The sequence below is a fragment of the Gymnodraco acuticeps genome, unplaced genomic scaffold, assembly GCF_902827175.1.
Source record: "Gymnodraco acuticeps unplaced genomic scaffold, fGymAcu1.1, whole genome shotgun sequence".
Taxonomy (NCBI): Eukaryota; Metazoa; Chordata; class Actinopteri; order Perciformes; family Bathydraconidae; genus Gymnodraco; species Gymnodraco acuticeps.
In genome coordinates this window covers 1,338,420-1,465,721 of record NW_022990565.1, presented here as the reverse complement: position 1 = coordinate 1,465,721, position 127,302 = coordinate 1,338,420, and the positions used below count along the sequence as shown (strand labels likewise).

Genomic DNA, 127,302 nt, shown 5'->3' with positions numbered 1-127,302 from the left:
ACTGTAAGGAGAGGGAGCGAATCAGACGGAGTCAACGGCTGCTGACTCATTGTCTTGGGTCCGCCCAGAAGTGAAACTGGCTAATGGAAAACTGCCAACTCACTGGCTAGCTCGCCCAGAAGTGAAATCGCCAATAACAAATAGCTAGGGAGGAGCAACCACCACAACTCCTTCCCACTTGAGTGTATAAATAATATGATATTTTGATGCTCGGCGCCCCTTCTGACTGACCGTCTCGGTGTAGCACAGTAGTGGAATTGAGCCCAGAGTACTCTGTAAATTGTATTGTGTCTTTTGCCATTAAAACTGATTATTGTTCAAAATTGTATCCTGGTGCTCTTAAATTCCTTCCTTTTATGATTTAAACCAGCTCATCAAAAGGACACGCGGAGCCGAGGTGGGTTTCAGACCACTCACATCTCCAACACTTTCAAAAGGCATTGTTATATCGGAGACATTTTATGATAGAGGTGTGGCTTTCCAAATCCCGTCCAATCCATTTAACCAACCACAGTTCAAACCGGAGAGACGTGATGTAAGAATTACATATTTATTGTTTACACGTCATATGAATGAAATGATTGCCATGATAATACAACAGGAGAATGTAATGGTGTTTGGCGATTAGGCCCCGGTTTGCAAGATAATCATTCAGGAGGGAAAGCACCGCTCCGATGAAATCCCCGGGGTCTAGACACTGGTGGTGGTGCTGAGTAGGTGAGACCGGTCTGAAGAAGGAAGGTTTAGCTTTGTCCTGGAGGAGACTGGAGGCGAGAGGGGTGGATGCGGGTTGCGGTCATCTGCAAATGACAACTGACAGGGAGGAAGAGCAGGCATTTAAGGCATTTAGCATGTGCAGCTATTGGCTGCTGAGGGGTGACGCCCTCATATTTAATGAGGGGGGAAGGGAGCCATAGAGTGACGTGTAAGAGACTCGTGTTAGGTCTTCCTTATTGAACTTGCGCTAAAGCTTTCATTTCAAACCGGAGAGACGTGATGTAAGAATTACATATTTATTGTTTACACGTCATATGAATGAAATGATTGCCATGATAGTACAACAGGAGAATGGAATGGTGTTTGGCGATTAGGCCCCGGTTTGCAAGATAATCATTCAGGAGGGAAAGCACCGCTCCGATGAAATCCCCAAAACCAGTGAAGTATGAATACTGAGATGAACTGAGTTGCTTACCTTGTGGGGTGACTGGTGATCTGGGAAGGAAAGATAATAGATTAACACGTATATGAGCGACATAGTGCCGGAATCACTGCCGGAGCTTACGGGTCATGCTGAGACTCTGACTGCCGAAATCAGTGCCGGTCTTACCTGAAAACGACCTGCGGGTCGCATGCCTGGCCAGCAGGGCTTGACTACGCCGAGGAGCGAGCGGTTTCGTTTTGTAACGGTGGCCCAACGTCCACGACACCGAAGTGTATGGTAGCCCGAAGCTACGACACCGAAGTGTACGGTGGCCTTCCACCACGCCTGACTTCGCAGGCTATATATATATATATATATATATATATATATATATATATATTTTTCTTTACTCTTTTCCTTTGTTTTGTAACTGACACCGGAGTGTACGGTGGCCTTCCGCCACGCCTGACTTTGCAGGCTATATATATATATATATATATATATATATATATATATATCTCTTTACTCTTTTCTCTTTCTTTATTTTCCTTTGTTTTGTAACTGACACCGGAGTGTACGGTGGCCCGAGTCCACGCAGACTGCAGGAAATACATTTTACACTGATACGTTTGAGCAAGGCCTGGGAATGAAATACCTGTGTGCCGGAGATGAAGCCCGTTACATGTAGTTGCAGCGTGAGACGAGACATTATTCCCTGTGGGCGGGGCCCGCGGAATTAGGACAGGAATGCAGTTTTGAATATCGGGAACCTTAGTGAGACATGTATACTTGTGAATGTGTTTATGAGCCACCACCAGTTATATGTATAACTACCATAGTTAGGGTCTGAGAGATCTTTGGGAAGCCCGTACGGCGCTGATGTCCGGACGAATGAAGGTTGTGAAGGCGGAGGAGGACCACCGTCCTAGTTGTTGTAGGGATGAGGTAGAGACACCTTGATTAGCAGCAGAGGTGGCTGCACCTATCCTGAAGGAATGCCCCGGGTATGATATGGGTGATAGGCCGGATTTAATGAGAACTTGCTTGAGGTAGAAATTGATGGGGCCATGACCCTGCGAACCACTCTCCCTGGAAGAAACCCCCAAAACCCATGGATGGGCGGCATCCGTGAAGAACCTCATTGAGTCAGAGGAACGCACGAGGCCATCGTAAAAGAAAGTAACTCCGTTCCAGTGGGCGAGCAGGAGGGACCAGAACCGTAGGTCTGAGCGGCAGCCTTCGTCTAAGAAAACGCAGTCATGGAGGTTGTCGACCGCTGCGTCCAGGAGGCGTGAGATGAACGAGCGCCCCTGGGGGATGACGTGCATGGCGAAGTTGAGGTGTCCGAGAAGGGAGAGCAACTGTTGTTTTGTGATAACTTGTTTCTCGCAGTATGACTTGGTGATGTCCCGGATGCGCTGCAATTTGTCGGAGGGGAGAGACGCCTTCATGTCTATGGAGTCGAGGATGATGCCTAAGAACTCTAAGCGTGTGTCGGGACCTAACGTTTTCTCTTTGGAGAGAGGGACACCTCACTCCTGAAGCAGTGTTTAAGCTTGGCCAGTGAGATCCCTGAGCTGTCCTGTGGCGGGTTTATGGGGAGGAAGTCGTCCGGTGGGTGAAGGACGGAGGGGATTCTGACGATGTTCAGCAGGATCCAATAGAGCGCTTCCGAGAAGGAATTGAAGATGCGGGGGCTGCTTCTGCACCCGAAGGTCAGGCGAACGGCGAAGATAGAGTTTGGAATCCCACTTAATACCGAACAAGTTCCACTGAGACGGATGAATGGGGATGATTTGAAGGCATCGGTAATGTCCGCTTTGGAGAGCCGAGCTCCGTGCCCTGTGAACTTGATCATCTTTATTGCATTATCCACTGAGGCATGGTGAAGGGAGAACTGATCTGGAGGGATGATGCTATTGACGCTGCAGAATGGGCCGGAGCAGGGAGCGGACAGATCGAAAATCAGCCTTTTATTTACGTGTGGCTATTTCGATGGGATTGGAACGGAACACTGAGAAGGGGGAGGAGCTAAAAGGGCCGATTATATATCCTTTGAGAAGTTCTTTGTCGATGAGCTGGGAAACTATGTTGGGTTCTTTAGCGGCTGACTAAGTTTCTTGCTACGAAAGTCACTGTGGGAGATGGGAGGACCCCTACCCTGAAGCCTTGGGAGAGCCCTGACAGGAGATAGTCCACAAACACGGAATCTGGGTGAGTAGATAGCGCAGCTGCTAGCTGAGGGATGTTAATGGGAGTGGAGGGGTGATATTCCAGAATGTTTTTAGTTATTTATTTTTTGATGTTTCTGGCGCAGAGCCACTGTGACGGCCCGTCCACACGATGGCGTGCGTTACAGCTTCCAAACGCTTCTGCCCATTCACTTTGAATGGGGTGACGTCACTTTTAGCAGAACTGTATTTTGGGAAGCGACGTGGAGCGTTTGCTGGCGTTGCTCGCTTCAAAAAGTTGAGCAATGTTCAACTTTTGGCGCCTTGGCAGGAGCGTCAGCCAATGAAATCCCGTTTATGCAAATCTGCCAGTACAAGCGCTAGCCAATCAGACCGTGTGTATGCTGGGAGAGACTACGCAGGTCATTCCTCATATTCCAAAAATGTGAGGGAAAATTCATTATAGCGGTAGTGAATCACCCGGTGCTGTATGATCAGTCTCTGTTCATCTACCGGGATACAAACCAGAGGAGCGAGGCATGGAGGGAGGTGGCAGAGACAGTGGGTGAAACTGGTAGGTTTTCGCCTGTTGGGGATTTTTTTTTTTCTTTCTTCCAGTTTACTTAGTTTTAACATTGCTATTGCTTTGTGTGTCGGGGGCAAGAGATTCATGTGATTGGTTGTTGCTGCTGTGCGGACCAGTAGCGTAGGCAGAAATGTACTTTAGGGTGGGCCTGTAAAAATATAGGGTGGGCCAGATTTTTCTTCTGCGCATCAGAAACTAACCACAATCCCGCCGGTACCGGTGGCAGATTACTTTTAGAATACTTCCTTTCTTCTCTTTCCTCCTCTTCTTTCTCTTTAGAATACTTTCTTTTCCATAACAGATGGGTATGTTTTGGTGAACGGGAGACACGTATTTTACTGTTTTAATGGCTTATGAAGAGCACAAACACAACATGTTAGTGTCATTCTGGACAGCGCTCTCATCTGCACCGCACATAAAAAGAAAAACTCACCCGGACTGCATTCTTTGTACTGTCTTAAAACCTTTCCTTGGAATAGTTTATGCATTGTAAGGTGTCCTTGGGTGCTTTGAAAGGCGCCCCTAAATAGAATGCATTATCATTATTATTTATTATCTGAAACGATGTAATAACTTTTAAAACTTTTCCCAGTTACTTGCCCCATGCATTCGGCAGCAGCAGGCCATTCAGTTAGATTTGATCCCGTTATAAATGTCATCATTTCGACAATAAATAAATGCTACATAAACGTTATCTTCCACGTTTTATCTAAACATCTCCGTTTCTACCTTCCAATATGTTTTGAAAGATAACTCTCTCTCATCTGCGTGCGGGGCGGGGCCTCAAGGACACGCTGCATCTCTCGCTCGCAGATACGCTGCAGCGCTGTGCACACCGTTCTGCCGGTAATGAATATTACATATTGTGAAGAAACTTTCCATCAATAATTCCAATAAGTATTCACTTCAGGTTTACGAAAGTAACTGCACTCAGATTACTCGTTTTCAAATGTAACACCAGCTGAATATACTGGGTTTTTTTTTCTTTCTGATTACGTAACACCGTTACATGTATTCCGTTACAACCCAACCCTGTGTAAGGGTGAGTGCAAACATTTTCGTTAAAACTAGTACCTGAGTGCGACGGAAGTTGAAGCTCCTGTGGCGGAGTCTTCCAGAGCCTGGAGGCGAGCATCGATAGCTATCATGGAGCTAGCCAGGGATTGCAGGGAGCCGGCCGCGCTACTCTCCTAAGGGGTGTGACACTCCCTGCCTGGCGAGCCTGAGAAGGGGTGGATTTTTGGAGGGGGACGGGATCCTGGAGGGCTCGACTTCCTGCCCTTTTTTACCTCCGCGGCTGCGGCCTCGTCCTGCTCTCTGGGGAGCTGAGTGGAGCTGCTGCCCCGGACTGGGGAGCTACGCTGGAGAACTGGTCCGAGAGCTCTCGCAGCTGAGAGAGAGTGAGGCCTGGGGCTGTGGGAAAGCCCTGCTGCAGGAGCCGAGCGATGAGGAAGTCTGCCTCTGTGGGGAGCCGAACCGGGATCGGAGACTTCCAGAGAAGGCTCGTGTTCCGAATTGTCCGAGTTGGACATCTTGAGCTAGTTGTTTCTTACGGTTTTTCTCACGAGAAGGAGTATTGTATTGCAACTACCATTGCGTGCGGTCATCTGCAAATGACAACTGACAGGGAGGAAGAGCAGGCATTTAAGGCATTTAGCATGTGCAGCTATTGGCTGCTGAGGGGTGACGCCCTCATATTTAATGAGGGGGGAAGGGAGCCATAGAGTGACGTGTAAGAGACTCGTGTTAGGTCTTCCTTATTGAATTTGCGCTAAAGCTTTCATGTGTTGTCCAATCAAGGTAAGCTTGAGAATCTCTTGTCCGTCAAGTGTCAAAGAAATGTAAACACCCTTTTTCATTTAGTCATGATGGGGTGTTGAGTAAATGTTAAAAAAGTACAGTTTTAAAACAATTGGACATAGCAAAGTGATGGATGAGTTATGCAGATTGTCAGTCAGTTTATTTGTTAGCTAAACAAGCTGCTACATGTTCTTTAGCGTTGGAGGATGTAAAGTTGCCTGAATCAGATAAAACATGTGTTTAAGAGGACCTGAAGATGGTTTGCCAATTAGATAGCTTGCGCTATCAATGCATTAAAGTGAGTCTGTTGCTAAATGATCACGTTAACATGCCCCAAATCTGACCAGTTGACTTAAAGTCATTAACAAACAGTAGCTCACTGAAACATTGTTTAAAAATGTTTGGTTCATCTGTTACAGGTTGAACACATAGTTGTTTTTGGTTTTGCCTGTCAATAAACTCTCCTGTCATTTAATATCCTGCCTTCCTCCCAGCTCATGCAACTTGTCTCATTCCCCTCAGCTGGTCTCCCCAGCCCATCCCCTCACTTGCTACTCATCAACCTCACCAGCCCAGTATATATCCCACCTCCCTCTCACTGGTCCTCTGCTCGATTGTTTGTGTGTTTTGCAAAGCTCTCAGCCGTTTGTATTTGCCAGTTACCTTTTCTGCCAGGTTTTGATCCTGCCTGCCTGATTTTGGATCTCGAGTTTCCGGCCTGCCCCCTGATTGGTCTTGGTTGCCTATATGCTGAATATCCTGGTTTTGATCCTGCCTGTGCCTGACTTGAAAACACTGAACCTTTTGAACATTGATTGTATCTGTGTCGTGCGGTGAATGTGACATCATTAGCCGCTGCAGGAGAGTGCGGAAATGTTTAGTCACCAAACATTTCTCTATCCGTGCGGATATTGAAACAAATAATAATAATTAAAGCTTTTAGAGAAAATCAAAGACAAACTACTGGATAATGTTTGTTATGTTTAAATGGGCCTAATGGATTATTACTTAAGACCGACTGTAGGAGATGTCTGTGAAACAAGATATAAAGCTACGTTTATTATTATATTTTAAATAGTCAAGTAAAGTACAAGTGCCTTATTACAGTGTACCAAAGACAATAAAGAAGATGTTATCTTTCGATGCAGTTTAAGAGTGAACTTTACAGCATTACAACTAAAGGAAACTCCCAACCCAACGGTCACGTTATCATGCTTTATCTGTTCATTTAACAGTGTTTCCATTGCCTGAGTAAACCCTGACCTTGAAGGTGGCATGTGTTTCAGCTACTGTATTATGTCCCTTTATAATGAGGATTAAAATATTTTCATTTGAAAGTTTCCTGCTGTCTTCCCAAAGGCTGCACATAAAATGTATCTATTTAAATGTTGCTTCCAGACATGAAAGATATTTGAAAGGTTATAGGCTATCCCCAACAATTGTGTAAAAAAACAGACATAAAATGATAACTTGCTTTGAAATGTTTTAATAAGATGATGCTGTTGAACAGAACGTTTCCTTCGTGCAAAGAGAATCCTGAACACATAATGTAATGGTTAGGCAGGCAGCCAGAGTGTTTTTAAATAATGCTCTTCTCAAATAAAAACCTTTCTACTGTATGTGGAAGTTATTTAGCGATGTTTTGTCTCAGGTACTCTCATGAAGCTGAGCTGAGGTTGTGTAAATGGTGGTTTTAGTTATGTAATCAGAAAGTGCTGCTTCATCAATAAAAGACTGTTACCTATGGACCCCAGTTTCTGAGGGTTTGGTGACCCAGATATCTCAACAGTCTCACAAAAAAACGTGTAATAACTACATTTGTCCACAACGTAGGACGTAGTATTTCTACAAAAACGCCTCTGAAATTGTAAGATCCCTACGTTTTTTTTCACCATTCATTCCAATGGCTGGCGTCTATGTCACGTGATCTTCAAATTTCTCCTTGCAGAAAAAAAAATCATGGCCGAACTTCGTTTTATTCTCGGTGTAAAATGCCTATTTTAAAGTTAGTTTGGCCATTAAAATGCATTTTGATGTCATTTGATGCGAGAAGTATGAGTTGTTATTTCAGATTATGTGTGCAGTAGATGTACATGATCTTTAGTTTGCTAGTTATTATGAAGATTACTTCAGGAAATTGTGTCCATTCAACGTTTTCATTGTTACCAAGGTGGTTGCTATAGGACGCTGCTATCGATATTATTTCTGTTATGTTGTGTAACTGTTTAATGGTGTTATCTTTATTGCTACCCCCTTCCCCGTCAATGTATAGTGTTGGTCCACAGCGCAAACATATTAGTTTAACAAAATCCGCATCTAAAGAGAGCCTACGTTATTTTCCCCTGTGCAATTCCAGTCTCACATCTCACAGCACATCGTCATAAACAAATACCGGAAATAGACCGAAAACATTTTTTTTTAAATAAAATAATACTTCATTCCGAGTGTGCTTGCTTTTCTCTTTGAAAGTCATCACATAACGGCATTGTAATACACGGTTCGGCTGCATTAAATATTACATATCTGCCGTAGTTCTGTATTTATAGAGCCCTGATGAGAAGACTTCTAGACAAACATGAGGAACTGAAAACGTGACGTGGATCATAAATATATCAGCCATTAAACAACATCTTACATTTCTTTTCACACAATACGTCTCCTTGCAGTATCAACACTAATTCGGCTGACTTTTATATTTGATCCAATTGGTAGGTTCCTCAAAAGTGCATTACAAGACATCTATCAATATTTGTGCATACCTCCAGCAATGTTAACTATGTTGAAGCTCTTATTTTAACTGATATTATACATGTGTATTATACTTTTATAAGATGTATGTAGATATTTCATCTCCGGCCTTGTCAGGTATTGAACAATCAATAAATAAAGAACACAGAATTGTTAAATATAAAACACAGAATTTGTGTGATTATTATTACTCTTGTCCATTGCCTTGACTGTTCCAAAAGACTGCCTCTCTTCCAAGATATGGGCTGCTTGATTTTTAAGTTTTTTCTGGATCTATCTTTATGTTAAACCATTGCTTCTTTACTTATTTCACAGTCAGGATCAACAAAAACAGTAACATATACATTTTCTGTCTTTTCATATGTCCCTTGATGCTGCTTCAAGCTCTGTATACTCTTGAGATATTCGTGAATGAATCTTGCCCATAAATTGATAACAGGATCCACTCATATGACTCATGTGTGCTCTGACATAGAGGTGCACAGCTCTCTCAGTTGGGCTGGCAGAGCCAGTACATTTCCATCCTGTTGTTCACAAGATCCAGCTTCCAGTGATGGAGGACCTGTGAACCGGAGACAGATCAAACTGTTTGAGCAACTTTGATTCACGCATTGGTCAGATAATGATTCACTACAGATTATGCCAGGAGGAAACATTAGACGTTGACGCCATAGTGCTGACGTCCAATGGCTCTGTTGTTTTATACGTCTATTAAACCGATGCCACAGATATGGAAGAAAACCGCTGTCTTAATTGTGCAGCATGTGGTCTCAATATGTTTCTTTATCGGTAAGAAGGGGTCAAACAGCCTTCGGCATATGCATTCATGTGTAGTGCGCCTATTCAAACAAAATATGCATCTTTGTTTGGTTAACAAGTTTTCCCCTGATGGAGAAGATGAATGAGATAAACAGTCGGAATGGGCTCCAGCTCTACTGTTTCTTAAATTATTATGAGGATCATTAGAGATACATAAAGAAGGTTTGCACACAAAGCATTTGAATTGCCGCATAGCTGTTGCTTTCACTCAGTAAGGAACGGTAAGAAATACATGGGGTGGCTATAGGTCATGAGTTATTGCATTGATCTACCAATCAGAGGTTGCTTTGGATAAAATCGTCATGCAGCTAAAAATCATGTTATAACATCACACACCTTAGGGTGTAGGTGTGTGTCAACAATTCTGAGTTACTATTACAAGAAGGGGAAGCACATGTTTTTTTCTTACATGTTTAATGCCACATACTTCAGGAACTTAAAAGGCCTCTCTGACCCTGGAGTACATATGTTGAGCCCTACTGGTTTATAAGAGTATCTGCTACTTGTTCAGATTTATTGCATGTTGTTTTAAGGAAGAGTTTGACATTTTTGATCAAACAAACAAGATATAATGTTATAATTAGCGAGCATTAGCGGTGTTGGTGGGCATATTTTCTTCCTGTTTCCACTCTTATAAGCTAAGCTAACCAGAGGCATGACATCAGTCTCTAACTATATTTTCCATGCCAAACTATCCCTTTACAAAACCACATCAGCAATGTTGCATGTTACAGGCTGATAACTCTAAATATTATACATTACTGCTGATGACTTTCCATACATGCTGTAGACTATTTCTGAATGCATTTGTCCAACTTGTAAGGCACGCATGTACTTTTCCATTCAGCATTCAACATTACTGTAGTTTCAGTGCAGTTTGCTAGGAGAAGTCCTTACAATAATTACAAACAATTACACAGACAGATATGCTGATAGAAATCATGGAAGTCTTAAAAGTCTTTTATGAGTAAGAAAAGACACACTCAATTTGTTTGAAATCTACAGCATGCAATGAATGGGCCGTAGGAATATAAAGTATACATTGTTTATAGTTACGGAGAAATACAGTCCTTTATGTGTGCGAGGATGTCCTGTATAAACTGCTTTTATGAAATATGTAGAGGCAGCTGTCGAGAAAGTCCCCATCCTGCATCGTTCCTGTGCTAGCTTATTTCTTCTCAGATATTTTGGGGATAAAAATGAACATTTATGTTGTAATTTTCTACTGCTTGCCAAACCAATTCAATCTTATTCAAAATGTGTAATATATGTGTTCCCTTTTACAAGCACTTATCGGGCAGTTCCTCTAGAACAACGATGTGCCGGCAGTCCAGCGAGCATGCATGTAAATGCAGGACTTCTATAAAGGGATATATCCTGTGTGTGTGTGTGTGTGTGTGTGTGTGTGTGTGTGTGTGTGTGTGTGTGTGTGTGTGTGTGTGTGTGTGTGTGTGTGTGTGTGTGTGTGTGTGTTGTGTTGTGTGTCTGTCTCTGGGCATCTAGTCGTCACTCTCGAAGGTGTGCAAGTATGTTTTGAGGCTCAGGGTGCTGGTGAGGGTGAGGTTTGTGGAGCGGTACAGGTCCAGGCCCGTCAGGATCTCCACGTCTCGGACCCGGGCCCGTGTGGAGCTGCAGGAGCTCCTCCACCCACTGAGACTCTTCTTCTGCACTCTGCAGAAACACACAGGAAGTGGTTAATCACTCACTGGGCACACAATCATTTCTGGTTGGCAGTTATCATGTAGCAATGAACGCTGACATAAAGGATGGAGTAGATATTTTATCAATAGAATGTTAAAGAGGATATATTTGCTCATTTTCAATTTCATATTTACATTCCGTGTCTCCACTGTGACATGTCTCCATGCTTTAATGTTCAAAAAGCTCTTTATTTTCAATAATAAGCAGCACCTCTTTTCACCCTCTGTCTGAGCCCAGTCTGCTCTGATTGGTTAGCTGGCCCACTCTGTTGTGATTGGTCAACCTCTTGGAGATTTCCCACCCTTTAGTCTATCACATACAATGTATTAGCCAATAGAATTGCGGATGTTAAATAGTGTTGTCACTTTATTGCAGAAGTAAACACAGGAGACAATGCTTTTCAAGCGGGGGGCGTAGTTTTAAACATAAAACTACTTCAGGAAAGAGATAACCCCACAAAGCCTGATAGGGCCTCTTTAAGTATAAGAGAAAAGATGCACACATGTTTACAGATTCCAGAGTACCATTCTGAAATGACTGGTACTTATGGAGAAGGAGGAGAATGAGATGGAGAAAAACATGTCCTAGGTGCAGTCCTGTTATGACTAAACTGGGCGGCCAAAACATACATTCTAATACTGGTTGGCTTTTTTTCAGGGGTGTAAGACACACCCCTGAAAAAAAGCCAACCAGTATTAGAATGTATGTTTTTGTCAACAAATGATCCAGCTTAGTGGAGGGTGTGTCTCCTTAGTTTCGGAATTGCTCTTTAGATCTCCCCTCCAGAGGTGTCTCCCATAAATACCTGCTACTGCCTAAAAAGATTCCCATAATGGGTATAGGGTTTCCCGGTTTGCCCAACGTAAATATGAAGTACACCCTGCAGATTTCGCAGTGATGATTATGTTATGTGATACTAACCTTAAGAGAACAGATTCTGCTAAGTGAAGACAGCAGCTCTGCAGACTCACTTAATATAATTCAATGTTATGTTACCAGCATCACCCTGTATTCAGAACTTTGGGATTTTAACCTTTGCAGACCATTTACATGCACAAAAAACCTATAGAACAGACTACAGGAGAGGGAAACCTCAAAAATGAAAATGAACACCAATTGATTTATTCTCTTAAAATATATCAAACTATAAATACGAAACAACACATTTAAAGTTTTGCACCTTTGCTTCATGAATCACGTTTAATGTATTTATGTATGAGCTAGGAGGAATTATTCTGATCCTAGCTGAATATTAAGTCTAGACAATGAATGTAATAATCACAAATGTACATTTCAAATGGTTTTCATTAAGACTGAGGAGGATGAGAAGGAGGAAATGTTTTACTGGATGTAGTCCTGTTACGACCAGGGTAGGACTTTCACGGCCATGGCTGTCGTTGCCCCTCGGTCTGGCCGTTATGCCCCACAAATAATTGTACGTCCTACGGCCACCATGGCCTTTGTGCCCCTCACACTGTTAAAATCTCTAAGTTGCTTTAAAAGCGTTATGCTGCGTTCACAACGGAGTATGCGAGTATTCGCATCGCTCTAATCGCTGGAGTTTCACTGCGGCTGTCAGCTGTGTTTACTCCTGTCATTCAAACAGGACGCGCTGGAGAGGGGGCGGGGCTTATATCCATCTAAATACTGTGGTAGACTCAACTACAACAAGATGAACATATTTTACCATGATTTAATTGTAATACACGTTTCAAAATGATGCCGAAGTAACAAAATACTGATAATGGTTAGTAAAAACCATGAATTAATGCTTTGACAAGCCTGCAGACAGACGGCAGGCCAAAAACCTTTGAAAATGCGTGTTTTCTGAATGGAGATCGGATTTTCGCTTAGTGGGCTAACTTCAGGGAAAACTCTGGGTTTCCGGTCCTACGACGCTGGTTCACTTCTTACCGGGCTAGATCTCCATGGTAACTTATGCTGAACGGCTAACCTGCTCCGGAGATGAAATGGAATGGAATATATTTGTTACATATTAATAGAATTTTAGATTTGATTTCGGATTTGTGAATGAAGTAGTAGATAGAAAACATACCAAACACTAATTATTCAAAGTAGAGTATTTTATTTTGTATACGGTAATACTAAGAAGGCATAGGCCTATATGATTATAATGTTTGACATTATTTATATTAAATAAGCGATTTGTTTTCCATGTCATTCGTGTGTTTTTCTTAGTTATTTATTTGTGAGCTCTAAATCCTAATGTTTCCCTCAATGGCCTTTGTGCCCTGGCATGTGGCCTTTGTGCCCTAAAAAATGTGTGACACCAAAGGCCAAATGGCCTTGCCCCTAAAATGACGAAATTCCAAGCCTGGTTACGACTAAAGTAGACGAGCAAAATATGATTTCAAATAATGCAGGGGGGTTTGTTTGTTACTGGCAATGATGCTTCAGATAACAACAACAAATGATTAGCTAAGTAGAGGGTTTGTCTCCGTAGTTTCCGATTGCTCTTTAGGTCCCCTCTCCAGAGGTTTCTCTCTCTTATACCTGCGTCCAGGTCTCCCGGTTTGCCAAAGTAAATACTAAATAGTAAATACAATTCCCTTAATTGCAATACCCTGCGGCCATGGCAGGAAGAAGTGTGTTATGGGGAGAGACAGAACAGGTTGTGCTAGCTGACAGCAGCTCTGCATGTCTACACACGACTCACACACTGTTATCAAATGTTATGTAACCCGCATAAGCCTGTATTCAACACGAGAGGTGAACATCTTGGAAAGCTGCTGCAAACAACATACAGTATGTAATATAAATATGCCCAGAACCCAAAAAAAAGCTTTTATTTATGCACCTTTCATTGATTAAATGTGTAAGACATTTAGCGATATTGTCAGCCTTATTTAACCAAATTATCTTAAAGTATACCTACTTTGCAACAGAAAGCTTCTGATTTTGTTATTTTGTCCAATATCCATGTCAAACTACTGATTTCAACATCAAGACTTTTCTTTCACATCCAAAATAATTTGGTGGCCATTTTCACATACAGACAAAAATAAGATTAGTCAAAGCCAGTGACGCCATGACATTGAACTAAGGTGTCATTCTCTAACGGCCCCTACACACGGCGGCGTGCGTTGCCGCTTCAACGCTTCTGCCCATTCACTTTGAATGGGGTGACGTCACGATTCCCCGAACTGCATTGTGGGAGCAAAGCGTAGCTTCTCTCGCGGTGCTCGCTGCAAAAGTAGAGCAATGTTCTACTTTTGCCGCCTCGACGGAGGCGTCAGCCAATTAAATCCCGCGTATGCAAATCTGACAGTACAAGCACTAGCCAATCAAACCGTGTGTATGTTGGGAGAGCCAGACCGCAGTTATTTCCCATATGTCAAAAAATGGAGGAGAAAATGACGGGCGGTAGGGAATCACCCGGTACTATATGACCAGTCCCTCTTTACATACAGGGATACAAACCGGAGGAGCCAGGCATGGGGGGAGGTGGCAGAGACAGTGGGTGAAACTGGTAGGTTTTCGCCTGTTTGGGGATTTTATATCCAGTTTACTTCGTTTGAATGGACAGCTAGCAAGCATAGACAGTATATTTAGCCAGCATGGATGTAGCATGAATGCTTTGCTTTGTATGTCCGGGGCGGGACATTCATGTGATTGGTTGTTGGTCGCGTTGCTCGCGTTAACTCCCCAAGCTCAAGACACGCCCACCGCCAAGCGGCAACGCACGCCGCCGTGTGTAGGCTCCGTAACTGTAGTGGCAAGGGAAATTGTTTAATGTATGTTGTATATTATGATGAAACGAAATATGTGTATTAACCTGGGAATTACAGTTGATCATTTCCACTCTTATGTACGGTTTGAGGGTGTGGGTCTGTCAACGCCTCATCTGCTTACTCACCTGTGTGAGTACTCAACCCAGAGGCTTTTAAGTGGGTGTGTCACCGGGAGGTGGTTTTCACGGGAGTAGGAAGTGTGTGTGGCGTGTGCTGGTATTATATATATAACAGTTTATTCAATATTCCTCAGTGAGCGTGTATAAATATGTGGAAAATACAAAAGGGGAATTAAGTGAAACATTAGCGTGGATATTGCATCGGCCCACCTGTAATCTACAACACGGGGTGAGATCATTTCCTTTGTGCAACGCCGACGATCCTGTTTTTCTCAATTAACTATAGTGGCCTGGATTAGGCTCTAAAGACAATTTTGGTTTATCGCCGAGCAGACTCTTGAGTTTTGTTTATGTTGTTGCTTGGCGGAGAAACTAATAAATGAATAACGCATAAAACACGTCTTTGTTGATTTGTGAATATGTGGGTTGAAATAGACAGTATAAAAATACATTCTCGTTGGGAATCTTTGTGGAAGGAGTAGCTTTTCCATTTATTATTTCTATTTTTCCAGTGTAGTAATATTTCATGTCAAGAACCCCTTGTGCGTTTAATTAACACAGCTATTTTTAATAGTTGATCGTTACAAGCCTATGCCTTGAAACATTTTTCATAGGCATAGGATGATGTTTATGATGAATGTTTGTTAGCATGCTTAGTGCTAAAACAAGTACAGCTGAGGCCAATGGAATGTCTCTAGTTTTGCCAGTATTGATGATCCTTTGGAAATAAACCACAGTGTTGGATAAACGGACGCTTTCACCATATGGTGGTTCTATAAAACGTAGGGTTAGGGTTTGGAAGTGAATTGCAATACCCTGCGGCCAAGGCCTATGTCGCAAACAAATTTGATGTGGTGGCGATAACTTTTATCACTGTTTTGAAAAAAGAGGCATGTCCCGTTATGCCATATGTTCCTGCTGTGTTTTTCCCTTTAGTCTACACACAAGTGCACAAAACAGTTATTTATGCACCTTGCCCTCAGGCAATCTAGAATTGAGAGCTGTTTCTGTTCAGAGTGAGTAATACTTACAGCTTTTGATCCACTCATTGAAATTCCCAGATAAAACATTCAAAATTAGCATTAGCTTAGCCAAGCTATCTGACTACTGGCTGTACCTTCGTATTAAATGGATAGACAAAATGTTCTCTAACTCTCTACCAGAAAACCAATAGGCTTATTTCCCAAAAGTCAACATGTATTTGCAATTATAAAATTAATAGTGTTAAATTGCAATTGAGTCATGCTTTGTATGACATATTATTGTGACAGCAGTGAAAAAAATAAATAAAAAATGTTAGAGAAATTATTTTCCGAAGAAAGGCCTCAACCAACTTGATCATGACAACCAGTAAATAATGACAAACTGTTTTTGTATTACTAATTGTGTGCCATACTATGTTTAACATGTTGATGTCATGAAAAGATTTCCCAATCTGGGATCAATAAAGTATATCTTATCTCCTAAATGTTATGAGCGATTGCTCATTGCGATGAACTGGTCCGGAGCGACGCTACTCAAGAGCTAAATGATTGTTTAACTAATCAGCATAAAATGACTGGACGTATTCCCGATAGTTTGTTCAGTTCACACAGTAGTTAGAGCAATAGGTCATGGTCTTAGTGAGCAATAACCAGTCACAGGGGCAATAACATGGAATGACAGCAAGATTAGCTTTGGGTAGGCTAAAGGTCAGTGTGTTATAATACTATCGTTAGAACATTTCCTCATAGTTTACAGTTCTCTGGTACTCTGCACCTCTTCTTGGTTGTGAGTGCAGGAATTGAATACTTTATCATAATTATAAGTCCCAATTACTCCTCTTCCATCTTTCCTTCATCTCTCTTTCAAACTGGAAAACCTGCAACAATGTAGCTGTAAACCAGCAGCAAATGTGTTGCACTTGGCTGCACACGTAACATGTTTTGGCTTATTGGCTTTCCTGTGAAAGGAAACAAAGGCTTGATTATATCCATGGTTCTGAAGAAACCAAACTACACCAAAGTGTTACTTCCCATCATCTGCAGCTGCAGATTAAGGAGGAATTAAGGAGGAATCTCCACAGTTGCAAGCAGATCTTCTCTCACGGTTGTTTATGTGAATCCAGGGACCTTAAACAAAGGATCCTATGAGCAAAACACTTAGGAACTGCAACATGTTGTAGGTAGAAGTAAACTGTATGGAAGGCAGTATTTCTCATGGTTAAGCATGTGCTTTTTCACGTAGTTGTCACTTAATGTTTGTGTAATAATTAATTTAAGAATGCATTTAATGTTGTAAGTATATATAAGGCTAAATAAATAAGTCTTCTTTTCTATATTTCTCTTATTGACAAAAAGACCCGAACTAACTGTCAAGTTGTGATTGGGTTTGTTTGATTGACTCCTGCCTAAACTTGAACAATGGCTTGATTCTTTCCAAAAGGACACATGGGACAACTCAGACTTGAATCTTTTCCTCTTTATTTGAGTGATGCAGATTCCTTTTTGCTTCATTCAGCTTCTTGTCAGCCTCTTGATGCTCATTTAGTCGTTTAGGTTGAAAACCTTTAACACAAAACATATTTTCATTCATTTTAGGCAAACAAACATTTCTATAAAAAACATGCCATCCTTTAACAAGCACTTTCTTTCCTGCTCCATAATCAAGTTTACAATTAAACTTAACATCTAATCAAAAGTAACTGCATCTCAACAAAGTCAATTATATTCCAGCATCTTATGTTAGAAATAATAATACATGTCATCAAACATGGTTAAAACAGACCTCCTCTCCTCTCCTCTCCTCTCCTCTCCTCTCCTCCTCTCCTCTCCTCTCCTCTCCTCTCCTCTCCTCTCCTCTCCTCTCCTCTCCTCTCCTCTCCTCTCCTCTCCTCTCCTCTCCTCTCCTCTCCTCTCTCTTGCATTTAGCTCATTAAATAGGAGACTCTCTCTCTTCCTTTGAGCCACCTCTCAGTGGAACCACAGACCCTAGGCTCCCTGTCTCCACCTGCTGGACTGGAGCCAGATGTTGAGTTGCACTTCTCAGCTCTGACAAAACACTAACGTAACAAATATAAACTAAAACATTTTGTTTGTTAGCCTGATATATATTTTCACTCGGTGCCATTGTTGTCCAAAAACTGCTCAAATCTCATCAATGAGCCACACTGTACTTCATCTCAATGAACGCATGCTGTCTTTTATTTGGACTTGTCCCATTTACACCGTTGATAGAAGAAATATAGAGATGATCTGCTTGAGGGAAACTACTGACTTCTATTTTATAAAAGATGTTGCATGTTTTCATGTTTTATATGAACAGCAGAAAGCTGTCTTTTTGTGGGGTTTGTGACAATTCAAAGTAAAGAATAATCAAACATCACCATTTAACGTGCTATGTGCAGGATACTTTTTTTTATAATTTCACTTGTTTAACAATTGTTTTTACCTAATAATATGAGAGTTCATATATTTTACAAAAACACTATGGTCAAACATTCACAGATAAATGTAAAGGAGATGGTTCTGTCCCTGACACATTATGTCAAGCAGGAACATTTCAATAAGCAGCTTCTGAGACATCGTAAAGGGGCAATTAGACCTAATGTCTGAAGCACCTGATGCACATATTCCTACTCTCCCTTCAATTCTCCTGTTCAGCAGTTTTGGAAACAAAAGATAAAGGTATTTCAATTATTAATATTCCTTCCAGTATCTCCAGTATAATGTTGTAGTGCTGAGTTTGTGGTCAAGGCCAAGTGCAGTAAATGATTTATTATATATAATGTTGTGGAAATATTTTCCAAGGCCCATAACTTTGACCCAGTGTATCAGTTCAAACCGTCCTGACTGAGCACAGGCACCTGTAACCTTGGCTGCTGTGCTCTCAGTGTTTTGTCTCCCTGTTCCTGCCTGTTGGCGTCAGCTGATAGAGGTGTTATCATTTTATCTTGTTATGCAGCATGTTGATGCTCTCTGAACTAGCTAAATACATGGGTCTGGGGTAGAGTTCTTCAGAATTGACGTGGCAACTCTACCGTGGAGTCAGAACCTCTGACTCTTGGACTTGTGATGTGAATCCTCCGGCCGTTAACTCCAAATAAACCATCATGTGTTTGACATCAAAGCTACTGCTCTTCCCGTGTCTCCTTCCTGAGTCGGTGACTCCCACTGCATAGCTACACAGAAGTTTCCTCTACATATAATACAAGAAGTAAACATGCACGGAACATTTCACAGCAGCAAATTACTTATTTGGAAACAATTGGCTGAAGAAAGCAATTTTAAAATAAACCTTGAACCTTATAAAATATTTCGAGGGACTTTTATTACATGTGAGGATTTGAGGCATCAGTAAAGAAATGTCATTAAATCATGATGTCAAAACTCCATGTCCTTGATTCTCGAAAGCAAGCCGGCTAAATCAGCCTGTGGAAAAAGATGTCTTTCTTGTTTTTAGACGTAAGGATGTACAGATACCACAGGTGTGATAACATATTTTGCACTGTCTCTATTAATTCAACATGTTGCAGTTCAATGGGTTCAGCAATGGAAACAGCCTCAGTCATGCTGCTGAAAGCCTATGTCCCCCCCGTGGAAACTTGACCTGATTTCCCAGGATGACAAGCTAAGACTGGGTGCGGTGAAAGCACCAAGCTTATAACTCATACTACATCAAACCCTCTCAAGGAGTTGTGCAAAGAAAAGGAAAGGAGTGTTTAAAAACATTTATATTAGCAACCACCTGCTGTGTGTCTCCATGGTCACAGCGTGGTTTGTTTCAGGCATGGTTGTGTTGTTGGTTGAAATAAACCAACGTTGGTCTTTCTAGATAAGACCTCCTTCCTCACAGGTTGTATTTTGCTATAACAATGTTGTGCTGATTCTATAGCTCTGTTCTGGAAAGTTGGTAAATGGCTGTTAGGATCATGAATGTAGGAAGAATGATTAACAGCATTGGAGGCGGGACCCCTTTTATTCCTATGAATGTTGCTGTGGCTACTTCTATAGTTTTTAAACCTTGGTTTCAAAGCCTGGCACGGTTTCTGGTGAATAAACCACCTACGCAAATAGTGTAGACCAAGCTGCACACGTATAATTGAACAGTAATTTGCTTCACGTTCTCTCTAGTAAATGCACGTTGGTTCAGATAGTTAGCTTTTTAATGAACACTTAACACAAAGTAGAGCTAAGGCTGATGGGAGTGCCATTAGTTGCAGGAATGTGGTCATAAACCAAAGTATAAGAAACCTTTATTTAGATCTGATGGTGCTCTACATTAAAAGGTCAGTTTAACACCAAAGTTAGGACAATACATCCAGAGGTTAACATTAAAATATGTACCAAATGTCATACTGTTTTAGATAATCGCGCTATATAAGAAACAACAAAAATGACACTCTGCTAGTAGCAGATAAAAAGTCATCATCTGGGAACCATGAATGGGTATGCAAATGTTAAAGGTGATCCACAGTGGTGGGTTGTAATTTAGTCAAGTACTGTTCTTCTATACTTCTACTGCACTACATCTCAGAGGCAAATGTTGTACTTTTGACTGCACTGCATTGTATTTATCGGTTGCTTTTTTAGATTACAAGTCCTACCCCCGTTCCTGTTTGGTTCTAACCTTGTATTCTTTAGATTTTTCTTTGTGTTAAATGTAAGTGTTCCTTTATGTGTTCTTGAGCTAAATCAGGGGTGTCCAAACTATGCCCGGGCCGGGGGCCAAATGCGCCCGCGAACCATTTTGGCCATTCGGCCCTCAGCAGATTCAAAATGTATAATGACTTTAGTATAATAAACTTCTACTTTTCTTATATTGTACTTCTTAACACGAGAACCGCCAGAGATGTTTTTATACCTAAAACCGCCACCGGGGTCAAATTGACCCGGTATTAGAATGCATTGATTTTCAAGGTAAAAGTATTGCTTTAAAAAGAAAAATGGTCCTGTGGTATTGGTATGTTGACAAGCAATTTTGTTAAATTGTTTCGTTTATTAACGCTACTACATTTCGTGAGGCGGTTGTTGTTGTTGGGTGAAAAGCAAACAGCTGTTTGCTGCGGAGCGCAGTGCGAGCAGTCTCCCGTGAGCGGGAGCGCGCTCGTTCACTACAGACTATCGCTATCAATATATCAATATATCTATCTACACTGAACAAAAATATAAATGCAACACTTTTGTTTTTGCTCCCATTTTTCATGAGATGAACTCAAAGATCTAAAACATTTTCTAGATACACAAAATAACCATTTCTCTCAAATATTGTTCACAAATCTGAACAAATCTGTGCAATAATCATGCTGTCTAATCAGCATCTTGATATGCCACACCTGTGAGGTGGGATGGATTATCTCGGCAAAGGAGAAGTGCTCACTATCATAGATTTTGTATCTCTCTCTCTCTCTCTCAATTTATAAGGAACCGCAGTAGACAAAAGGCGTTGCTATAGCAACATGTCATGTTTGTTTACACGCAAAATCAATAGAGCGAAAAGGGGTGGGGTCAATATGACCCGCTGGGCGGAAATAGGTATAAATGGCAATTTTTTTGGGCGATTTCTTCAATCTGACTTCATATTGACAATTTGTAACAACATAGGGTGCTACATAACACACTTTCAGGAAAAGTCATGGACTGGGAGACTTTAATATTTTATTGAAAAAAAGTTACATACAATAAAAAACAGCTCTGGGTCAAAGTGACCCGATTGGCGGTTCTAGTGTTAAATATATATGTTCCAATATATTGCACAGTATTCATGTGTTAATAGGCCCAATCTTCAAATAAATTCAGTGAATTAAAGTTGAAAACATGTCCTAACAAATCTAAGTTGATAAGAAAAAAGCCCAATAACATAACAAACTTGAAATAGACCCCTTCCTCTTGTGATAAGCAATCTGAGGCTTCTGTTTTAAGGAGTGAGCTGCTAACACAAAAAATAAACCCTATGGAGAGCTGGGATGTAGGCTCTTTTTTTCCTTAAAGCATTTTAAAGCATCAAGAATAATTTACCTACATTTGATTGATTTCGCTGACTTGTAACTCAACTTCTGAGGCAAAATACCTATAGGGAGCGGCCCAGACCTTCGTATATTTTACTATACTTTGAGCTAAATAAAGTGTCTAAAATATTCTTGAATCAGATAAAAAATGCTTCTTCACAAAACTGAAAACAGGCGGGTTTTTCTGAAAAACTCAGAAATTACTTCTTAGAGACATGGTTCTCAATGTATAGCTACAAAGCTACAAACATACCTATTTACTGCAATATTTGTCAGGACTATTCCGTCAAGACCAATGTGCTGACAAAACAAACTGACCTAATTATTGCTAAACGTTTCCAAAATGACATAGAATGGAAAACCACACAGTCGCACTCTCTGGCTTTTACATAAATAATGAGCCTCTGACTGCAGCTGCTGGAAACTCATGTTTCACTGTAATGACGTTAGTTCCATTGAGAAATAGATCATCTGTTATTGTAGAATAAAAAACAGGAAATGTAAAAACAAAGACTTTAGGCCTGAAGGAAGTCTGCAGTCGGGAATCGGAATTAATTTGGATACTAAAATGATCCAAATGAAACTGGTCCTTATGACAGCACTTCGAGGCAACTATGTGATTCAATACTCACTAACTAAATGTTGGTTAAAATGTCACGTGGACAATTTGAGCAAGGTCAAAAAGACAAAGGGGAAACATTTGTTTTTCATTATAATTGTAACTTGCAACAAGTAATGAATTACTTTTTATTTCTCTCAGTTCTTTTAAATGTATTTACATTTCCAGAACTGCATTATTTTCCATGGATGGTGAAAGGAAGTAATACATTTAGGGTTATAATCTAGGAAATATTATTACGGTAATTGAGTATTTCAACTACTACTATGTAACAGAAAACTTCCATGTTACGTTTTTTGTTTTGGTAATTCCCTTCAATGGGATTATCTGCTGGATCACTGTGACCTGCATGATACCACACAGTGTTACCGGCAAAGAGCAGCAAACAAAAGATCAGAGAAAAAAGTGTTTTTCCAAAAAGATCAACAGCACCCACACACAGGGACTGGCACAACACATTGGCACGCTAACATGGATGGAAAAAAACATTGTGGGTTAATAGCTGGAAGGAAAAGCACTGCTTTTTACAAGCAGTGCCCTGTCGTGCTATTCATCCGGGTGAGACACACTATTTGTCAGGAGTGTTTGCGACTGTGACGGATATGTCCAGCTGTTACATAAGTACCGTCAACAAGTGTTATAATATTGCTTTCGTTGCTTGATCTGGACAACTGTGACATCCAGCAATTAAAGTTAAGATAGTCTGACTGCTTAACTACAAAGCATTCAAAGGAGAATTTAATTATTTGGGTTGTTTTTATATTTCTCATGTCGTTACGTATGCTTTTTTTTAATGATAAATATTATTGCTTAAATGTTGTATTTCTTCAACTTAAAAACGTTCAGATTTAAGGCAACATATTAATGTATGGTTCTGCCTGTTAAGAAATTAGTTTGTACATCTTTGGACAAAAAATGAAATCAATAAAAAATGCTTATTTTCTTCTGTTCAGTATAAAACAGTCTCTATTCAGATTTAACTTCCTACTTGAACTTATAAATCATATTTAGCTAAACAACTTTTCTGTGACTTGCCTGATAATGTTTTTAATCTTTGTTCCCAATGACGCATGATTACATACACTGTGTAAAGGGTATGAACCACAACACACAACATGACATTAAGTTAAGATTTTAAACCCGTACAACAAGTATTCAAGCGCTGGGAAAAATAACATGACTTTATGCCATTGCCAAATATCACTGAGAAGCAGAGGTGGGATGTTATACATGTACTTAGTAGATTATTCAGGTATCTTTACTTTACTTAAGTATTTATTTTTCTTAAGACTTTATACTTTTACTCCCTACATTTGAATACTAATATCTGTACTTTATACTTCTTACATTTTCAAAACAGGCTCGTGACTTTGGTTTTAATGCATGTGAGGTGAATTATCAATTATTTTTATTTTGCATCATTGCGGGCCATTCCCAACATCAAGACTGATTTAAAACTAAATGGATGTGACAATAACACGTAGAGAAGACGAGCCATGGTGTGCAGTTCATGCACGACAGACGAAAACAACGTAAAAGACATATGACGAAACAGCTAGGCAGAGACGTTAAGGGAGAAAGGTCTAACGACATAATGTCCATGAGTAACGCAGGTACAGTCAGCGACAGGACTGAAAATGAAGATAACATTGACGGAGGCGATTCATCAGAACATCAGCAAGACATCCCAAATCATTTTTTTCGCCTCAGTCACCCCCATACTCAAAAAACCTGGCCCCCGCCGACCTCCAGAACCACCGGCCGATCTCCAACCTTCCCTTCCTCAGCAAAACTCTGGAAAGAGTGGTCGCCGGCCAACTCCATCTGTACATGTCCAACCATGAGCTCTATGAGCCCTTCCAATCCGGCTTCAGACAGCAACACAGCACTGAGACCACCCTCATCAAGATCACCAACAATCTCCTCATTGCTGCTGACTCTGGCCGCCTCAGCATCCTCATCCTCCTGGACCTCTCTGCAGCGTTTGACACCATCTCTCACAACATCCTCCTCACCCGCCTCTCAGACCTCCTAGGTGTCACTGGCACAGCGCTGTCCTGGTTGACATCCTACCTCCACAACAGGAAACAGTTTGTCTCCATCAGTGGCTCAAACTCACCCCTGGCCCCAGTCCACCACGGTGTACCCCAGGGCTCTGTGCTTGGCCCCCTCCTGTTCACCATTTACATGCTCCCCCTCGGCCAGATCGTCCGACATCATGGACTCAATTTCCACTGTTACGCTGATGATACCCAACTGTATCTCAGCACCACTCCATCCTCCCAGCTCCCCTCTCAGTCTCTCATCAACTGCCTGCATGACATCAAAACATGGATGTCTTCCAACTACCTTAAGCTGAACAGCAATAAAACAGAGCTCATGGTTGTGGCACCCAAGGCCCTGCTCCAGAAGGTTGGTGACTTCATCCTCGAGGTCGACGGCTGCTCCATCTCCCCATCTCCTGAAGCCCGCAACCTGGGTGTCATCCTCGACTCCACCCTTTCCTTCCATTCCCACGTCAAATCTGTGACCGAATCGGCCTTTTACCACCTAAGGAACATTGCCAAACTCCGACCGTCACTCTCGGAGTCGGTTGCCGAAACCCTAGTGCAGGCGTGGGGAACCTTTTTCCTCTCAAGGGCCATTTCAATTTTTACAATATCCTCAGAGGGCCGTACAAATTATTGACCTCTGCTTAAAAGAACTAAAATCACAGCCCATTCATTTCATTCTGTGCAAAGAAAAAGCAACCTCTTAATCCAGATATCTCACCATGACTCGCGTATGCATGCACGTGCACGGTGTGGCGTGACCACCAAAACAGAAAGATTTGGACACAAGATATGTGCAAATGTATTTAGTTTCATATCCATGTGGACATGATTTAATAGGCTATATTAATATTTCTTAGTGGAGAAGAAAAAGAGAAAAATACGATCATTTAGTCAATAATCATTAAATTAATATTGGGAGTGAATTCCTAATTTATTTAGTATCTGGTCGTGTCATAAACAGGATGATGTGCAGCGACTTGGTCATTGAGGAAAAGAAGCCCTACGAAACACCATTCATTTCAGGTAACACTGTGTTGAAGCTTGAAACTGCGTTAGTTACTGAGCATTGTAATGGGTAGTAATTACCCGAACTGCATTAGTAATGCAAGTAATACGTTACTGAAACTCCATACTGTAACACGTTACACCCAACACTGCCTGGAACTCACCTTAACCCTGAACTAAAGGTAGCAATGCATAGTGTTAAACTTCCTGTCGGCTCCCAGACCGTAGTCGAGGAAACGGGGGGGATGACTCTGTCGTCTCCCAGGGCAGAAGCAACACGCTTCGGGTTCAATAACCCATTTTATCGGAAAGACTGAAGAGAGGCAAGCTCTTCTTCGGAGGTCGTTGCATTTATTTAGCTCTTCTGTTTCGCAAGATCACAGACCTTCCTTTTTCTGCTGCCTCGTTATCTCTAGAAAACATGTATCCCGCTCGGTCTACCATACCATGCCCGCGCACACATGCACGCGCCACACCCCTCTCTAAAGGGGTAGCGATCTCACTCTGCATGACCCAATGTCATAACAATAAAACGAAACATCTCGTGAATTTGTTGCAGCTGCCTTTTGCCAGCGCTACCCTGACGCCTGTTTAAAGTGAGCGCAGGAGGAAGTAGCTTCAATGGGATGTAGCTTACGCCCTGCCTGCTTGCAGGAGGGGTTGTGGTTGAAGCCAGAATGGGTACAACTCCGCATGCGATGAGGACCCGTTCCGTGTGAAGCCGGAAGCACCGCATTAGGCGGCCCTGATGCCAGTGATGTCTTCTCGAGAGACTGAAGCGTGCGTCAGTTGTTTGCGTGAAGTAGCCATTCCCATTAAGCCGGAGGAACTTCCATGGAGCCCGATTTCCTTGTATTTTCCTCCCGCGTCCGGGTTTGCGGGGCGGCCGGCTGGACCCGCTAGCCGACTGGGGAACGCCGCCTGTAGCTTAATCCGCAAGACTGCGGAGCTGATGAATAATGCCTGGAGCTGGAACGAAGCCCTCAGCTGGAACGAAGCCCTGCTGCTGCTTGTGCGTTGACACCTGAAATGACAACTGACGGGAAGGGGAGCAGATTTAAAAGGGTTAGCAGGTGCGATGATTGGCTAGCCGGGGCGTAATGCCCCTGATCACTTATTGAGATAACGTGTGACGCCCGATGATATTGTCTTCCTGATTGAATTTACGCTGAGCTACATAATTCAGTGACACATTTTACTCTGGGTTGTTTGAGGGCTTTGTCCTGTTCAGGGGAAAATACATATTTGTCCATTAATCTTCCAGAAAAGTCCACATAACCTTGACCCTCTTGACAACTTCCTGTGGTGTTCCTCTGAGCTGGAAGCTTTGTAATCTTTGAAATGTGTCTGAGACGTGCATATGATGGATCCAAGAGGCTGGCCAGCTCTGATGGATGCTCTGAAGTCAGATCCCTCTGAGGGACATACAGAGTAAACTCCCTGCTATTAATTGCAAGAATATGTTTGTGTTATGTGCTCTGTAGGGAACGCTGTGTTTAGGAGTTCTGCTGGGAAAGACAATCAATGACTTTCCAAGAAGTGAAAGAACATTAATGGATGAAGTGTGTTCACAAGAGCAGGGTGTTACATCCCTTCCAGCAGAAAAAAACCCATTAAATCTTCTTAGCAAAAACACATGATGATAAAGTGTACAGTGTGATACTCATAGAAATGATTTAAACTTTAAAACGTTTGTTAGTTGGGTCATTGAGCCCCTTTATTTGCATCTTAAACCACAACATATTCATCATCTTAAGACTACTGTGCATAACAAAATATATTTTCAAACACAATTAACAAACGCATGAAAGACGCCTCCACTATAGACTGTATTTACTATATAGGTCTGAGCTTCAATATAACCAGATTTAGATACACATGTAATGAAAAATAAATGGTATTGAAACCTTGTAAATAATATTTTGCAACTGCTGATTAATTGAAGTCATGGTGTGAGTTGATTAAAACCCTAACACAATGTATTTGGTCCCCACCTGTCTTCTCAGCAGAGGTGGCAAAAGTACAAACTCTCTTTACTTAAGTAGAAGTACAGATACTTGTGTAAAAAAAGAGTTTGGTAAAAGTAGAAGTACTGATTCAACTTTTTACTTAAGTAAAAGTACAAAAGTACAGTCTCTGAAGTGTACTCACTGTAAAAAGTAAAAAGTAACTTTTAAACTGGCTGTTTTTGTGCCAAGCTAACTGAGCCTTACATCATATTAATATAATATCAATATAAGTGAAAAGGAGCTTCATTTCGACTTTTATTACTGCCATTCTGAATGTATTCAGCGTGAACAACACAAATAAAGTACCTGTATTTGCTGTCGTCAAGATTGTAGATGGGTTACTTTGCCTTAACATAGGCTTAAACAAATCAAACTAAAATGATTATAGTGCATTCGCCACGAATCATTTTTTTTCGCCCACAACTTCAAACATCTCCTTTAATTACTTAAGGGAGATGTTTGAAGTTGTGGGCGAAAAAAATGATTCGTGGCAAAAACTATAGGTTACTTACGTAACCCCAGTTCTCAGAGTAACATGAAGTGAGATGTCTCACTATGGGATGCGCCTCATCGCGGAGCAAACAGAAGCATCAATCTCATTACGCCAATCCTGATTGGCTGGTGATCTTGACGTCAGCGTCAGGGAAATCACCCCCTATAAGTAGCTTGCGCCACGACGCATGCATCATTCAAAATAAGCACCTCTTCTCGCTTCACCATAGCAAGGAGGGCCGTCTGGTGAGACATCTCACTTCATGTTACTCTGAGAACTGGGGTTACGTAAGTAACCTATAGTTCTCATTCATAACACTCCGTTCGATGTCTCACTATGGGAAATTGTAGCTCCCGTATTGCCAGACGAGCTTATCTCGAAAATCACCAACCAAACAGAACCTTAACAGGTAGAGTCCCGACTCAACAAGGTGCCCAGCACTGCTCGGGCCACGCTTGGAGCGGAGACGTCTAGCCTGTAAAAGCGGACAAAAGTGAGCGGCGAGGACCAGCTCGCCGCTGCACAGATGTCTTGGATGGAAACACCCTTGAACAAAGCCCAGGATGTAGCCAGGCCCCGAGTCGAGTGAGCCCGCAGACCCGAAGGTGCTTGCAAACTCTGACTCGTATAGGCCAAAGCAATTGCTTCCACAATCCAGTGGGACAGCCGTTGCTTAGTAACAGGCTTGCCCTTGTGAGGGTTAGCCCAGGACACAAAGAATTGGTCATTAAGACGAAGCTCCTTTGATCTGTCCATATATGTGCGTAAAGCACGGACTGGACACAACAGATCCTGCCGCTGTTCCCCGGAGGAAACCAGCGGCGGAGGAAATGCCTCAATGTCAATTGGGGTACACGAACCAACCACCTTTGGTGTAAAGGCAGGGTTGGGCTTCAACAACACTCTCGTTTGCCCTGGGGCGAACTGAGTGCATGAAGGATGTACAGACAGCGCATGAATATCACTGACCCGTTTGGCGGATGCCAGGGCCAGTAACAGCACTGTCTTGATTGACAGATGTTTCATGTCAGCTCCTTCCAGGGGTTCAAATGGGGTCATTCTGAGCCCATTTAAAACCACTGCCAAGTCCCATAAGGGCACCAGTGACCTGGAGACAGGGAGGAGCCTGCGAGCTCCCTTCATAAAACGGCAGACCAAAGGATGTTGGCTAGCCGTCTTACCCTCAAAGCCCACATGGCATGCAGCAATAGCAGCCAGGTACACCTTGATCGTGGAGAAAGCTCTGTGTTTATCGATCAAGTCCTGTAGAAATGATAAAATCACCCCGACAGGACATTGAAAGGAGATGTGTCCTTCTTGAAGGCACCACTCCTCAAACACCCTCCACTTACAGTCATAAAGAGACCTGGTGGAGGAAGCTCTCGCACTCTGAATAGTGTTTATCACCTTCTGAGGGAGTCCCACTGTATTCAGATTGTACCACTCACGGGTCAGGCCCATAGTGCCCCGCGCTCTGGGCGTGGATGAAGGATCGCCCCCCCCGCCTGAGACAATCTGTCCCTGCGTAGAGGGGGCTGCCATGGCTGCCCGCACAACAGCCGATATATCTCCGCCAGCCCGTACGTTGCGGGCTAAGGCGGAGCCATCAGGATAAGTGTGTGGCGTTGCTCCTTCACTCTGGCCAGAGTTGGGGGTATCAGAGCCAGGGGTGGGAACGCGTACAGAAGACCCGGAGGTCAATCGTGTACGAGTGCGTCCACGCCTAACGGTGCGTTTAAATCGTGCATTAAAGAGAACAGCTGTCATTGAGCATTTTCTCTTTATGCGAACAGATTTAACGCGGCTCTGCCGTAACGCACCCACAGCGGACTCACGATCCTTGGATGTGGAGTCCAGTCTGCATAGAGTGGTGCACCTCTGGACAGTAGTTCTGTCCCGAGGTTCATCACTCCTGGTACATGCGTCACTCTCAGAGAGAGGAGACGTCTGCCGCTCCAAGGGATAAGTTTGTGTGCCAGTGTGTGTGACTGGAGACAACGCAACCTCCCTTGGCGGTTCATACACGATACTGTGGTCGTGTTGTCTGTCCTCACGAGGACATGGTGTCCTCTGAGAGAAGGCAGAGAGCGTTTTAGGGTGGGGAACACCGCTAAAAGCTCCGGGTGATTTACGTGCGCCCGCTGGAGGTCTCTGCTCCAGAGACCCCTCACCGGGCGACCTTCGTAAATACCCTATCAGCCTGTCAGACATGCGTCCGTGGTGGCCACCTTCCGTGAAAGGACGGCACCCGTAGGCGCGCCCCGTACTAGAAAAGTCGGGTGCGGCCAGTGGCGTAGTGCCACTACGCATTTCATAATAACCAATACTCTCCGCACGCCGTGGCGCGCGGGGTTTGGTTTTATTATGAGACCCATGTTGAGCAGGTGCTTTACGAGGACATTTGTCTGCGTAATCTGACTCTGCTCGGCGGGCATTATAGATAAAACCCTCCTTTCTAGGAGAGAGAGAATCTCTCTCTCCAGAATATGGGTTGACTCCCCCCGGGCTTGTGAATACAGATAGCCCGAGAGGCGAGGGGGGGTGACGGTGACTTGGAGTCTGTAGCTCCGTGTAACCGTCTTGAGAAACCCAAGCAGATGTCGTGAGCATCTCCCGCTGTATGCTCCTTAGAGCCAGCTGAGATGTCACGTCTCTTCCCCTCTGAGTCTCTATTTGTTGTGTTATGGGGCCCTCCAGTGTCTGAGCACTGTGGTGCCCCATTTCGACAATCCCCACCGACACAGCGCATGCGTGTGGCGGTGGTGCCCTTACGGCTCCAGCCGGCACTGCGCATGCGCGTGGCGATGGTGCCTTCACAACCCCAGCCGGCACTGCCCATGCGCGTGACGGTGGTGCCTTTACAGCTCCAGCCGGCACTGCGCATACGCGTGACGGTGGTGTCTTCGCGACCCCAGTCGGCACTGCGCATGCGCGTGACGGTGGTGCCTTCACAGACCCGTCAATTGTCCGCCCTTTGAGAGAGGCCGTAGCTGCTCTCAGAAGGGGAACAGTTGACGGACTGTTTATTGTTTTTCTTTTCATTTTTCCGAGCTGCGCCCTTGGCTCGAAGCCTGGGTGCGTCAGCGGAAAATGATTTGTGACAGAAAAATCAATAAGTGTGTGACATGTGTTTATGCGGACTTGAGGATGGTGTTGAGGCAACTCTCGAGGCGGCGGGAACACATTTAGAGCTGGGGAACCGTAGACTTCCAGCTCCGTCACAGAGGGGAGAAGGAGGGGCTGTCGCGCCGCTCGCTTCTTCTTCCTCGACTGCTGGCCGAAATTCTGGGTTGGCTGCGCCTGGGCTGCACCCGGAACCGGAGATTTTCTAGGCCAGCTCGCCCTCGTCCCCTGCCTGGGCTGGGGACTCGGGGCGGACTGCGACCTCTGCGCTTTCGGTATTTTTAACCGAGCAGGGTTCGCAGCTTGGACGAAGGGCTGCCGCTGCGAAGGCAGCGGCTGGGCCCTTCGAGGGAGGCAGAGGTGGAGGGCCTCGTCCTCCTTCTTTTTCGACTCGCATCTGCTTTGCATGGAGGCAAGAGCGGAGCCGAAAATCCCCTCGGGAACGATGGGCATGTCAAGCACATCCTCCTTTTCCCGGTCTGGGAGATTGGTGAGGTTGAGCCATCTAGCTCTTTCCTGCACCACCATGATCCCCATTGTTTTGCCCGTGGCCTGGACTGCGCAGCGTTGGACACGGAGACAAATGTCTGTGACCGTGGCCAACTCGTCCAGAACGGCCGGTCCAGGATTACTCGACATATCCTCACAGAGCTCCGCTTGGTATGCGGTTAGCAGTGAGGAAACGTTCAGAGCCCTGGCGGACAACGCTGCGGCTCTGTAGGACCGTTCCGTCATGGTTTACTGGAAACGGTCCACCTTCGCTGGCAGCGTTGGGTTCCTGCTTGGTGACGGGCCCATCCTCGGTAGGAGGTGGGTTGCCACCAGCAGTTCCATCGGCGGTATGCGGAGCAGGCCGAGCCTCTCCATACCGTCGCAGTCTAGGGAGGAGGCACCCTGGATTGGGGCCTTGTTGGTAAAGGGTCGGTCCCTCCACGAGACCGACACCTCATCCAACATCTCCGGGAAGACCGGGAGGAGTTGCCTCCTTGTCCTCGTTGCTTGGGGAGAATGTTTCCCCTCGTAACGGGACCTGGCGGTCTCCTTGGCCCTTTCGGGCCACGGGATGTCTAGCCTGGACGCAGCGCGCTGACACGCGGCCTGCAGGTCCCTGCTCAGACAGGGCGAAGCTGGTGTGCTATCGCCCGGGAGAGCAGCCATCGCTCCCGGCTTTGCCGTTTGAGCCGATGACATGAAGATATATTCTTCTTGCTCATCCGAATCAGACAGGAGGGACTCAGAGGTGTCCTCTTTGTCCCCCATGTAGTCTAATTCCAGGACATTCCCCGCGGGTGAGACCATGGTGAGGTCTCGCCGGGAGCTCCCGCCTGGTGAGGCGTGGGGCTCCGTTCCCGCGTCTCTTGCCGCCACCGGGTCCCGGCCTGACACGGCGTGGGATCCCGGTTCCGCAGCTGCCGCTGTTAGTGAGCCCCAGACCGACATAGTGAGGGGCTCAGTCTCTGCAGCAGACGCCCCCGTGTCTTGATTGCCAAACGGCGAATCAGTGGACATGAGGGAGTCCTGTTCCAACAAGCTAGCTTGGTGTGCTAGCCTTCGGTGGAGGCTCTTTCGGGTGAAAAGGGCGCAATGCCCGCACGAGCCGGGGTTGTCGATAGCCTCCTGGGCGTGTTTCAGCCCGAGGCAGGACGGGCAGACCTGGTGTGAGTCTGTGCCTGCTATCTTCAACCCGCAGCCGCATGACCGAGCCTTCGAGTCCCTGACTCCTCTGGTGTGAGGGGGAGAGGCGTCCATCTTGTTCGCCTCGTGGCGTGGAGAGGACCCGCTCGTAACAGGTACGTCGTTGAGAGAAAAAGTGTTACCAACCCGTCCTTAATCCGGAGAAAAAGGGGACGGTGTGGGTCCTTTGTTCTCAAAGGATATTGACTGGTGTGTCAATATACTTCTAATCCTTTTCTCCTCCGTGAGAGAGAAAAAGAAAAGCGTCCTCGCTACCGTGGTGTCGGTAGTAAGGGGAAGCTAGCTAGCAACGGGTGCGTAGCTAGCTTGAGAAAAATCAAAACCTTACCTTACTTTCCGGGGAAAGAACGGCGAGGTCGATTTTAATACTAACTGGCGTTAGTATTACCGTCTTCTTGCGAAGCAGAAGGAGTAGCCGGCGAGCGCCCGTCGACCGAAATGGTTATATTTGGGTTCAGTCTGTGGACCGTTAAGCTTGTCCGGCTACTATAGAGATGTGCTCTGAAGCGAGAAGAGGTGTTTGAATGATGCATGCGTCGTGGCGCAAGCTACTTATAGCGGGTGATTCCCTTACGCTGACGTCAAGATCACCAGCCAATCAGGATTGGCGTAATGAGATTGATGCTTCTGTTTGCTCCGCGATGAGGCGCATCCCATAGTGAGACATCGAACGGAGTGTTATGAATGAGAACTAAAATGATTATAGTGCATTCGCCACGAATCATTTTTGTACTTTTGCCACCTCTGCTGAGAAGACAGGTGGGGACCAAATACATTGTGTTAGGGTTTTAATCAACTCACACCATGACTTCAATTAATCAGCAGTTGCAAAATATTATTTACAAGGTTTCAATACCATTTATTTTTCATTACACGTATCTAAATCTGGTTATATTGAAGCTCAGACCTATATAGGAAATACAGTCTATAGTGGAGGCGTCTTTCATGCGTTTGTTAATTGTGTTTGAAAATATATTTTGTTATGCACAGTAGTCTTAAGATGATGAATATGTTGTGGTTTAAGATGCAAATAAAGGGGCTCAATGACCCAACTAACAAACGTTTTAAAGTTTAAATCATTTCTATGAGTATCACACTGTACACTTTATCATCATGTGTTTTTGCTAAGAAGATTTAATGGGTTTTTTTCTGCTGGAAGGGATGTAACACCCTGCTCTTGTGAACACACTTCATCCATTAATGTTCTTTCACTTCTTGGAAAGTCATTGATTGTCTTTCCCAGCAGAACTCCTAAACACAGCATTCCCTACAGAGCACATAACACAAACATATTCTTGCAATTAATAGCAGGGAGTTTACTCTGTATGTCCCTCAGAGGGATCTGACTTCAGAGCATCCATCAGAGCTGGCCAGCCTCTTGGATCCATCATATGCACGTCTCAGACACATTTCAAAGATTACAAAGCTTCCAGCTCAGAGGAACACCACAGGAAGTTGTCAAGAGGGTCAAGGTTATGTGGACTTTTCTGGAAGATTAATGGACAAATATGTATTTTCCCCTGAACAGGACAAAGCCCTCAAACAACCCAGAGTAAAATGTGTCACTGAATTATGTAGCTCAGCGTAAATTCAATCAGGAAGACAATATCATCGGGCGTCACACGTTATCTCAATAAGTGATCAGGGGCATTATGCCCCGGCTAGCCAATCATCGCACCTGCTAACCCCTTTAAATCTCCTCCCCTTCCCGTCAGTTGTCATTTCAGGTGTCAACGCACAAGCAGCAGCAGGGCTTCGTTCCAGCTCCAGGCATTATTCATCAGCTCCGCAGTCTTGCGGATTAAGCTACAGGCGGCGTTCCCCAGTCGGCTAGCGGGTCCAGCCGGCCGCCCCGCAAACCCGGACGCGGGAGGAAAAGACAAGGAAATCGGGCTCCATGGAAGTTCCTCCGGCTTAATGGGAATGGCTACTTCACGCAAACAACTGACGCACGCTTCAGTCTCTCGAGAAGACATCACTGGCATCAGGGCCGCCTAATGCGGCGCTTCCGGCTTCACGCGGAACGGGTCCTCATCGCATGCGGAGTTGTACCCATTCTGGCTTCAACCACAACCCCTCCTGCAGGCAGGCAGGGCGTAAGCTACATCCCATTGAAGCTACTTCCTCCTGCGCTCACTTTAAACAGGCGTCAGGGTAGCGCTGGCAAAAGGCAGCTGCAACAAATTCACGAGATGTTTCGTTTTATTGTTATGACATTGGGTCATGCAGAGTGAGATCGCTACCCCTTTAGAGAGGGGTGTGGCGCGTGCATGTGTGCGCGGGCATGGTATGGTAGACCGAGCGGGATACATGTTTTCTAGAAATAACGAGGCAGCAGAAAAAGGAAGGTCTGTGATCTTGCGAAACAGAAGAGCTAAATAAATGCAACGACCTCCCAAGAAGAGCTTGCCTCTCTTCAGTCTTTCCGATAAAATGGGTTATTGAACCCGAAGCGTGTTGCTTCTGCCCTGGGAGACGACAGAGTCATCCCCCCCGTTTCCTCGACTACGGTCTGGGAGCCGACGCAGGAAGTTTAACACTATGCATTGCTACCTTTAGTTAAGGTGAGTTCCAGGCAGTGTTGGGTGTAACGTGTTACAGTATGGAGTTTCAGTAACGTATTACTTGCATTACTAATGCAGTTCGGGTAATTACTACCCATTACAATGCTCAGTAACTAACGCAGTTTCAAGCTTCAACACAGTGTTACCTGAAATGAATGGTGTTTCGTAGGGCTTCTTTTCCTCAATGACCAAGTCGCTGCACATCATCCTGTTTATGACACGACCAGATACTAAATAAATTAGGAATTCACTCCCAATATTAATTTAATGATTATTGACTAAATGATCGCATTTTTCTCTTTTTCTTCTCCACTAAGAAATATTAATATAGCCTATTAAATCATGTCCACATGGATATGAAACTAAATACATTTGCACACATCTTGTGTCCAAATCTTTCTGTTTTGGTGGTCACGCCACACCGTGCACGTGCATGCATACGCGAGTCATGGTGAGATATCTGGATTAAGAGGTTGCTTTTTCTTTGCACAGAATGAAATGAATGGGCTGTGATTTTAGTTCTTTTAAGCAGAGGTCAATAATTTGTACGGCCCTCTGAGGATATTGTAAAAATTGAAATGGCCCTTGAGAGGAAAAAGGTTCCCCACCCCTGCACTAGGGTTTCGGCAACCGACTCCGAGAGTGATGGTCGGAGTTTGGCAATGTTCCGTAGGTGGTAAAAGGCCGATTTGGTCACAGATTTGACGTGGGAATGGAAGGAAAGGGTGGAGTCGAGGATGACACCCAGGTTGCGGGCTTCAGGAGATGGGGAGATGGAGCAGCCGTCGACCTCGAGGATGAAGTCACCAACCTTCTGGAGCAGGGCCTTGGGTGCCACAACCATGAGCTCTGTTTTATTGCTGTTCAGCTTAAGGTAGTTGGAAGACATCCATGTTTTGATGTCATGCAGGCAGTTGATGAGAGACTGAGAGGGGAGCTGGGAGGATGGAGTGGTGCTGAGATACAGTTGGGTATCATCAGCGTAACAGTGGAAATTGAGTCCATGATGTCGGATGATCTGGCCGAGGGGGAGCATGTAAATGGTGAACAGGAGGGGGCCAAGCACAGAGCCCTGGGGTACACCGTGGTGGACTGGGGCCAGGGGTGAGTTTGAGCCACTGATGGAGACAAACTGTTTCCTGTTGTGGAGGTAGGATGTCAACCAGGACAGCGCTGTGCCAGTGACACCTAGGAGGTCTGAGAGGTGGGTGAGGAGGATGTTGTGAGAGATGGTGTCAAACGCTGCAGAGAGGTCTAGGAGGATGAGGATGCTGAGGCGGCCAGAGTCAGCAGCAATGAGGAGATTGTTGGTGATCTTGATGAGGGTGGTCTCAGTGCTGTGTTGCTGTCTGAAGCCGGATTGGAAGGGCTCATAGAGCTCATGGTTGGACATGTACAGATGGAGTTGGCCGGCGACCACTCTTTCCAGAGTTTTGCTGAGGAAGGGAAGGTTGGAGATCGGCCAGTGGTTCTGGAGGTTGGCGGGGGCCAGGTTTTTTGAGTATGGGGGTGACTGAGGCCATTTTGAAGCTGGTGGGGACTATACCAGGAGCCAGAGAAGCGTTGATGATGACCACCATGTAGGGACAGAGGGTGGGTAGGCAGTCCTTGACCAGGGCTGTGGGCATGGGGTCCAAGGAGCAGGTGGAGGTCTTGGCCAAGCTGACCAGTTTGGCCACTTGGAGAGCATCCACAGGGGAGAAGGAGGAGAGGTTGGAGTGGGAGAGGCGTGGCGCTTGGGGTGCGATACCAGGTGGCTGTGGTGCAGGTAGGGGGGAGGGCCAGTCACCAGGAGCTGCTGATGGATGACCTCGACTTTCGCCTGGAAGAAGTCGAGGAATTTGGAGCACAGATCGGGGGCCCCTGAGGGCTGGGGGGTGTCAGGGGGCCGTAGTAGGCGGTTGATGGTGGAGAACAGTTTTCTGGGGTTGCTTTGCTGGGCACCAATGAGACGGGAGTAGTAGTGAGTCTTGGCATGGGAGAGAGCTTCCTTATACGTTTTGACATGGTCACGAAAGGCTAGGAGGTGGACCGTGAGGCCAGTTTTTTTTGGCAGCTGCTGCCAATAATCTCGGCGTGCTGGGTGTCTCCCTGATTTCCTCTCAGGCAGACGCCCCCATCCTCCCGCCTCAGGACGGGAGCGATTATCCGGACCGCTGCATCGGTCAGATGAATAATCTGATCCATGGAGTGGCTGCCGCAGCGGGGCGGGTGATATCCTTGGCCACAGTGGCGTCACGCGTGGCTAGGACTCACCGCCCTATCCAAGAAAGACAGAGAGGATCTCCTTGGAGCCCCCGTGTCCACGGTCACCAAGCGCTTCAGCCGCCTGGAGGAGAGGGTGCTGCTTAGCCGCATGCTACCGCTGGCTCTTCCTCAGGCGCCGCAGTGCGCTCCTCCACGGGCTTCCCTGCAGGCGAGGGAGCGCAGTGCGATGATAAGACGAAGGGAGAGGCGCCGGCACGGAGCTCCCGTGCGCGCGGCGCCCTCCACCTCTTCGGCCCACCCCGTGGAACCGGCGTGCTATCAAAGCGCTATGCAGGTACAAGGGCATTATGGCCGGCGTATTACTGTCAGGGAACACACTACGCCTAGAGTAAATACTCTGATTAATGCAGTTTACCATAGTGGTAAAGGGGACATTATGGCGGTGCGGTCAGGGACCTCAGTAAAAAATGTGCCCTTTCTGTGTCGACCCTCCATGGGCAGAACTTCCCTTCGAGGGGAGTTTTGCGGCGGAACGGTTCACCAGGGAGTATCACAGCTTCATAGCTGGGGCCCCGCAGCTGAGGGCTTGTCCCCTAACAGTGTTATGGGGAATGGAAACTCAGCTGTGTGTTAACAAAGTGGACGGACAAGACGCTGAAACAGGGTTATTTCAATCCAGTTTTGCAGCATCCCACCTCCATTCAAAGGCATGCGAGAGGTACATTTATCATCCCAGGAGGAGATGGGTTTCCTCTCGGCAGAGATTCAGGCCCTGGTGCAAAAACAGGCGGTGTCTGTTGTGCACCCTCAGCACAGAGAAAAGGGTCTTTATTCCATGTACTTCCTGGTTCTCAGGAAGACTGGGGAATTCAGAACTATTCTAGATCTCCGCGGCCTGAATCGGCATATTTCCTGCAGAAAATTCTGCATGTTAACTATAAAACAGTTACTGGGGCTTGTGCAGCCGGACGATTGGTTCACCACCATCGACCTGAAGAACGCGTACTTTCATGTGGAAAGTGCTCCAGAGCACAGAAAGTATCTGCGTTTTGCCTTCCAGGGGGTAGCCTACGAGTACAACAGATTACCGTTCGACTATTCCCTATCCCCACGCACGTTCAGTAAATGTGTGGCCACTGCGCTCCAGCCGCTGCTCGTCCATGGCATGAGTTTTCTTTTACCTGGACGACCTCATAGTCATGGCCAGGTCCAGGGAACAGGCAATGTTTTGCACAGCCCAATTGATCCTACACCTAACCACGTTGGGCTTTGCGATCAATTGGAAAAAGAGCACCCCCATACCTCACCAACAGGTGTTGTATTTGGAGTGGTGCTCGATGCAGGCGCGCTGCGCGCCACCCTGTCAGAAAGCAGACGTGTGTCCCTGCTTCGGGCGGTTTGCAGGCTGCGACAGGGGCCGACAGTGACAGCTTTAACTGTCATGCAGACTCTGGGTCTCATGGCGGCTGCTCACGTTGTGGTCCTGCTCGGGTTACTGCATATGCGCTGCCTGCAGAGGTGGTTCTCCAGCCTGCGTTTGGATCCCAAGAGGCACAAACAACGTCTGGTGACCATCCCCCCCCCCTCAGTGGAGGGCAACCTCCGGTTCTGGGGGTCCCCCCGACAACAGCACTACAGTGGCATACATCAACAGGCAGGGCGGAGTCCGCTCCGCCGCCTTGTTGACCACAGCGGAGAAACTGTGGTTATGGGCTTCAGAGGTGGTGTTATCTCTGAGAGCCCTCCACATCCCGGGACTGGAGAACAGGGGGGGCCGACCGGTGCAATCGGGATGTTACCCACTCTGGGCCAACCTCTCCAGGCTTGGCTCCTGCGAGGGACAGGCTGAGACAGGGTGGATTGTCTGACAATGTTATTTAGTCTATCCAGGCAGCTAGAGCGGGATCCACCACAGCCTGTTACAGGCCAAAGTGGCTGGGATTCTAGCGATGGTGTGAGGAGGGGAAAATAGAGCCCCTATCTTGTGAGTTGGGCTCTATTTTATCCTACACAGTTACTGGTGGACAGAGAGCTTGCTCATTCCACAGTGAAAGTGTATGCAGCAGCCATATCGTCCTGCCATGAGGGGTTTGACGGCAGGTCAACCTTTTTTCAGCCACTGATGTCGCGGTTTTTACAGGGGGTCAGGAGGCTGCGCCCAGTAGTGCACGCCTCCGCCCCGCAGTGGGACCTGCCGCTGGTGCTCGAGGCTCTGTTCTCAGAACCATTTGAGCCTCTGGAGCTCTCCTCCCTGAAAGCACTGTCGTGGAAGCAGTGCTGTAGCGAGACGTCGACGTTGTCGACGCGTCGACTTCAAAATATCGTCGACGACATATTTCCGCGTCGACGTGTCGCTACACACACGTGGGTCACCCAAAGCAACAAGCAGTTCGCAATCGCACTTCTAACACAATGGAGACTGAAACGGCTACCACCTCCTCCTCACATGATTGCGCACGAAGCCCCCAAACGGAAACATCTCGCCCTAGGTCTTCAAAAGCATGGGAATATTTTAAAGTTAGTCCAAAACGCAAAGATATTTATAGCCTAGCAGAAGCAGCAGCTAGCTGTGGTGGCTACCATTAGCAGCTAGCATTTGCTCTCCGATTTTTTACATAAAATGGAATTATGGATTATAAATTCAATCATTTTTTTATACATAGACGTTAAAAACCTATGGATTAACCGATTCAGCCGTGTTTTTTCTCATTTTAATGCCATTGAACACGTATTTTGATCAGATTGACAGCTACGGTGGTGAGACGATCTCCCTAGAAGCTCTGTGAAGGTACGTGTTGTGATGACTGTATTTGCTTCCCCTGTCGCGAGTCCGGATCACTCAGTGATGATACTATATACCTACATAATCTGTGGAGTCTCAGCTTTAATCGGATATCTTGTATGTGCAGCTACGATAAGTAATAAGGGTACTTTTATCTTGAGTTCTGTGCCAATGTCCGTTAGCATTTTTCGCTCAGGGGTCATTTAGATGCTTCTTATGAGACTTGTGTTTTGTTTTGGTAAACATGGTTTGTATCGTCAATTAGCTGAGATTATTTCAGTTAATCTGGTATAACACATTAATAGGTTCTTAAATATTAAGATTCCCTGAGACACAGTATCGTGAAACAATTTTTTTTTACATTACGTTTTTTTTACATTACGTTTTTTATGAATTGAACAACAGAAAAAATAATCGTTAGATTAGTCGACTAATCGATCAAATAATCGCCCGATTAATCGTTTTCAAAATAATCGTTTCCCCTCAGCACTACGTGGAAGACAGCATTGCTACTTGCCTTAACGTCAGCCAAGAGAGTGTCCAAGTTAACCGCTCTATCGGTGCACCCAAGTTGCTTGTTGATCCGGGGTGACCAGAGCGGGGCGACACTCAGACCGAACCCCTCCTTTGTGCCCAAGAGCCTAAGGAGTGCGTTCAGGTCGAGGGCTATTCAGTTACGGGGCTTTAGTCTTTCACCCCATAGTGGGGACAGGGAAGCTAAACTGCACCTCCACTGCCCGGTGTGTGCGCTAGCATGTTATGTGGAGCGCACGGCTGCTCTTAGACGCACTGAACAGCTGTTTGTGTGCTTCGAGGGCGGGGTGATCGGGAAAGCTCTGTCAAAGAATCGCCTGGAAGGCTGGCTCTGCGAGTGCATTGCACATGGCTACGGACAGGCGGGGAGAGCCTGCCCCTCGGGGGTCCGTGCACACTCTACACGGGCTGTGGCTGTGTCAACAGCCTTATTCAACAGTGTGAGTGTGTAGGACATATGCACGGCGGCGTCTTGGTCAACGCCAGGCCCCTTCATAAAGTTTTATCTCCTGGACATGTCTGGCTCTTTCTCCTCGTCTGTGCTTGCTGGGGCAACACAGGACTGGTGAGGAGGGGGGGGCTGTGGGTCAGTGGGCATTTGACCCCCTCCCCGGGCGTAATGCGCTTATGTTTTTTCCGGGCCCCCTGGAGGGTCCCGGGGGACGTGGTGCGCACTGGGCCCTTACGGGGCTGGAGGGCTCCACACTATAGTCCACGCACACTCTGCATGGGGTCAGTGTCTGAGTGTGGGGGACATGGGGCACTTGCGTTCTCCCCGTGCTCCTTAGGGACTCGGGAGAGGTGGTGCAGAGTGAGCCCATACAGGGCTGGGGACTCTCTCCGTCTGCCTATGGGCGGACGGGGGGAGCCCTCAGCACTGTTTTCCGAGCACACTTTTCGCGAGGTAAGCGCGTCAGTGTGCTCTGTCAGCCGCAGCCCAGACTTCTCCACGGTTACAACCGAGGTAGAGGAGAGTGAGATGCAACGGCTGCTAACCAGAAAGCCGGTCAGGGGCAGTGGGGTGGAACGGTGTTGTTGAACGACAGCGCGTGTATACATCTGGGCTCCGCCCACTGAACCCATAGAGTCCAGTAGAGGGCGGAGCCTGTGAGATATAACGAGGGGTTACGTATGGTAACCCTTGTTATATAAGCACAGGTGTAGCCCTCTTCTCAGGGCACTGTCTGTCCTATATCGCTCGCTGAAGAGAGGTAGGATGACAGTCAGGAGGCGAGGCCTCCTTTTATACGGTGAGATGCGCGCGCATTCAGATAGGCCCGACCTGGGGCCGGCTACGTCTATAGAAGTCTCAGTAGGTGAATGCTTGTATGATATGGTAGTACCCATAGAGTCCAGTAGATGGCTCCGCCTGTGCTTGTACAACAAGGGTTATCATACGTAACCCCTCGTTATGATCTGAGATTATAAAGGCATGCTTTTTCAGAAGTGCCCGTCACATGGGGAAAAAAGTCCCCCCCCCACAGGCTAATACATTTGTATGGCTCTTGATACAAACATGTTTGAGAGTTTTATGCCTAATCTTTCATTATTCATATTTATTTGTATTATTTTCTTAATCCTATCAGATTTTAGCCGACTGGTTAATCAAAGTACTTCAGTTTGTGGTTAGCTCAGACTGTAGGGACATGCACCATTCGTTAGGTTCCCTGTGATATAATTAGAGAGAAATGTCAACATACATCCAGTTAGGCTGCTTTGTGGAAACCTCGTTAACTAAACCGACTCTGGCTAATCAAGGTTTCTATTTGGCTGAGTGGGTGGTCCACATACTCCTGATAGAAAATATATCCCAATGAGTCATGTTTTGAATCCTGTGTTTACGTGCTACATGTCACAGCCTGTTGAAGCACGGATGTTTTGGCAGCAGTGAGGATATTCCTCGTTCTCATGAAAACAGAATAAAAGGACGCTCATGTAAATAATGAGAGCTGAATGTGTTCAGGTCCGCTTGTGACCCAGAAACCATACCATGACATTCTGTACAAGAAAATGTTTAGTTTGAACAAAAAACGGGTTGCAAATTATGTTTCCAATGTTTAAAAGTCTAGTACGTCCTTTGAAAAAACAACCAAATTAGTATATTATATGTCATCTTCCAAAAAGAAACATAAATTGTTGTTTTTGTTTTCTGAAAGTATGTAACACACAAACAGGAGGCATCATTCTTTCTCAGAAAGAAAGTCAGTATGAATATTGTCACAATTTCCAAAAGCAAGCTGAGAGTGAAATTGAAAAGAAAGTGATACAAAAAGAAAAACAAAAGATACAGGATTCTTTCAACAGCAAGCATTAAACAAAACTGAAATTGAATGAGAGTAGGTCAGAATTATTCAGGGGAATGAACCCTATTTAATATTAGACATAAACTCTTTTACTTTCTTCTACCAAACCAGTTTTAAGACGTCTATTTTCACCTGCAAATTACCTCAACCATGCTGTCTGGGAAATAAAGCTCAAGCCATAATTGACATGTAATATTAGAGGATGTTCTATCCACAGATTGCAGATTAAAGACCTCTCTGGGTTATTTAAGGTTCCAGGAGGACATCTGTAATGTATACTCTTGATGTAGTCTACTTTACTGTGTAATCTGAGAACACACACCCATTATACTGCAAGCACTACTTTGGAATCTCTGAGTGAGCTTTTACTGCTGCACTCAGCATTTTAGAGATGGTCTCTGTCGTCAACACATCACTATAAACATGATGTATCTCTCAGAGCAAGGTTGGGTAGCTTAAATATAAAAGTATTCCATTGCAACAAGGAGAACCTTTCATTTCCTGCACCGTTTCCTTTCTCTTTCAGTCAAAGGAAATTGAGGCTGACAAGCATGGCCCAAAACATTTCCATTAGGAGAAACCATGCAAATATAAAATATAAGGTTCATAAAGTTGTCCAAACATAACCATAACTGTGGCAGGACAGAACATGTTCACTCTGATTAACACTCTGAATAACACCATTTGTGCAGTGATTTTATCAAAGTTATTTACCAGTCACTGACAAACAATGTCGTCCTATAAAGGAGCCATCAGAAAATACTTATATGTGTTGATTTGCAAGACAATAACAAATCAACTCTATTGTTTGGGTTGGAAGTACAAAAGTTGACCTCCATATTGATAGGTCACAGAAACGTGGATATTTGCAAGTAGCTGTACAAATCAGAACGTGACATGACTCCAGCAAACAGGTTTATGGCAGGACAGAAGGCACAAGTCAAATTCAGAGGAGAGCCTGAATTTCTCCAGAACTGCACAGTTTATAAATTAAAAAAATGATTTTGTTTTTATAAAGATGTACTGCAAGTTATGCGAAACAGCTTGATGGTTTGCTGCAGCCATGGGTTTAAAAATACTTCTATGGACCGTTTCCCAGAATGGTTCATGAGTAATACAGGGCAGATTCCACTTTCTCTTTTTGGAAAAGTAAAAGATCATTCAGAGTATTGAATTCGTAGAAAAGACTTCTCCCCTAAAAAGGAAACTAAAATATCTGTGTTGAAATTAAGCTGGGCGAGACCAAAGGGAGTTCCACTTAGTTTTACCGTCAGAAATGTGACATGATGAACAACAACATGTTCATGTTATACAGGATGTAATCATTAAATGTCAGTTTTGACTTTAAAAAACAAAAGACAACATTTTATTAATAATAAGGTATCAAGGAAAATAAATGTAATCAAATTAATGAAATAAAGCTGCATTTCTTAATTGTTTGGCTACTTAGGGGCAGCACAGCACACTGCAAATACAACAGGGACATTTTCTGTTCATGCAGTTGACATGTTAAACAAACACTTCAAACCAAACGTTTATTTCATGAAAATATTCTGTGTTTATGCCAGTGTGAAAATACACTGTTGCACTTGGTGAAATGTTCCTTACCAACATGATCACAATAATAATTTCCGTGAATATGACCTTATACCTTGTCTTGAAGAATCACTAAAGCACCACATGCTTGTTCATATGCCACAACAAATGCAACATTTCCTACAGGGACTAGCTGTGTAAGGAATTAACAGAGCCTTTAAAAAAAAAAATATAGATTTCATGTTTATATATATAGTGATTTTAAAGATATTCAGTTGAAGCTAGGAAATTAGACGGTATTGAGAGACTGACTAATACATTGATGGCCTTTAAATGGCAATTGTTGATACAGTTGCAAGAAAAAGTATGTGAACCCTTTGGATTCTCCACACATAGCGTTGTGTGTTCCTTCCAAACAACTCAACTTTGGTTTCATCTGTCCACAGAATATGTTGCCAGTAGTGCTGTGGAACATCCAGGTGCTCTTTTGCAAACTTCAAACGTGCAGCAATGTTTTTTCTGGACAGCAGTGGCTTCCTCCGTGGTGTCCTCCCATGGACTCCATTCTTGTTCAGTGTTTTACGTATCGTAGATTCCTCAACAGAGATGTTAGCATGTGCCAGAGATTTCTTTAAGTCTCTAGCTGACACTCTAGGATTCTTCTTCACCTCATTGAGCATTCTGCGCTGTGCTCTTGCAGTCATCTTTACAGGACGGCCACTCCTAGGGAGAGTAGCAACAGTGCTGAACTTTCTCCATGTATAGACACTTTGTCTTACCGTGGACTGATGAACATCAAGGCTTTCAGAGATACTTTTGTAACCCTTTCCAGCTTTATGCAAGTCAACCATTCTTAATGGTAGGTCTTCTGAGAGCTCTTTTGTGCGAGGCATGGTTCACATCTGGCAATGCTTCTTAAGAATAGCACATTCTAAACTGGTGTGTATTTTTTATAGGACAGCTTTAACCAACACCTCCAATCTCGTCTCATTGATTGGACTCCAGGTTGGCTGACTCCTGACTCCAATTAGCTCTTGAAGAAGTCTTTAGCCTAGGGGTTCACATACTTTTTCCACCCTGCACTGTGAATGTTTACATGGTGTGTTCAATACAAACACGAAAACATATCATTGTTTGTGTGGTATTAGTTGAAGCAGACTGTGTTTGTCTATTGTTGTGACTTAGATGAAGATCAGATTACATTTTATGACCAACTTATGCAGAAATCCAGGTCATTCCAAAGGGTTCACATACTTTTTCTTGCAACTGTATATGAGTGGACTTTTAAAAAAAAAAAACATTGTATTCGCTTTTTATTAGCAACACCCCCCATTTGTATTGTTCTTTTAATGATTATAATTCAATTTCTTTTATATTGTTTCAATCATTTATTTAATTTATTACAAATAAAGTTTTAAATGTTGTCTTTATTTTATTAATGTTGCCCTATGTCTTCCTTTGTTTTCCTGAAATCAGAGCCAATGGGATTTCTCCATAGGATTTTGGAAAATAGCTGGAAATAAGGTCTGTGGTTGAAACAAATTTAAGAGACGGATCACGTTTTGTTCTACGACATTAAATACATCAGCAGAGACCCCACTGGTGATTTTTGAAGAGTTTACGTTGGTTGTTAACAAGTGGCTGAATAGGACTACAGAAGTTGTCCAGGCCGTTGTACGTCATTACACCGAACACGTAAACACTCCCGCTAAGTTTGTTTGCCCTGTTCTGCTTGAAAGCAAGTACCTGTCTCCTGCTATCTGTATTTTGCGCAGTATATCTCTGAACGATGGTGATTCCACTGTGCAAATGGGCAACATTTCCTCTACTATGAAGGATGCTACAAGCCTGTCCATCTCTGCTTTGGTTACCGGTCCTCCAAATTCTAATTTGTGTTGCTTCTGAGTCGGCGGCGGCGCACTCACAACATCCTCACTCTGGGTTCGGGGGTCCTTAGCTATTAGCTTCACCTTAGCATGTGTTCTTTGCAGGTGTTTGTTGAGGTTTGACGTGGTGTTTCCAGCAGTGGATAACAGCTTCTGGCCTGGACACAGTTTGCACCTCACCGTCACATTCCTGTCTATTCTTCGGACGAACTCAAAATAATGGGCAGACCTCCACCCCACGAGAGTTATCGCTGACTCAGCCATGTTTATGCAGCACTGCACGTGGAGATGTGGACGCGCAAGTCGCGCAGATTACGTACATATAAACCTGTGGTGGAAACCCCTCTTGTCTGTCAGTGTGATTATGACTGATTTTTATAAAAGTACTTACTTTGTAACGCGTTCAGTGTTTCTCACAGAATTTGGTTCTATTTGTCGCCTTATTCCAAAGCGACTTACAATGACCAATTACAGGGACATTCTCCCTGGAGTAACCGAGGGCTAAGTGCCTTGCTCAAGGGCACACTAGTAGTGGTGTTCCACTACTAGTGGAATTTGAACTCGCAACCTTCCGATCATCAGCCCACCTCACTACCAAAACAAAAAACTAAATAATAATAATAATAATTTTTTTTTTTTTTATGAGATCCATTTGTGTCGGACGATATTTAATTGTGGCGGCCCGCCACAAATAAATCAATGTATGGGAAACTCTGAGCATAACGTTAGCATTTTGCTTCCGGCGATTAGATTTATGATTTGAAAATTATAAAAGTAGGGTAGACATGTGGAGAGTATCCGGCTGAACAAAACGTGCATTTATCAAACAGGTTCGTTTTCCACTGACCTTATTTCGAGCTATTTTCCAAAATCCTACGGAGAAATCCCATTGCTTTTTTGTCGAAGGAACCCATGTGCAGCTGATTTCCGGGTACATATGCCATCCCTGCACCAGGCAATGGTTGCTACATTTTAGTCTTTCTTAAAATGTAGCAACAGCTGACTGTCCACTGTGTACATATATGCTGCCTACAGTATAAACATGCATGGTACATGTATGACATAAACACTCCTACAGAGGCTAATGGGAGTCAGCAAGTTTTGTTTACTGTGAAAAGCCAAGAGGATCTCTGCTCCCCTCTAAGAAAAGTAAATAATAATAATAATAATAATAATAATTCCGGCTAGTCCTCAAAAAGTCAATTTAGAATGTTTCAAATAGTTTCAAACTCCAGCTTTTATTTGGTTAGTGCTCAACAAACATGTCAAGTAAAATGTCAAAGAATAATGTTCCATTGGCACTACCCCCTTTGCCTGCATTCTCCAACCTGTCCTGGGATGGAACCTCCTCCTGCTAGAAATGTAAACCACAAAATGTGCTCCGAGTTCTCAGATCGGTAGCACTGCTAACTGAGCTAACAGCTAACTCGGTAACTAGCTGTCAGGGAGGCGTGTGGCGTAGTGGATAGAGCCTTGGTGTTGGGATCAGGGGGACACAGGTTCAAACCCCACTGCAGTCAGCATGTCGTTGTGTCCCTGTCCCTGTCCCTGTCACTTCACCCCAAATTGCTCCTGTGGGGATTTCCCACAGTATTGAGTATGTAAGTCGCTTTGGATAAAAGCGTCTAACAAGTGACATGTAATGTTAGCTTTATTTTAGCAACAAGAAAAGTTTTTCTGACTATCAAAAGATTGTGTAAATCAGTTGGGGCAGAGGTGCTGGAGGACAAAGAGGAAAAAACCTGTGAACTTTTAAAATATTATATGATCATCAAAACAAACTAAGAGCTGCAATGCCTTACGCACAGTTCCAGGTATACGAGCTCCTCATCAAAGTTACACCGTGCAGGAAAGGCTCAGAGTGGGACTGGCAGAAACACCATCGTCCCTATTAGTCGGCCTCAGAACTGTTTTATGGCTGTTAAAGGTCAAATGCTGCGAAATGGCCTATATACACGTGACATGCCTTACCCCCTCGTATAACACATTTTCTGAAGCTGTACAGTATTTAATCTGCAGGAATTCCCATACCTCCCTCTGCCCTTCACCCGCTGCTGCTTATCTTCCCCCCTTCCACCTAAGCACCCATCTGTGGGAATATTTATCTGAGAAAGACCCCCATTTAACCATAAGTCAGAGCTTGAGAGCAACAGAGATCAGTGATGTTGAAAACATGTGCAGGGGAGTGACTAGGCCAAACTCAAACTATGCTGCTGTTAATAAATATTCAAACAGGATTTGTCTGACTGAAATAACCCTAATTCAGCTACCAGTTAACTGACTGTAAACTGCACAGTGGTCTTGAAGTGATTTCTTAAAGTTTTAAATGTAACTCATACAAGAACAGTGCTAAGGTTCCCTCTAATCTTTAGCTTTCTGTAGTGACAATGAATTGGAAATATTCCTCTGAGAAAGACTCGCATTTCACTAGAGGTTCACTGTAATACTTGTTTCAAATATGAAACAATTGAATTATTATTACACTTGCATCACTGTCAGAGCAGGATTTTACTGCAGTTGGTTGCCCTGGAGACCTTAAACTATCTCCTTTGGCTGACCGAAGGACAATACCCAAAAAGTATTACGTTTACTGTACTTAAAGAGGTTCACCATTGTCAAGTCCCTCTTACTAGTGAGAGGAGCATGTTGATCTCCATTACTGGATGCAACAACATACGATCCCTTCCTGATGAACTTCAGGACCTTAAATCAGTTATCGAGAGATTCTTGATTATGTTTGTGATCATTTGCTAATAGATGAAAGGGTCAATTTGTACTTAGACACAGTAATTGAGTAAGTTTATCAGTTACTTTCCTAAAATGACAGAGATCAAACTCACTGTGTTTTTGATCTCTGACTGATGTGAACTGACTTGATGCAGCTGCAGTGGGACAGCGCTGCCCCCTGTTGGGTTTTACTCACATTGCATGCCTCTGTGTTATCCTGTCGATGGGGCAGCAGGAAGGAGAAGGCCCTCAGATCTCCGTCACACTCCTCCACCGTCTGGTTCAGCTCCTGGCAGCTGGTCACCACCGTGTAGAAGTGGGTGGGGATGGGCAGGGCCTCGGCCGAGACCCTGGACAGAAGAGAGAGTTACACTAATGTACAGCGGCCTGGTGTTTTGTAATATATCTGTTTGTTTGCTTCTTTGTTGATTGGGGAAAGAGGAAAGTGATTTGATTTGATTCACTTTTATTTGGTATTGTGTATCACCATGCATGTGAAAGTGCATTTTCTGACAAAAAGCTTCTTACAAGATCAATAATAAACCTTTCAGCCTAATTGTAACGTTATGATGTCTTTCTCATACAGTTGAAGTAGAACATTAAAGGGCCTGTCAGTGTGATACAGGTCAGTTCTTACTCTCTGATCTTCTCCGTGGTGTCTCGCAGGCCGTCGTAATCATTATCAAATATGGGTCCAGCTAGAACGTTGATGCCGTTGTTTTCCTCTGCGTAGCGCCTCAGCAGCGTGCCCTGCAGGTAACTCCACATTCCTGCAGATAGAAGAAAAAAGGATTAGGTGCTAAAACAAAAAGCATATATCTTATGATAAGTCTCCTTCCTAAACTCATCAACCCATTTCACTTCTGATGTAAATATATCAGGATCAGGAGTGCTGCATGTTAACTGCAGTTTGAACGTAATGCATGCAGGATGCACTGCAGAGGGGGGGCTTGCATATCGCATCTGGATGTCCTCTGGCTCAGCTACTGTGGGTATGCCAAAAAAGATACAGAAATATCACATTTTACATTCTCTGAACATTCAATGTTGTTGTTCAGCTCAATATGATGATATATTTTCAGTTTAAAGGTGCGAATGTTTATTTTATTTTATTTAACATTAAATCAATCAGTTAATTTTCACTGTTATTACAGTATATCAAATCCTAATGTTGTGTCAACGGTTTTTAACCTTTACCAGCTTTGAGAACACTTTCATGATCAATCATTATAAAACATATGAAGCTTAGCGCAAGTTCAGACAGGAAGACCTATCACTCCGTATTGCACGTCATGGCAATACTCGCTCCCTGCGCTAAATGACAGGGCGCGCCACTCCTCAGCTAACATATCACTCCCCTCCATTTACAAGCCTAATCATCGCACCTGTTAATCCCTCTATATATGCACTCCCCTTTCCTATCAGCTGTCTTCCAGGTGTCAACGCACAACCCTCCTCCACCCCTTCGCCTCCTGCTTTCAACTCAGGGCCAAGCTTAACCTTCTCCCTTCCAACCGGACCTAACCACTTATCACCACCACCAGTGTCTACACCCAGGGGGGTTCATCGGAAACGGTTCTTCCCTTCCCGATTGATATCCTACAAAACCTGGGCCTAATCGCCAAAACACCATTTCATTCACTTGTTATAAACTGTCATCATTATGTTTCATTTATATAATGTGACTGATAATAAATATGTATTCCATACATCACGTCTCTCCTGATTGAAATCATATCTATTATTCTGAAATGGGACGAACTTTACGACCTTTTATGGGCTAGAAATAGAAATGTGTTAATAAACTTTAAAAGACATAAGTGAGACATATTTTTGGTCCTCTAAGAGGATTTTAACTTTCATAATCTAATTTAGGAAACAAAACATATTCTGTGTCCTGCAAGACTATGTTCCTTGTTCAACTCAGCACTGTCCGCACACTGATCCTGATGTCATCAATCTGCATACAATATGTTCCAGCATTAATCAAACTGTAAATTCCCCAGACACGCACTGTGTTCCCAGCACTGATGACAATGAGGATTATGTGTATCTGCATGAGACAGCGATTCAGAGAGGGTGTGTTTGTCCTGATAAGTCCTCTCTCTCTGCAGAAACAATGGGTGTCAGGCGGTGCTCGCTCAGACCTGACACCACCACACGTATGTCTCTTTGTCTCATCACACTGGGTGTCGCTGATTTACAGGAAGAGAGAAGGCACTCATTAAACTGGTCATCACACACAGCTGAACGATGAGGCACTAACTCTTAATATTGGACAGAAGCACTGCAGATCATACTTCTTTAAAGACTGTTAAAGGTTGTAGCAAACTCACTGATTATAGTATAGCACATAGCACATGTTGAATTCAACAAGAAACTCACTGATATTTGTGGATGCATGGCTCTTAACTCACAGTTACTCATTTAAGTAAGGGGTTAGTTTTATTGTTTGATGTTCCTGATATTTGACCACTACCAGGTAGTATCTACAGCGATACATGTCATGTTAATCAGTCTCACATCATGTCAATCCAAATCTGAATATTTGATTTGGCTCGTTGAGGTTTTATGAACTTTTGCTGGGATGTATGAATCAGTTACAGTGCTCTGTATGTATGCCCTTACAACGCCCCGGTGCTACAAGTTTAACCTTGTTGATATATGAACTTGTTTTTTAAGGGTGTGACTCACTCTTGAATGCAGGGTACATGGGGACCATGTTGGTGATGAGCGAAGCGTCATATCTGGACTCTGGAGAAGATGCCAGCTCTGTGAACAAAATCCCAAAACACTCTTAACACGTGGAAAACAAATACTTCCATAATGCAAACATTACAGAGAGGCTGTGAACATTAAAGCATCAGAGCTGAATCACTCGGGGACATTTTATTTGTGTTCTGCTATAGTCTCATGACATGTCCTTTTCTAAATGTAATTTACAGTTGTCAGTATAAACATTGCATCACATTATAAAAGAATAACTGTAGCTGTTAGTATTTCATAATCACAGCCTGATATTATTGGTAATTTATACAAGAGCAAATGTTAACTGCTCTTTGAGTAAAACTGATCAAAACCAGAACTTTACGTGGACAACATTTTGTAATAACATTAGTTCCTGTACTGCAGTCAAACATAAATACAAAGGTGATGCATCAATTTGCTATTCACTGTAAACAAAAGGTTAACGTATATAATTGTATACCATCAATAATCTAAAGAAAGGTGTAGCATTGAGTGAGTGAGTGAGCAAGGCTTAAGGGGACATTATGCATTTGTTGTGTGTGTAGGTCTTATCTTCTATTATCTTGCATACTACTGGACTCATCAGCCTATGTGTGTGCTCCTCTCCTGCAGGTTTACCTGGAGGGTAGAGGGATCCGTAGGTGAGCTGGTTGTTCTGGCTGTAGGCGGTGCAGCTCTGACTGTGATCAGCTGACACTCTGGGGTCCACTCGGACACACTGAGCCCCGGCAGAGACCTCCGGGATGGGAGTCATCTCCTCCTGACAGACAACAAACGGGAAAGTAAGAGAAAGGAATGTGACAAATGTATCTTACCTATTTGGTTTTCATACAGCTCTGCTGTTGCTCTGGTTTAAATCTGCCAGTGTAACCAGATTAGATCAACACATATCATATAATAATGCAATCTGTAACACTGAATTGTAAAAAAGAAAACATAGTGAAGAGCAAACATACTGACATAAAGTTCCGGTTCCTTGTGTGTTTTCTTGTGTACAATGTAGGAGCGATTTCCTTAGTTTATTTTGTATTTGGATCATGAGATTGTGTGGTTTGTGTTTTTAAATGTATTTATGCCTTCAGGTGTTTTTTTTGCGATTTAAAGGAGAAGTGCTGCAGTCTAGCTGCGTGGGTCTGTGAGATGCAAATGTGTAAATAAAACGTTATTTTATTTTTTCATCGATTTTGACGGAATTAGCATATCCTTTTATTTTTCAAATCGCATCGGGACCTTCCTTTTATCTTTAAACAAGCGTCTATTCATCTCAATCAATCCAAGAGTGATAAATAAAAAGGGAATAAAGAAACAATTTCATATTATGGTCTACAGCTAACACTTTCAATACAAACGTTTTAATCCACAAGCGGAAATTCAGTTTGTTGTCTTACAGTTACACACACACACACACACACACACACACACACACACACACACACACACACACACACACACACACACACACACGGCCCAAATTGTATTCCCAAACGAGGGGTACCTCGGCAGTCCCCTGGAGGAGAATTAGTAAGTAGCTACTAGAACACATTTGTGGGTAATTCTAGCTACTTTTATTTTGTTCCTTGAAGGGACTTGAACCATGACCATCAGGGTTCCTAAGCCAGGCCCCTGCAGACTGAGCTACGGCCTGTGTGTCTCACATGTGAGCCGCTGCAGCTTGTTAACCTGCAGCATGTTCCTGTAAACATGAGACAAACATGTGTGTTCAGGGTCACGGACAGAGTCGCTGTGTTTCTGATGTTTTTGCACACCTTTGTGTTTATGTTTGCATGTTCTTGCACCTCCGTCGTGTTCTGCCCCTACACACACGCTGCCTCTCACTATAAACAACAACAACATGTAACCTGTCGTGCGTCACATCTTTACAGCCTGACACCTGGTTTAAGTACAGGAGTCAGGAGCAGAAAGAGGTCAAGGAAACACATCACTGTTTCAGAGAAACATTCTGCTGCAATAACAGAGCTTTCTGGGATTTCTTTTGCTCCAAGATGCATTTTAGTATTCATTTGACTTTTGATGCACCAGCTTCTTAAGACTTGAAACACACAGATTGATAACCTATCAAGGCCTTTTATGGCTATAATCATGACATCAAGCTACTGCAAACACTAGTGTATGGCAGCCTGACCAACTTAGCTTTTGAAGAAAAGTAAACCCGGAATATAAACTGTATGTAAGCCCAGGGGATCCCGTTTGTGTTTTTGAAGCCTAATAACAAAAAAAATGATTGAAGTCCTTCCAGCAGTTGCCTTTCTACGGGACCTAACTTGTCAAAATTGGATAACAAAAATATAATGTTCAAACTCTATATGCAGTAATGTAAGTGCAGACAATTACAAAACATGAATACAGTAATGTTTGTGAAAAACAGTGTGAAAGATATTTAGTTTAGTAGAGCTTTTAATGGTTGTGCTTAGAATAAAACTCCAGGGAATGGTTAGTCAATGTGACGTCAACCTCAGTAAAAAAACAAGTGTGTGTGCGTGTGTGTGTTTGTGTGTACCTGTCGTGGCACTGTGTATGCTGTCCACAGAGGCATGGTCAGCTCCTTGCTGTAGCCGCTGATGAACTCCACATGATGGAGCAGACTGTACTGAGTTTCAAACATGATGGCCGGACGACCAAACGGGAGGTGAGTGCTGTCTGTAAACAGAGGAGGAACAGTCAGAGAGGACCGAAAGAGGAAATAAGTTATAATCCAGTGTTTTAGATGATCATATCCCTAATATATGCACTAACCCCCAGGCCTTTACATAAAATGCTGACGGTGATACAAGGAAATGATGCTTCAGTTTTGCAGTGAATACTCAGTGCCTCAGAACGTATATAAATAATAATAATAACTTGGATTTATATAGCAAGAAACCCAAGGACGCTTTACAATAGGACGAAGGGCCGTGGGGGGAGACAAAAAGGAAAACATTTACAGTAGGTTATAGTGTGGAGAAGGTTACTTTTCAATGTAACAGGTTACATATTTGGAGTTATCCCTTTAAATACAATGAGTAAAGTATCTCTTCACCACTATCAAGTCATTTTGACAAAACTGATTACCATCAAACTCTTTGTTGGAAGGTTTTGCAGTACAACCTGATTTATTATTGGGTTAGAGCAACGATATTCATGTCAAATTCTCAGTTTAAGCAGAACATTATATAGTGAGATGCAGTTTGATTAATGACTGTAGTTGAAATACTTTGTTTTTCTCATAATAGTACCTAGTTACTCCCCAAAACCGATTACATTTCGTAAAATTATAATTAAAAAATTAAAAAATCGTAAATGTCCCCTCTGTGGGACTAATGAAGGTATTCTGATTCCTAGAATGTAATACATACTTGACAAAGGGGGGTACTTGCATATTTAGTGGCCTTGCTACTACCAAACTTGGAATAACATTTTCCTGATACTGCTGATCCATTTAGCCTAATATATAAAATTACAAATTAGCCTTAAAATCTGTGAAGAAATCTCACTCCCCAAACAAAACCTTAAGGATGAGAAGATGGAGTGCTTATTGCAACACTATGAACACCTATTGAGATCTGCAAAGAGAGTGAAGTGTGACGAAACCTACTGTAACTGTACATCCCATCAGGGGCAGGACTGAAGGCTTCAATCGTCTCCTCCACCTTATTCTGGGACAGAAAAACATATGTCAGCTTGTTTTGATGCTTTTGCGCCCCTTAACAGAATAAATATTGATCAATACAGTACAGTTTGAATTGTTTTGTTGGTGTTGTTTCACAGTTTAACATAGAGCTGAAAGTCAGGAATTATTTTAGTGACCTCATCATCACAGCTGCAGCCCAGGTCGTGGGTCACGACGGTGTCAGGGTCAGCTGGAGACGGGAGGGTCACTTCCTCCGGCATGCTGGGCTCGAAAGGAGGATTTTTCAGCATGTCGTTCAGGCTGCCGTACGTCCCGTTGTTAGGGGCCGGCTTCAAGCCTAACAAATCTGAGACAGAGACAGACAGAGAGATGAACAGACGGACAAACAGAAATGTATTTGTGTATCCCATTCTGGGATAAAAGTCCTAAAACTATTTAGGAGCTCTCTCAGCACATCACACAAGAAATTATGGCCAGTTTAATAGTTTTATTATGGCCTCAAGAGCATCGATGCCAATATTGCATAAAATATTCAATAACAATATTCTCACCACACATGACGTTGTATAATTCTATATTTTCAAACTCTGGCACTTTTTTATGGAACTTGAAGCTTGGTCCATGACCCATGAATATGGTCTGTGTGAAGGAGAAAAAGACATGTACGTATTAAATACAGAAGAAGAATCTCTAATCAGTCGTAAATATTCATTAAATGAATACATGACAATAGTTCTGAGACTTCAATAAAGAAATATCAGAGCGTAGATCTCAAAAAGGCTATCGGTAACCTCAGAGGTATATTATTATATACAATTACAATAAACATTATAGTACAGTATGTAATACAGGAGAGAATAAGAGGTGTACTCAGTACCCTCATGCTGGTTATCTTGTTGTCAAAGCCGTGGTCACCAAAGAAACCGCATCGTGCCCTCAATTTCTCTGGCATTTTCCTGAACCAGAAACATAAATATCAACAACAAAGAAAGCTATTCTTTCTTCAAATGTTGACCTGAGAACAACTGCAAAACATTCAATTCTGCCAATGTTAAACTTCATTTACCCAAACATCTCAGGAAGTTTCCATTTGCCCCAGAAAAATATCCCACTACCCTCAATTTAAAATATGGAAAAGATTTTTGGGGTCTTGTGTCTTCACTCGTATGATTGAAGTGACACTTGCTTTTTTACAAAATAAAAACAAAAAAAACAAAGGAATAGGGTTTAACCATGTAAACTACAATACTTAATGTATGGTATGGTAAATAACTACAACAAGTGTTCCCCTCCCTGATATACTGTATGCTTATGGTGTTTATACAGTGTGAGATATAAATCCTGAGTCCTGGTATAGTCCTGACTCAGAATCAATAGAGTAATGATTTGTTGGTAATTAATCATGACATTTAGCAGAAGTCAGTTAGTGAGTCAGGTTACTTGGCAATGTGCCACTTCCTCTCCATCAGCAGGTGCACGTCCTCGATCCTGCGGTTGTTAGCGTAGTGAAGCCTCTTGGGTAAATGTTGCTTTAGGTACGGCTTGAAGTGCTGCGTCGGCATTTTACACTGAAACAACAAATATAGAAAGGTGAGCGACCTCTCTGTGGACAGTTTGAGAAACCACATGAAACATGGTTTGGTTGATGTTAGTGTTGTTGTGGTACTTACAGTGAGGTTTGCAACCACTACCTTTGGGTCATCTGGAGAAGAAAAATAGTGTCAACATGAAGACTGTTTACATTTTATGTTTAATGTTGTGTAGAAACTAGTCACTCTTCTTACATGTGGAGGATTTGGGGTCTCGGCGTCGTATTCTGCCCAGAGAGCCGGGGATCAGCTGGATCTCGTCTATGTTGAGTGGGTAGCTGCTGAGGAACTCTGTGCGGTCGCAGTGAGCCTCCTCCATACCTGACAGGCAGGGAAATAGCAATAATCTGTTATCATCAAAGGGTTGCGTTCACCTTCAACTTAAATAAAACGTAAAACTGTTTTTTTAGCTCCTTTTCACTGCTAACATTAATTCATTCGATTTAATGTACCAATATTTTGGTTTATCTGCCTATGAAAGGTGTGCTGCCTGTTGAAAATACACCCGAGCTGGGACTTGCATGAATTGAAAACTGCAATGAGGCTTTCCAGAAATGTTGTGTCATACTCTGATCTGCAGGCCTCACAGTCAACAGTTGTCAAAGGGACTATTTCTTTGGTAGAAAGAAGAACAGTAGAAAGTTCCAGTAAAAATCATTCTTTGAACTCTTTTGTATTAGATAAACAAAGTTCAGAACCATCTTTTTTCTATGATTTCTATGATATTTTCTATGATTTAATGGTATTAAAAATAGGGAAGGACCCTGAAAGCAATCTCTCTTTTAGAAGGACACCCTGATTACAGTAGATATAAAACCAATCAGAAAAGTATCATACAACAACAAATGATAAACAGACCAAGGACGTCCAAATAAGAGACATTCATTTATTTAATCGAATCACAGTCACACTGCTCTATGTCATAGGGATTATAAAATAATAGTTTATCCAATTGTAAAAGCTTCTGCAGACGGCTGCACAATCTCAGTATAAACATGGAGATATTTTGAAGACCAACTTATCTTGGGACCTAGATCAGTATGAATTTTATCTCTGGATAAAAGACAAGCAATATCCCAGCTAGCGGGGAACGCTCTCACAACTTTGGCTAACGTTACCTACAGGTTCTAATAAGGTTTTAAAGAAACGTTTTAATCTGATGTTCAAAGAACCTTTTTAGGATGTTTATTTTTTCAAATAATGTTCCTGTAAGGTTTAAGGGTAAGTAAGACATAACGTTTTAACTGCAACATTCAGAGGATGTTTTGAGGATGTTATTAAGGCCTGAGATGACATTACGTTTTTTTATAAAACGTTCCTTTAATGTGATATGTTAACAAAGGTGGAACGTTTTGCCTGCAATATTCTAAGGATGTGTTTTGGATGTTGTTGGGTAACACATTAAAGATGTTCTTTATAAAACGTTCCCTCAATGTTACATGATAACCAAAGAAGAACATTTTGAAAGCAACATTTGGATAATGTTTTCCGGAGGTTATTATTTTTTTATAAAATGTTCGTGTGATGTGAAATATTAACACGGTCATGGTCAACGTCAGATTTATTAGTAGTGCGCTTTAAAAAAAAAAAATTGCTGCATTTGTTTGAAAAGGATGTTTAAAAGAAATCTGATGTCACCATATTTTCTTTAAAAAAACAAAACAAGCACGTAATTCATGATATTGCACGTTTGCGTAGGCATGTCTGAGTTCCCAGCTAGACATTGTTGGTTCTAAAAACATTCTGAGAATGTTACCATTCATTGTTCTAGGAATGGTTTCATCGAGAAGTTTTATTTTGGTTCCTAGAATGTACTTCTGAAAGGTAGGATAACGTTCTCTAAAAACATTCTTAAAATGTTAGGTGATAACTTTGCTCGAACATTATACCCCAAGTGTTTTTGTTGTTTATGCACATATCTCTATTGTGAATAACACTTAGAAAACCAAAGACAGACATATAGAGGAACAGACCGACTATCACTGCCCGTCCCTGAAACCCCTGTTAGTGTTTGTATGTGTTTGTTTCTACTGTGTGTGTCTCCCCCCTCCACCTGCCTGCTGGTCTTGTTTGTTTGTTTGTAGCCTTTATTTAATCAGAGGCCTGTACTACGAAGCAGGATTTTCGCTTAGCAAGATAACTTCTGGGATTTCCGGTAATACGAAGCTGGTTCACTTTTTAGCCGGCTAGATCTCCATGGTGATTTATCCTGGAACCTAGTCTGTGCTCCGAAGCAGGATAGGTTCCAGGATAAGAGATCAACTCAGCGAAAGCACCATGCCTGCTGACCAATCAGAGCTCAGTGTGCGGAGGAAATACAGGAAAGACGGCCGGCCAAAATCACCGACTGCGTGTGAACGTGAAAATGAATAGAATATCACCTCCCATCTTCAGAGCAATCTGACTATTATAACATTAGCGTTAAGAAAGCTTACTTAAATATCTGCCACAACATAAGTAACCGGATCAGAGTAACATTAAGTACAGTCCGCAGCATATCACTTCATAATGTATCATATATTTCCTTATCTGAGTCAGCTGAGCCGTATCTGGCCGTGCAACACTCACAGTGTCACATACTGTATGCAGAAGTATTATTTTAAGCAACACATTAAGTTGACGAAACACTCGAGTCAAATGTATTTAAAGTCAGATCGTGTTTTAGACGGGGCAGTGATATCATGAACCTGTTAATGTACGCATTCAAACACTTTTTCTGTTACCAGCTGTATTCACCTTGCAGGTGCAGCTATGTGGCTTTTATCCTGGATCAAGTGTTTAAGTCATGGATGTTTAAAGTTTAACTTCTTCATATTTGACTAATATTATAGTTGACTTTTCATTCAGGAAGTATGACGCTGCGCTGTCAGTATGCTTCTCCATGTTTGTGATTGGTCGAATGCTCCAGATACCACCCCTTTTATGTGAACGCGCACCTAACTAGATAGGACACGGCTGGCTTGAGCGAACGAGTTGATAGCCAGCGTCGTAGTTTAGCGAGAGCGGGTTTGTTTTGGATTAAGTCAACCGGATAACTCAAAACATATCCAGGATATGTTGAACTAGATTCGTAGTATACCCCCCTGGTCGGGACCAGGTTAGGTTGCAGGCTAAGAGCTCAACTCAGTGAAAGCACTGCCTGCTGACCAATCAGAGCTCAGAGTTTAAAGCGATCAAGTCATATTACAGGAGAAAGGATATACAGAAAAGCTGCCGTTGCAGGAAAGACGGCCGGCAAAAATCACCGACTGTGTGAACGTGAACATTAATAGAATATCACCTCCATCTTCAGAGCAATCTGACTATTATAACATTAGCATTAAGAAAGCTTACTTAAATATCTGCCACAACATAAGTAACCGGATCAGAGTAACATTACGTACAGTCCGCGGCATATAACATAATAATGTATCATATATTTCCTTATCTGAGTCAGCTGAGCCGTATCTGGCCGTGCAACACTCACAGTGTCACATACTGTATGCAGAAGTATTATTTTAAGCAACACATTAAGTTGACGAAACACTCGAGACAAATGTAATTAAAGTCAGATCGTGTCTTAGACGGGGCAGTGATATCATGAACCTGTTAATGTACGCATTCAAACACTTGTTCTGTTACCAGCTGTATTCACCTTGCAGGTGCAGCTATGTGGCTTTTATCCTGGATCAAGTGTTTAAGTCATGGATGTTTTAAGTTTAACTTCTTCATATTTGTCTAATATTATAGTTTACTTTTCATTCAGGAAGTATGACGCTGCGCTGTCAGTACGCTTCTCCATGTTTGTGATTGGTCGAATGCTCCAGATACCACCCCTTTCATGTGAACGCGCACCTAACTAGATAGGACACGGCTGGCTTGAGCGATCCACTTGATAACCAGCGTCGTAGTACAGTTTAGCGAGAGCGCGTATGTTATGGATTAGGCCAACCGGCTAACTCAAACATATCCAGGTTAGGTTGAACCAGCTTCGTAGTATAGGCCCCAGGTGAAAGCCCCTTGAGATCAAAAGATCTCTTGTTCAAGGGTGACCTGGGGCCTATACTACGAAGCTGGTTCAACCTAACCTGGATATGTTTGAGTTAGCCGGTTGGCCTAATCCAAAACATACGCGCTCTCGCTAAACTGTACTACGACGCGGGTTATCAAGTGGATCGCTCAAGCCAGCCGTGTCCTATCTAGTTAGGTGCGCGTTCACATGAAAGGGGTGGTATTTGGAGCATTCGACCAATCACAAACATGGAGAAGCGTACTGACAGCGCAGCGTCATACTTCCTGAATGAAAAGTGAACTAGTCAAAACTAGTAAAAAATGAAGAAGTTAAACTTTAAACATCCATGACTTAAACACTTTATCCAGGATAAAAGCCACATAGCTGCACCTGCAAGGTGAATACAGCTGGTAAAAGAAAAAGTGTTTGAATGCGTACATTAACAGGTTCATGATATCACTGCCCCGTCTAAGACACGATCTGACTTTAATTACATTTGACTCGAGTGTTTCGTCAACTTAATGTGTTGCTTAAAATAATACTTCTGCATACAGTCTGTGACACTGTGAGTGTTGCACGGCCAGATACGGCTCAGCTGACTCAGATAAGGAAATATATGATACATTATGATGTGATATGACGCGGACTGTACTTAATGTTACTCTGATCCGGTTACTTATGTTGTGGCAGATATTTAAGTAACCTTTCTTAACGCTAATGTTATAATAGTCAGATTGCTCTGAAGATGGAGGTGATATTCTATTAATGTTCACGTTCACGCAGTCGGTGATTTTTGCCGGCCGTCTTTCCTGCGACGGCAGTTTTTCTGTATTTCTTTCTCCTGTAATATGACTTGATCGCTTTAAACTCCGCACACTGAGCTCTGATTGGTCAGCAGGCAGTGCTTTCACTGAGTTGATCTCTTAGCCTGCAACCTAACCTGGTCCCGAACAGGTTAGCCGCTAAGCATAAGTTACCATGGAGATCTAGCCTGCTAAAAAGAGAACCAGCTTCGTAGGACCGGAAAGCCGGAGTTTTCCCAGAATTTAGCCGGCTAAGCGAAAATCCTGCTTCGTAGTATACCCCCCAGCAGTGAGTCTGCTCTACACGGCTGGGAGCAATCTCCATACAACCACACCTGCAACCTGCTCATCAGCCACACTATGAAAGCCTGCAGCCTGCACTCATTCCCTGCCGGATTGTTGCCGTGAAAGGTTTGTTGCGTGCCGCTCTAGCTTTTTGCCAGCAGATCTATTGACAACTTTACTTGCTTTTGCCTTATACTGATTTTTATGTCTCTCCCAGGAGGAATCCAAGGCCTTCCACGCTCCCAAGACCAGCCAGGCCTCTCCACCCTGGAACAACTGTTTCCCACTGCCGCCATAACCAACCTCCACTCCCAGCTCCCCTTTTCTAATAAACAAATGTTACTTTCACAGCTGATTCCGAGTCATCCTTTTACATGTGTTAATAGTCAAATTCCAATAGTTAAATAAACTATCAAAATCATCCTAATGACCACAGTGGTCAGTCCACTTACCCAGGAATTGAACAAATACAGGAATATCATGTCTTTATGTTCTAATAATGTAAAAATATTTTAGTAAATTGTTACCACAGAACATTTGCATAATGTTTTAAACATAAAGCATGTGATCCTTCTCTAAAATAATAACATTCTGGCAACATAAACAAATCTAATTTGCAGCTGAAAATGTTTTAAGAACAGTAGGGCATAATGTTGTTCTAACAATGTTATCAAAAACATTTTAGGAAGGTTATCACCAAACATTTTAAGAATGTTTATAGAGAACGTTATCCTACCTTTCAGAAGAACGTTCTGGAAACCAAAAGAAAACTTCCCGCTGAAAACATTCCTAGAACAATGACTGTAACATTCTCAGAATGTTTTTAAAACCAAACATTTCTAGCTGGGTTATCGATCCGGTACCTTATCGGTATTCTTGTAGGTACTTTTTGTTATTTTTTAAAGGGAAAAACTAAACAAATTGTTAACCGAATTAACATTGCTTTATTGACATGTGAAATAAATAAATAAAATATGTAAAAAAAATGTCTAGCAGGGGGGTATACTACGAAGCAGGATTTTCGCTTAGCCGGCTAAATTCAGGGAAAACTCCGGCTTTCCGGTCCTACGAAGCTGGTTCTCTTTTTAGCGGGCTAGATCTCCATGGTAACTTATGCTTAGCGGCTAACCTGGTCGGGACCAGGTTAGGTTGCAGGCTAAGAGATCAACTCAGTGAAAGCACTGCCTGCTGACCAATCAGAGCTCAGTGTGCAGAGTTTAAAGCGATCAAGTCATATTACAGGAGAAAGGAAATACAGAAAAGCTGCCGTTGCAGGAAAGACGGCCGGCAAAAATTAACTGACTGTGTGAACGTGAACATTAATAGAATATCACCTCCATTTTCAGAGCAATCTGACTATCATAACATTAGCATTAAGAAAGCTTACTGAAATATCTGCCACAACATAAGTAACCGGATCAAAGTAACATTAAGTACAGTCCGCGGCATATCACTTCATAATGTATCATATATCTCCTTATCTGAGTCAGCTGAGCCGTATCTGGCCGTGCAACACTCACAGTGTCACATACTGTATGCAGAAGTATTATTTTAAGCAACACATTAAGTTGACGAAACACTCGAGACAAATGTAATTAAAGTCAGATCCACTCGTGTCTTAGACGGGGCAGTGATATCATAAACCTGTTAATGTACGCATTCAAACACTTTTTCTTTTACCAGCTGTATTCACCTTGCAGGTGCAGCTATGGCTTTTATCCTTGATAAAGTGTTTAAGTCATGGATGTTTAAAGTTTAACTTCTTCATATGTCTAATAGTATAGTTCACTTTTCATTCAGGAAGTATGACGCTGCGCTGTCAGTATGCTTCTCCATGTTTGTGATTGGTCGAATGCTCCAGATACCACCCCTTTCATGTGAACGCGCACCTAACTAGATAGGACACGGCTGGCTTGAGCGATCCACTTGATAACCAGCGTCGTAGTACAGTTTAGCGAGAGCGCGTATGTTTTGGATTAGGCCAACCGGCTAACTCAAACATATCCAGGTTAGGTTGAACCAGCTTCGTAGTACAGGCCCCTGGGATACTAGTGAAATGCTTTGTAAATAATTGGAATGCAGTCTTCTTATAGACTGCCAGCTAACTTTCTCATGTATACATTTCTTATACATTTTCATGGAGCTAATATTTTTGCCTTTGTACCTTCTGTTGATTATACAGTGTTCTGTTACAGCTAAGTTTACTCTTGTTTGCATTTTCTGGACTATTCTTTGTGCCTATTGTGCCTAGTGTGGTCCCTTTAAGAATCAGGATGACATCATTAGATGGGTGTGTCAGGTGATCATTAGAGAGGAAATAGGCAAAGCATGGCTCTGTGAGCAATGTGCTATTGTTTGTAAGAAATCCAGCTACATCTGCATACGTCTTAATGCCTTTGATCGCATCGTATGTAAGTATTGTTTATGTTTATGTTATTAACAATTACAGGTGATTATTTTTAGAAAATATTGTATTCTGTGGTGTTTAATGCTGGAGATCTTCCGAGTTGTCTCAATATTGTACAAGGTTAATGCAAGGAGAGTTAAATGTACAAATGGTTGATTATATGTTTAAAATATGATGCCATTTATAACTGTTTAAGTTCTAGAATTACAATAAATACATTAAAAAGCTTACGGTAAATATAACAAGGCAATTCAATTCATGTTAAAGCTGCGTTGATTTATATACATTGTGCATATTTGTGTATGTAGAAATGATCATAGAATTGATTATATTTTGTTTTGTTTATTTTAGTTTCACACCATCTTTATACCATTAAACCTGTGGGCAAAGGATTCACGTCTTCAGAGTCTTGGTGTACGGAGGGAGTTTATCTGGCTGTTAAGATATATACACACTACATACACCGGGGGCAGCACATACAGAGTTATCAGGAATGGTTTTCCTGTGTTCTATAAAGAGAAACTCAAGTTTTCTATCACAAAATAAACGTCACCCTTCTCTTTTCTATGAGGATTGGGAAATAAATCTCAGATTCACACATGTTTTTAAAACTGGTCTTACCGTGGTCTCCTACGACGATGACGTTGACACAGCGATGCAGGTTCATCTGCTTCAGGCCGTTCATCAGCTGACCAATGATGCTATCGATCTCCCTGAGAGGGTTATCCAGCTGTAGATAGGATTGAAAAAAAAGAAATAGCTGAGATATATTCACACTTGGATCAGCCTCACTGTCAGGTGTCACACTCACCTCACTGCTGAGTGGCCCCAGGCGGTGTCCGAAGGTATCGGGCTGCTCTGAGTGCACGGCAAACACATACGGCCTGAAGAAACACAGCAGAGACAATGTGTTTTTTTTAAGGGGAGATAGAGGGAATGAAGCATAAAGGGTACCCAGGCCGGATTCGAACCTGCATCCTCCGCAGCAGGGACACAGTAAAGCCCCTGTCACACTGTCCCGAAATTGACACCCGATGGACACACGAATATGGAATTGTGAATTTCGCACGAAGATGGCCCCGAACCACACACGAAGGCAACATTTACATTACATTTAAGACATACAACTGCAATGAAAGTACCAAAAACAATTATGTTACAGTACTATGATACTGTACTGATATCTTCAGACTTTGTTCTTTACTTTATCCGTCGTTATATGTAGAAAATATTACGTTTTCTCCGTAATGTTGTTTCCATAACAACAACAACTTCCTGTCAACTGTCCTTCAAAATAATATATTATATCCTTTTTAGTTTCACAGAATACAAATTGGGTTATTTACATAATATATTTACATGATTTTGTTGTGCAATAAAACAACCCGATGGACACACGATAAAGGAAATGTTCAAATTCGGCTGTGATCGTAGCAACATCGGGCCATTCGTGAGGGCATCTTAAGCCTTCGTATGACCGCCGGTGGAGTTTCTCAGGCTCCGGCAGTAACTTCGTGAGTGGTGGCAAAATCTTTGGCATGCCAAAAAATTGCCGAAGGACCTTGCGAAGGTTCATTTTCGTGTTGAATTCGTGTGTCAATTTTGCCCTTCGTGAGGGCATCTTGTTATCATCGGTGCCATCGGGCATTCGCCCCGATCAGAGTGAGGGTGAATGCACCGATGATAACACGAAGATGACACGATTTGACAAGATGCCCTCACGAGTGCCTTACGAAGTTGCCGCTCACGAAGTTGCTGCCGGAGCCTGAGAAACTCCACCGGCGGTCATACGATGGCTTAGATGCCCTCACGAATGGCCCGATGTTGCTACGATCACAGCCGAATTTGAACATTTCCTTTATCGTGTGTCCATCGGGTGTCAATTTCGGGACAGTGTGACAGGGCCTTAAGGGGCTGCCAGCTCTACTAGTTGGCTATAAAGGGGCCTTATACGCAGTGGTGCACATAACTTTTTTGCCCAGGTTCTCAAAGGAGCACCTGGAGATGTTGATTGGTGCGCATCCTTAAAATTAAATAAACCGGACCTTTTGAGGGGTACTGGACTTTATGAACGGGGGGTGGGGGAGGTGCGCTAGTGAGCACGCTCATTAATTGTTCGCCGGAGCCTCAGCAGCTGGGTTACTGTGCGGAGCACATAAAGCAGACCCTTCAAGCGATAGCGAGGGGTAGAGTGAGGGATCGAAGATGCCGTCGTGCTCACGGACGGATTAAAAAAATGAAACCGAAATGGCTAGCGAATTATACTTTTGCGGCTGTTAATATACCTGGGCGGCCCGCCCAAGTAAGGTCTATGTGTGGGAAACCCTGCTATCTTACCAGTTCTTATGAAACTCACAAATATCTATATATCTCTCTCTCTCATATATCTCTCTCTCATATCTCTCTCTCTCATATCTCTCTCTCTCTCTCTCTCTCTCTCTCTCTCTCTCTCTCTCTCTCTCTCTCGCGCACCAGTTATGTGCAGCCCTGCTTATACGGTCCATTTAGTCCTGATTTTACCTTAAAAATCCTCCAAGTGTGAGGGTGTTCTGAGTAAACATGATAAAGCCTCTGCTGAGTTTGCTGTTCCTGGCAGTTGAGCATCTCCCCTGAACTCACACTGAACTGAGACCACTCTCACAACACAATAAAAAAAACTTCAGCTCGTGACCCCTTCACTGACCCAGCAGCTTCTCAGCACTAAAAACAACCTTTATCTCCAAGATACTCTTACCAACTCACCAATACATTTTAACAATAAAATAAACCAGAAAAAGAACTACAACCAGCAGTCAAACTTATATTCTGAAATTCTGTACTGCTGCATTCAATTGTTTGTTAGCTTGGCTAATTTGGACATTTCAACATTAATCCTAATATTTCCATCTGATTTTGTCATTTACTGAAAGTCACAGCAAGGGTTACTATACACATTTGAAAAATAGATGACAACTTTCTATCAATAAGCACATTCATGTGTGGTTCAATATCATGATTGAAGTCCTTAAGAGTAAAGATCCGGACTGTACCTCTCATCATCAGGCAAATGCAGCCAGCTCAGGATGGTCAAAATCCTTCTCTCCAGAGGAATCACCCTGGAAACACAAAATTATGAATGATGGTGGGGAGTCAAAGAAAGAAGAAATAATAAACACTGACCATTTATTTACAGTTTATACATCTTGAATTAATGTATTTATATATACACATTTGTAAAAAGACCCTCCTGTCTTGGAGCTGATCTGTGTTAAAAAATGACACTTGAATGAAACTTGTTGTGCGCAGTAAATAAGCCTAATTAATATCCTTAACATTGAAATATAAAATACATTTTGGTCTTTCGGTTTTCTTTCGGTCATGTTGCATTCAAAATAAAAAATGTAATTTAAATCATTTTTGCTCAATGCGTCAACAACCTGCTGTTTGAGTCGTCAATGGCTTCTGTTGTGACTGAGAGTGGGGGGGTATTGTCATGTGTCCGTGTGTGTTTGGTTCCTTTGTCCGTCATTCTCAGGATGTTGCCCCTCGTGATCATTATGTCACTGATATGTAAATGTTTTTTATACAAATCTGTCTGTGCACTCATTTAGGTAACAATAGAACAGGGAGACAACTGCTATGATTAAATATGCTATGTAGTACTGTATACTTAAAATGATACTTTGTAAATTCAACTTTTAGAATATTTAGTTGACCAAACACTGGTCTTAAAAAATATTCCAGTACTAACTTAAGTACCAAGGCCAGAAGAATGTAGCTGCTTTCACTCCTTGTTTCTCTGCTGTGATCCAGATCTGTAAAACAGAACATAGGGAGGTTATCAGAAATGAAATGTCCCTTAAGTTAAAAAATACCACACTACAATGCTTCACCTTTGAAATCATATTGTTGTGTCTCATTTTGTATTTGTCGACAAAAAATGCGCTTGTGGATCTCACATTTCTGCTTGCGGATCTCAAATCTCTGCTCGTGGATCGTCTTTTTTACACACACAGAGTTTTGAGACAAACATTCCGCCGGTCTCGGCTAAAATCTACTCGTGTCACTCGGTTATTTTCGGAAACCACGTGATGGCCTGCTGATGACGACATTTCTGCATGGTTTTCAAAGTAAGAGCATGATGGTTTGTTTAATGCGCTGTTTTTTTAATGAACAGCATAACGTTAGATACATTCTTTATCACCATCATCATCATGTTATAGTGATACAGTTAGTTTGTGTTAGTTTATTGGTTCAACTTTCTTCATTGTTTTTTGTGTATTCAGTCAAGCGGGTCAAAGTTACAAAGCACTTCACATTTTATTAATCGGCCTAGTTTTACCTGTGCAGTGGTCAGGTATACATGTCAAAATTCTTCCCAAAGGTCAAGGAATACCATGATCATAACACCAGAGGGAGCTCTACAAATCATGTGAAACCCAGATTTGGCACAAAAAAGGGGGAATACACGTTTCGCAATTATGACACATCAAGGTGGAACGCTCTTCCCACAACTGTAAAGGAAAGTAAAACTATACTTACCTTCAAAACCTCTCTTAAAGAGCACCTTCGGGGGAGAGCATTGCAAAACTGGCCCCGGTAATGGTACAAATCTCAACCTGTCATTCAATGGACAGCTTCCCCCCCCCATCTATGTATATACTCGCATTTTAGACTCTGTTACTAACTGTATATCTGTAGACTTGGTATGTCTTAAATGTCCGGTTAGGATGTATTAGAACGAAATCTAAAATGAAAATTGTAAATAAGCCATCTGTATGTAAAAAACCACCTGTATGTAAATTGTAAATAAGCCATCTGTATGTCAAATATGTCTTATATGTCTTAAATGACATGATGAATTGGAAATGGGGGACCCTGATGTAAACAAGACGAAAGTCTTTCTCTGGTCTGCATCCCCTTAACAATTGTATGTTTTGAGCTGTACTGTACTGTACCCAATATACAAGCTGTTAATAATCAATCAATCAATCAATCAATCAATCAGGTAACATTAAATGTTATAATATTCATTGTGTCCTTTCTAATATGCATATATTCCTGTCTATTGCTTTAATTTGTATTTAATGTTATTGTTTCCACACATTTCACAATTTGGGATGAATTAAATATCAATCTATCTAACTATCCATCTATCTATCTATCTATATATCCATCTATCTATCCATATCCATACCGACCGACCGACCGACATTCCCATTAATGTAGCTATGGGCTACAGTGACATTTTCTAATGCAACACTCCCAACACGCACAAACAGCTACACCCGCGACTGTTACAATGAAGGCTCGGTAATCAGCTCACGGCATATAGGAGGGGTAAAGTGCTATTTTTTATAAGTGGGGGGCGGACCAGCCTCCTAGGGACGTCCGAGGGCATGCTCCCCCGGGAAGATTTATTTTTTAATTATTGAAGTTAAAAGCATCAATCTGGTGCACTTTGAGAGCAAAATGAAGAGATCTATGGATACATCTCTCAACACCCATATGAAACAGAACTGTAAACAGATGTACTTTTTCTTTATGGATATTTGACTAAGTAATCCCTCCCCTTTTAAACTGTATTATTGTTTTACTGTCGTATAGTATTTCATACCTGTTTTTCATTTATTCTCTTATTTTTTTATAGCCTAACTATAATGATCATATGAAGGTGTGCCTACTTGTTTACATAAATGGTGATCAAACTGTTTTGAGACCCACTGAGATAACTTAGACTAAGTTAACAATCTAAACACTGAGAGTCCTTTACCTCACTGAGCTGACGAGAGAGGACTTTCCTTTCACTTAGTTGTAGAAACAGCTTCTAATATCCGTTAGCGCAGCAACAACAAGCTTGCTCTCTCTCTCGCTCGCTCACTCGTGCTGGAATCAATCATTTTTCAAATTATGAATTTCACATATATAAAAAAAAAACATTAATTTCTTGGGGTTGCTTAGCAGTTGCTAGGCCAATTGTTGGTGTTGCTGTAGAAACTGCAAGCTAGAGAGAGAGAGAGACTCCTATAAACATAATAACATTAAATACAAATGAAAGCAATATACAGGAATATATGCATATACAGTAGAAAGGACACGATGAATATTATAACATTTAATGTAGCCTATGAAGGCTAACCTAAATACGGTGCTTTTTTACAGATTACCTTACCACTGCACTGGTAAAGTAAAACTAGGCCGATTAATAAGATGTGAAGTGCTTTGTAACTTTGACCTCCTTGACTGAATACACAAAAAACAATGAAGAAAGAGTTATCTCTGGGCTGCTTTGCTACCAGCTGCTCCCCCGGGACCCGAAAGTGGCGTATCGCCTCTACTTCAACATCAATGCATACAAATGTGCTCAATATATGCTGTATTGAACAAATAAACTAACGCAAACTAACTGTATCACTATAACATGATGGTGATGATGATGATGGTGATAAAGAATGCATCTAACGTTCCGCTGTTCATTATAATACAAAAACAGAGCATTAAACAAACCATCATGCTCTTACTTTGAAATCATGCGGAAATGTCGTCATCAGCAGGCCATCACGTGGTTTCCGAATAATAACCGAGTGACACGAGTAGATTTTAGCCGAGACCGGCGGAAAGTATGTCTCAAAATTCCGTGTGTGTAAAAAGACGATCCACAAGCAGAGATTTGAGATCCACAAGCAGAAATGTGAGATCCGCAAGCGCATTTTTGGTCGACAAATACAAAATGGATTCACAAATGCCTGATCGAAAGTTGTCAATGTTAAAGAGATATTCACAGTTCTTTTTTTTATTTGTGAAAATATTTAGCGTATTTGCAGATCTGTTTTACATTTGCAAATTTATTTGTGAGTTTGCAAATCTTTCAAATGCATTTGTGGATGTTGTTTTACATACAAATCACATATTTACACACAAATAATTTTTCTGACCACACAAATAATTATGAGAGATATCTATGCCCATACCGTTCTGACACCGAAACCTATGTGGCAAGACGAGATAGCAGCAGCATAAGTTTTGATCGTGCTGAAAAGCCCATTCCTGTCCGACAACAGCTGGAGGAACGACAGCAGCACATGAGGCAGGGGACACGTAATGGGGTCCAGGCTTTTCTCTACACACCAACGCTGGAACGCTGTCCACTTGGCTGTGTAAGACGCTCTGGTAGACGCGGCCCTAGCTCCCTGGATGGTACGTAACATCTTGAGAGAGAACAAGCCTCTCTAAGTGTTCCCGTTCCGGGGCCATGCCACAGTGCTGGCCTATCACTGGGTGGCTGCTGATTGCTTCCTCCGCCTGGGAGAGAGCATCCCCGCGCCACGGAATTTCCCACGGTCTGCCTGACAGCGTATGCTGTAGGCATGGAAACCAGGACGCTCCCGTGCGCTCCGGGGCTATCAGGACCGCCGATAGCCGCTTCTCCCGCACTCGGTCCGGGAACCGAGGGGTCAGCGGAACTGGTGGGAAAACGTATAACAGCAACATCAGAAGCTGCGCTGATCGTAGTCCTCCCTGGCGATTGAGGTAGGCTGCCGTGGCCCTATTGTCTGTGCGAATCAACACTGCTCTGAATGGAGCGCAAGACACTGTCCCTGGGATGACAGGATTGTTTCCTGTATCCCATCAAACTGCGGGGGGGGGGGGGGGGGGGGTGTAAGGCAACCTGCTCAGCCTGCCCATCCATCTGTCAATCGAACACACGTGCCGCCACAATGAGTAATGCCCTGAGAGCAGGCGTACATGCTCTCGATCATCTGTGGTAGTCATGGTGATGAGCCACACCATCGCCCTCGCCGCCGTTGTCCCGTGAAGCAATCCACGGGGGGCCCGGACCGAAAAGGCTGCAAGGGGGCCTCCACACGCTGCTTTTCACACAGGCACTTATTATGTTGCAGTTTAGGAGAAGGCTTGTCAAATAGACATTGAGGCGCGTTCACGCTCAAACCCACTGAGGGATGAGTGGAGGTGTGTGCAGTGCTGTCCACACAAGGCGAAATATCGACACTCGTGGGCTCATTAGGCGCTTTCACTCCGGAGTACTTCTCCCATGTATAGTTCCGATATAGTTCCGAAAATGTGCGTTCACAACAAAAAAATCCGGAACTAGAAATGAGTTAATCAGAACCTTTTTACCCCCTTTTCCGTCCCTGCTAGAGAGCAGGTACTTTCATGGGAGAAAAAGGTTCCCATTTCTGATTGGCTGGGCGGATTGCAAACCAAGCCCCGTAAAACTCCCAAAAAGTTTTGTGAAGCCGCCATTTCATTTTCCTCACATTAGCATTATTAGCATTAGCCCAGCGCACAAACGGAGAGAGACTAACTTATGGCAACACAAAAGAAAACATGGGAGCGGTGGAGATGAGGAGGTGTCGGCGTTTCTGGCGATTTACTATGAAGGCTTCAGAAGCTGCTGGGTGGACTCCCAGCAGCTTCTACTGAAGCCAGTCCCCAACTCCGGGGACATCCGGCCGGGGACTTCGGGTGGCAGTATCCGCCGTGAAGTTGTTTGCGGCCTGCCAGTAAACCCAAAGCAGGAGAAGAAGAAGTGACAGCGGGTTAATTTGTCTAATCCTCCCTCAGGGACTTATTCTGGTCTGAACGCGATCTACTCTTTAGTTAATCAGAACAGTGCTTCAGTACCGAGGTGCTGAAGAAAAGAGGGAGCAGATTGTTGGGCCTCCTTCTTATTTATACTGGAAGTGAGTCCGAAGTGAGTCCCTCAGCCATCAGCAGAGCTTTGACTTGCTGTTCTGGCCCAACATCGTCACCATGACGCTGTGACGTTAGACACTAAAGAAGGAGAACTAAACGTTGCAGACTGTCAGACCCACTGCAGTAGAATAAGATGTTTTCTTTTGGAACTCTGGTGCTGGAAACATTATTGATTTTGACCAGAAGGAATGCCAAAATCAACACAAAAACATACACATTTTAACCAAAACTATGATAATATATTTCCTAGACCAAATTGTGCTTAATCCTAATTGTCAATACTGCGTGGGTGCGCAGGGGATTACCCAATAGCGATAGCCTTAGAGGGCGCTTATAGAGGAAGCCTACACGAAATAGAACTGAGCCTCCGTCTGTGCGAACCATGCTGCCGCGGATGTCTCCCAAAACTCCGGCAGTTTGAGAAAAACTGCGTTATTTGCCATGTTCGGTTCAGTCTCGGATACTTCCACAAGACTTATCTCGGGGTCACCAATGTAGTGCCGAGAGACGGGAGTCAGAGGCGGTGTGTCAAAGGACAAAGCTAGGAAGTCCTGTTAACTAAAATGTCAGTGTGGAACAATACCCCCACCCCAACACGTTCTCACTCCCAACCCGTCACATGTTGACGGTCGGTCAGGGCCCCTCCCCGTCACTCTATTACGAACAGAGTACCCCTTGAGAGTCAGTTTTCAACGGGCAGGGCGTCCCATTGACTTGCATAGAGCTCCCTGAACGTTGGTAATAGACGAGTTGGGATCGCGGCGAAATGCTCTCCGCAGATCCATTCTCACAGCGTTTATCAACCTTTTTCTTACTCAATATCAAGCCACACTTATTGTTTTTACTTTTTTATTTTAATTAAATAATGTAGGACTTTTGTTGCCGTCAGTTATGGGGAGAGTAGGGGCTCAGAATACTGAAATCTGTATTGTTTCATCGTTTTTTCCTTCTAATTTTGTATTCTTTTCTAAACCACACACTGTTATTTACTCAACAATAACACATAATTATCCTTGTGTTTATTTATCTGTTTGATTAATAAACACAAATTGGAGTCCGTTAGGACCAAGGGGGTCGGAGCAGCTCAGTTGCAACTTGCTTTAGAGAATTTTACACCCGGAAGTAAGTATTCTCTCCGCTTCGCTTGACAAACCCAGTGACAGTCCTCAAGCTCTGTGATTGGATGTTTGAGTGTGCGCCAAGGGTTACGCCGAGCGTCGAACAGCACTTTGGGATGGAACCACGGCAGACTGTCCAAAACTGGATTTGAATGGGTCCACCCCGTCCCCCCCTCCCCCACCCCGTCCCCAGAACTACACATCCTGGCTATTGTGTGTTTTGCAACATGTTCTATGGCACGTCTCTACTGGGAATTGCAGTTTCAAAAGACGTTTTCATATTTCCCATAATAAGAAGTGGCCAGTATTAAACTGTGTACATCCCTGGAGGTTTAGGGGATAGGAAACACTCAAATTTAAAACATATAATTAATAAATGGGTGAAAATTGCTTGTGCCCATAATGGGCAGCATTAATATATACCCACATGACAGCTAAGGTCAGAAGAGCTTTATTTAACAGCTGGTCTTATGTCTGTGACCCCTCCTGTTGTTAATTGATAAGCCTGAAACATGCACTTGTATAGGTTCAGAGGCAAATTTAGCAAATATGGCACCATCGATCATCTTAAGATCAGATATACTTTATTGATCCGAAGTTGGAAACATTTGCGTTACCTCAGCATGTGTAACAGTTGTAAATATGCAGTGGTGTTTATTTGTAAATCATTAGTATTATCACACAGATTCTGTGTTTTATATTTAATAATTCTGTGTTCTTTATTTATTGAATATTCAATACCTGACAAGGTCGGAGATGAAACACTTGGGTCGCAGGTTCCTCAACAGTGCATTACAAGACATCTATCAATATGTGTGTATACCTCCACCAGTCGTATTCTGCACATTTCTTATACTATCTACATACATCTTATAAGAGTATAATACATATGTGTAATTTCAGTTAAAATAAGTGCTTAAAGGTGGGGTAGGTAATTTTGGAGAAACCAGCTCGAGTGCGCTAGAATTTGAAAATACACAACGGGAGAAAATCTGCCACTTCCTTACAGAGCCCCTCCTCCAACACACACAAACGCGCACATCACCAATGAGGGCACGAGATAAGTTTGTGCACAGATGGAAGGCTGACAGGCAGGTAGGCCATCCAGTTACTTTAGCCAGGCCGGCTAAAATGATTGGTCGTGCTTTTTACAGTACTACGGCTTCCACAGATGATGTTTTTTTATGGATTTTTTGTCAAAGCACTTAAGATATTCATTGCTATCGGGATGTTAAGAGCATTCCATGGAATATAACAAAAAGAGTATCTCGAGCCGGTTTCTCAAACGTACCTACCCCACCTTTAAACATGCAGTAGTTAACATTGCAGGAAAGCAATATATTAGTACTTTGTCAGGCTTAATAGTTATACCCCCAAAGCTTTTTTCTTATTCAAAATAAGACCTTAACCTAAAGTATTCTTTAATGTTTAAATAAAGCCTTATTAGTTTGTCTGTCTGTGTCTCCTATACAGAGTTGCCAACTTTGGGTACCTGGCTGGAGTGAGATTTTGAGATCATGGGTTTAATTACACATATGCGCACTAAATGACTGCTTCCGTGTCAGTAGCGGGACCTTAGCATATATATATGATATATATACAATATATACAAATACACAATATTGGACACAGACTATAAAGGGCACAAAGTTTCATTCACTAATGAAAGTCAAACACATGTTTGTTTCCACTGTTTTATTGTGTGCATAGGCCTGTCGCGATAAGCAATTAATTGACTTATCGTACGATAAACAAAAATGAACTCCATAACTTTTCTGACCTCCATAAATTGCCATTTACATGATGATGTGACTAGCAGTTTGAAAGGATGTACTTGAATTATTATTATATGTTATCATTATGTCAGTGGTCTAAAATGGTCATACAACGGTGCCAACAATATTATCGTTTATCGCAATAATTTCCGGGAAAATGTATCCAACAAAATTAATTATCATGAGAGGCCTATACATGAAACACACACACACAAACAAATCCACAGACTTACTCCAAACTGCCAAATATATTAATTAACGCACTCTCACTCTCATATACTCTTTGACTCTATTTTGGCCTAGTAGAACAATAACCAGCAGACTTTTACTTTTTATCATTTCTTCTGGATCTTAGATCTGCGCATGCGCAATACGGGTCGGGGATTGACCAACCGGCTCCCACTGCTCTGCTGTCTGTTAACGTTGTTAAGAGTGGTGGGGGCGGGGAGAGAGCGGATCGACAGCTTGAGCAGCTGTCAACTCAACGTTGTAAATAACCAACCAAAAACGATCGTCGGTTCATGTTGTTTTTGGCGTGAGAATAGTTTGGGCAGCGTGAGAGCGTGAGATTGAGAGTGAAAGCGTGTGTCACACGCCAGATGCGTGAGAGTTGGCAACCCTATATCTAATAATAAAAATAATACATTTCAATAACGTGCTTTAACCACCAGGTGTCCCTTTCTATCAGCTGTGCGCCGTTATGGTGTAAATATACCAATATACCGATTGGATCAAATATAAAAGTCAGCCGAATTAGTGTTGATACTGCAAGGAGACTTATATTGTGAAGAGAAATTAAAGATTTTGTTTAATTGATATATTTATGACCCATGTCACATATTCAGTTTCGGCGGCAGTTGTTCCTGTTTGTATATAAATCTTCTCAGCAGGGCTCTATAAATAGCAAACTACGGCAGATATGTAATATTTAATGCAGCCGAACCATGTATTACAATGCCGTTATGTGATGACCTCCCAAGAGAAAAGCAAGCAAACTCGGAATAAAGTATTATTTTATTAAAAAAATGTTTTTCGGATTTCACATCAACAGGAAGTCCGGTTAACTAAAATGTCCGTGCGGAACAATAACACATAGATCCGTGGGTGAATAATGTCAATCACCACATTACACACATCCCTTCACATTTAAATTTAAATTTACATTAAAGTATTTCATGAGGCCTTCTAAAATGTTTTAAAATATAATTAGGGTTGTAGTTGAAAAGTTTGTAAATTATTGCGTTGCCTGGCAACGAAATCGCACAACGGCACGTCCATTAATTCCACAACCACACACATGGATTAACATCGATTTAATACATTAATGTAGCCTTTGTTTCTGCTAAAAGAGGTGTCAACCAGCTGGGGCAATAAGAAAATCGGCGAAATCGAGTGTGACTATTAAAAAATAAATAATTATTATATTAATATTGACAATAACAACCGACCGTCGGGGAGCGTTCTCATGGCGTCGATTATCAACGCTATGGGAGGTCTATGAAGGTCTATGGGACGCCCTGCCCGTTAAAAACTGACTCTCAAGGGGCACCCTGTCCGTAATAGAGTGACGGGGAGGGGCCCTGACCGACCGTGAATTATGTAAACCCACCACACAGGCCTATTATTAGCATAGCAGTTTTGAGATGCTATTTGTACCCAGCTTCTCAGTCAAAAAATATCTCCAATTCATAGCTAACTGATTCTGAATCAATATGTACATTTTAAGTGATTTAGCGGTTTAGGGTTTGTTAATTTAACATCATTTTTAAGCTGTTTGAATCAGTGAACTTTTACAAAGCTATGCTGGCAGCTTTCCGATTATTACGGGCACTATGCTAAGCTAGTCTAAACTGTGTACTTAAAGCAGATATCAATTTGATATTAGTCTTTCTATGAGTCAAGAAAGGTTGTGAGAAACAAAGACTTAGTGTACATTCTTCCTTAACAATTTTTTAGTTAGCCGCCCTGATTATAACCCATCATAAGCGGTTAACTAGAGTGTACTCACAGGCTGTCCGCCCCACCAGCGGTGGTTCAGTTTCTCCCTGGTGCGCAGGCTGAAGGTGGCATTAAACACTGGATCATGCATGGTGTTTCCCACAATGCCATGAGACTCCGGGTACAGACCCTACAAACAGATCACACATAGTACTTATTTTAATGTTAAATATCAGTCTTGCATCAGCATCATATGCTTTGCTGTTGGACCTTTTGAACAGGGCTACTAGTGTTGAACGACATAACCAGTGGTTACTTACTGTGGCTAGGGTGTATAAATTTGGGAAGGTCTTTGATGGGTAGACTGGTCGCATGTAGGGTGCTGATGTACCACACTCACCTAAAAGGACAAATGTAATTTTCTCAAATTGAAACTTTCTAAAACATATACAAGCAAATCAAAATCGTCAATTAAATAGTAAGCACAGTAGGATAAAGCTAGATACTGTCATGCAGGGTCCCGATTTGTCTTCGAAACATCTGAGGTCTATTGTCCTTGTGGCCTAGACCTTGCAGACATCAGTATCAGAGTTTACTGTATTTTGTACACAATCAGTTGTGGTTTTATCAGGCTGGGGAGAAAGAGGATGATTCTGATGCTGGGTGACTCAAAGCCAATGGTAGAGGCAGACACCAAGGGGGAGTTTAGGTAGATAAACTAGGGCGTTTTCTTCATCTGTTCATGGAATCCTCACGTGGTAGTGGGCATATGGGGAGGAGGCTCTAATGTCCCTCGTGTTTCAAACTTTCTTCAAGAAGGGGCTAATGTGGCTTTCTTTCAAGGTTTCTGATGTGTTATGGTCTTGTTGTTCCTCTGATTCCTCTTGTCTCCTGTCCTTGACAAAAGGAACAGATCGGTGACGTAGGACGCAAAATAGATTGGAGGTAAGTTGTTGAGGGACATAGTTGACCTGCTTTGAATGATATCAGCCCCTTACATGACCTTTATCATTGGTTATTAGATTTCCAGATAGGTGATAGAAGGGACCCAAATTAGCCATTTCTGCCACCTTTGACCTTAAGTTGGTGATACAGCAAGAGGTGAAGAGCTCGGAGACCTTTAGCAACAACACTTCCCTCATCCATCAGCAGAGCTTTGACTCGCTGTTCTGGCCCAACACCGTCACCATGACGCTGTGACGTTAGACACTAAAGAAGGAGAACTAAACGTTGCAGATTGTCAGACCCACTGCAGTAGAATAAGAAGTTTTCTTTTGGAACTCTGGTGCTGGAGATATTATTGATTTTGACCAGAAGGAATGCCAAAATCAACACAAAAACATACTAATTTTAACCAAAACTATGATAATATATTTCCTAGACCAAATAGTGCTTAATCGTAATTTGTTTCTGAAATGCGTTGTTATGAGATCAAAGTAATTTATCATATTTTATTCTTTGAGATTGGCTAAGCAAAAGGGTTCTTGGGGAAAATACTATAGCAGCGCAAACCTCATCCTACTTGTTCCAGGGTAAAGGATTTAGACTTTGTGTCAAGAGAAGAAGAATAAGAATACTTGAGATTGATTTCCAGAAAGAGAGCCCTCCTGTTTCTTATAAATTGGTACTTTAAAAAAAACGTTATTTTTCCATTATGCTGAGTTTTGAGCGGTAAAGTGGTATTATTCCAACACAACTGTATAAGATAGACAATAGTTTTTTAGTCACACAGCTCATATGTTGGATTCAGAAAACGATATTATGAGACAAAGTCAAGAGTACGTACTGAGTTTATGTATGTTGGGGGTGACAGAGTTGCCCCTCTTCAGGTAGGATGCTCTGAACCCGTCGACAGACAGCATGATGAGGGGAGGTCGGATGAAGCTGAAGGATGCAAAGATAAAATTCACCATTGGCAATATCTGTATTTTCGATGTAATTAAGGTTATTATTCTTTACTTTTAATAATAATAATAATAATAATTTCAATTTATATAGCGCCTTTCACGAAACCCAAGGACGCTTTACAATGGGAAGTAACACAACAAAAAGTAATAATAATCATACAGATACATAGGCTGAAGAAAACAAAACAGGAACAGGTTGCTGAGTACTGTATATTAGTTGAGGCCAAAGGCCTGAGTGAACAGATGGTGTTTGTTGCTTTCATTAAAGAACTCCTATCATGCTATTTCTAGTCATATATTATGGGTTTCAGATATATTAAAAAATATATAAATAACATGTCTATGATGTGTTTTGCTCATAATATCAAACAGATCACCCTGTCTAGCCATGCCTCATATCCCTCTAGTCAGGGGCGGACTGGGACTAAATCATCCCGGGCATCTCGACCGGCCCTCTTCGGTACCAGTAGTAAGTTGTCAACGGGGGGGTTCTAGTGACTTATCCGACCGGCCCACATCGTTCAACCGGCCCATCGGGATTCGTCCGGAAAAAAAGAAAAAGGGGGCGGGGTGGGCTTATGCCTGCTCAGAATTCTAACGAGATTCTCAGCTAAATGCTGCCGTGATGAAACGCCATATCATGTTCAAAACCACATCAAGGATTATTTCTGAAACAGTATGGGGCTCAAATGCTTTTTTTACAAAACAGCTTGGGTAAGAGTCAAGCCAATGGCCAAGTGATTACGTTTTGTTTTTTTGACTTACTTGTATCTTTAAGGATCAGGATGGTGGTACTCTATATTCTTCGTAATATCAACAAGTCCATAAAAAGATCAAAAGCAACAATTTCTTACACTTTCTGTGCCACTTAGTCCATTTGTATTTATACAATTGAAACAGCTAAAAACACAGTTTCTTTAAAAAAAAAAAAGAAAAGGATCAGTAATTTCCTCAAGTAGTTTATTTTCCTGCTTTTTTACACATACTCTCTCTAGCACAGGTTAGCTCTGAGTGTTAGCGATGCTTGCTAATGTAAACAAAGACCTATTACGTCCAAAACACGTTGCGTAAGGTTTCTGATACAACGATGTTCCTGATAGGGCCGTGGGTGTAAAGCCAGTCCACATTTCCGATTTGACATGGCTAATCTGGATTAGCTCCGTTGTACTCCCCGTTTTTGGAGATGTAGGTACGGAGGAAAAGAGAGAGGGTTTTGTTCTCTGACACTTTGCGAGTTCCCTGACACTCAGAGGGCACATGTTTATGTATAAAAGAGATCAAAAAGTACATTTTGCATGATAGGAGACCTTTAAATCAAATTGGATAAATGATACTAAAGGTCTGATGTGTCTAATATGGATTTGTTGGACTTGTTTCTTAAGACTTCAATTAAACACACATTCTTGAGTTTAATTGTTGAGTTTGACGTCAGTTCAGACTCACCCCGCAGGACATTCTGCCGTGTTGATCTCCACACAGTCTCCGTGCACCCATGTTGCCTCACCTCAAATGGAAACAACAGCTCAGAGTAATTACCTAATTTAAATCCCATTCATTCTCAATTAGTTGTAAAATCTTTTATAGACACAAATCATGATAAGTACCTTTGCAGAGTGACTTATAGTTGGAGCAGCAGTCTCCTCTCTCCAGGCAGTCCTGTGAGCAGTGGCAGGCGTGCTCGTCATTCCTCTCCTCCCCGCAGCGATCCTGCATGCACTCGAAACCTCCCGCTGAGACACATATGACAAACATCAACAATGAATACATTGTAAATTACATCTCAGGCAGCATGTCTGTAGCAGTTTTACAATTACAAGAGAAGCAGAAGTAATTTGAAACAAGAAGGGACTGAAAGAATTCATTGGAGAGATTTTAAGTGTTTTTGTCTTGGATAAAGTCCCACTGTTGTTTGCTTAATGTTTTCAAGATGAAGCCACAGTTACACTCTCTTCCCCAGCCAAGGTCTAAATTAGCATCAGATGAAAATGGACATTTTGGCAACTTCAGGACAATTGCCCTTTGTTCATGTTTAATCAGCTACAGCAGAAAGCACGTATCATGTTATGTACATAGAGTTTTCTTAGGACTGGAGCTACTGTAGTACTGCTGTGTAGTATTCCAAACAAATGTAGTAATTGTCCCATCTAGCGGGCAACGTTCTCACAACTTTGGCTAACGTTACCTATTGGTTCTAATAAGGTTTTAAAGAAACGTTTTAATCTGATGTTCAAAGAACCGTTTTAGGATGTTTATGTTTTCAAATAATGTTCCTATAAGGTTTAAGGTTAACTGAGACATAACGTTTTAACTGCAACATTCAGAGGATGTTTCAGGATGTTATTGAGGCCTGAGATGACAGAAAGTGTATTTATAAAACGTTCCTTTAATGTGATATGTTAACAAAGGTGGAACGTTTTGCCTGCAACATTCTAAGGATGTGTTTTGGACGTTGTTGGGTAACACATTAAAGATGTTCTTTATAAAACGTTCCCTCAATGTTACATGATAACCAAAGAAGAACATTTTGAAAGCAACATTTGGATAATGTTTTCAGGAGGTTATTATTTTTTTAGAAAATGTTCCTGTGATGTGAAATATTAACAGGGTCATGGTCAACGTCAGATTTATTTGTAGTGCGCTTTAAAAAACAAACTTGCTGCATTTGTTTGAAAAGGATGTTTAAAAGAAATCTGATGTCACCATATTTTCGTTTTTAGAAAAAAACAAGCACGTAATTCATGATATTGCATGTTTGCGGTGGCATGTCTGAGTTCCCAGCTAGACATTGTTGGTTCTAAAAACATTCTGAGAATGTTACCATTCATTGTTCTAGGAAAGGTTTCATCGAGAAGTTTTATTTTGGTTCCTAGAATGTACTTCTGAAAGGTATGATAACGTTCTCTAAAAACATTCTTAAAATGTTTGGTGATAACATTGTTCGAACATTACACCCCAAGTGTTTTTGTATGTGCACATATCTCTATGGTCATATGGATCGAATAACACTTAGAAAACCAAAGACAGACATATAGAAGAATGGACCGACTATCACCGCCCGTCCCTGAAACCCCTGTTAGTGGGTTAGCTTAACCCACTCCCTTAACTAATAAACTACTTTTACCTGATTGAATAACTTCTGCCAAAAACTACTTTTTTTTACAGAAACTGTGTTTTTAGCTGTTTCAATTTTATAAATACAAATGCACTAAGTGGCACAGAAAGTGTAAGAAATGGTTGCTTTTGATCTTTTCATGGACTTGTTGATATTACGAAAAATATATAGTACCACCGTCCTTATCCTTAAGGTAAAACAAGTAAGTCAAACAAAACGTAATTACTTGTTTCTTGGCCATTGGCTTGACTCTTACCCAAGCTGTTGTGTGATATCATGCTAGTGATATCAAGCATCCATGTCGGAGGATAACATGTTAACAGATGTGAAACCAGAAGAAGCGATTGTGACATCAGACTGACCTGTTTTGAGGCACTGCTCGTCGAAGTCGGAGCAGCAGCTGATGTAGGTTTTACACAGATTGTCACATCTGCATCCTGGAGGTTTGGCTTCGTCCAGCTCAAAGCACCTCCCCTTGCAGGAGCCCGCTGAGCTGACCCACTCTGAGACGACTGGAGAGAAGAGAGGGGCATGGTTACACACAACTGCTGCAAACAAACTATATTCGTCTGCGTAACATAAATCTGTTTTACTCAAGATTGTACATAAACCTTACTTGAAAAAAATACGTTTGCATCTTACATTCATGTATGTACAGTACACAGAGTATTCATGCAGGTTAAAGGCCGTTAAATCTAAACAGCTCATAAAGCAGATAACTACCAGCTGTTTTGCGAAGCACTCTGCAGGCAGCCTTTGGTTCCAGTTCACTTCAATGCACAATGGACCAACAGAGAGCTCAATAATATTGTTTTTGTTCTCTCAAAATGTCAGTAGTGGCTGATTCACATCAGATCATTTGTATTTCACACTTGTGTTTGCTTAGTTGTAGTGTCCTGGATTATGTATTGTTTTTCATCAATTTAGCTATGGTATTCTGTAGCATACTTTCTATACTAAGATTAAAATAAAATGCTTGGTCCCTGTTTGCAAGTATCACATGCTGCTGGAGCAGCATAATGAATAATATGTCCGGAATGGAATATTTGGAATATACAGTATTTCAAAGTGTACTTATACTGCATGTTAGGTACACTAACTTTTCAAGACTACAACACGTAAACAACCATGACCATGTTGGGAATCTCCAGCATGTATGACCAGTTTTATTTCACTACGTAGACATTTGTTTGAAATGTATCATAACAGCACATTGGGGGCTGTTCTCACCTTTAGTGTGGGTGGGTGGGTTGTCTCCGTCTGAAGGTCTACTGGCTTGAAAAACATAAGCTCTGCTGACATCAGTACTCCACAGACAGAACACAACCACTACCTGCAGAAAAAAACACAGACCACACATTAGAAAAACGAACAATAATTGATGATGTATTCACTCCAATGAGCACAAATGTTAGCATCTGAATACAATACATTTAGAAGGGCGCTATGCTTTTAGGGTCTTCCCTTTCCTGTAGTGTGTAATATAGCTTTTTGTGCATGTAAATGGTCTGTAAAGGCTAAAATCCCTGTGTTCCCTCAGGGGGGAGTTTCTCTCACACACACGAGTGAGTGAAATGCCTCCATTAGACTTCTTTGTTTACTTCTGTAACATAATGACATAACTATGCAACACTCACGCTTCTATTCACTAGCGCTCCAATACATGTTACGTGACAGACTGAGGGTCGTGACATCTCTTAGCAATTGATCAATCACAACAGAGCCAGCCAGCCAGCTAATCAGAGCAGACTGGGCTCTGGTTTCAGACAGAGGGTGAAAAGAGGTGCTGCAGCACAGGCAGTATGAGAAGAAGAAAGAGCTTTTTGAACATTAAAGCATGGAGACATGTCCCAGTAGAGACACAGTAAACATAAATGTGAACCTACAGTCACATACGGTGGTTATCACAGGTAATGAAAATTGCATCCCCACCCGCTCAAACATGCACACATAAATTGAGTCCCAAATAATTTCTTCGAAATAGCTTTCTGTCAGAAAAGAACATTGGGCTCACAAATAACCCTTTTCCACCAAAAAATGTTTCAGTGTCATTCCATGCCGGGTCTAGTTTGATTAGCAATTGGTTCAACTTGTTAACCATTGATGCAACAGTGTGAATATCCCTCACAACAACACCAACAGCATAAAAGTTTGAAGCTGCTCATGTTGCCAATGAACTTACGAAGCTAGACTGAATTGCAAGCAACATTTCTCCAACTTTATACGTTTCTCCAGAGTGAATGGCATGCTATGCCACAATAGTTCAGGAAAATGTGCAGACTGCCGAAGTTGTACGTCGCTCAGGAAAACAAGTTCGCAATCAGGTAGGCCTACTGGCTCCAGACCAACCCTTGAACCGCAGCAGTGGAAAAGCTTCCAAAGAAAGAATATAACAACATTTTGGTTGACAACTAAATAACAAGTAGGGGGCGAAAGCAAATTATTACTTAATTGTTGTGGGTTTCATAAGAACATATTATAAATAATGTTTGAAGGTTTTCTCACAAATAAATATAAAATAGATATTATAAGGAAATGATGACTTTTTTATTAGCTCGAAGCAACTTTGTATACATAACTCATGCCAAGATGGTATTTTTATAAAAGCAAAAGTTGAAACCTAAAACAATTATTTTGTAATCATTTAAATCGGGTGTATACATGAAAATATCCTGTATAGATGATATTTATAAAGAAAACAATTATTAAAAAATAGTGAAAGTACATTTCAAACTGAGTATGCAAAGGTTGAAATTAATTATCTTGGATGAGGGGCCTGTTTTAGGAAGTGTTGTCGTTCTGTGCTGATAAATCCTGTTAAGCCCTGAGCCTGTTTTTCAGGTCTCAGGCTCGAAAATGACATTCCCAGAACAAATGACCATGGGCCCTTCTCACTTCGGTTAAATGGATTCCTTGCGTCCCTCACTTGCGTCGTTTCCCTGTGACTAGTCCCTCCCACCAGGGAAGCATGGAGAGACGCAAGGAAACCACGAGAAGCAGGGAAATGAGTTTTAAGAGCAATGGGACGTCCTTTCCTCCGGAGCGTCACGTGAAGCGACGTCCGTTTGTGATGACGCTGCACAGCTGATCGTCTGACAGCAGCCAGCTCTGTCCCCGTTGTTTCCACACACACCCCCGCCTCTGTTAGTACACATTTACTGACACAAACATTTGTATCATCTGTTGTAGACCCCAATAAATAAAATAAAATAAGAACTCATTCTCAAAAAAGATAAACGCCATTCTTAAAATGTGTAAACGAACAATAGTTTGATTAATATTGATTAGAGTGCACAAAATAAATAAAATAATTGAGAGAAGAAAAATAGATATGTTATCTATCAAAACCCAGTTACATTAACATTCATTGGATTGCACACTTTGTTTGTTTGTGTGGATATGTAGCACATTAACATTTTAATAGCACTTAATGACTGACTGGAAATGACAATAAATGAAAATGTAAAACGAAAAAAGCGATCATGAAAATGTTTCCAATAAATGAATAAAATTATTTTTGACCACTTTGTTGTTCAGATATATCACATGTTTGTAACTAAATGAAACATGAATTGAAACAAAACATGGTATAGACTGAGGAGTGACTCCCGTGAGTTTCATGTATTTTCTTCACTCTGCTGGGAAACTGCTGTCAAGAAGCATCAGATCAGTGCATGCGCTGCATCGTCCAATCAGTGAGCGATACACAGTAAGGGGCGGCGCGAGTGTCTGAGGATTTCATCGGAGGATGGTCTGGTGGTTCCTCGGTTATAGCTCCTCCATTATCGCTCCTCGCTCCTCGGTCCTCCGGCAAAAATAAGGCCCTTGGGACGCTACTCAAGATGGCGCAGACAAATCAACTTCCGGTGAGACCGAGACCGAGGAGCGAGGAAATGAAAAATAAGAGAAGTGAAACGCAGCCAATATCTTCCCTTCTAAAAGGGTTAAATTAATAATCTTTTTTCTCAAAGCAAGGTTACACCTGTGAGTTAGATGTAGAAGTGTCAGAATCAATATAGATGTTTGTATTTTAAAGTAAATTCAGATTGAACACAGTAAAGACATTTAAATGATTGTGTCCGTCCAAAAAAAAGAAATTACTTATAGTGAAAACCACCCTTGAATGATGGGATGGTAGACTAAAAGCTTTAGGAATCCAAACTACAACATATAATAAGTACCCTGTATCAAGATTGATGCAAAACAAGTGAAATTTGACCTTTTTAGAGAGATTTTTTTTAAAAAAAACACTTCTGGGGTCATTTGGGTGGATTTTCCATATCTCTGGCCCCCCTTGGTCGATTTTGATGATTGACATCTCTTTCTAACCGTCAGAGCCAATGGAATCGAGGGGAAATCCCACATACACACACACATTACCAAATAAGGAGTGAGAGTGACGCATAGCCAAACCGGAAGCTGCGATAACTCTGGTAGCTACCATTAGCAGCTAACTTTTACTCTCCGATTTTTACATAAAAATGGAATTATGGATTATAAATGATTTTTTCAAAGTGACAGACACATTATCAACCTATGGATTAACCGATTCAGCCGCGTTTTTTCTCGTTTTAATGCCATTGAACACGTCTTTTGATCAGATTGACAGCTACGGTGAGACGATCTCCCGTAAAAGCTCCGTAAAGGTACGTGTTGTGATGTCTGTGTTTGCTTCCCCTGTCGCGAGTTCGGATCGCTCAGTGATGATACTATACCTAAATAATCTGTGGAACCTCAGCTTTAATCGGATATCTTGTATGTGCTGCTACGATAAGTAATAAGGGTATATTTATCTTGAGTTCTGTGCCAAAGTGCGTTAGCATTTTTCGCTCAGGGGTCATTTAGATGCTTCTTATGAGACTTGTGTTTTGTTTTGGTAAAAATGGTTTGTATCGTCAATTAGCTGAGATTATTCCCGTTAATCTGGTATAACACATTAATAGGTTCTTAAATATTAAGATCCCCTGAGACACTGTCATGAAAAACAAAAGACCCGCCTAAGGGGTCTTTGGGGCTTAACAGGGAAAATATCCTGTATAGATGATATTTATAAAGAAAAAAAGTATTAAAAAATGGTAAAAGTACATTTCAAACTGAGTATGCAAAGGTTGAAATTAATTATTGATTAATTATTATGTTGTCGTCCTGTCCTGATAAATCCTGTTAAGCCCCGAGCCTGTTTTTCAGGTCTCAGGCTCGAAAATGACATTCCCAGAACAAATGACCATATCTTCCCTTCTAAAAGGGTTAAATTAATAATCTGTTTTTTTCAAAGCAAGGTTACACCTGTGAGTTGGATGTAGAAGAGTCAGAATCAATATAGATCTTTTTATTTTAAAGTAAATTCAGATTGAACACAGTCAAAAAAATTAAATTATTGTGTCCGTCCAAAAAAAAAGAAATTACTTATAGTGAAAACCACCCTTGAATGATAGGATGGTAGACTAAACGCTTTAGGAATCCAAACTACAACATATAATAAGTACCCTGTATCAAGATTGATGCAAAACAAGTGAAATTTGACCTTTTTAGAGAGATTTTAAAAATAAAATAAAACACTGCTGGGGTCATTTGGGTGGATTTTCCATATCTCTGGCCCCCCTTGGTCGATTTTGATGATTGACATCTCTTTCTAACCGTCAGAGCCAATGGAATCAAGGGGAACTACCACATGCACACACACATTACCAAATAAGGAGTGAGAGTGACGCATAGCCAAAACTGGAAGCTGCGATAACTCTGGTGGCTACCATTAGCAGCTAACTTTTACTCTCCGATTTTTACATAAAAATGGAATTATGGATTATAAATAATTTTTTCAAAGTGACAGACACATTATCAACCTATGGATCAACCGATTCAGCCGCGTTTTTTTGTCTTTGGGGCTTAACAGGGAAAATATCCTGTGTAGATGATATTTATAAAGAAAAAAATTATTAAAAAATTGTAAAAGTACATTTCAAACTGAGTATGCAAAGGTTGAAATTAATTATCTTGGATGAGGGGCCTGTTTTGGGAAGTGTTGTCGTCCTGTGCTGATAATGTCTTTGAAGTAAAAAAAATTTGGGAGTTCAAACCAGGGAGTTGTTGGTTCAATTTGCAACAATAATAATGGAAAGTAGGACATATTCACATTTAGGTAACCTGTGGGTGTGATGATAAAATGTTTATTTGAAAGATTGTTTCATTATGAATCTCTTATTCATCAAAGCTATAACATTGAGTATGACACACTTGGTTATTTTCCCTGGGAGGCACTTTCTTTAGAAGATAAAGAAGATGACGCAGTTTGAGAGAAAGCAAGAGCCCACAGAAATATGTTTTTGGTTACAGCACAGATTTAAACTGAAATGATACAGATGTTTGCTGGTTGTTCACTTAAGAAACTATGAAGGAGCCTGGAGTTCATTGAACCTCATGGTCTGCAGCAAGCCTCTTCTGCCTCATGACGATTCATTGGATGTGTAAAAGCAATAGCCGTTTAGCCGTACGGATTAGTGAAAGCCACAGCTGAACTGCTGTCATAAAGGAGAGTGTTTTAAAGATGTTGAGCAAATTAGGATGCTTTAACACAGAGAGTGGCCCACATATTTACATAACCATTTCACCAGGAGACTATGCTCCAATTCAAACACTGAGTAAGTGCATTGAACACATCTAGGTGTAGTCATGGACTCTGACCTGAATTTCAACAGTCACATTAAAACAATTACTAAGTCTGCATACTATCACCTTGAGAATATATAGAGGATTAAAAGACTAATGTAACAGCAGGATTTGGAAAAACTTGTCCATGCTTTTATCTTCAGTAGACTGGACTACTGTAATGGTGTCTTCACATGTCTCACTAAAAAATCTATTAGGAAGCTGCAGCTGATTCAGAACGCTGCTGCTTGAGTCCTCACTAACACTAAGAAAGTGGATCACATCCCTCCTGTTCTGAAGTCTTTACACTGGCTTCCTGTGTGTCAAAGAATATATTTCAAAATACTGCTGCTGGTTTATAAAGCACTGAATGGTTTAGGCCCAAAATACATTTCTGACCTCCTGCTAAATTATGAACCATCCAGATCTCTCAGGTCTTCAGGGACTGGTCAGCTTTCTGTCCATAGAGTCAGAACTAAACATGGAGAAGCAGTGTTTAGTTATTATGCTCCAAATATCTGGAACAAACTACCAGAAACATGCAGGTTCGTTGCAATTCTTAGAACTTGTATTATTATTCATGTCCCTGTGTTATTAATGTTTTATTATCTTTTTTAATGACAGTTTTTTTTAAATGCAATTTTATAATGTGTTTCCGCTGCAGTATTTCTTAATGCTCTTAATTGTGTTCATTATTGTAAAGCATTTTGAATTGCCTTTAGTTGAAAGGTGCTATATAAATAAAATTGCCTAGCCTTGCTTTTTAATAACGTTTTCCAATATTAAACAATGATAGTAACATGTACTTTTACATACACTTTTTCCTAACGGCCTAACCCTAATTAACGTGGTTCGATTGTATTGGAGCAGGGGTGCACAATACATCGATCGCGATCGACCGGTCAATTGCAAAGTGTGGGTAGATCGCATGGCATTGAAAAAAACAAAACATATATATATATATATTTGTTTTAATGTTAGCCTATCATCCATCCTTACTATGACATTTGCCACTTGATTGACATACAGGTAAGCCAGTCTGAGTTGTATTGTGCCATACGGGTTCATGCAGTTATGAGGGAGCCTCCCCTCCTCATCTGAAGCGCAAATGTGGCGCACTATTATGCGCTTATGCGGCGCAATTAGTGTAAGCGCGCATCAGTTTATCCACCGTTTAGTCCACCCCCCCCATGGCGGCCCTGTAGGTAGATCATTTGGGCTTGGACATTTTAAGAGTAGCTCCCAAGCTGAAAAAGTGTGGGAACCCCTGTATTGGAGAGATAAGACGTTTCTGGAATAAGGAACAAGAACCACTGATTTCAGCAGCCAGTGCATCCATATCCAAAAGCATTGATTCCCAACTTAGGGGTGTAGTTTTTTCTACACAAAACCATGTCACACATTTTCTCTGAAAATATCCAACTTTTGTTGCAAAATACTTCACCTTTAAGTCCTCTAAATAATTCAAATTGGATCATATTGTCTCATACATTATATGGCTTAAGACTATTTGGCCCTCCAAAGTCCTCATGCTACTACTGAGATTGGCTCATGATAAGCTCCACTCAAGCAGAACCATCTACAGCAAAGTGCATGTTCTTTCATTGAACAAATGTTGTCCCTTACGTATACGTCCTTGGCCTAGTTGTATCATTTGTTGATGTATGTAACTCTTGTGCTTCTTTTGTATGTACTTTTATCAAGTTCTTGTGAAAGGTTCTTGCTCTCAAAGTCTTCCTGTAATAATAATGAACTACAGGGGTCCCTCAGGGCTCTGTTCTCGGCCCCCTCTTCTTCTCCCTGGACACAAACTCGCTCGGATCAGTCATTAGCCCGCATGGACACCCAATTAATTCTGTCCTTTCCCCGCTCAGAGACCCAGGTCGTCGCATGCATCTCTGCTTGTCTAGTGGACATCTCTCAGTGGATGTCTGCTCACCACCTCAAGCTCAACCTTGACAAGACTGAACTGCTTTTCCTTCCGGGAAAAGATTGTCCCACTCTTGACCTGACAATCAACTTCGGCACCTCTGTTGTTTCCCCGACTCAGACTGCAAGGAATCTGGGTGTGATCCTAGATAACAACCTGTCCTTCACTGCAAACATCGCTGCTACAACCCGTTGCTGCAGATACACGCTTTACAATATCAGGAAGATACGTCCCCAGCTGACCCAGAAAGCCACGCAGGTTCCGGTCCAGGCTCTCGTCATCTCACGCCTAAACTACTGCAACTCCCTCCTGGCAGGTCTACCTGCATGTGCCATCCGACCTCTGCAGCTCATCCAGAATGCAGCGGCTCGTCTGGTCTTCAACCTTCCTTAATTTTCCCACACCACTCCGCTCCTCCGCTCCCTTCACTGGCTTCCGGTAACTGCTAGAATCCACTTCAAGACACTGGTACTTGCTTACCATGCTGCGAATGGATCTGGCCCTTCCTACATCCAGGACATGGTTAAACCGTACACCCCAGCGCGTGCACTACGCTCTGCATCAGCCAAACGGCTCGCTACACCCTCGCTGCGAGGGGGACCCAAGTTCCCATCAGCAAAAACACGTGGGTTTGCTATCCTGGCTCCAAAATGGTGGAATGAGCTCCCCATTGACATCAGGACAGCAGAAAGCCTGCACATCTTCCGGCGTAGACTGAAAACTCATCTCTTTCGACTCCACTTCGAGCGATAGAACTATTAACGAAGCACTTTTATACTAATAAAGGACTGGCTTACCTAAAGCCAATGGAGTAGCACTTGAAATGTTTGGCTCTATGAAACCTAATGTACTTATATGATTCTGTTTTCTTCAAGGTTGTGTCTTCCTGGTCGAATGTACTTATTGTAAGTCGCTTTGGATAAAAGCGTCAGCTAAATGCAATGTAATGTAATGCATTGTAAATGTACTTATACTTTCCTTGAGTATTTTTCTCTTCATGAGTTTGTTAGAACACTTAAACAATTTTCTAATATTTTTGCTGATATATATAATTTAGATTTGTTTGCATTCGGTTCACTTTATTATTTTTACAACATTTTGTTGATTATAAATACTTAGTTTTACTTAAGTAACATTTCCAATGCAGGACTTTTAATAATATACTTTAACAGTGTGGTATTTGTTCTTTACTTAAGTAAAGGATCTGGATAGGTCTTCCATCACTGCTAGAAAATGAGCAGTTCCTGTCAAAACATCATAACGATCATCCTCATCATCATCCCACCATCTTCAGGGCCGCTCCAGTAACTCACATTGCTGCCTCAGTTTTGTATTTTCCAGTCTCTTCAGGTAAAGCCTGAATCAACAGCTTGCTATGTGATGTGAGGCAAAAGTTCAGATCAGTCACTCACAGGGTTCGATACAATCAATTTGCATTCACGGGGGTAAACACTTCATCTAGTCTAACTGAAAAGCTTAAAACACAGGCAACAGGAACTTTAAAACGACAGAAAAACGCCACAGTTTACCGTACCAAAATTTTCCAATAGGCATGTTCCAAACCGTAATTCCACTTTTGGCATCCCCTGAAAGAAAAAGCTCCCGGAAATAGTGTCAACGAGCAACGCCGGTCGAAAAAGCTTCCTCTGCAGCCTCTGCTATCGATTGAAGCAGAGCGCAGGGGGGTAAAACTCTCTTCATCTTCTCTCTCTCTCTCTCTCTCTCTCTCTCTCTCTCTCTCTCTCCACTCTCTCTCTCTCTCTGCTCTCTCTCTCTCTCTCTCTCTCTCTCTCTTCTTATCTCTCTCTCTCTCTCTCTCTCTCTCTCTCTCTCTCTCTCTCTCTCTCACTCACACACACACACACACACACACACACACACACACTGTTTGCCTTCGCTTTGCCTCTCTCGGTCCTGGGCCAATAAGCATGAAGTACAGCTGCGCTCTGGTACAAGAGTGCGTCGGGTCCGGGTGACGCTCCGGAGTCCAACACAGTCAGCAGCAGAGACCGATCCCCCAGGGCAGGGAGAGGGAGGGTCTCCACGGAGGAGAGGGGCTGCCTGCATGGTCCAGTCGGGCTCAAAGGAATATGGAAGAAACGTGTCACTAATTCGAGTACAAAGAACTATATGCTTACTGAAGAGATGTTCTGCGTTTCCTTCTTCACAGAAACACACAGTGATACATTGCATAAAGAAAAACCCATTTTACACGAAGTGTTGTACACGAGCTACGTTTCCATTTAATTGTCATATTTTAGCAAACTTTGAAAACAAATGTAATAGGGTAAGTTTGGTGATCAGTTAGTTTGTAGCAATTTGTTTTAAGTTAACTGTATAAGCAGAGGGGGAGAAGTACTCGGATCTTGCACTTAAGTAAACGTTAGTACCAGAGTGTAGGAATACTCTGTTACAAGTACAATTCCTGCAATCAAAATGTTGCTCAGTATTGGCATCTAAACGTACTTAAAGTACCAAAGATGCAGATTGGTCCATTTCAGAACAATATGTTTTATAATGATTGATCATTAAAGTGTTCTCAAAGCTGGTAAAGGTGCAACTAGTTTTTTTTAGATTTCACATCATTCATCCAGATCTGTAAAGTAACTAAAGGGATTACATTAATTAATGTCGAGAAAAAGTACACCATTGACCTTTACATTAATTGTATAAGAGATGAAGATAAGAGTAGCAGAAATTGTACTAAAGTATAGTACTTGAGCAAATCTACTTAGTGACTTTACTCCACTGTGTAAAGGCTACTCTGTAAGAATGTCTGCCAGTGAACAGAACAGGACATTTAAAGCCAAAAACAGTAAAGCCATCCAACCAATTCACGAGAGATAATGTATAATTCATGAATTGGTTCATCAGCTAGTATTCTCTTTGATCCATGCTGTCCAGAAACACACAACTTAATTTAATAAGAGTATTCCAATGCAAAGGAATATGCAAGAAGACAGCAAATGTAGAAGCAAACTGATTACAGTTTAAGTCATGTCTTAATGTATTTTATTCTTTATGATGTATGTATCATAAATGTTTTGGACAATAAAGTATATCGTATCAGATTGCGTCGTATTGTGATGTATCGTATCGTATTGTATGTTTTAATAATCTTTGTTACTCTCAATGATTTAAGCAATTAACGATTGAGCAGAGGGGTCAGAGGTCAGGGGCAGCTGGTCAATGTTAAGTCTCATCGCGAGGATACATCAAGCCTCAGTTATTTTGTTTAATGAAAGCAACTGCTCCACATGCTACAAGTAAGCTGGACCATGAGCACTGTGCGTTCTGCTTGTCATTTGACATGCTTATAAATGCAAATGGATCTTCCCAACCATGAGAAATCTGTTGTACTGTAGACCAAGGTGAAATACTAAGGACACAGACTGATGGCTTGTGTTATGAGCCGCATTGTGTCAGCCAGGCCTCAGATCACTAAATACCCTTAGTTCTTCCTAGGAAGTGATATAAAACCTGAGATACCTGAGGCCTGCAGTGAGCTAACAGTGAGCGGAGCTGTGAGACAGAGAAGTGAATACCTCAGTGTTTTCCTCTCTCTCAAAAGGACAAAGCTGCCTGGCTGTGCAGAGAGCTCTCCTGCTGAAATCTGTCACTGCACTCCGGCTCTGCAGGAGATAAATACCTGCCAGATCTCTGTGCGAGATCAGCCTCCATAAGAAGTTTGTCTGCTCTGTGAGTTCGGATGAATACCGCAGACAGACAGCTTATTTTCACAGCGCCGCTATCAAAACACATGAGGGCTTTTGGAAGGCTGCACTCTGCCAGGAACATGTTGTTCATGGGGGGTGAACAAATCTGACTGCTTTGAAAGTGATCTGTACATCCATCACCTCAGGGTAAACGTCCTACAAAGACCACACATAAACAGTCACAAACGCACACACACAAGCACACACACACAGGAAAGGGCTTACAAAGATATTCAAAGGTACGAGCACAAACGATAAAGACTCACTCAGAGTTGTTTCTGAGTGGTTGTGAACCGTGTGTGTGGGGATGAAAACGTAGACACACACCTGCCCCTGGCACAGATTACCCAAAGCCTGTGATTGGCCGATGTGGCCCCCTTCACCCGAGGCCATGCTTAGCTGATCCTGCAGAGTTCAGCTCTAGTTTCAGTGCACCTGGACTCGGCCTCCATGCGGGTCAGACATCAGCAGGATGTAGACAGGTACGGTCCGGCGGGCATTCAAAAACACACACACTCTTCTGAACATCTGTCACATGTGTTTTTTTGTTCTGTCGATTTTACTCAAATATACAATTCCAGTTTAATTTTTTATTGGTGTTTAAAGGTTCTTCATCTGCATTAAGATCCTTTCATTTTATTTGAAGAAACTTTGAAGAATGGCCTTTTAATGTGTCACTTGAAATAAATTCACTAAATATTTTTGTTAATTTGTGTTGTTTGCTAGAAAAATCTTTAGAACTAAAGATTTTTTTATATTATAGGTAATTGAGCTGATGTTTTTATCCACATTTTAATAATATAGACATATCTTTGGAAATAATTTGGGGTTTTCTAATCTTGCCCAAGGACACATTGACATATTGACTGCAGGTCATGGGGATCAAACCACTGAACCTACGATTGGTAGAGGGACATTTTTGTATGAGAATTTCCTTTTTTTATTGTTTGCATCTTTAAAAGGAATCATTATATTCAAATCTCCTTACAGGTGCAGGATGTCACATGTGTGGCTTTGTTTACACCCATCATGGTGATGTAATGTGATCCTGCATCAAAGCACTGAGGAGATCCAGGCTTCAGTGCCCGAGGACGAGCTTACCCAGACATTAAGCTGATGATGGCCTCAGTCACCTCCCGACCACACTGACATTACAGACGCTCTGTTTAGGTAAAAAAGTTAAAGTCTTTTTTGTGTGCATACAAACAATTTATTTTATTGGTTTCAAGTATAATCTTTCCCCAGTGTGTTTGCACTCTTTTCCAAACTAATTTTGCAATTAAACTCTCCAGTGTGTGTCCCAATGCGATGTATGTCAAAATGCACTATGACTGGCGGATAGTGCACACAAAATGTGTGGAACACTGGTATGGGGGTTATTCCCTATCTTTATTCAAGAGCGTGGTATTTAAATTTGAGAGCATACTTTATATATTTATTTCCCTCAAACCCTGTCCTCGCACTCAAATAGTGCCTGCTTGCACTTAGATTTGCTCTGCTTGTGCTCAAACTGTACGCTTGCACTCAGATATTACATTACATTACATTACATTGCATTTAGCTGACGCTTTTATCCAAAGCGACTTACAATAAGTACATTCGACCAGGAAGACACAACCTTGAAGAAAACAGAATCATATAAGTACATCAGGTTTCATAGAGCCAAACATTTCAAGTGCTACTCAACTGGCTTTAGGTAAGCCAGTCCTTTATTAGTATAAAAGTGCTTCGTTAATAGTTCTAACGCTCGAAGTGGAGTCGAAAGAGATGAGTTTTCAGTTTGCGCCGGAAGATGTGCAAGCTATCTGCCGTCCTGATGTCAATGGGGAGCTCATTCCACCATCTTGGAGCCAGGATAGCAAACCCACGTGTTTTTGCTGATGGGAACTTGGGTCCCCCTCGCAGCGAGGGCGCAGCGAGTCGTTTGGCTGATGCAGAGCGTAGTGCACGCGCTGGGGTGTACGGTTTAACCATGTCCTGGATGTAGGAAGGGCCAGATCCATTCGCAGCATGGTAAGCAAGTACCAGTGTCTTGAAGTGGATTCTAGCAGTTACCGGAAGCCAGTGAAGGGAGCGGAGGAGCGGAGTGGTGTGGGAAAATTTAGGAAGGTTGAAGACCAGACGAGCCGCTGCATTCTGGATGAGCTGCAGAGGTCGGATGGCACATGCAGGTAGACTAGCCAGGAGGGAGTTGCAGTAGTCTAGGCGTGAGATGACGAGAGCCTGGACCAGAACCTGAGTCGCTTTCTGTGTCAGCTGGGGACGTATCTTCCTGATGTTGTAAAGCGTGTATCTGCAGCAACGGGTTGTAGCAGCGATGTTTGCAGTGAAGGACAGGTTGTTATCTCGGGTCACACCCAGATTCCTTGCAGTCTGAGTCGGGGAAACAACTGAGGTGTCGATGTTGATTGTTAGGTCAAGAGTGGGACAATCTTTTCCCGGGCGGTAGAGCAGCTCAGTCTTGTCAAGGTTGAGCTTGAGGTGGTGAGCAGACATCCACTGAGAGATGTCAGCTAGACAAGCAGAGATGCGTGCAACGACCTGGGTCTCTGAGCGGGGAAAGGACAGAATTAATTGGGTGTCGTCAGCGTAGCAGTGGTAAGAAAAACCATGCGGGCTAATGACTGATCCAAGCGAGTTTGTGTACAGGGAGAAGAGGAGGGGACCAATAACAGAGCCCTGAGGGACCCCTGTAGTTAATTGACAAGGGTCGGACTCAGACCCTCTCCAAGTCACCCTGTAGGTACGGTCTTTCAGGTATGAGGTGAGGAGGGAAAGAGCAGAGCCTGAAACTCCATGTTTTTGGAGAGTGCGAAGGAGGATCTGATGGTTCACCGTGTCGAATGCAGCAGACAGGTCCAACAGGATGATGGCAGAGGAGAGGGATGCAGTTTTGGCAGTGTGCAGTTCCTCCGTGACAGCAATGAGAGCAGTTTCTGTGGAGTGACCTGCCTTGAAACCAGACTGGTGCTGATCCAGAAGGTTGTTCTGATTGAGATAACAGGAGAGTTGTTTAAAGACAGCGCGTTCAATTGATTTAGACAGGAACGGGAGGAGAGAGACAGGCCTGTAGTTTATAACATCAGACGGGTTGAGAGTGGGTTTCTTTAGGAGAGGGTTTACTCTTGCCTCCTTGAGACTGTTTGGAAAGTGACCAGAAGTTAGAGAAGTGTTGATGAAATGGGTGAGAAACGGTAGAATATCAGGAGCGATAGTCTGAAGGAGGTTTGAAGGGATAGGGTCCAGAGGACAGGTGGTAGGGCTGATATATTGCTGTTTACAGATTTTTTCTGCTCTCAGATTTATTCTGTGCGCGCTCAAAACTTTTGTGCAACAATCCTGTCAAAATCCCTCAACCAATAGGAGGCCTGGTGTCCTTGCGGGTGCGTTTGCTTTACTTATTACAGCGTCCCGTAAGGGCGGTTACTCTTTGGTTTATAAACTCCCGCCCTCCACGGCTTTATAACATAGCATGTACTTCACTTGTTTGATTTACAACTACCTTACATAATAGCTACGTTCAGTGGCGGACTGGGACTAAAAATCAGCCCTTGAATAAAATAAAATCGTCCCTCCGTTGCCTTCTGCACAGAACATATTGCGAGGTGGTTGCTATGCAACAACAATAACAGACAGCGAATGTCGTCATTTAGGTGCTTTTTTTTTCTGGAGATAGGCACTTCTCAATCCACTCCTCCATAGTAAGGCCACCCCGGAGGTCGAAGTTAACTTTAAATGTTTCCATCTTAAGCTTTGTAAGTTAGTTAGTTAGTTAGTTTGGAAATGGGGGACCCTGATGTAAACAAGACGAAAGTCTTTCTCTGGTCTGCATCCCCTTAACAATTGTATGTTTTGAGCTGTACTGTACTGTACCCAATATACAAGCTGTTAATAAACTTTACAATCAATCAATCAATCAAAGTTTCGTGACGGACGTAATGTAACAGTTGTAACGGTTCTCAGACGCGGAGGGATACTGATTTGTGAAAAGTAACAACAACTATTCCCTGGATATACCATATCACGGCTAAGAAACATCAGATTGCTTGATTTAACTTGTCCATTTTATAAACATATACTAACTGTGCTTAACCCCCCCCCCCCCCCCCCCCCAAAAAAAAGTTGTAAATCAAACAAATGCAGTACATGCTATGTTATAAAGCCGTGGAGGGCGGGAGTTTATAAACCAAAGAGTAACCGCCCTTACAGGACGCTGTAATAAGAAAAGCGAACACACCCGCAAGGACACCTGGCCTCCTATTGGTTGAGGGATTTTGACAGGCTTGTTGCACAAAAGTTTCGAGCGCGCACAGAATAAATCTGAGAGCAGAACAAATCTGTAAACAGCAATATATCTGAGTGCAAGCGTACAGTTTGAGCAGAAGCAGAGCAAATCTAAGTGCAAGCAGGCACTAGTTGAGTGTGAGGACAGGGTTTGAGGGAAAGAAATACATAAAGTATGCTCTCAAATTTAAATACCACGCTCTTGAATAAAGATAGGGAATAACCCCCATACACTGGACGCTTCTAGCCAAGCACCCAGGAAGTGCGCCGGATAATGTAACAACAAGGTTTCCCTATGACTTTCACAAAATGGCGGGGTTTTCTTATTTTAGCTGAATGAAATAGCCACTATGAACACTTCAATAGCCCTACATATTATTAGGTCCTAAAAGTCATAAAATGCACTAAAGGATTAATCAAGAGTCCTTTGTTCCTTCCCATTCATGACTGAGGCGAGAGCTGTTGTTACATGGTGGATTGGTTTAGCAAAAATGCAAGTTCACATGCTCTATGGACCCAATCAAGGATGATCCAGGCTTTTTTTGTTTTCTAGACTCTAGAGCCAAGCCATTTTGGCTTCATGAGCCACTGAGCATTGGTCAGAGCCTCCAACATTGAATATCTTTATCAATCCATGCTTCTCAACTGCAACGTGACGGAAGTTATGCGACCATAAGTTTCTCCACTCAACACAACACTACAAATTAAAGTTATACTTTATACACTATGTAAGTAACGTTCCAATAAATGCTGAAGTCCACAAACAGGATCCTGGCGTAGGTTCCTGCTGGGTCCAGGTGCTGGAGGAGGAAGTGAAGGGCCATGTTGACAGCGTCGTCCACAGACCTGTTGGCTCTGTAGGCGAACTGCAGGGGGTCCAGGACGGGGTCTGTGATGGATTTCAGGTGGGACAGGACAAGGCGCTCAAAGGACTTCATAACCACAGAGGTCAGGGCGACGGGTCTGTAGTCATTTAATCCTGTGGTCCTTGTTTTCTTGGGAACCGGGATGATGGAGTAAGACTGACAAAGACATTGGAGTCCTGCGGGAGTCACGAGGGTGGCAAAGAGGAGGCAAATCCTACTTTGATTGAGCTAAGTATCGCTGGTGTTTTATTTTATTTGGTTGTTTAGCCCCTCATGCTATAATCATGTGTATTTTCTCCATTCCTGTTTATGTGTCTTCTCGCAATTATCACTGGCCCCGTGTATCTCGTAATCGCTATGACCGGCCTGCTCTCGTCTATCCCACATGCTCCACTGAGATCCAACATCTAGTTTCAGGCGGCCTGTGGAACTGCCAGTCAGCTGTTCCTAAGGCTGACTTCATCTCTGGCTACGCCTCCCTGCAGACCCTGGATTTCCTTGCTCTCACTGAGACGTGGATTACTCCATCCAACACATCCACCCCAGCAGCTCTCTCCACAGCATATTCCTTCTCCCATACACCCAGACCAACTGGCAGAGGAGGTGGCACTGGTCTCCTGCTCTCTCCCAAATGGAGCTTTTCCCTCTTCAAGCTACCTAACTTCACTCCTTCCACCTTTGAGTTCCATGCCGTCACAGTAACCCATCCTATACAATTAACCATTGTTGTTCTCTACCGTCCACCAGGCGCCTTGGGGGACTTCTTGGAGGAATTAGATCATCTCCTCTCACACATCCCTGAAACTGGCCCTCCCGCTGTACTTCTCGGAGACTTCAACCTCCAGACAGGGAAGATAGACGAACTAACATCTCTGTTAACCGCCTTTGCTTTCTCACTGTCTCCTTCCCCACCAACTCATAAAGCTGGCAATGTCCTTGATCTCATATTCTCAAGGAACTGCACTACTTCTAACCTCTCTGTAAACCCGCTCCACACATCCGATCACTTCTTTATTTCATTCTCTCTACCCCTTTCCAAACATAACAAACTAATCTCTTCTCATCCTGCACCTGTCCGCCGTAACCTTCGTTCCCTCTCCCCCTCTACCCTTACCTCATCGGTGCTCTCAGCCCTCCCTTCCTCTGACTCGTTCCAACTCCTGCCTCCAAACTCTGCTGCAGAAACTCTCCTCTCTACTCTCTCATCCTCTCTGTCCTCTCACATCTCGGCAGGCTCGTCAGTCCCCTCCTGCTCCCTGGCTAAATGATGCACTGCGTGCTAATAGAACCGTCCTTCGGGCAGCAGAGCGGAAACGGTGGAAATCCAAACACTGTGACGACCTCCTAACCTATCAGGCTCTCCTCTCCTCTTTCTCTGCTTCGATCTCTCAGGCAAAAAGCACTTTCTTTCAAGATAAGATCCAATCTTCCTATTCCAATCCCAAAAAACTATTTTCCATCTTCTCCACCCTCTTGTACCCCCCCAAAGCCCCTCCCCCCTCCTCAATTCTGTCATGCGACTTTGTTAAACACTTTGAAAAAAAGGTTGATGATATTCGCTCTACTTTTTATGACTCACCTTTACTCACCGCTGGGTCACCAGACCCAACCTTCCACCCACACACTAACCTCCTTTTCCCCTCTCTCTCCAAGTGAGGTTCTTACCCTCATTACCTCTGCCCGCCCTACCACCTGTCCTCTGGACCCTATCCCTTCAAACCTCCTTCAGACTATCGCTCCTGATATTCTAACGTTTCTCTCCCATTTCATCAACACTTCTCTAACTTCTGGTCACTTTCCACACAGTCTCAAGGAGGCAAGAGTAAACCCTCTCCTAAAGAAACCCACTCTCAACCCGTCTGATGTTATAAACTACAGGCCTGTCTCTCTACTCCCGTTCCTGTCTAAAACACTTGAACGCGCTGTCTTTAAACAACTCTCCTGTTATCTCCATCAGAACAACCTTCTGGATCCGCACCAGTCTGGTTTCAAGGCAGGTCACTCCACAGAAACTGCTCTCATTGCTGTCACTGAGGAACTGCACACTGCCAAAGCAGCATTCCCTCTCCTCTGTCATCATCCTGTTGGACCTGTCTGCTGCATTCGACACGGTGAACCATCAGATCCTCCTTCACACTCTCCAAGAACTTGGAGTGTCAGGCTCAGCACTTTCCCTCCTCCCCTCATACCTCAAAGACCGTACCTACAGGGTAACTTGGAGAGGGTCCGAGTCCGACCCTTGTCAATTAACTACAGGGGTCCCTCAGGGCTCTGTTCTCGGTCCCCTCCTCTTCTCCCTGTACACAAACTCGCTCGGATCAGTCATTAGCCCGCATGGTTTTTCATACCACTGCTACGCTGACGACACCCAATTAATTCTGTCCTTTCCCCGCTCAGAGACCCAGGTCGTCGCACGCATCTCTGCTTGTCTAGCTGACATCTCTCAGTGGATGTCTGCTCATCACCTCAAGCTCAACCTTGACAAGACTGAACTGCTTTTCCTTCCGGGAAAAGATTGTCCCACGCTTGACCTGACAATCAACATCGGCACCTCTGTTGTTTCCCCGACTCAGACTGCAAGGAATCTGGGTGTGATCCTAGATAACAAACTGTCCTTCACTGCAAACATCGCTGCTACAACCCGCTGCTGCAGATACACGCTTTACAACATCAGGAGGATGCGTCCCCAGCTGACACAGAAAGCGACCCAGGTTCTGGTCCAGGCTCTCGTCATCTCACGCCTAGACTACTGCAACTCCCTCCTGGCTGGTCTACCTGCATGTGCCATCCGACCTCTGCAGCTCATCCAGAATGCAGCGGCTCGTCTAGTCTTCAACCTTCCTAAATGTTCCCACACCACTCCGCTCCTCCGCTCCCTTCACTGGCTTCCGGTAACTACTAGAATCCACTTCAAGACACTGGTACTTGCTTACCATGCTGCGAATGGATCTGGCCCTTCCTACATCCAGGACATGGTTAAACTGTACACCCCAGTGCGTGCACTACGCTCTCTATCAGCCAAACGACTCGCTGCACCCTCGCTGCGAGGGGGACCCAAGTTCCCATCAGCAAAAACACGTGGGTTTGCTATCCTGTCTCCAAAATGGTGGAATGAGCTCCCCATTGACATCAGGACAGCAGAAAGCCTGCACATCTTCCGGCGCAGACTGAAAACTCATCTCTTTCGACTCCACTTCGAGCGATAGAATTACTAACAAAGAACTGCTAACAGAGCACTTATATATAATAAAGGACTGGCTTATCTAAAGCCAGTTGAGTAGCACTTGAAATGTTTGGCTCTATGAAACCTGATGTACTTATATGATTCTGTTTTCTTCAAGGTTGTGTCTTCCTGGTCGAATGTACTTATTGTAAGTCGCTTTGGATAAAAGTGTCAGCTAAATGCAATGTAATGTAATGGTGGAGGTTTTGAAGCATGCTGGAATGTGGCATGTCTCCAGTGAGGTGTTGGATGTCTGTAAACACCGGAGACAGCTGATCAGAGCTTCAGGGTGGAGGGGGAGACATTATCAGGGCCAGCCGCTTTTCTGCTATTGAGTTTTCTAAAAGATCTGTTTACATCCCTTTCATTGATTGAGAGAGAATTTGATGTGTACTGTAGGTCAGTGGTGTGGGAGAGTGGGACCAATGACCAAGTTAATGAAATCAGTTGCTGTTTCAATTAACAGAAGCCTTGTTAGACACCCATGGAAATTGGAAGTTGTCTTCTGTTTGTTCTCTCTTCATGTTTCTGATTGATGAAAGTTCATCATTCACTTTTCTTTAACTTTCTTTTGGACTCTAGCTGCTCAGTTTGAAGTTGTCGATAACAGAACACTGTTTTTATCAGTCTCCAAAACACACATCCTGATAAATGCATATTCTGCCTAATGTGCCTTCAATGATGCTGATTGCTGGAGCGGAGGGGCGAGTCATGCTGCTGTAGAGCAGGATTTCACAAAAATACATTAACTCTGGTGATATTTGTGCGTCGTAATTCAAGAAGAGTAATGTACTTTGAACAAAGTTAATATTTGCCTCACTATACTCAAACATACACCCCCACACAAGCTCACACATACACACACACAAACACACACGAAAGCTTGTTCCAATGTCCAACTATTAACATAACGTTCCTATACCTCCCACACAGAGCATCAGTTTTGAATTAATTTCTAATTATTTGTCGTAATCTTTTCCTAAAGAAAGGACATTTAAAAAATATATTAAATGCATCTTAAACACTTTTAGATTTTAGACACACTTTAGATCCATGAATTTAGAAGACGTATCAGAGAATCCCTGGTTGTAAAACTCAAAGAATAGCTTAATCAGCCTGATTATAGTTATAGACTGTATTGCCAAAGCATATGGTAAAAAATAATAAAACTCAGACTGTACCTGATCGCTACATATCTCATCATTACCAAAGTACTTCATTTTGGATATTTACAATAAAACCTGTCCTGAACTTTGCTATAGTTTGCATAACAGCTGTCACAAAAAGCATATATATTTATAGACACTGAAATATCCAAACTCCAACAATTTATTTCACTCTGCCTTAAGAACTTTTTTTTACTAGACATTTTAAAACGTTATAAATAAATGCACTGAATCTTCAAATCATGGATCTGAGTGTCTCAGTCATTTTTCTCTGCACCTACTATTTAAATACTGATAACAGAATCTGCATGTATCACAGATTCCCATTCCTTGAAAACACCTCTCACATGCAGACGTTCAGCCTTCATTTTCGAGAATCCAGAGAGAAAGTAAAAGAAACTGGATTTCCCTATAAAATGTTTAACTTTCTAAACAATGGTGCTGCCTATTGGTAACCGCCGGTACTCAAACTTTATGAAGATGCAAAATATACTCATCATCATATACAATGGACTCCAACCTTATATGCTCTCAGTAATCACACTATTTTCTGGTATTGTTATAATTACTTTCACTAGGAAGAATAGGTTCAAACATCCCTCTCTCTGAACATGATGACAGATTGCTTTGTATTTCTTGCCTTATTTAGATTTATAATGGAAGCTTTTGCAATCAGAAACCATGAGAATCACAGGACATTGAACATCAAGACAAGCTGAACACACTGAGTGAAGAACAAAAAGACAAAATAGGACAGAAAACATCAATGTGAGATCATACAAATCATAAATTTTAACCTTGAATGTATCAGAAGCTTTTCTCCAGCAGAGGGCAGTGTTACCTTTGTTACAGTAAAGAGATAAAAGGGAAAGTGGTCAGACACAAATCGTAGATGACTGTGAGTGAGGAGTTCTTGACAGCTACAATACATCCTATACTTTTCAAAATTCAACAACAATAAATTGTACATACTTTCAAATATGTCTTACGTTACCCCAATTAATGATCCTACTGCATCCTCTGCAACTGTTTGTACATTGAGTGATGCAATTTTAATATAAATGTGTTTTATGTGTGATTCCTCAATAGGTGAGATATATACACCCCCAGGTGTACTATACTTAAATAAACTGTGGTGTTCTCAGTCATTCAGCCTGTGAGATTATTGATCCATTCAATAAATGAGATAGAAGATCATTAGAGCTGATGAGGTTATGAGAGCATTGTTACATCATCAGTGATAACAGGGTTATACACACTGACTTAAATGTAGCACCAAAACCTGAAATTCAAGTAAGATCAGTTATCAACTGACCAATAAATGTACTTTAAATTAATGAACATGTCTTCATGAAGGAGCAAGTTTAACATGCTTTGCCCAAGGGCGCTTTCACTGGATGCACTGAAGGACCTGGGAGTTCATGGACTGACTCTTTATTTCTATTCTGAACCTTCCAATTCACATCTGTAATTTAAGAACAGCAATTAAACACCATATTGTATTCCATTCTTGTGTGCTGTCATTGATAAGCCTCATTGACACTTCCCTAAATGTCTCATGTGAAAAGGCAACACTGGTTTGTTGTAAGTGAAGAGAAATGTTGAATTCAGAATTTGTGATTTGCCAAAGAGGTGTCTGAGAAAAATTCATTTATATAGTTTTTCTGTTGGATAACGCATTCACATACTTTATGTTACCAGGATAAAAATCACTTATAGGAAAAGAAGAAGGGAACTCGGAGAGAACCGACTGTCTCATATCCATAAGTGAAATAATTTGTGTATGATGAGTCCTGTGTTACGCAGAGTGAAGCAGGTAGGACCCAAACGCAGATTACACTTGACGATACCTTTATTTCAAGGACTTTAAATAAACTTGGACAAACAAAACACTCTTCGGTGAACTGGGTCACATACAAAAGAAGCACCAACCCTGAACACAGGAAGAGACAAGACTAAATACAGGGAGGGGTAATCACAAGACGAGAAACAGCCGGGCAGGGGAGGAGAAACACAAGGGCCACAGGTGAACACAATCAGATAACTAGACACACCAGGGAAACTAACAACAGGAGGAAAAACACAGGGAAAAGGACCAGACAATAACCCAGGAGGAAAACATGACAGAGAGAACAGCAAAAACACCCAAACCTAGACATAGAAATGTGACATGACATGAGAATCGTGACAGAACCCCCTCCTCAAGGGACGGATTCTAGACGTCCCTAAACACCAAAACAAAAATCCAACAACGTCCAGCAGGGTGGGTGGAGGGGGTCCGGAGGACGGGCCTTGGCTGACAGCAAGGCCCTGGCAAGGCAGAGTTCGAAGAGGGGGTCTCGGGCGGACGGCTCGGGGGCAAGGCAGAGTTCGAGGAGGGGCGAAGACCACAGCGGGCGAACTCAGGGGACCGGGCTCGAGGGCGAAGACCGGACAGCTCCGGAGGCCGGGCAGGAGCCGGTGTCGGCCGGGCAGGAGCCGGTGTCGACCGGACAGGATCCGGAGCCGGTGGGACAGGTGTCGGCAATATTCCCCATGGAAGAGGACACAGGGCCGGCAGGACCCCCGGCAGGAGAGCAGTCGGCGGAACCTCTAACGGCACAGGACATGGAGTTGGCAGGACCCCCGGCAGAAGAGCAGTCTGCGGAACCTCCAACGGCACAGGACATGGGGTTGGCAGGACCCCCGGCAGAAGAGTAGTCTGCGGAACCTCCAACGGCACAGGACATAGGGTTGGCAGGACCCCCAGCGGAATCTCCAACGGCACAGGACATAGGGTTGGCAGGACCCCCGGCAGAAGAGCAGTCTGCGGGACCTCCAACGGCACAGGACATAGGGTTGGCAGGACCCCCGGCAGAAGAGCAGTCTGCGGGACCTCCAACGGCACAGGACATAGGGTTGGCAGGACCCCCGGCAGAAGAGCAGTCTGCGGGACCTCCAACGGCTCAGGACATGGAGTTGGCAGGACCCCCAGCGGAACCTCCAACAGCACTTGAGTAGGGAGAGGGCTCGAGAGGGAACTCGAGAGGAAACTTGAGAGTTGACTTGAGAGGGATCTCGAGAGGTGACTTGAGCGGGATCTCGAGAGGGAACTTGAACGGAGACTCGAGAGGAGACTTGAGAGGGAACTCGAGCGGTGACTTGAGAGCGAACTCGAGAGATGACTTGAGAGGGAACTCGAGAGGAGACTTGAGAGGGGACTCGAGAGGGGACTCGAGAAGAGACTTGAGAGGGGACTCGAGAAGAGACTTGAGAGGGGACCTGAGAGGGAACTCGAGAGGAGACTTGAGAGGGAACTCGAGAGGGGACTTGAGTGGGGACTCGAGAAGAGACTCGAGAGGAGACTTGAGAGGGGACTCGAGAGAGGACTCGAGATGGGACCTGAGAGGGGACTTGAGAGGGAACTTGAGAAGAGACTCGAGATGGGACCTGAGAGGGGACTTGAGAGGGAACTTGAGAGGGAACTTGAGAAGAGACTCGAGAGGAGACTTGAGAGGGGACTCGAGAGAGGACTCGAGATGGGACCTGAGAGGGGACTTGAGAGGGGACTTGAGAAGAAACTCGAGATGGGACCTGAGAGGGGACTTGAGAGGGAACTTGAGAGGGAACTTGAGAAGAGACTCGAGATGGGACCTGAGAGGGGACTCGATAGGGAACTCGAGAGGGGACTCGAGAGAGGGCTTGAGAGGGAACTCGAGAGGAGACTTGAGAGGTGACTTGAGAGGGGACTCGAGAGGTGACTTGAGAGGGAACTCGAGAGGAGACTTGAGAGGTGACTTGAGAGGGGACTCGAGAGGTGACTTGAAAGGTGACTTGAGAGGTGACCCGAGAGGGAACTCGAGAGGTGACTTGAGAGGGAACTCGAGAGGAGACTCGAGAGGGGACTTGAGAGGGGACTCGAGAGGGGACTTGAGAGGTGTCTTGAGAGGGGACTTGAGAGGGAACTGGAGAGATGACTTGAGAGGGAACTCGAGAGGAGACTTGAGAGGGGACTCGAGAGGGGACTCGAGAAGAGACTTGAGAGGGGACTCGAGAAGAGACTTGAGAGGGGACCTGAGAGGGAACTCGAGAGGAGACTTGAGAGGGAACTCGAGAGGGGACTTGAGTGGGGACTCGAGAAGAGACTCGAGAGGAGACTTGAGAGGGGACTCGAGAGAGGACTCGAGATGGGACCTGAGAGGGGACTTGAGAGGGAACTTGAGAAGAGACTCGAGATGGGACCTGAGAGGGGACTTGAGAGGGAACTTGAGAGGGAACTTGAGAAGAGACTCGAGAGGAGACTTGAGAGGGGACTCGAGAGAGGACTCGAGATGGGACCTGAGAGGGGACTTGAGAGGGGACTTGAGAGGAGACTCGAGATGGGACCTGAGAGGGGACTTGAGAGGGAACTTGAGAGGGAACTTGAGAAGAGACTCGAGATGGGACCTGAGAGGGGACTCGATAGGGAACTCGAGAGGGGACTCGAGAGAGGGCTTGAGAGGGAACTCGAGAGGAGACTTGAGAGGTGACTTGAGAGGGGACTCGAGAGGTGACTTGAGAGGGAACTCGAGAGGAGACTTGAGAGGTGACTTGAGAGGGGACTCGAGAGGTGACTTGAAAGGTGACTTGAGAGGTGACCCGAGAGGGAACTCGAGAGGTGACTTGAGAGGGAACTCGAGAGGAGACTCGAGAGGGGACTTGAGAGGGGACTCGAGAGGGGACTTGAGAGGTGTCTTGAGAGGGGACTTGAGAGGGAACTGGAGAGGAGACTTGAGACGGTTGGTTCGCCAACAGAACACGAGGGGCTGGAGTCGGCTGGAGAGCCAACAGGAGACGAGGTGCTGGAGTCGGCCGGTACGCCGACAGGACTCGGGAAGCTGGCGTCGGCTGAACAGCCAACTGGAGACGAGGAGCTGGAGTCGGCCGGTATGCTGACAGGACTCGGGGAGCTGGCGTCGGCTGAACAGCCAACTGGAGACGAGGAGCTGGAGTCGGGACCATGGGTACTGGGGCCGGTACTGGAGCCAGAACCATGGCTGCTGGGGCCGGAACCGGAACACAGGACCATGGCTGTGTGGGATGGTACTGAAGCACGAAACCATGGCTGTGTGGGCCGATACTGGAGCATGGAGCCATGGCTCTTGGGGCTCGGGCTGCTAGCTTGGCCTTGCGACTCCTTCTCTTAGCAGCCGCCTGAATACTCCGTGGACCTCCATAAGCCAGACGAGTTCCAGAATACGACTCCTGGACAGGAGCAGGAACTGGGGCAGAAGCACGGGTTGACTTCAGACGGAACCCACCGAGGTGTATGGTGCCAGGTTGGGAATTGGGAGACAGGGAGCTAGCATGCTTGGGGCTAGCAGGCCGGGAATCCCACACCGGGATCATGGCTGTTGGAGCACGGGCTGGAATCCTGGCCCTGCGTCTCCAAGAGGCTCTTTGGAGACTCCGTGGACCTCCAACAGGACCGTAGTCGGATCCGAGGAAAGGGTTAGAAGCGTCGGACCAGTCCTCATGACAACTTGTGAAAAGCTGTAACCACTCCGGCAACGAACTCCTCAACCAAGGCATTTCGGCCACCTCCATTCGTGCCTTCTCGAGAATAGCCTCTTTGTCCTTTCTAGAAGAAGTTCCTTTCCACTCGGCATGATAACATTGTAGAGAAAAGTCTAGATCGAACAGATCCAACTCAAACTCATGAAAATCCGCTGGGTCGATTTCTTGGTTGGTGCTTTCTGTTACGCAGAGTGAAGCAGGTAGGACCCAAATGCAGATTACACTTGACGATACCTTTATTTCAAGGACTTTAAATAAACTTGGACAAACAAAACACTCTTCAGTGAACTGGGTCACATACAAAAGAAGCACCAACCCTGAACACAGGAAGAGACAAGACTAAATACAGGGAGGGGTAATCACAAGACGAGAAACAGCCGGGCAGGGGAGGAGAAACACAAGGGCCACAGGTGAACACAATCAGATAACTAGACACACCAGGGAAACTAACGACGGGAGGAAAAACACAGGGAAAAGGACCAGACAATAACCCAGGAGGAAAACATGACAGAGAGAACAGAAAAAACACCCAAACCTAGACATAGAAATGTGACATGACATGAGAATCGTGTCATCCTGTGGTTCTCATTTGCTCCAACAGTGTTTCCTTGGGTCCCTTTCACAAAGTTTTATGAAAATTGTGCCAGCAGTTTTCTAAGACTAATCACATCTGACAGTGGGGTTATGTTTTGTTTTTTGTTGCTTCAGGGGCTTGGTTAGAGGCAGTAACTGCCAGGTGGCTCCACCCACACCCAATTATTTGGAGCAGGTGTGGAGAGCTACACACCTGAGGCCTGTACTACGAAGCCGGATTTTCGCTTAGCGGGCTAACTTCAGGGAAAACTCTGGGTTTCCGGTCCTACGACCGGTCCCGGACCGGTCCTACGCTGCGGTCCCCTCTTTTTAGCGGGCTAGATCTCCATGGTAACTTATGCTGAGCGGCTAACCTGGGGCCTATACTACGAATCTAGTTCAACATATCCTGGATATGTTTTGAGTTATCCGGTTGACTTAATCCAAAACAAACCCGCTCTCTCTAAACTGTCCTACGATGCTGGCTATCAACTCGATCGCTCAAGCCAGCAGTGTCCTATCTAGTTAGGTGCACGTTCACCAGAGGTGTGGACTCGAGTCACATGACTTGGACTCGAGTCAGACTCGAGTCACACATTTTATGATTTGAGACTCGACTTGACAACATCACAAAATACTTGCGACTCGACTTGGACTTGAACCAACCCGGTATCACGGCAAGACGTGAACATGTGACGATTTACTATGCTGGGAGATGTGAACATGTCACGGTTTCGTCCCCTTCAAACGTGACAGCTACACGGTATTGTTAACCCATGTTAACCAGTGGAGAAATAACCGGAAATACCAAGCAAATGCTACCCCGACGTAATGATTTATTTTTTAATAGTCACACTCGATTACAGCGATTTTCTTGTTGCCCCAGCTGGTCGACACCTCTTTTAGCATAAACAAAGGCTACATTAATGTATTAAATCGATGTTAATCCATGCGTGTGGCTGTGGAATTAACGGACGTGACGTTGTGCGATTGAGTTGCCAAGCAACAGCTTCGGTTCATGTTAATTTACAAACTATTCAACTACAACCGTAGTTATATTTAAAAACATGTTAGAAGGCCTCACGAAATACTTTAATGCACATTAAAATGTAAATGTGAAGGAATGTGTGTATAACAAAATACATCGGTCATTAAACGAAACCGGAAATAGACGTAGGCAAGATCCTCAGCTCGATGATTGGATGGTTATCCGCAATGCATGCTGGGATTTGGTGTTTATGTGATGTGAAATCTGAAAACGTTTTTTAAAAATACAATAATACTTTATTCCGAGTGTGCTTGCTTTACTCTTTGAAAGTCATCACATAACGGCTTTGTAATACACGGTTCGGCTGCATTAAATATGACATATCTGCCGTAGTTCTGTATTTATAGAGCCCTGCTGAGAAGACTTCTGGACAAACAGGAGAACTGCCGCCAAAACTGAAAACGTGACGTGGATCATAAATATATAAGCAATTATACAACATCTTACATTTCTTTTCACACAATGCGTCTCCTTGCAGTATCAACACTAATTCGGCTGACTTTTATATTTGATCCAATTGGTAGATAGGCTGTATTTAAACCATAACCGTGCAGAGCTGATAGAAAGGGACACCTGGTGGTCAAAGCACGTTATTTAATTTTATTATTTTATTATTAGATATTAATAGGATCTCTATAAAGTATATTCATTACTCGTTATTCTCTACTAATAGTTCATTAAAGACTGTATATAATGACTATTTTGAACATTCCTTTCAAGATTTCAAGATTTTATAAGCTAAGGTTTATTGACATATCATATTATACACAACTACTGTGTAGTTATGCAATGAATGAAAAACTTGGGTCGCAGGTTCCTCAACAGTGCATTACAAGACATCTATCAATATGTGTGTATACTCCACCATTAAACTGTCATTCTGCACATTTCTTATACTATCTACATACATCTTATAAGAGTATAATACATATGTATAATATCAGTTTAATAATAAACAAATAATAAACAAATAAGTGCTTAAACATAGTTAACATTGCAGGAAAGCAATATATTAGACGTTAAGTACTTCGTCAGGCTTAATATTTATCTGTAGATACAAATGTCACTGTGTGTGCTGTGTGCTCTGCATGTGTGACCATTAAAGAATCAGAATCAGAATACCTTTATTAGTTCCACAGAGGGGAAATGTGCAGCGTTACAGCAGGAAAGAGCCACAGACAGCTTAGTGTTGCATATCTTACATGCGTTAAAAAAGTACTAAGTTAGAATAAAATAAACAATATGCTAAAAAAGTACTAAGTTATAATATAATAAACAATATGCTAAAAAAAAGATAAAAAGTTACATAATTTTCAAAAATACAGATCAAAAACAAAACGGCATAGTGTAGTGCCGTGAAAAGAGAGTCGGAGGCGGTGTATTAAGAATGGAGTTCCAATCTTTATTATCCATTACTTCAGAGAGGTTAACACATGCACTGCTCTGCCATGATGAGCTAGCAGGAATGGCAGCTAAAGCTACAGGTGTTCCCCACTAAAGGGTCCGTGTGGCAACACAATAAGCAAGGTGAATTATGTCCAATAACGTGTCACCACACAAGCCCCCCCAGAATTCACACATAAACAAAATCAGCATGGCGGGGAGGAACGACACGCCGACCCCCACGACTCCTGAGCACGGGAGTCGGAAAAGTGACTCCCGCCTGTGCGGCCCCCGGAAGGGGAGGGACCGGAACAACAGGTCTTAAATCCGTGACAGGGGACGAGGCCGGGGGGCGGCCCCGTCGCGGAGGTCGAGCCAGCACCACAGGCTGGTCCAAGTCCAGGTGAGCAGCCTTCACCCGGTCCACCGAGACGTGCTCGGCCTTGCCACCCAGGTCGACCACCAGGTGCTTGTCCCCGTGCTCCAAGACCCGGAAAGGCCCATCATAAGGGGGCTGCAGGGGGCCTCTGTGCGCATCGTGCCGGATGAACACGTGCTCCGCCGAGCGGAGCTCTGCGGGAACCTGGGACACCTGAGTACCGTGCTGAGTAGTAGGGATCGGAACAAAGGCCTCAGCGGCGTCACGCAGGAAAGCCCGCTGGGCCGACGCCGACCAGGGAGCCGATGCATTTGGGAGGAAATCCCCCGGAACTCCCAGCGGCTGACCGTAGACCATCTCCGCTGTAGAACACTGCAGATCTTCCTTAGGTGCGGTCCTCAGGCCCAGCATCACCCAGGGCAGCTTGTCGACCCAGTTACCGTCCGTAAGGCCGGCCTTGAGGGCCGCCTTCATGGAGCGATGAAAGCGCTCGCAGAGACCGTTAGCCTGAGGGTGGTAAGCGGTAGTCCTGTGCAGCTTAACCCCCAAACCGCCTGCCACAGCGTTCCAGAGCTCGGACGTGAACTGAGAGCCCCTGTCTGAGGAAATGTCTGACGGGGTGCCAAAACGACACACCCACGTTGCAATGAAGGCCCGGGCAACGTCTGCGGCTGATGTCGAAACGAGCGGAACCGCCTCCGGCCAACGGGTCGTCCTGTCCACCATGGTGAGGAGGTAGGAAAACCCCTGAGAGGAAGGCAACGGACCAACCAGGTCAATGTTGACGTGATCAAACCTCCTCTCAGGCACCAGGAAACGCTCCAACGGGGCCTTCGTGTGGCGGTGCACCTTAGCGCGTTGACAAGCCACGCACTCCCTGGCCCAAGTCCTCACGTCCCTTTTCAGTCCTTGCCAAACAAACTTCGCCGCTACCAAACGGACCGAAGGTTTAACGCCGGGGTGTGACAGGCCGTGCACAGCCTCGAACACAGGACGCCTCCAGCTGGCAGGGACGACAGGCCGCGCCAGGCCCGTAGGAGAGTAATGCCACAGGAGAGTAATGCCCGCGTCGCCGAACACCACGTCCTCCAAGCGCAGCCCCGCGCTCTCCACCTTCAGGGCCTGGACGCCGGGATCTGTGACCTGGTCTGCCGCCATGCGAGTATAGTCCAGGCCCAACTGGACGGCACCGATGACGACCCTGGAGAGGCAATCAGCAACCAGGTTCGACTTGCCAGCCACGTGCTTAATGTCCGTAGTGAACTCCGATATGTAGGACAGCTACCGCTGCTGACGTGCCGACCAAGGCTCCGCCACTTTTGACATGGCGAAGGTGAGCGGCTTGTGGTCGACAAACGCCGTAAATTCACGGCCTTCCAGCATGAAACGGAAGTGCCGCACGGCCAAATAAAGTCCGAGGAGCTCCCGGTCAAAGGCGCTGTATTTGCGTTCTCTAGGCGTCAGCTGGCGGCTGAAAAAGGCGAGCGGCTGCCAAGCGCCCTCCACCCACTGCTCGTGCACTGTGCCGACCGCGTAGTCTGACGCGTCCGTGGTGATGGAGATGGGAGCCGTAGATGATGGGTGTGCCAGCAAAGCCGCCTGAGCCAACGCGGTCTTGACCTCAGCAAAAGCGCCGTCCGCCTCTGCTGTCCAGTCGATCTCCTGGACGGGGGTCTTGCCTTTCAACGCTTCATACAGCGGCCGCATGATGTGTGCGGCCCGGGCGATGAAACGGTGGTAGAAAGTCACCATCCCCAGAAACTCACGGAGCGACCGGGCTGTGAGCGGGCGAGGAAACGCCGCAACAGCCTCCACCTTCGCTGGCAGAGGTGTCGCACCGCCCTTGGTGACGTGGTGCCCCAGGAAATCGATGTCCGACACCCCGAACTGGCACTTTGCAGGATTGATGATTAATCCATGTTCGTTGAGCCGTGTGAAAAGGGCTCGGAGGTGGGACAGGTGCTCCTGCACTGAAGCGCTGGCGACGAGTATGTCGTCGAGGTAAACAAACACAAACGGCAGGTCCCGCAGCACCGAATCCATCAGGCGCTGGAACGTCTGAGCGGCATTCTTGAGTCCAAAAGGCATCCGCAGGAACTCAAAAAGTCCAAAAGGCGTTATCACTGCTGTCTTGGGAACGTCCAGGGGGTGCATGGGCACCTGGTGGTATCCACGCACCAGGTCCACCTTGGAAAACACCGCCGTACCGGCCAGATGCGCCGAAAAGTCCTGAATGTGCGGCACCGGATAGCGGTCAGGCATAGTGGCGTCGTTGAGTCGGCGGTAATCCCCGCACGGGCGGAACCCGCCGTTCGATTTGGGAACGACGTGCAGGGGGGAAGCCCAAGGACTGTCGGAGCGGCGGACAATGCCCAGGCGCTCCATGGTTGCGAACTCCGCCCTCGCTACAGCCAGCTTAGAAGGGTTCAACCGCCGGGCCCTGGCGTAGACAGGAGGCCCCCCGGTAGTGACGTGGTGTTCCACGCCATGCTTAGTGGTAAGCGCAGAGAAGGTGGGTAGCGACAGGTCTGGAAACTCGGCCAACAGTCTGAGAAACGTGTCTGCACCTGACAGCGAGCCTGACAGCCCGTCGTACGCTGCGCTGCCAAGTGTGCACACGAGGGAAGAAAACGTTAAGGCATCAACCAAACGCCTATTCTTAACGTCCACTAAGAGTCCATGAGCACACAAAAAATCCGCTCCGAGGAGGGGAAAAGAAATGTCCGCTGTCACAAAATCCCAGCTGAAACGCTGTCCTCCGATGCACAAACACATAGGCCTCACGCCGTACGTGCGAATGGGACTGCCGTTAGCCGTCGTCAATCGCGGTCCGTGCCCCCCACGGGCGACGTCTTCACTCGACGCTGGAACTACGCTCCGTTGAGCGCCCGTGTCACACAGAAACAGGCTCCCCGAAACGCTGTCGCTGACGAAGAGGAGCCTGCACGTGCCGCCGACGCTCAGAGCCACTACTGAGCGCCGGCCCCTCCGTTTCCCGGGGGTTTGTAGCTGCACGGAGCGATGCATCTCTTCGCCCTTGTCCCGAAACGTGCGTGGTAAACGCACTCTCCGGCGTCTCCACGCCGGCTAGCCACAGCCGTGTCCGGCCTCCGCCACGCTTTCTTGACTGCCGGTGGGCCGCTGAGCGTCGCGACTAACGTCTCTGCCCCGGGCTGTTGCGTAGCCAGGAAAAAACGATCCGCTTCCTCAGCCAAAGCACGGGGCTCCGTGACAGGCGTGTTGGCCAGCGCCGTCTGTACCCGGGGAGGCAAGTGACGCAGGAAAATCTCCGTGAATAAAATACGGGGATCTTCCCCCCCTAGCAGATTTAGCATTTTCTCCATTAGCTGGGATGGCTTGCTGTCTCCTAGGCCTTGAATGTCAAGTATCTGGCGGGCCCTCTCCTTAGCAGATAAGCTAAATGTCTTAAGGAGAAGGGCCTTAATCGCCTCATATTTGCCATGATGTGGGGGGGCTGCGATGAATCCCACCAACCTGGATGACGTGGAGCTCCCCAGCGCTGCTACCACATGGTAGTATTTTAGGTCCCCGTCACGGACCTGTCGGCAGGCGAAATGTGCCTCCACGTGTGCGAACCATGCCTCCGCGGTGTGCTCCCAGAATTCCGGCAGCTTTATGAAAACATCGCGCTCAGCCATGTTCGTTAATTTTCCGGAAACGTTCTCGGAAAAGTCAGGGTCACCAGTGTAGTGCCGTGAAAAGAGAGTCGGAGGCGGTGTATTAAGAATGGAGTTCCAATCTTTATTATCCATTACTTCAGAGAGGTTAACACATGCACTGCTCTGCCATGATGAGCTAGCAGGAATGGCAGCTAAAGCTACAGGTGTTCCCCACTAAAGGGTCCGTGTGGCAACACAATAAGCAAGGTGAATTATGTCCAATAACGTGTCACCACAATAGCCTATATATTGATTTAGTGGCCAGGTATAAATTACACAGTTATTAATGGCATATATATATTGCACATATAGCACATATTGCACAAAGTTGGTTTGTATTTAGCAGCAAGGGGTGTTATAGTCTGTGTTGTGGTATGTGTAGGAGGGTCTACTAGGGGCAGTGCTGGTTGTAAAGTCTGACCGCTGCAGGAAGGAAGGACCTGCGGTTTCAAGAGGGTTTCATCCCTCCATATTCTTCTTAAAGCTTTTTTCTTATTCAAAATAAGACCTTAACCTAAAGTACTCTTTAATGTTTAAATTAAAGGGATAGTGGAAATCCGCGAATTTTGGGTTTAACTTATGTATTTTTATTAAAAATAAGCATAATAAACAATTTTTTTTAATTTCATGCGCCTAGTTTCATTTTATTTTCAATTTTACTGCGCCCTCTCAATGAAACGAAATACTTCGGGAATCGTCGGGAATCTTCGGGTGATGACGAGAGCATAGGAAGACGGGCACAAACAATGGCGGACATTCAATAGCATTTGCATGTGAATAGCCGACCTTTATTATGGTACCGAGTATATTGCCATAAATATGATGATTGATTATCAGTAAAAAATTCTACGTGACACAACGACATTGGATTAACCTTGAGATGCGTTTTTATTCCGTTGAACACAACTTTTGATCACAAATCAAAAAAGGTAAGACGTAATTATTGTAATATTTTTGGAACCGGATGTTGTTTACTTTCTCTTTTCTGGCTGATAGCTCCAGGAATTCGAGGTCTTACAGTGATGACATTACATGTGTGGAATCTGTGGAGTCTCAGCTTTAAATCGTATATCTTGTTTGTGCAGTTAATATAGTAATAAGGGCATTTCTACCGTGTGTTGTGTGTAAAAAAGCGTTAGCATTAGTTAGCATTGTTTCGCTCAATGCTAATTCAAAGGCTTGGTATTACTCGTGTTTTTTCTAGCTAACAATTGTTCTTATTGTCAGTTAGCGGAGTTTCTTACCTTTAAAAGGGTATGAAACATTAATAGTTTCATAAATGTTAAGAAGCCCTGAGACATGTGAGAGAAAAAAAACTGTGGGAGGGGTCCACTGGGGGGACCTTCGGGCTTAACTGGTTAACAATGATTAATATTTGTAAAGGCTACAGGTGATCTTAAGATGCGTGAGCTATGCTTAGGGACCTACCAGTCAAGATTATTTGTGCGTAGGGGTGCATCATCTGGCTCCTGGTCATCCTCGCCATTGCTCATCCCGTGAACCATCAGCTCGGGCTCGAACAAATAAGGACGTAATGGTCCATCGTCTGGCTCAATATTGTCACCATCGTCGCTTACTGAACCGGATTCAGATTCAGTTCCTAAAACGACATTTTCGTAGGAAAGCCGAGAGGATGTTTCTGACTCGCTATCATCACTGGATACCTCGTACAATCCTTCTTCTTTGTCTGGTATATTTGCCCTTCCACGTGAATTCTGCATAGACGCCATGGTTTGTTATCGTATCGTCTTCCTAAGTTTTCGTCACTTCCGGTTTGGCTGAGTCGAACATTTCGTTTCTAAAAAACTTCAGGGAAGCTGCAATAAAGTGCTTCTAACATGCGTAAGGCAATTATTATATTTTTTTAATCAGGTGTGATTGTTTTGGTACGTAATTATGCTTGTATATAAGTTAAAACGAAACTATTTGAGGTTCCATTTCCACTATCCCTTTAAGCCTTATTAGTTTGTCTGTTTTGCACATCCTCCTATTAATATCTAATAATAAAATAATACAATTCAATAACGTGCTTTGACCACCAGGTGTCCCTTTCTATCAGCTCTGCACGGTTATGGTGTAAATACAGCCTATCTACCAATTGGATCAAATATAAAAGTCAGCCGAATTAGTGTTGATACTGCAAGGAGACGTATTGTGTGAAAATAAATGTAAGATGCTGTTTAATTGCTTATATATTTATAATCCACGTCACGTTTTCAGTTTTGGCGGAAAGTTCTCCTGTTTGTCTAGAAGTCTTCTCATCAGGGCTCTATAAATAGAGAATTACGGCAGATATGTAATATTTAATGCAGCCGAACCGTGTATTACAATGCCGTTATGTGATGACTTTCAAAGAGAAAAGCAAGCACACTCGGAATAAAGTATTATTGTATTTTTTAAAAACTTTTCAGATTTCACATCACATAAACACCAAATCCCAGCATGCATTGCGGATAACCATCCAATCATCGAGCTGAGGGTCTTGCCTACGTCTATTTCCGGTTTCGTTTAATGACCGATGTATTTTGTTATACACACATTCCTTCACATTTACATTTTAATGTGCATTAAAGTATTTCGTGAGGCCTTCTAACATGTTTTTAAATATAACTACAGTTGTAGTTGAATAGTTTGTAAATTAACATGAACGGAAGCTGTTGCTTGGCAACTCAATCGCACAACGTCACGTCCGTTAATTCCACATCCACACGCATGGATTAACATCGATTTAATACATTAATGTAGCCTTTGTTTATGCTAAAAGAGGTGTCGACCAGCTGGGGCAACAAGAAAATCGCTGTAATCGAGTGTGACTATGACAAAAAAATCCTTACGTCGGGGTAGCATTTGCTTGGTATTTCCGGTTATTTCTCCACTGGTTAACATGGGTTAACAATACCGTGTAGCTGTCACGTTTGAAGGGGACGAAACCGTGACATGTTCACGTCTCCCAGCATAGTAAATCGTCACATGTTCACGTCTTGCCGTGATACCGGGTTGACTTGAACACCAATGACTCGGGACTTGACTTGGACTTGAGCCTTCTGACTTGAGGTGACTTGCTACTTTAATTCAGAGGTCTCCAACACACCGATCGCGAGCTGCCGCTAGAAGAGCAGACTCCCGTCGGGGAGAGCAGAATCTTCAGCCGCTCCTACTCTTGCTGAGAATCCTTGCAGGCAGGGGCGGGTCTTTATTTAGCTGCGCCACCATGCGGCCAATCATATGCGAGGACACACTAGGATCATACCATTATGTGAAAGAAGAGTGGGGTGCACAGCATGTGTAGTGGTACAGGCCAGCTGCACAGAGCGACGGGGAAACGGGAAGCCGGATTTAAATGCAAGCGCGTCGGAAAAAGTCAAGAAATGAGCGAAAACCGAAAAAAAAGCAGCATCTGGCTGCTTTTCAATGATATTGGAGAAAGCAAAGCTGAGTGCAGGATTTCTAAAATGAAAATAACCTTCAGAGCAGGGTTATTTTTTGGTAACCACTCAGGATTTATTGTCAGAGGTGGGAGAAGTTCAGACAATTAAAAAAAGTTACAATCAGGGTTCCCGCGGGGTCTTAACAAGTCTTAAAAAGTCTTACATTTGATAATCAGAATTTAAGGCCTTAAAAAGGTCTTAAATATGATTCAGAAGGTCTTGAAATTTATCGGATTTGAAAGGTACTTCTATGTTGCGATAGCGTCTAAATGTGTTTTGGGGGAAATGTCCGGGCTGCAAAGTAACCAGTGCGGTAATAGCCTTTCAGTTCCCCCCAACAATTTGTATTGAATTAAATCAACATGGAACCAGTAATCACTAACTTTGTTTCCCCCGGCCCCTTATTGGAGAACACCCAGCTAGTAACTAGCAACCAAGCTTCAGCTCATGTAGCCTATCTTCGAATCTACTTACAAATAAATATGGGGAAGTGTAAGTTCAACCGTATTTGGTTGGAAAACATCTAATTTAGTGCTTGGTTGAAACCAGTGGAGGGAACGTGTTTGAAGCCCGCTGCACCTTTTGCAAAATAAATTAGTGTTTGTTTAGCTAATGTAGCGTTAGCTAGTGCAGCAGCAGCTAATGCAGCGTTAGCTAGTGCAGCAGCAGCTAATGCAGCAGCTGCCGCAACAACACCGGGGGACCTCCGGGCGAAGTTTGGGTCTACGTCAACCCTAAAAGCGGAGGTGCTGTAGACGCTAAATACCGTAGCTAAACACAGCAACAGCAACGATGAAATAGTGTAGCCAAGGCAGCAGAGCTCTGAATATAGCAACAGCAACGATGAAATAGTGTAGCTATTACTGTGTAGCTAATACTGTAGACAGCAGAGCTCTGAATATAGCTCTTGTCACTCTCTCTCAGACACACACACACACACACACACACACACACACACACACACACACACACACACACACACACACACACACACTAGGGCTGCTCGATTATGGCAATAATCAAGATTATGTTGGTCAATAATTAATATCACGATTATTAAATATGATTATTCATTGACTTTGAAAACATCCATTTATTGAACTTTAAAACAAATAATAATTTGAACAGTATCTTTTTAACTGTTGATTACCTTGAACGTATAATTCAACTGAAAAATACAAAAATTAATTAAATAAATGATACATTACTAAAACATTAATTAGATCAAATATGTTGTGGTGCACTGTCACAACCTAGCAAAGCAAAATAATCGTTTTTTTCGATTATGTTGTTTTCGTAATTGTGGCAGGCCAAAATCGTAATTGCGATTAAAATATGATTAATTGCACAGCCCTAACACACACACAGACGCACACACATACACACTTTTTGTCTAACACACTAATACAGTTCTGTACTGTTACGCTGTTGTGTTCAGTCATTGTTCTTATGTTGAACATGAATACATTTACTTTGTAAGTGATTATGGGACGTATTTCTTCTTTCTATACATTTTCATTCATACTTTATTGCCGTGAAATAGGTCTTAAATTATATTCAAAGTGGTCTTAAAAAGGTGTTAAAAAGTCTTAAATTTGAGTTGGCGAAACCAGCAGGAACCCTGTACAATAAAAAGTCCTGCATTCAAAATGTTACAAGTAAAAGTACAAAAGTATTAGCATCAAAATATAGTTAAAGTACCACCTGCAGAGGGATCTAGATGCAGGTGTTCTCTAGACCGCCTCGCTGCACAATAATCCTTGCATAAAGATAGATTGTGGGTCCCTTATAACATGTTGTACACAGTGGAAATAAACATTCTGGTTACCTCAACATCAGGGATCTTATACATTTAACTCCTTCTGAATCAAACCGTCACGGTATAGCCTTACCTTACTGATCCCTCTTAAATTAGAAAAACACGTTACTTTACCAGCAGAGAGAAAATGGATTATTAAATTATTAATAAAGAGCAATTTGATTATTAAGTATTATTCTGTTGATCGATGTCATTACATTTTATGACTCGTTTTGTCAAAGTTTAGGACTTGACTTGACTTGAACTTGCCATCCTGACTTGAGACTTGACTTGGACTTGCAAAACAATGACTTGAGACTTGACTCGGACTTGAGCGCAAAGACTTGAGACTTGACTCGGACTTGCAAAACAATGACTTGGTCCCACCTCTGGCGTTCACATAAAATGGGTGGTATCTGGAGCATTCGACCAATCACAAACATGGAGAAGCGTACTGACAGCGCAGCGTCATACTTCCTGAATGAAAAGTCAACTATAATATTAGTAAAATATGAAGAAGTTGGACTTCCGGTTGGGCATGACTGAGTAGAGACGTGCATAGTCCTGCTCCCGCAAACTTTTGTGTTGTAACTTTTCTGAAGCCCGTAACACTTCCTTAACTTACATTCAAGTGAACATTAATATTATTCCGCTCACAACGCCACCGTAGTATGCCGTCCAAACCGGCGAAAAGCAACAAAAAATAACAAAACACCAGAACCGATAGCCCCGAGCTAGCTAGCAACAATCTCAGCATGGCGGGCATAGCTAGCCTCCTTGAAGACCACCGTAGAGCTCTCTCTGCCGACTTTAAGTCTGCCATCTCAACTCTCGAAGCAAAACTAGACCGAATCCAAGCGACTGTGTCGGCAGACAATTGCTTCGCTCGAGTCCAATGCTAACTTGCAGGACGAACGCATGTTAGCCCTGGAGGCTACTTGTGCTACGCTAACGGACAGCAAAACTAAACTGCTGGCCAAAGTCACTGATCTTGAGTCCCGCAGCCGGCGCAACAATATAAGAATTGTCGGTTTGCCAGAATCCATTGAGGGCCCTCATCCCTCGACATTCTTCCCGAAGCTGCTGATGGAGGTCCTTGGTGAGGGCGTCCTTGATTCGCCGCCGGAGTGCGACAGGGCCCACCGCTCACTCACCGACAAGCCCAAGCCGGGACAAAGGCCACGGCCGGTCATCATCCGCGTCCACAGGTACCAGCAGAAGGAGAACATTATCCAGGAGAGGCAAGCTACAGTACCAAGGTACGCCCATCGCCATCTACGAGGACTACACACCCGAAGTGATGGAACAGCGCTACAAATACAGAGAGGTGATGGCGGAGCTTTACAACCTAGGGCTCAAGCCAGCCCTGATGTTCCCTGCGAGGCTTTCCATCGTATCGAAGGAGGGAGGTAAGAAGAGATTCTCCTCGGTGGCAGAGGCTAAAGGCTACATACAGATGTAGCGCTTCATTTCAGACAGTTTGAAACGCGAGGGCCGTGATTGGTACGTGATCTGCCCTCGCTCAAGGGAAAACCTCCAGCTTGACTTGAGACCTCCCCCGTGATAAATAAATGTAATTATAATTAAGCCAGCTGTAATGGATCATTGATCCACCAGGGGGTGCAGTGGGGTTCCACACTGGAGCTCATGTGAAATAAAGTCAGATACAGTACGCTGGATGTACAGCGGAACTTTGTTAAGATCCATTATGTCACGGATATCATACTCTGTGCTAAATAAGAGACATGTAATCATTTACAAAACATCACCATGTTGTTATTTAACAAAATAATGTTGTTTAGTCGAAAAAAACGAACGGGCTCTCGATTTTTAATCATCATCTTCACCACGATCATTTATGTTTATGTTCGCCGAATTGACATGTAATCACTGACACATATGAATATACTGTATTCAACTTCATTAAAATGTTATTAACGTGCCTAAACTCAGTAATTCACTAAAAATATTTAAATTTTAATGGAGCCTCGTCGGCAGATCAGGATCCCGACGCGTAGCGGAGGGATCTTGATCAGCTGAAGGGTGTTATTTTCCCCATAAGGAACAAGTCGCTGCAAATTATCCCGCTTATTACATGGCCACATTCTCAACAAAGTAACGACATGACTCCCAATATTAATTGAAATGCCTTTATGGATTTAGAAAATGTTTTTATTGATTTAAATAATAGTTGTATGTATTGATTTAAATTGACAGGCATCCGCTAAGAAAAATAGTCCGTTGTTACCGTTTTTTAGGCCCCGGCCACACGAGGACGATAACGGTTGTTTCCGTTACCGTTTTGTGTCATATAGACCATTCGGCCACACTAGGACGACAGAATACGGCACTAAACGACTATGGTAACGATAACGGGTCCCAAGGTGGATAGAACCGCTCTGGGGGGTCAAACGGCTCCGTGTGTATGCCCTATACGATCATTTTCTGAGAATGATGAGAATGCCTCTTCCCACCTCTGCTGCTCACCCCCGCGTCAAAGTAAACTGCACACTGAATTCAGATTATTTATCTTTCTCTCGATATGGACCTAAACGCGAGTGAAGTCTAATCTGACCATGGGAGCCTGCCTGCAGACCTCCACTCTCAGGACAGTTCCGGTGCAGGCTGCACTCTCAGGACACCTCCACTGTCAGTACAGGAAGTGACGATTCTGACGAACACGGTTTTTTTTCCCGCCCACCGAAGGACTCGTTTGATGGAATTTTTCAAATCACAATGGAGACTCATCACGGAGGTGATGAGTCCGCCCACCGTGCACTTTGGGTCGGCCTTGGTCAAGCTCTTTTGACTCCCCCAGCCTGGTTCTCGTATAAGTTTTTTTGCTCAAATGACACAATGGAGGAATGTAACAGGAGTTGACAGGGGACTCTGCCCGCCTCACGAGTGCCTATTTTCGGACACTTTTTTTCACGTTCCCCCCTATTTTCCCCGGTTTTATTATTATTTATTTTTTTGGCTATTTCACCCGGTTTCTACAGGGGACATTGCAATATATATATAGGGACACCTTGTATTGTAGTTAATATCAGTACAGTATCACTTTTCATCACTTAGATTGATTGAACTGTTCTGCCCTTATCCCTTATGCCCTTATCCCTATGCGTAGCTAGACAGTTAGCTAACATTTAAAAGTCCTCCAATAAAGATGCAAGGTTTTCTTTCTTGACTTTACTGTTCTTCTTTTACTTTGTAAAACTGTAACAATACAGAAATAAAACACATATAAGTATGCAGGCTTTACATAACATATAAGTAGCACTGTACAAACGACACACATTAGGAATTAGCTATCATTAGCATCACTATCTCTAGCACACGTCAGAATCGTTACTTCCTATACTGACAGTATATTGACAGACTGCAAGGTGAATACAGCTGGTAAAAGAAAACGTGTTTGAATGCGTACATTAACAGGTTTATGATATCACTGCCCCGTCTAAGACACGAGTGGATCTGACTTTAATTACATTTGACTCGAGTGTTTCGTCAACTTAATGTGTTGCTTAAAATAATACTTCTGCATACAGTATGTGACACTGTGAGTGTTGCACGGCCAGATACGACTCAAGATGCTGATACAGATAAGGAAATATATGGGAGATGGTTGTGCCTGGGTGAAGGAACTTCTTGTCTTTGTAGGTCGCTGTGCTTCTGCAGCAGTGTGAATCAACAGTGGGCAGATCCTATAACCAGTCCTTAAGGAAATCTGCAACAGCAGTTTCCAGCTTTGCATTTTTGCCACTCTTAGGTGGAGATGTCGGTTGCGGGTCTGCCACTTGGTCGTCATGGTCGATGGTGTCTTTGTTCAGCCAGTGTAATGGTTCTTTCAGGGATACCAAGTGTAGAAGAAAAAAAGCTTTGCACACATTCGTTTCATCCTGAAGTTTCAGTTGGTATGAAAATAATGAACTGCGCCTGGATCCCTCACCAACTTTCTTTATTTTGCTTCATGGCAACCTTTGTGACCAAAGTGGTGACGTATGTTCTTCCCAGTTGTCCTTTGACCAAACTTTCTGAAATATCCACTGCCTCTGCTCTTCTGTAATGGATTGACAGTCTCGAGTCGTGACTCTTTGACAGAACTTCGAATTGCAGGGAAGGCCCACAGCCTTTGCAGCTATTTCTTTGCCACCTTTGACCTTGTATGCCATTCCTTTGAGACGTTTCTTCTTGGGTTCCTTTTTCTTCCATGTTTCTGGGCTGAGGTATTTATGTTGTTTCCTTTTGACTGTATTGTTTTCATACACATCCTTTAGATGAGGACCATCA

At 43.5% G+C, this 127,302-nt stretch overlaps 1 protein-coding gene across 1 annotated transcript; it reads right to left on the bottom strand.

Moving 5' to 3' along the window:
- Positions 1 to 9,662: 9,662 nt before the first annotated feature.
- Positions 9,663 to 96,042, bottom strand: LOC117553725 (ectonucleotide pyrophosphatase/phosphodiesterase family member 2-like). Its single transcript, XM_034227775.1, is given in 27 exon segments — positions 9,663 to 10,884; positions 10,886 to 10,936; positions 49,557 to 49,710; positions 49,998 to 50,130; positions 52,055 to 52,132; positions 52,727 to 52,868; positions 54,627 to 54,766; positions 55,701 to 55,761; positions 55,913 to 56,082; positions 56,288 to 56,375; positions 56,614 to 56,692; positions 57,177 to 57,304; positions 57,407 to 57,438; positions 57,521 to 57,646; positions 65,433 to 65,541; positions 65,623 to 65,695; positions 67,841 to 67,906; positions 68,550 to 68,605; positions 78,410 to 78,529; positions 78,660 to 78,739; positions 80,126 to 80,223; positions 81,690 to 81,750; positions 81,851 to 81,976; positions 83,721 to 83,870; positions 84,589 to 84,691; positions 95,782 to 95,805; positions 95,977 to 96,042. Coding segments are annotated over 27 exon segments (2,634 nt in total). The 3' UTR covers positions 9,663 to 10,764.
- Positions 96,043 to 127,302: the final 31,260 nt, after the last annotated feature.